At 38.2% G+C, this 144,179-nt stretch overlaps 2 protein-coding genes across 6 annotated transcripts; both read left to right on the forward strand.

The window, feature by feature from the left end:
• The first annotated feature begins 6,896 nt into the window (after positions 1 to 6,896).
• On the forward strand, positions 6,897 to 85,759 carry LOC117297652 (protein patched homolog 1-like). 2 transcript variants are annotated; one of them, XM_033780799.1, is made up of 25 exons: positions 6,897 to 7,443; positions 23,439 to 23,546; positions 25,452 to 25,644; positions 48,768 to 48,957; positions 50,469 to 50,538; positions 51,097 to 51,194; positions 58,803 to 58,929; positions 59,268 to 59,360; positions 59,532 to 59,653; positions 60,962 to 61,109; positions 61,580 to 61,708; positions 62,092 to 62,250; positions 65,803 to 65,895; positions 73,424 to 73,549; positions 74,580 to 74,704; positions 75,283 to 75,625; positions 75,830 to 76,142; positions 76,498 to 76,643; positions 76,966 to 77,140; positions 77,990 to 78,270; positions 78,538 to 78,675; positions 79,221 to 79,363; positions 83,303 to 83,657; positions 84,413 to 84,752; positions 84,990 to 85,759. In XM_033780799.1, exons 1-24 carry the CDS (start codon positions 7,336 to 7,338, stop codon positions 84,740 to 84,742), a joined length of 4,113 nt encoding a protein of 1,370 aa, XP_033636690.1. In that variant the 5' UTR covers positions 6,897 to 7,335; the 3' UTR covers positions 84,743 to 84,752; positions 84,990 to 85,759. The 2 variants fall into 2 exon arrangements, with proteins under 2 accessions (XP_033636690.1, XP_033636691.1); XM_033780800.1 differs by lacking the exon at positions 6,897 to 7,443 and adding an exon at positions 22,894 to 23,172.
• A 6,475-nt stretch (positions 85,760 to 92,234) lies between these two features.
• On the forward strand, positions 92,235 to 112,458 carry LOC117297591 (thimet oligopeptidase-like). 4 transcript variants are annotated; one of them, XM_033780699.1, is made up of 17 exons: positions 92,235 to 92,445; positions 93,990 to 94,129; positions 94,922 to 95,040; positions 95,692 to 95,823; positions 97,372 to 97,409; positions 98,604 to 98,716; positions 99,314 to 99,368; positions 100,007 to 100,171; positions 100,681 to 100,842; positions 101,812 to 101,877; positions 102,379 to 102,483; positions 103,568 to 103,675; positions 104,421 to 104,494; positions 105,148 to 105,379; positions 108,512 to 108,643; positions 109,947 to 110,063; positions 110,851 to 112,458. In XM_033780699.1, exons 1-17 carry the CDS (start codon positions 92,287 to 92,289, stop codon positions 110,932 to 110,934), a joined length of 2,001 nt encoding a protein of 666 aa, XP_033636590.1. In that variant the 5' UTR covers positions 92,235 to 92,286; the 3' UTR covers positions 110,935 to 112,458. The 4 variants fall into 4 exon arrangements, with proteins under 4 accessions (XP_033636590.1, XP_033636591.1, XP_033636593.1 ...); XM_033780700.1 differs by lacking the exon at positions 108,512 to 108,643 and adding an exon at positions 108,705 to 108,836; XM_033780702.1 differs by lacking the exon at positions 104,421 to 104,494 and adding an exon at positions 104,557 to 104,630.
• The last annotated feature ends 31,721 nt before the right edge of the window (positions 112,459 to 144,179 follow it).

A 144,179-nucleotide genomic window follows, 5' to 3' on the forward strand; every position in this document is an offset into this window, starting at 1 on the left:
AATCAAAAGTTAATTTGTCATCTTACAGTAACATACCTGACACAGCACCCTGTGCACAATATTGTTATCGGTAGATTGAGCCCCTCGCGGACCTACAGCAGTGCCGATTTGGCCGCCAATCTCCGGGCTCACTTTAGACTTGTGAACAAGTCGTTAAATAGTGTCTGTCGCGGAGATAGCGCTCTAGTCCCCCGCGATTCCCGCGACACTGGTAGCATTTTTGCGAGACTTCTGGCCCCCTCGGGACTATCGACTATGGTGGGGAGGGGGAGGCCTAGTAGCAGCTTCTGACGAGAGCAGTTATCTCGCGAGAGCAGTATTCGATCGCGGAAACCTGGGTTACGACACCGCACGAGTCGACTATCTCACCGTGAAAACATCAACGACTTGAACTCAAGTCTAGACTTAACTCGGAGCGAGAGAAAAAAAAAAAAAAAAAAAGAGCTAGAAATTTTGAAGGACATTTTGATGGCTAACATGTCAAAATATTTATATGAACGCCATCAACGCTTGGCCGTCACACGGCGGTCGAAAGAGGGCTGTTTTTTTCACGGGCCAGTTTCTGGAAATGTTACGGAGGTGGTTTTAACCAAAATATTATTTGGTAAACATGTTTGCCCACAGGCCTTGAGTTGATACTTCAGTTGAGTTCTGTTTGAATTTTATGAAATGGACAAGATTTGTTGGTAATAACTCCAGGGACTAAAGGGTGCCATTTTAGGTGGTGTTTGGTACTTACATGGCGTGGATAAGACCTCAAATATATGGTCAACTTACTAGTGGTACAACCGATGTAGGCACTGCTCTAGAATTGCATAGGTCGTGGGTTCGAATCCTAACGAATAATACGATGTGACTTATTTTCACAGAACTCGGGTATACAGTGCTGACACACATCGGTGTAAAGTAATGTAAGACTGTCATTTTGTTTTATGCATGGTTGATTTTGTGCAGTTTTAAAGGGGTTATGCTTACCCCCAAAATTTGAAGTTGCGAAAGGCTTCATGCAAAAAACGTCTTGCAACCAATTGAGCACAGAATTTCACAGGTTTGTATTTTATGCAAAATTAATATGGATTACACTTTAACTTTTTTAAGAATGATTGAAATTGAACACAAAAGGGCATAATTAGGACATTGCAACATTTTCGCCTGAGTTGAATTATCGTAAAATTTACGGGTAGACTTTTTTTTCAACACTAATCATGTGTGGAAATCGACAGTCAAATTAAGACCGCGCTTTAATGTTTGTTGGGAGAGCACATCATAAAACACAGAAAGCTTTATAAATTTACAATGAAGGGAAAATAATATTTACCCCCCCCCCCCCCCCCACTGTCAAGTTGTATCAATCGATGACGCCTTCATGCTCATTTTTAGGAGATGGTTGTTGTTGTGACTCGGCCGTCAAAATGGTATGAATTCGTTGATTATTTTGACAATTCGTTCTCACCATGAGCCAGGACGAAGCCAACCGTGAGAACACTGCAGAGTATTTTCCTAAATTCGATGAAAATGCCCATCGTAAGCTGTCACTTTTGTCAAAACAAATTCAAGAAATCTTGAAATCTACGTGTGTGGGCGAAAGTAAACACGGCTGAGGTTTAGCGAGTTTGCACGGCGGTTTCGACCGGGGAGTTTGATGTCTGTATACGGCGGGCATCTGTTCCGAGTGACGCCGTTCTATAAGCTTAGTTCTCGATAAGTTTCAGTCTTAAGTTTGTCAACCATTTTTTTGACTATTCAGTTTTTTAAACAAGATAAATTTAGCGGAAAAGAAATTTGTTCCTGAATCATGTTTTAGGTTCTTTCCTTTCATGATTTCTTTCCGGTCTCAATGGTGTGACAGGTTTGTTTGCTTGGTTGATAAACGATCATGCAATATTTTTTATTACACTCAACAATCGATATTTTACTTCGCTGATTAAAAGTCTCTGGTAAGATTGTTATACAACTTTAATTTTCTTGTAGTAAAGCACAAAACCGATAATTGAATACCATGATTTACCATTCACCAGAATCGATTAGCTTCAATTAAAATATTGTCTTATTTGTTGGGTTTAGCTTTTTGTCAACACAACATAACCTTCATTAGTGTGTTTGTTTGTAATAAAAACATACACATTGTGGCTTATATGCAAAAGTCGATACTACGATTTGAATACTAATTTACAGCTACGTTTGTAGTTTTTAGGATCTAGGCTTATAGATATCGCAACTCGAATGTTGATAATCGATATCAAGGTAGACGCTACTCAACAATCGATAACCCCTAGATCGATATAAACACCGTCACATGATACCTGGCACATGTGTATGTTCTTCAGCGGTGTGCCACCTCCTCCCACCCCTGACAAATTGGGCAATTTGCTTCATTACAATGATGGACAGAGCCGGGAGGGAGTCAGGGCACCCGCAGCGACGGTTAGACGTAACGGCTAATACAACATGCTATGTTTGATAAGGGGGGTCCTGTGAGACCAGACATTGGTCACGCTCTCATGTTCCATCGAGCTAATGTTCGGGACTCATGTCCCCACGGTGATGTCTAAGGTTCGACTGTCAGGAGTAGGCCTGGGCTCGTTAGCTAGAGTTGGACGACGGAAACCAAACTACCGTTTGTTCGCTCTTCGTATGGGAGCAAAAATACATTGTTTTGTTCCCCACTCCTTCTGTTGTTTAAAGGCGGTGGGCACTATTGGTAATTATTCAAAATAAATATCAGCATAAAACCTCACTTGGTAATGAGTAATGGGGAGAGGTTGATGGTATAAAACATTGTGAGAAACGGCTCCCTCTGAAGAAGCGTAGTTTTCGAGAAAAAGGTTATTCTCCACGAACTTGATTTCGAGACCTCAAGTTTAGAATTTGAGATCTCGAAATCAAGCATCTGAAAGCGCGCAACTTCGTGTGACATGGGTGGTTTTTTTTCTTTCATAGTTATCTCGCAACTTCGACGACCAGTCGAGCTCAAATTTTCACAGGTTTGTTATGTTATGCATAATGTTGAGATACACCAAGTCAGAAGACTGGATTTTGACAATTACCAATAATGTTTAGTGTCTTTAATGCCGATTTGCTGTTCCTTGCTCTATGATTGCATCCACCACTTTTTTTTTAGGTAAGTGACAAGCAAGCAGGACCAGTTATTTATAGCTAGTCATTTCTAGTGGTTTAGACGGAAACCAAAAACTGCTGTTTTGCCGCCCTTCGTATGGAAACCAAAGCATATTGTTTTGTCCCCACTCCTTCTGTTGTTTAATGTCGACTTGCTGTTGCTACTTCCACCACTCAAGCAGGACCAGTTAGCTAGTCTTTTCTAGTGGTTCGACTGTGGGCTCATTAGCTAGAGTTGGAAGAAGGAAACCAACAATATTGTTATTTCGCTCTTCGTAGGTAAACCAAATTATTAATGTCGATATGCTGTTCAGGTATTCGCCATCACTTTTTTTGTTCAGTGTCAAGCCAGCAGGACCAGTTCTCACTCGTATTTAAAGGCACTGGACACTATTGGTAATTGTCAAAGACTAGCCTTCACAGTTGGTGTATCCATGGTGTATCTCAACATATGCATAAAATAACAAACCTGTGAAAATTTGAGCTCAATCGGTCATCAAACTTGCGAGATAATAATGAATGAAGAAAACACCCTTGTCACGCGAAGTTGTGTACGTTTAGATGGTTGATTTCGAGACCTCAAGTTCTAAATCTGAGGTCTCGAAATCAAATTCATGGAAAATTACTTCTTTCTCAAAAACTATGGCACTTCAGAGGGAGCCGTTTCTCACAATGTTTCATACCATCAACCTCTCCCCATTACTTGTGAGTAATTACCAATAGTGTACACTGCCTTTAACTCTAGCGTCTGCAATGTTTTTTTTCTATCACCACCAGTCCATAACTTGAGATTTCCTAACAACATTGTGAGGACTCTATGAACAATATGTGCACACAGTGGTGTGAGTTTATATAACTTTGTGAACTTGAAATTTAGCTAACTTGAAGGTGTTGTGTTTGCCTCATGTGTTTTAAATCGGCTATTAGCAATTTTGAAATACTTGGTTGGATTGTGTTCACGCTGCATCATTTTGGATTAAACTTTACTGCAGATAAGTTCTTGTAAGTTTACGACAGTTTACACATGGAGGTTGTGTCTGCCTGTGTGATGTCAAACTTCGTAAAGGTTTTCGGGCAAACAGTACCGTATATTCGGTGCCCTCTCTCCATTAAAACTTGCCATTACGGTGTAACATTTACGTTTTCCGTAAATATTTACGTTTGGCTCACTATTTTGTTGTCACAGTCGTACATGCTGCCAGCTAAATCAAAACGGGTTGACTTTCGCTTATATTGATGACGTAGAACACACCGTAGAGGAAAACAGAGGATATCCATGTATGTAGGTTTCTTTTTTTTTTTAAAGACAGTGGACACTTTTGGTAATTGTCAAAGACCAGTCTTCTCACTTGGTATCTTGTATCTCAACATATGCATAAAATAACAAACCAGTAAAAACTTGAGCTTAATCGGTTGTAGAAGTTGCTAGATAATAGTGAAAGAAGAAAAAAAAAACCTTGTCAAACGAAGTTGTGTGCTTTCTGATGCTTGATTTCGAGACCTCGAGTTCTAAACTTGAGGTCTCGAAATCAAACTCTTGGAAACTAACTTCTTTCTCGTCAACTACGTTACTTCAGAGGGAGCTTTTTCTCACAACACAATGTTTTATACTATCAACCTGTCCCCATTACTGGTTATCAAGAAAGGTTATGTGATCATAATTATTTTGAGTAATTACCAATAGTGTCCACTGCCTTTAAAGGAACATATTGCCTTGGGTCGGTCGAGTTGGTATTGTGTCTTGTGCTTGTGTTGTACTGTATAGTCCTTCAAGTTTACTGTTTCGTCCATGGTATTTATGTGCCCATTTTGTTTCCACTCCGAGGACAACAACGGAAACATTTATTTGACTTTGCTGTGGTATCCTTCTCCTGAAGACGAACAGAGTTTACTAATCGAAACGTCGAGGACACAACGGCTATTTTCAGAGTCAGCACTCGCAAAAAAAAAGAGATTTAAACATGTGCCCGCAATTGTTTACTATTTATTTATAGTTTCTTCGTATGTGTTATCCTTGCCAAATAAACTGTTTTCTTGCTGTTTCTGTCTATTCGTCTATTTTTGTATTGACACGCTTTATCCAGGAGACGATCAGAGCATACTGATCGAAACGTCGAGTTGAAACCAAACTCATTACAATACATGGTGTTTCCGCAAACCTTTCCATATCGTATTTGCACCATGCAAAGTTTCAAATCAAATCCTACGTAATTTCCTTGTAGGTCGTCAAATAAATCTTAGAAAAGAATTGAATCCAAATTCTTTGCGATGACTAACCCGAAGGTTACGAATACACGTATTTCTTCTCGTCCAGTTGCGTTTACAAGTGCTTTCTAAGAATATTGTCTCGTATATGCACTTTAAGACCCGCAGTCAAAACAGCCAAAGACATCTAAGACATGGGGGGGGGGTATGAACAAACTCAGAAAAGGGCCTGCCGTTGTTTTCTCTGCCTTCGAAATAATCCTGGCTGCGGCTTCGTCACCTCTATGTTGTCACACGTCTGGTGGGTATAAAGACGATACCACTTTGTTACTTTGAAAAATGACAAGAAGAAAGACTCGTCAGGTTGTAGAAGCCGAAATGGGCCCTGCTAAACGACCCACCGCCCGGTAGGGTAAAGAATGAACCGACACGGTGGTCGGGCTAAATGGAGGGGTGCTTTTATAAACTGGGGGGGGGGGGGGTGGAAGGCCATTCATGCTTCTGTGTACTTGAGGGTTGTTGACTTGGACAATGAAACTTTGGGCGTCTGTGAATGAGTGGGTTTGGACAATAGAGTGGACCGTAGAGAATGTGCTTAGTGTCCAGCTTTTAGCAATCCAATCATGAAGGATGGTCGTCGAGCTGCCGTGGTACGGTAGTAACGGACCCCTTCGACGATCTCCGTAATGGCACGTCATCTTATCATGGAGGTAGAAATAGGAGCTGACCAGTCGTATCTTAATTAATAACAATCAGCGGTCTGGACTGGCGCAATAACAAGTGACAACACTGGACATTTTCAGTTTCAACTCCGTGACTGTCACTTCAGTGACTGGCTTTTTCTACTTTGCTCCATGGAAACAGAATGTTCCATGCTTTTATTGAGTACGAATTTCATGTTGCATGATGATACTCCCTTAGGTCGAGTCATCCTGAGTCTTCTTTACTCTTATCTTAAGTTTCTCATCGTGTAATCTAGTCACAGGCGATGGATTCTTGAAAAATTGCACGAATTCTTGGGCATTGGTATATTGTACAAATTGTTTTAAGAACTTTCCATCGTGGGTTTCAGAAAGACACGGATCTTGAAAGAGCCCCCCCCCCTACAGAAAGTTGGCCTCCCCCGCTTCAGTCCTTTATCACGCCTCCATTTAAGACGAAACATCTGGGCGTTCCACCCGTACAAGGTCTTGTGACTAGCAGTTGACATCCATTGCCTTCTTAGATTCCCCGGGACTTACAAGAGTTAAAACTGTTTTCTTAGATCTAGGCAGGAAGGATTTGAGGAGTTCCCCTAATATCGGTGTTCCAGCGATTCTGATTTTTTTTCTTCATCTATCCGTTTCTGATCTGCGCTCGGAGCGTCAGCTGGCGCTGTCAGAGGGCTTACCGAAAAAATAACACAATACTCAGCCCAGGGTGACACATGCAGTCCCCACCATCAATTTGGCTAAACGAGCATTTGGGGCCGTTAGAGCATGCGCAGGGTGGGTTTTTTCTTCAATGCGGTGGCAGTGTCTCATCAGCAGAGAGTCTACATTCTTCATCAAGTCAATGCCTGTGCCGGGCTGGTGTGTGTACACGAACGGTGTTATTCCTTCCACAATCAATCGCCTGATGGAAAGGAAAACCCGATTTACAATGTTCAGTAAAAGAAACACTCGAAGACTGGAATAACGTCTATCTGATAACGTAGGAAGGAATTGTTTTGAATGAGGGTGACGAAGACGAACTTGAAGTCGCAGAACAAAAAAAGTTTCTCACAGTGTAGCGAGGTGGGCGAAGGAAGTACTACTACTGGGCACGTGTGCAGTAGCCGCTACACGGATGCTACACGACCGCACAAGAAGGGATCTGTTTTAAACACACTGATTTGGACATGGACCGGATAGCACCACCCCAGATGGAAAATTACCCAGGCGATACCAGAGACCAAATGATGTAGAAACAAAAACCTTGATGTTCGCCTCTTTTCAGGATTCATTTTGGATTATATAACTGGAAGGATTAGAGATGACGTGGTCAACTAAGACGCTAGGAATAGCTGGTCGCGAAAACCGGTCTTCAATTGTGAAATTGCAAAACGGTGGCGAGTCGGGTTTGGCGAACAAGGAATACCAGGTAAGACCATGGTAAGACGTTATTGGGGGACACAACTGTTTACACAAAAAACGGAGGATGCCGAATAATTTCTGGCTTGCATTTTGTAGACACCACCCAGTGTAATTTCTTGTTGGTAGTTGGGGCTTGGGTCTTGGGGGTAAGTCAATCAGAAATTGTTTTGTCTGCAAGTCCGGGGTGTTATGAAACCGATCCCTGCTTGATTTTCCTGGGCGTCTATGGGCGCAACCGGCCGGCCCAGAATTCGACCACACGCGCGCTGCTTGCTGACCGTCCTCGGTCGTATGTGTAAATTGGTCTTGGGGGAAAAACAATAAATAAATTGAAAGATATCTAACGGGTTGCCACCGGAAATGTACTTCAAATGTGATTTATTCGTTATCGCTTTAGGGATTAAATGTTGATTTCAATTGGATTTCCGGTTATTGTTAATTTCTTCAAGGTGCCTAACTATTATTGTATATAATTATTGATATCATAATCAAGATCAACTGATGGCTCTTGAATATGGTTTGTTCGTCCGTTTTTTTTTTTTTTACTTTAATAGAATATGAGATTTGTGTGTACAAGGTATCGCTTGGATTTTGGTGACAATGGGGTCTAAATTCCATTTGTTATGAAATAATTTGGGAAAGAAAAATTTTTTTTTTACACAAAACCGGCATTGGATAGCGAAAATACGAGTAGGCTTACTATAGTTTTTTACGTTTTTTATATTGGGATTAATTACTTGTTTCTGGTTCTTATTTTTTCTCTATGGTCACATCAGCTTCTGCAATTTCAGAAGTCCTTCAACACCGTCAGACTCCACTGATCCTTACAGAATTTGTTTTATTTTTAACATTGCTTTGGCTTCATTTACAAATTGTGTGTGTGTGTGAACAGTCCCTCGTGTAAAAAAAGTCCAGTAAGTTTGGCAGTGGTTTTACACGTGGGGAATGGGTTTGCCAACAGCAGTGCCATTTGTTAGGATTCCTCTGCTATGTCTGAGAACTTACACATGAAGGTAACGATTGAGTTGGGAATTGTATTGATGTGAGAACACAAACGTAACCTAAATTTCCCATTTTACTTCCTTCAAATTGTCTCTCTACGAAACTAGAAAATAGTCCACATGTTGTCAGACGTTGTTGTCCATTTTTGTTATAACCACATGTGCATACAAAATGATTGTTGAGGTGTGGGTGCACGTTTTCTTAAAGACAGTGGACACTATTGTTATTTGTCAAAGACCGATCTTCTCACTTGGTGTATCTCAATTACATAATGCATGAAGTAACAAAACTTTAAAAATTTGAGCTCAATCGGTCGTCGAAGTTGTGAGATAACAATGAAATAAAAAACACCCTTGTCACACCATGGTCACACGAAGTTGTGTGCGTTTAGATACTTGATTTCAAATTATAATACTGATGTCTCGAAATCAAACTCGTCGAAAACTACATCACTTCAGAGAAGTGAGCCGTTTCTCACAATGTTTTATACTGTCAACAGCTCCCCATAACTAGTTACCAAGTAAGGTTTTATTCTAATAATTATTTTGAGTAATTTAATACCAATAGTGTCCACTGCCTTAAACCTAAATTGTCCATTTTACTTCCATTAATTTGTGTCTCCATGAAACTTGGCCTACTTTATTTCAAAATTAAAATAGTCCGCATGTTGTCAGACCAGACGTTGTTGTCCGTTTTGTTCACTCGACTGTCGCGAATGTACATAATGATTGTTGAGGGTAGTGTGCATGTTTTTATACACAAACACCTAAGAACATCTTGCACCGAGACTAATCATTTTCTCTCAAATTGGCGCTCTTCAAAGTGTTACCAGCCCTTCATCATCCTTAATCCTTTAATCCACTTTAAATCTCATCAAGGAGGCTATAGGGGAGAGAGATAAGTGAACTTGAAGACCTGTTCGTAGTTGTATTGTACCGTGGAGGTACGGATTAAGTGCGCTTTTCTATGGGATACATCCATGTGAATGTCTTGCTATTATAAGGCCAGCCCTGAAAGAACTTGTTTCGTAATGCAAACAGGTCCACAAAACCTCGGCCCACCCAACATGTTATTTATAATTATAGGCCAACGCCGAATGGTTTTTTTGCCAGGCCTTATAGCAAGGACAGACCATAGACCAAGGACAACTCATCTACTACTCTAAAATATATGCCACTTTTTCAAGTTTGTTGACTTGCAGTTCGGAGGGATGAGCAACATTTTTAGTGATTGGAAAAATTATCAAATAGTTTGTCAAAATGTGACATTTTTAATCTTGCGGACAAGCGGACAAGACTCTGAATCACAGTGTCTTGTAACTGATTATAGAACAAGGTTAAAATGTTCCTTCGGTCTGCAGTGAAGTTGGTTGCCACCAAATTGCCTGTATGGCCCGTGACTGCTCGAAAGATTGAATTATATTATGTGGTTGCAACGTAAACAAATTATAGCACTTGGAACACGTTTGTTAACCGTTTGTTATAAAATGCATATGGCTAGAAAGATGTTGTAAAAGTAGAACACAATGATCCACACAAACATGCCTCGAAATTGCACGGTTTTCCTTTTGCCTCGTCGATAACACGGTCGGCCATTTATGGAAGTCAAATTTTTGACTCTCATAAATGGCCAGCCGTGTTAGTTCGCAAAGTAAAAGAAAAACCACGATTTTACTCATTCCAACTCATTGTAACTATACAAACTGAGGCTGGATGAAATAATAGTCTGGTACCATGTTTGCGCAATGAATGTTAGCATTCATTACTTGAACATGAGCAAGACGGCGAAAGCGTGATAAAGGTCTATATAGATTGAATGGTTGAATTATCCACTCCTCATAGTTTTAACTGACAGTTGCAATGTACTTTCGTTGACTTGTGAGTCCAAGGTTACCACCACGGACCCCTGGTCTTTTGTTTTGTTGTTTCAGTCCAAAAAGAGCAGCGCCCTCAGGCGAGATCTTCTAAACAAGAAAATACACGAAGTACCGTCTTGACATTCCAAAGACCGTGTCCTGACAACTGGCGAAGCCCCTTGTCACAATAATTATTCAAAAATAGCAGAGACTATGTTTACACACGTTATAAACTGTGGGAGTTTGCCGAGGAAATGAATTACGTTGACGCCCTTCTCGTGTTACTGATAGTTAGCATTGATTAAGTCAACTCTTTGCTGTTTCACATTATTAATATTAGAGCTTGGCCATGCATGAATGTAGTGTATGTTACTCGTTTGAAAGGGCAAGGGCACCAAGGCATCTGCTCCTTGGTAAAGGACACCCTATGAGGAAATTGTACATTCTATTGAACATTTCAAGGGCACCAAGGCAATGACATTGCCTTCATTGGCTCCGTGAAGTATCAGGCCTGGCAATGCAAGATCTTGTTCCACGAGTGCTAGTCCGGCATCAGTGTTGATACCAAAAGCGTGACCAGACTAATTTCTAGCCGGTCTCGTTTTGGTAAAGTGTCTCATGGAAGTATGTAAACAAAAATATCCTGAAATTGAGTGAACAACGTGGAATGGAAAGTTTGTTTTATGATCTGATTGTGAAGAAATCGTGGGTGTAGTTTCCGCGTTTGACGTCCCTGATTCACCTATTGAAAAAAAAAGAAATGAAATCCCAGTCCCCAAGCCCCCCTCCAATTTCATAATTGCTGTTATTTCGCTTCCGAGATGGTATCTCTGCCATTGATTGCACCCTGTTGAATTCCCAATGAGGCGCAGTGCTAATATCCACTGGTGGCAGAAATGCAAGGGTCAAATGAGGTCACTCGCCTTGTCTAGTTGAATTCACATCAACGTCGAGTGTTTTTTTTTTTCTTCTCTTGACTGGCGAGAAACGAACGCTGTCATTACGTGGCGATGGTTGTATGGGGTTTCATGCCAGGGCGAAATCTGAACATCTCTCGAAAGCTCACGTGTGGTTATCGTTGACTAAACTGACTTGGGCTGTATTTCCACCACGATAGGATGTGCATGTATGTTATCCCAGAAAGTATATAGAGAACCATTGACTAGGCTATTACATTGTTATTGACCTGACATATGTTGTTCTCATTTGTATTTCTTCTTCAAAATGCTGTTGCGATTCGAAATAGTAAATGGTTGTAATTTCGTCCATTAATAATAATACAGTTTGTCAGAAAGTTGCTTAGCTAGGAAGGTGATTCACTAACCACATTGGAAAGGGGACCATCAATAAGAAATAACACATCATTGAATTTTGATCGATAACTGATCTCTGCTTTAATTTGTCTGTTAGCATTACACTTGTGTGTCTGTAGCGTCTCAATGTAATTCACCCAGTTAAAACTTCCACAAATTGAACCAGTAAAATGCAAAGGCCTGCGCTTTTTGAAATTTTATTACGAAAACAGAAAATCGACCACACTCCATTGTAGCAGTGTGAACTGTTTAACTAAATCGCACCCTTTTTAGAGAAATTTTCCTGCATTGAAGCTTTCAGATCGGACAATGTTGGCAACCAGGCCGAAAATGAAGTTTCTTTGAATTTCAAAAAGTATTCATTGCCCATATTACGTTTTACTCCGAGGTGTTTTTTGAGTCAAGCTTTTAATTACTTCACAGAAGTAACATTTTCAATTTCATGAAAACTCAATTTTCCTTCCTTTTGATCATCCTGCAAATTTGCCTCAGCCCACTAAAATCATGAAAGCAAACCAATAAAGTATGGAATTGGCTGGCAATTGTACGAGGAAAAATACCACAACGTTCGTCCATTTTACTCCCGTCACATTGTTGCATTCTCCCCCGTCTGTCCATAATCCCCCACTCCCCCGTTTTCCAGTTCAACGGAGACGTCCACACTCTTGAAATTGTACCCATGGGCGACTTTTATTCAGTTAAAAAGCTCTGCTAATCTTCCTGATTTCGTGCTAGGTACTCAATCAGTCTGGCATCGGAATAATCACTGCTTCGGGTTGTATTTATCTCAGAGAGGGTATTTGAATCAGAGTGACAAAAGTCAACATTTTATTGCGGATATTTGACGGTTGATACAGAGATTGGGTTTGCCAAACTTTGAACCGTGCGTTGGGAGATTTTGGGACCCAATTAAAGGCAATGGACCCGTTTTGGAACGGTCAAAGACCAGGGCCCAATTTCATAGAGCTGCTAAGGACAACAATTTGCTTAGCATGAAATTTCTTCCTTGATAAAAAACAGGATTACTTACCAAATTTCCGTTTGTTGCATATTGCTTGTTACTGGTATTCAGCTGTTGGTTGATTATCCTGAAAATCATGTTGAAAATTCGGTTGGTAATTGTTGCACAATTGTGTTCGAGTAGCCCTATGTGCAATTTGAACTAACTGTTTATAATCTTAAATCACATAGACAACCGATACCATTGTTTTTATTTTATTTAATATCATTTTTCTTTTGAACTTTTATGCGGTTTGTTTGATAGGACCAGATGTCTATTCTTTTAATAGCTGGATGCTAAGACATACACCTTTCTTGTTTTTGACAAGTGGTGGCGCTGTAACAAGTAAATGTCAATCATCCACAGTTACGCTAAGACTTCAGCTATGGCTGTTTTCAGGCCGAGTGGCCTCGCTAAGTTGTTTAATTTTGGGGCAAGTTGAAAGAAAGACATAATTGGGGAGTGGGGAGGGCATGATCGAACCATGTATTTTCTCTCTTACGGGCGGGTATCGAACCATGGAGGTAGAATTCTACCTCGTGATCGTACCTTGTATTTTCTCTCTTACGGGTGGGGGCTCCATTTTAAGACCCTCCCTCCCCATTGTTGCTTTTTGTTAGGCCATTGCCAAAGCCATTAGTTCGGACATGTGTTGAGGTTCGAGAGAAAACGAGGAGTTCCACCAAGGGATTTACGACTGATGGGTACAACGGCGGGGTACCACATGGGTTGGGGGGGGGGGGATACCACGGATGGGTATACTATATGTACCACGGAAGGATACCAGAGGGACACCACAGGGGGGCACCACGGAGGGGAAACCATTGAGAGGTACCAAGGATTGGCTTCTTCGGAGGGGTTGTCGTAAAGGGGGTACCGCGGAGGGTATCACGAAGTAGGCCTACTACGTTCGGGTACAATCCTGTGTAAACTCTTTAGGGGAAAAGTGGTTCTGAAAAGAGCCGTTGTTGACATTATACTCGAGACCATAGAGACAACTCTTTTAAGAGCCAACATTCCTATATAAAGAGATTTCCTCTTCGCAGTAACGGTTGAAGCTTTGCATCCTGGTGTAGATCATAAGGAAGACTATGGTTAAAGGCAGTGGACACTATTGGTAATTACTCAAAATAATTATTAGCATAAAACCTTTCTTGGTGACGAGCAATGGGGAGAGGTTGAAGGTATAAAACATTGTGAGAAACGGCTCCCTCTGAAGTGCCATAGTTTTTGAGAAAGAAGTAATTTTCCACGAGTTTGATTTCGAGACCTCAGACTTAGAACTTGAGGTCTCGAAATCAACCATCTAAACGCACACAACTTCTTGTGACAATGGTGTTTTTTCTTTCATTATTATCTCGGAAGTTCGATGACCGATTGAGCTCAAATTTTCACAGGTTTGTTATTTTATGCATATGTTGAGATACATCAACTGTGAAGGCTAGTCTTTGACAATTACCAATAGTGTCCATTCCCTTTTACTCGCGGGTACAATCCATGGTACAATGGTAAAACCGTACATAAAACTCGGTTGGGGATGTGTTGCCTCTGTGAAGAACATGTGTGGTCTGTTTTTGAACAGTTGGGTCTATCTCTGCTCGTAGAAGATGAGCGTTATTTTACTCAGAATCAACACTTCTTCTCCTGCCCGCAAGTTTACTACTGTTTTCCTTCTTAAGATGAACACATGGTTGTACCCTCAAGTTTACGAGTTACTTCCTATTCTCTGTGTTCTACCGGAACTCGTGCACCTTTTGAAGAATTCCTGAAAACATTTTATGGGCCGTGGCCCGAGCACGAATTCTGCTCCGTAGTTGAACAACAATACGGGCGGTGTGGTGGATATTACCGTCCCATAATGGCATGCCTCTGTGAAGCAATCCTAAATTTTTATTTCCTCTAGTGAACGTGATGAGGGCTTGCTTTTTAGCCTAGTCATTATTGTAATGATGATGGGGAGACATGCATTAAAACATCCAGATGTATGCCCTCTTCCATAAAAAAAAACCCTCCCAAAATGACCAGGTGCGATCGAGAGAATTGCGAGTTAAGTGAAAAGATAGATACGGGAAATATTGCAGGTGACCGACCGCCGGTGTTTGGCGCAAAACAACTGCTCAGCTGTGCCCGTGGTTCTTGAAATTATCCAGGCATGGTTAGGTGGTTCGTCCGGGCTCCCGGTGAACCGAATAACGGAAAATATATCTCAAAATGGCAAGGACATAAACTCGAGTTATCCTTGCGCAACGTCCGCCCTCTCATTTCCGATTTGAACGGATGAATCGGGATATAAAACATTGGACATGTGACATTTTACGATCGGCGCCAGCGGATAAATAAACGCGCCCTTGCTGGTCAGACGTCTTGCGTATGTTGTTCTGGAGTGGGGTTGTTTAGATCTTTTGGTTGGTTATTGTGTTTTCCTGATTGTTGGCATCAGCAGCGTGCAGAGTCGATGCGTGCCTTCCCCATGTAATGGTCGTGCCGAGCGCGGGTCTGATATGAGATTCCTGGGGACCACTGATCCTCGCAATACAGAGCAAAATAAGCTATAAATTTGAGCTTTAATTGCATGATGAATATATCAATTTCTGTTCTGACAGCACTGTGCAATGTGTGTATTTGGAGTTCTGGTTCGCCACCACTGGTTTGCCATAGTCATTTTGGCAAATAATCTTTATATTTTGTAAAGTATTGTACACTGTATACAAAAATTGTTTTAATTTGTTTTATATGGAGCTGATCTACTGTTGTAATTGCCTGTAAAGGATGAAAGTTTTTTTAATTGAATTGAATTGAATTGCATCGTCCATGGATATCATACAATATTGCACTTGCTCCTGCATGTATTTGATTTTTTTAACAGCGCCCTCTTTCGTTTCATTTTGTCGATTTGGTTTTAAAGATGTTCATACTGTACTTTGGCCGTGTCCGAAACGGCGACTTCGGCTACAGCTACGGCTAGATCGCGCGCGTCTGCCTATTCTTCAACACTGGTAGACGCGCTGATCTAGACGTAGCTGTAGCCGAAGTCGTCGTTTCGGACACGGCCTTTGATGAAGAGGATTTCCGGCACGCAAGAACTTCCTAAAGAAATGTTCTTTCTTCATCAATTGAAAAAGAAAAAAAGAAAATGGAGAATCATCCAAGCCTCGCACTTTATCAAAAATTGTAATCGGTACATCTTCTATAGTACCACAATCATGGCATCAGAGATCTTCAAAAAACGTCCGTAGCCGTTAAAGACAGGGGGCACTATTGGTAACTGTCAAAGACCAGTCTTCGCACTTGGTGTATCTCAACATATGCATAAAATAACAAACCTGTGCAAATCTGAGCTCGTTTGGTCGTCGGAGTTGCGAGATAACTATGAAAGACAAAAACACCCTTGTTACACGAAGTTGTGTGCTTTCAGATGCTTGACTTTGAGACCTAAGGTTCTAAATCTGAGGTCTCGAAATCAAATTCGTGGAAAACTAGTTCTTTCTCGAAAACTACGTCACTTCAGAGGGAGCTGTTTCTCATAGTGTTTTAAACTATCAACCTCTCCCTGTTACTCGTAATCAAGCACGATTTTATGATAATAATTATTTTGAGTATTACCAATAGTGTCCGCTGCCTTTAAACAAGTGCGACCTTTCGCACACGGTCGGTAATCGGGCAATATTCATTCATACGTCACGCACCCTAGCAATGGCTGTCCATCATGCCGAGAGTAGTACAATAATCCAAACACTGCTCTCTGACATAAACCAGTTGTCACTCTGCCCATGCTCTGCCCTTGCTGCTATGGGTGGTCCGCCAATCAGAGTCATAAACAACATAACAAAAGCGGGAAAATTACTGTTTGGATTGGCCGAATAGAAGGAAATTTTGTTTGGTATAGGGAGATTGTGGGTTGAGTTTGGGTCTTAGCTCTATATGGTTTATGGAATAGGTTATTTCCATTCATGGTCATTTGTAGGTTTTCAGTCGATTTTCGAGGTAGAGTAAAAAAAAGAAGATCTTTCTTCAAGACGTGGTGTGGCGAGAGTATGTTTTGTCATGGCGGTACGGTTTTACCAACGAGAAAGAGTTAACAAATTTAAGCTGTGATGTGATGTTGATCCGAATATATTTATCCACAACTGACAAATCCAATTAGCTAGGCTTAAAGGCAGTGGACACTATTGGTAATTGTCCAAGACAATGTCCTTCACAGTTGGTGTGTCTCAACATATGCATAAAATAACTAACCTGTGAAAATTTGAGCTCAATCGGTCATCGAAGTTGCGAGATAATAATTAAAGAAAAAAAAACCCTTGTCACACAAAGTTGCGCGCGTTTAGATGGTTGATTTCGAGACATCAAGTTCTAAATCTGAGGTCTCGAAATCAAATTCGTGGAATATTACGTTTTTCTCTAAAACTATGGCATTTCAGAGGGAGCCGTTTCTCACAATGTTTTATACCATCAACCTCTCCCCATTACTCGTCACCAAGAAAGGTTTTATTCCAATAATTATTTTAGGTAATTACCAATAGGTTCCACTGCCGAGGAAAGATTAGTAGATTCCTTTCCATTTGTTTTTTGCAACTCACTGTCTGTACCCTGGTGTTTTAAAGATGCTGTCATATTGTTTGTACAAACTATAGGCCTTTTCTGTAATAAAATAGGCCTATCTGAAACAAACTTTTGGTTAGAGGCCTTAGCCTTGACCTACCGTCGATAGTATTTAAAGTATTTTTAGTAAAACATTTCGATGTCATGTTGTTATGTAAACAGATTTCTAAGTTTTATGCCCCCAAATCTGAAAAGCGTTACGCGTCAGTAGTGCTTCCTAGATTGTGGTTTTCCTTTTGGGGATTATTTTTGCTGCATAGATATTTCAAGTCTCTTCTCAAAACTTATCTTATGTCACAGGTTTTCAATGACTAATTTTGTTGTGTCTGTTTTTCTTTGTGTTGTGTTTTGTTTTTGTTTTGTTTTTGGTTTTACTGCGCCTTGAACACCCAGCAGGGTGGATATGTGCGCATTACAAGTCTTATTATTATTATTATTATTATTATGATATTCACTCTGAAAGTTTTGGCGATATCTCAAAAACATTTTCTCATTTTCTTGAATGTAGGCTGTAGGGCTTACATTTACATTTATATAAGATTAAAACAATCAAACGGTTTAAGAGAGCATAGATTTAATTTGCCTCTAAAAGTAGCATTTATTCTTGTTATCAATTTGTAGCATGTTACTAATATTATGTTGTATTGCCTTATGAAACTTTGGGTGTAGTTCTATTTTATTAACATCAAGGCCTGTAGAAAATTAATTATGTTTTGAGTATGGCAAAGCTTTATAACATTTTCTATGCCGATGGATTTTTATTTGGGTTTTTTTAAACCTAAAACTAGTGTACGATTTTCTCAGTTTGTCCTTTAACATAAGTTGCGTTCAGTTCAGATTTTTCAAAATGAGTCCTGGTCCAGGAGGTTGAACACATTGTTTGTTTCCCCCTGTATTTGTTTATACATACCTTGTGTATAGACGTGTTTGTGTGTGCTTTCAATGGCTACCTGTTTGGGTAGAAACTTTAAACGCCATTGTTGTCTAATTGCCGACCAGAAAAGTGTCACGAGTTTCTGCTGTAGATATAACCACCTTTGAAAAAAAGTTAATGACTTACTTCGCCTCGGGTAAAATGACACTTTAGCGGGTTGGATAGAATATTTATCGGGTGGTAAGACCGGCGGCCATGTTTGTCTTTGTCCTTCAATAAATCAAAAAGTCTCGAACACGGGGTCCAGTTTCAGCTTCTTTCGAGCCCAATAAGGTTCTTATTATTATTTTAGGGCAAAAAATCCCGCTCAGCAAATTAAACCAAAAATATCACATTATGTGTGCATTGTCAAATCACCAAACCTTTGATTTACCAAAGGTTGATAAATAAACGTATATTATTTTGCATGGCCCCTGTCCTAATGATTGAGCTGCGTACACATTAATAATTGTGACTGCACGAACTCCAGGCTGTTTTTGTAACTATGTGACGTCACGAGTAAAACGTTGGTAACATGCAAATTTGAACTAGGACTACATCCTTTTGAGAGAAAAAAAAAGCTAAAACACACAAAACTGGAATTCGAGATGCTGATGAGTACCGGAATTTTGGTCGTAAATTTTACAGTTACGGAAAATGTGCGAGTGTCGTGATTAAAGTTGACCAATATGCCCAAAATATTATATTATGTAAGATTGGTAGTCATAGAAACACTGAAAGCCTGAAATCTGACTGATTGTGTCCTCTGAAATATTCGAGAAAACTGTAGGCCTATCTGAAACTTTTTGTTGTTGAAAGCAATTGTGTTTACATGCCGAAATTGTCCTAGGTTGTTCCCCCTATAGACTCCCATGCAACGGACGAGTCTGAAATAATCAGAGGTCTGTTATTTCATAATATAACTTCCATAAGTCTTATGGTCATAATATGATGAGCACTGGTTGTGGCTATTTTGTTAGCTCTACCAATCCTGTACAACAATGCAAACTGTTTTCTTACAAGTTATGTTTTCCACAAAGAGTTTGTAAAATTTTATACTAAATTTGCTAAAACTTTCTCGAGTAACATGCTTGTGATATTTTTTCACATGACTCGGGAAAGTACTGAGTATATACAGAGCTAACACACATCGGTGTATGGGTAAAAACCAAAATTAGTATTCTTTATCCCCGATGCAAATTTAACATTTATTACATGCGGTACCCGCTGCCAAAACATAGGATTCGAACTGCCTCTAGCTACCGGGCAACCTCGGTAGTCTAGTTGGTAAGACACTGCTCTAGAATTGCAAGGGTCGTGGGTTCAAATCCCACCCGAGTAACATGCCTGGGATATATTTTCATAGGACTCGGGAAAGTACTGAGTATACAGTGTTAACACACATCGGTGTATGGGTAAAAAACAAAATTAATAAAACTTTCTCATCATACGGAAAGAAAAAAAAAATCAATGGTGTCCTCAGACAAACCCAGACACTGACAACAAATCTAGAAACCCTTGAGTCTCAATAACACTCCGAGTTGACCTTCCTCTATTCACACGGATAACAATAACCTCCTTTGTCTGTTTCTTTCGGCTGAAAAATAACTTTAACACCATCTTTGTAATCGGAGAGAATCTGTGATGTAATCCGGCAATTCAAAAATGATTGCCAGTAAGCCGATGGGGATTGAAAGTTTGTTGTTTTTCAATCAAAATGTGTGGAAATACTATATTTACTAATCATAAAAAGTATACTGATTAAGCGATTCGAGAAATCACGACACAGTGTATTTAGTTTCGGGCGAATCCTTCATGACGTCATTTTAGAAAATTCGCCCACCATTATACAGCAGCCGCAGGCAAGCCTATGCGTGTGTATTGACAGTATAATCTTCCACATAATTTGTGCCCATGATTTTTTTTTCCCCGAAACTGCTGGCATTCCTTTTGGCCGCTTCGGCCCCCATTGACTTTTGTTCCCTTTGTCCAGTACATGCTCATCCCCCCAATTTCGGCAATCTTCACTCTGCGGCCGAGGGTCATCTTCACAAAAAAAGAAAAAAAAAAGAGCATGGAGATGAATGGTGGTGAGTGACCCTAACAAAATGACCAGTGACACACAGGAATGTTAGCTGACCCGACGACTGTTTCAAGTGTCTTTTTTGTTTTGCAAACAGATCTACGGTCATGTCCAAACATAATTCATTTGAGGTTGTCTTTGATGACTAGATTTGAACAGTTAGGCCCAACATCGGATGCTATAAGTTTTTCATTTTTCATGACGTCATAGTGCATGTACGAAAACGTATACATGGAATAGTCTCTTACGAAACTACCGCACTTGTCAAAGATATCGCGATCAAGATTCTTTTTACAGAAATAGAAAAATGATCGGTTGGTCAAGGTCGCTTTACCTCAAGTTATTCACAAGTTGTGGGTAAACTCATTCTTGTTAAAGTGAAAGTTTCTTAAAGAGGAAAGAGCAAACGTGGGGTGTTCCCCCGTGTTCCTGCGGTCGCCTCCAATACGATCGATTGCTAACCGTATCGTAAAGCTCTGACCATAGAAGGCTAACTACGGCCCACCCAAGACGGCCGAGCATGGCGCGCAGCAACTGCGCTTGCGCCAAGGTCCCCCTGCTACTGTAATTAGAGAAATATGGTGAACACAAATTAATGTATGGCGTTCTGTAGGTTTGTACTCGTGGGCAATCTGCTGTCACACTGTGACACTGGAGAGGGACAATGTAACTGAATATTTTAACTTATGAACAAAAGACTTTTCTAGTCCAAGGACAGATTAGAGCCGAGAAGGCCGGGGTTGATCTGTGCTATGCTCTCTGCACAGAGCAAGGCTTTGTGATACCATGGAGCAATAAACATGGAACAACCGTGATTGAGCATAGTATTGAATTGTAAACAAAACAATTATTACAAGTTCCAGATTTGCTTCTGCTAGTAACTCTAATATCTCCAATGGAAAATGTATGATATTGTACCATTGCTTAAAGCCCTTCATTAACAGAAATATAGGCACATGTGACCAATTACATCATGAAAATGTCAAGGCATGTCCAATCGTATTCCACTAGTACACCAATACAAATTTAATGTATTAACAGTAGATAATTAAACCTGTAGAGTTAATTTTGAGTACGAACTCGATAAACCGTTTCTCATCTAGAAAAACTGAGACGCACCCATCAGGAATGTCCGAGAAGGAATCTTTTTATATATTTTATAATCCACTTGAAAAGTTGTTTAGTTTTGTTGGAAGCGTGTGAAGTATGCTGCACTGGTTTATAAAACCCGGGACATCGCCCCCTGTATAAGAGAAACAAACGCTCGCGAGAATCTATACACTATCTCGCTCATTATTTACGATGCTTTACTTTACGTCCAAACAGAAGGATTCTTTGCTGTGGCCTGCTCCGGGGCGTAGAGGTGACAAATTCCACCCAGTGAAGAATAAACAAACGAAGACCAGAATGTTCCCTTACACTACAACCTAAAAACAAAGCTGCCGACTCTCCCTGATTCTGCAGACAGTTCCCTGAAAATAAACTACTGTTCTGAAGAACAAATTTGACAATCTCCCTGATAAAGATTGAAATTCTAGATATTTATCTACCTTGATTGTTGTACAACATCTCCCAAATGTTGGCAGTTTTGCTGAAATATTGCATGGCGCGGGTACCCATGTTCCTTATTCAAAAAAGTGTTGATTTTGTGGGACAGCATTCACCGTATTATTAACGTCTTGCGTAAGTTTTATTAAAAAAATGCATACCCCAAGGTCAGAGAGCCGGGCTTTAAAAAAACTACATTTCTAAAGGAAGCACTAGCTTTTTGATAAACAGATTTGTTACAATTTGTTGTGGTGTTTGGCATTTGCTTACGGAAGTCCTAAATCTTAATCCAATTATCGAGGAGCAGGCACCATTCCTCTGCGATCCAAGTTGGTTGATAACCTTCCTCCATGGTTTAAAATGTAACTTGAGATAAAGTAGATCACTTTTATATAAGAAACGCAAACTGCAGGTCTCTCTTAATTTCTTGGAAACTAAGATATTTGTGTGGTGTTACTTCAGCGATACTATTGTGTAGGAGGAGGATGTATAGGTACTAGTCACGCTAGTAGCATAATATGAAACTATGGCAAGAATGAATGGTCTGTCACCTCAAACCGTGGGTTGTGAAAAGGTTTGTAAGTCTCTGGTTATCATGCGAGTTTGGCTTTGGTATCCTTTTTAATGGAAGGTGTTTGATGACAATAATATAAAACTGATAGACTAGTAATTTATTATTCAAACTAGAAACCTCGGATCGGGTACGAGTGTTAATATCTGTACATAATACAGGGAGGATGTATGTTTGTTATGAGAAGACACAAGACCTTCTTACAGCATCTCCGCCATCTCTCTCCCCTGCAGCAGCTCCACAGATCTCCCGCTACTGTCCCAAGATATTTTAATCCACTCCCCAAGTAAATGATGTTTATGCGGTGCGCGCTGAAAGGCCCCTGCCCGATTCTCTCGCATGCAGAGTGCCTCAACTTGTGTGGTCCTGGTGATTTCTCCGCCAGTTGCGAAGCAACTAATGACACGCTGTATTGCTGGAACAAAACGGACGGTCCTCGGCCCAATCAGACGGCGGGAAGCTGACCCAGTCAGGGCCGCCGTGTGACAGGGAGGGCGGGGCTTGGGGTGCTTAGGCCAGCCGGATCCCAAGTCCCCTTCATCACAGTTATTCAGTTTCTTCAATGTGACGTGATACCTGAGAGCAGTGTGTGTACAACTCTCTGTACATGTACCGTGTGTGCAAGTAACAAGCAGGCCGGTGTGGACGAGGCATAGTCAATTCATAACGTGTGCTCAAGGACTGTATGTGTGTGTAGTAGTAGTGCGACGTCTTCGGATACACTCTCAAGACAAACGGGGATTTCTTATTTGATTATGGAAAATAGGAAAAATTCGTCGGCGTTTCCACCGATTCCATGAATGGCCAACGATGGAGCATTGGGCAGCTCCTGCCACGCCGGATTCCCAGGTTAGAGTCTAGAGTTGAAACGCTTCAAAACACCGTTGGAAAGTTACCGTAAAATGAACATTATTCATACAGAGTTCTTATTGCCGGAAATGTATTTGTCTCACTATGCGTGTTGCAATGCGTGTATGTGTAATGTGCGGCGGGGGCAACACACCACTAGCAGGCCTACGGTATTTTAATAGGATTTCGTTTTGTATGCTGGAGATCTCCAGCCAGAAGCTTCGCTAACGGCCTTTCTTTTTTTCTGTATCTCTTATATGTTCCAGGATGGAAGAATATCTACACCGGGGCCACCAGAGGATTATGTTTACGAAGAACTCCTCACAAGAACAAGTTGGTGCAATGCCGAGTATGCCAGCAGAGAAATAGAACGGGTATGGATTGGAAATTGAGAAAGGCCGATTGTTCAAACTTTTTTTGTCCCGAGTTGAGCCCATTATAGGTACGGGGAGGGAACCATGCATTCTGAGTTAATTGCGATGGAGAAATCTCTTCTTGGGTAGCCATTCACTGAGGTTAATGTGGCATGCCCGGCACCGAATGGCTCGAAATAATTCCCCCCGTTTTCTCCACCTCAAAACACGGGGAGGAATGGGTGGGGGAAACATAGATTTCGAGATCGGGCGATTATTTATGTTGCTTTGCCAAGTTGCTTATTGGCTCCCTAGATTTATGAATGAGTGAGCGCGCGGAGAACTATTTTTTTATGAATGATGTTTGGTGCTATGCAGATTTTGATTGGTTGAAAACATTGAAGCGCACAAAAGAATAACTGGAGTAATAAGTTAACTTTTTCCCCCAGAATGTTAGCTTGAAGTTTGTTTGATGTTAACTGAGTATAATATTAGTATTGCTTGATAAATGAAGACGTTTTAAAGGCAATGGACACTATTGGTAACGACTCAAAATTTTAGAATAAAACCTTTATTGGTATTACGAGTAGTGGGGAAAGGTTGATGATAGTATAAAACATTGTGATAAACGGCTCCCTCTGCAGTGCCATAGTTTTCGAGAAAGAAGTAATTTTTGCACAAATTTGATTTCGAGACCTCAGATTTATAACTTGAGGTCTCGAAATCAACCACCTTAACGCACACAACTTCGTGTGACAATTGGGTGGTTTTTCTTTTATTACTATCTCGCAAGCTCGATGACCGATTGAGCTCAAATTTTCACAGGTTTGTTATTTTATGTTTATGTTGAGATACACCAACTGTGAAGGCTAGTCTTTGACAATTACCAATTGTGCCCACTGCATTTAAAGGGAGAGTATAGAAAACCCTTCTTTGGAAATTAATCAACAAATCAAAGTCCTTTAAAACTTACTTGGATTGGAAGCACTTGAGTTGTTCTGTATAATATTTTGTGAAACGATTCCCTTTTAAGGAATTTGATTTTACAGAAAGGGATTCATTTCAAACAACAAATGCATGAAATATTTTTCAGATTGTGTATTCTAATTTTGGATATCTTCCTGCAAGGACATAAGCTCTCTAGATTTTGGGTGATATCTCAAAAACACTGCCATAATATTTTGAATTGAAATTTACAGACAATTGTTTATTGTTAAATTGTATGTATTTACCCCTTCTAATATAGGAATTGAACAGTTCCAAAAGCCAAAGGTGTCCGTTGCCTTTACTTGGTAGAGAATTAAGCTGGACCCAAGTTTTGAATTTTTATTAGGAATCTCATGGGGTCTTCTTCAAAAGAAAAAGTAAAATGCTACCCTTATTTTAGACCTACTTGACATAGACCAAACGTTTACTGTAACCTTATTTTGGTCTAGTATTTTGATAGAGTTTTTATTTATAGACTGATGACAACATTTTTTTCTGCAGAGTGCATTCCTAAAGCGAACTTTCTAAATGAAAGTAGGGCAGTGTTAATTTGTAATTGTGGTGAACCCTTATAAATATGTGATTCGAAGCTGTAGGTTGCTGAAAAATAAATTGATAAACCGTCTGGTCCAAATTGTGTGAGGCGAACAAGACATAGCTGGGTTGGCATAAACATATCACCGTAGATAGAGGCATGGGTCACCGTGGTCAAGTTATATAAACCCGTGGTGACATGTTCTCACGCACAAATCTTCGATTATCAAATGCAACCAGCACCAGACATGTTGTTGAAAGTTATGAGCATGAAATACATCGCTAAAACGGGACAGTATTGAGTCGAATTCATCCACGATTTCGCCCCTACGAGGCCAAGGAAGCGAAGAGCCCGATGCCGGCCCGACTAACCCATCCTCTCCCCCGTTCGATTCCCAACTACAGGGCCGGGCACAGGGGAACAAGTCTGCACTTTGGCTTCGTGGGAAACTCCAAGCTCTACTCTTTTTTCTCGGCTGCTACATCCAGTTTCACAGTGGGAAAGTACTGTTCTTGGGAGTTATAATAATGGGAGCGTTTGCTGTTGGTCTCAAACAAGCCAGAATCGAAACGAATGTGGAGAAACTTTGGGTAGAAGGTAAGTTTTGGTTAACATAAAAAACAAACTACATCATGTACATGTAGTGTTTTCAAAATTCTTCATTGCTTGTTTTACCCCCGCAGGTTCGCTTTGACGTCACTACTCATTCAAGTTAAATGTCCTTCCAATGTTTAACTGAACATGTAACCCTACTCTATAACAGGAAAAACAGCTAACCAAAAATGGAACTTCACATCTTAGTTTTAAGCAAATTGAGTGAGTTAAAACAGTTTCCCTATGTTTGACACGTGGAAAAATTCATTGGGTTTGTTTTCCACCACCACTAGTACATGCACAACACACACGTACATTGCTCAGGGTCGCCGTGTATTGCATTTCCACTACATTTAAGGCAGCCATGTTTATGCGATGACCCTGGGCCGGCCTCATGCCCGTGTGTGGTCTGCGCCAAGCCAGGCGGAACTCCGGTAAATTCTCAAGGCAACGCATGGACCAAAGCTAAGACCCCACCACCGTGGACCTTAGTTACTACCGGCAACCAGGGCCCAGTATGTAGTTGGAACACGAGTGGAAGGAATCCAATTATTGTTGAGAAAACACTGGAAAGAAATAGTTAGGGGATTACTTAGTAGTTTTTTTTTCTTCGGGACTTTGTGGGGGTTTTCTTGTGATGCTTTTTACAGATGGTTTTGTAGTATTTGGTGTCTCTTTGAACTACACGGTGGGCGATAAGTTGTTAACTCCTGTGGAAGAAGGTCACTTTTAAGGCATTGTGTCTGCTTTTTTCTTGGAATTAACGCTTTTTGTAAAGAAAGTCAGTGAAAAAGTCGTGCTTGCAAAATGTCAAAAAGTTGTGCTCATGATTACAGGGGGAAGAGTAATGCTTCAATTTGAAACCTAATTTAAGTTTCTTTGAAATTGAAATTGATGAGTGGAGGAAGTTAAAAGGTTTTGTACTTCTTTATGTTGGATGCCATTTTTAGAGGCAAATAATGAAACGGGCCTGGCTGTGTAAATGCAAAAATGCATGTATCGGCTTCACAATTAGTCCTATTTATTTGAATTGAATGTGAAACATTGGGTCTAAAAAATGACATCAACAAACTTAAGGGGTGTAAATTTAAAGATTAGAAACTCAAAAAAGCTCACTCAAAATGAGCAAGGTGTTCAAGTCACAGTGTGCCTGTGTGACGAGAGAATATGTTTTTATTGTACAAAAACAAACATGATATAAGAATCAAAATAGCCTGATGAAAATTATATTTGTTTACTCTTTTAAATGCGCTTTTTATTTATGTTTGTCTCAAAGTGCTGAAAAAAAAATTAATTTCAAGTCAGGTTTTTGAAGTTCTGGAATTGTGAGACCATTTTTTATGGTTAACAATGTTCTGGGGTGTAACACTAAAACAACCTTAGAACAACGATGAAAACCGAAAGCATGAGCCCAAAAAATGTTTAATAACAAACGGGCGCAGATTTTTCTCAGCTTCAACTGATTTCCTCAACCACTCTAAAATAAAAATCAAAAACACAAACTGAACATAAACGTCTGCATTCCTGACAGCTTGTCTTGTTTGTTTTGCAATAAAAAAAGTTGCATGTCTAAAAAAAAGCTCTCTGCGAATGTTTCAACCCTTTATTTTCTCAGGAATTTGATTCAATGCACTCAAAATAAACAAAAATACACCCAATCGAAACCCATTACGATAAAGTAATAATTTAATTTTAAGTTAACTCTGTTCAATCCATAAAAAAAATATCGCACAGAAATACCTCCAATTTGTTATGAACACTTTTGAGAATTTTAACTCTGTTCAAACCATACTGTTCCAACAAAAATACACCCAATCGAAACCCATTACGATAAAGTAATAATTTAATTTTAAGTTAACTCTGTTCAATCCATAAACAAAATATCGCACAGAAATACCTCCAATTTGTTATGAACACTTTTGAGAATTTTAACTCTGTTCAAACCATAAAAAAAAATCGCACAGAAATAACCTCCAGTTTGGTCTGAACACTTCTGAGAATTTTAACTTGAAATCTAATCAATAAATAGAATTTGGAATTCAGATGCAAACATACTTCAAGTGGAGCGATATAAATCCCATACATGAATGATTCAAAGTTAACATTCCATTGCTGTATATATAATCCCTCACCTCCCGAGTTCTGATATAATTTGGCACCCATGGTTTGTCACGGACGAACGAGAAGGGCCTTAAACCATTTTAAAGGAAGGTTTGATCAAAAACAGTTTTGTGTTTCGTAGAATTATTGTAGGCCTACCATGGGCCTACATTTCTTAACTGGCCTGGAGTTGATTTCTATTTTTTGTTTGTTTTTTGGGGGGACCTCCAAGTACATTTCAGACATGCAACTTTTGCATTGTGTGCTTTGTATTTTGTATATATATATATATATTTTTTAACTTTTGTCTCTTCATAAGAAAAAACACTTCCAATTATGAATCATTGTTGAGAACATTTTTCAATAATGTACAAAGTAGTAGGGATAATTTTAGATACAATAACAGTAACAGCGTCAACCTGTTTGTCCTATGATCCAAAGTGCCATTACCATTTTGTCGTAATTTTGTTTGGCTCACTTGTTAAACAATTATTTTTTGTCTCTTGCTTAAAAAAAAAAACCATCATTAACCGTAGCACCAAAATGAAATGTAGTGTGATGATTTCGAACAGGGTCGGAGTACTTTTTGATACAAAGAAAGTTTCCATTAACGTGTGTTTTTATTTATTTGTAAGATGGGGTGTGTTACCCGTGTGTTTTTTATTTATTTGTAAGATGGGGTGTGTTACCATGGAGTTCTCTTTAACAGGTTTGCGTATGACATCACAACCTGACATATAACCCAACAGGGTGAGGTGAACTTTTTTTGTTGTGGGAAAAACGACCGATTGAATCTGTTCGATCGAATCTTTTCGGGTGTAAAGCTACATGTAAGCCATTTTCTGACATAAACACTTCAAGAAATGATGTTTGTACAGAAAACAGGCTCTCCTCTCAGGTGTTTAAACAAATTGCGAACCTCCTTTATAGTTTTGTTTGCGAGGGAAAAAGGACAGCTATTTGCTCAAAGGAAACAGGCCACCGTGCTGCGCGGGCTGCGTAAAGGATGTAAAAAAAATACGGGAAAATAAATAAACTTAAAAGGAAAAGCCAGTGCCGGTTTGTTGACTCAGCTAAGAGAGAAATGGACTTAAAGACAATCTTTTGAGTTATCTGTTTCTGGATGTGGTGACTTTGAATTGGCGTTAATAATGTCCCATTTAGAATTCATTAGTTTGCATTGCACCTCAATGCAAGTGTTATAACAAATAGATACTAGAAGTGTACAGACTGTGTGTAAACTCATTACATGTGTGAAGAACGGCTTTGTATGTGGGCACTGTGCATACATTGGATTGTATCAAGTGCTCAGGTCAATACACAATCCAGTGAGAAAAAGAAGGCACACCTTAAGCCACCCACTGCCTGCACCAAGCATGCCATGGCCTGGCACTGCCAGAGGCTAAAGATGCTTATCAAGTGGATTTTCTGCTCCCCAAGGCTGTTTATTGAGCCATAATTTTCTCTTTTCATCTGGGTAACTGAATACAATTAGCCTAGTTTCATGCACACTTTCCGTGCCTTGATGAATTGTAAAAAAAAAAAAAAAAAGGAAAAAAAACTACTCAATAATCTGGAGAATTGCTGGACTTGGCTTTCGTATTTGACTTGACCGTAATATTTCGGAAGTGTTTTCATGCACACTTTTCGTGCTTATTTTGAATAGTGACAAAATAAGTAAACTTTTGCTAATCTTGAAGTACAAGACTTATCTGCAACGTTATATTTGTTTGACTTGACCGTAATATTTCGGAAGTATTTCCAAGCACATTTTCCGTGCTCATGAATGGTGAAAAATAAGTATCTTAAAGTGCTGGACTTACCTGCAAGAGGTGTTATATTTGTTGAACTTAACTGTAATATTTCCGAAGAGTTTCCATGCACACTTCTCTGTGTCTGTGAATTATAAACATTCAAAAACTTAAAACGTAATTCTGCCCCAACTATGAGTAAGAGTACGCGATCTGTGGATTTCTGGGTTTTTTTTTCTCCTCACATTTTGGACTTGAGAGACTTTTCATACGTCTTTTTATGTGTCAGGGCCTTGAGATGGAAGCAATTTAATTTGACGAAGTTGGACAGACAAAAATGGGTTTGAGTTAACGAAGAGTCCCCCAGCAGCGTTTTGTGTTTTGATTTGGTTATTTGTATAACACCCTTGAGTTGTTTTGTAGTTCCTTTCTCATTTTTTCCTCCTTTTTCTTCTGGTTTTTACAATAAAACAAGGATAATATCTTCACAGGGTCGTAATTGATAAAAACAACACGCCAATTCTGCCTGGATTTGTCTTGGTGTCGGATAATTCCACCTTCATCTAGTGTGAAAACAATCGGCAGCCAAACCTGACATTTTCTCCGCTCCCCTTCTTTATAAACCCTACTCGTTCCTCCAGAGAGCCCAACATGGGGTTGGCAAGCAATCTCCGGTTAAACATTTGAGAATGGTAATAGGTTGGGACAGCTCTGGTAGCAGCCAAGGCTCTGGCTGTGAACCCATTAGCCGGCAGCGTATTGTGTTGCAGAGTTGCGCCCCCACTTCCCCCAAACGTAATGAAAAACGGAAAAGTGAAAATAGGAGGAGGTATTTGCAATTCCCTGACTAGAGTCTTTTAAAACCACATTCTGCTGGATGGAAAGAAATTGGTGAGAAGAAAAAAAACCTAAGACATGCTCAAGGCGTGCTCGAGTTACTTTAATAGTCCATTGTGGAATCTCAATGAATGTGCGCTGCCCCGCTTAACCAGTTTTGTTTTTTACGGAAAGGAAGATACTGGCTTTCTTGTCGTCTCTTTTGAAAGAGAGAGCGTTGAATCAGAAATTCGAGGCGGAGGAATGAGGATGAAGAAAGCATTTGAAGGACTTTGTTTTGGGGTCTTCCTGTAATTAGGGCATCATTTGGAGTCTTTTGTGCTCTATCAGTGTTACTGTTTCCCCTGGGACATGGCCCACTGCCTTGGTAGATAAAAGGATGTCTAAACAGGGTTTCGTTCTCAGTAAACATGTTGGAGATGCTGTCTTCAAATTCGACAGCTTTGTAGTGGGGTTTAAAAACAAACGCCTCTTTCCACAGCTGAGTTGCGTGAAATAAATAAGTTTCTACCAGGCATACCAGGCAGGGTTTGCCCTGATTGTTAGTGATTAGCAAGCAGGGATCAGTTAGCTTTGCATTTCACTGGTGTGGTCTGTCAGCTTTTTCACTGATCCATACATGTATTTCAAATGATCATTCATAGGAAAGCTTTTTAAACTGAACTGCCAGTCAGACTACTTAGAGTGAATTCTGACTGGTCCTCTGTGTTTTAACTGGCAATTGGCCAGCGAACCACTATTAAGGGAGAATGCTGTCGCTGAAGGTATGATACCCTTGCAAATGACAAGATAAAACACTTATTTTAAAAATTGACAGAAAATTCTGTAAAAAACTTCTAATCATGTGTACATGTAGGTCATCCCTCCTGGTAGAGAATAATTTGTTCCTTTTCCCCAAGGACTAAGTGTTATATAATACCTATTAGAGTGTCAGGTAGAGGGATGTCTGGATGTCTTTTGGACACACTGTTTTAAATTTGGACACCCTGCTTTTTCTGTCATTTACATGTGAATGTATTCAACAGTTTCGACACTCCTTATAGAATTTCCAGCAACTTTTGATACACTCTATACCAAAAGCTGGCTAAAACCTTGCTGTTCTGTCATGTGTATTTTCACAAAGCAAAACCATGTTGTGTTTGACTTTCACATTCGGGGTTTTTGTCTTTAGTTTTGAGAGAATATCTGTAACCATGAAAATGAGACGATTATTGTGTTGCAACTTTTCAGGGTTAAATCACGGTTTGAATTGCAGTCAAATCTTACGAAAAACAACCCTGATGGTCTTAGATTTTGAATTTCTATAGTAGTCAAGAAGTTGTGTTTCTTTTCTTTAGACTAAAGTGAGTCATCAAAAAGTTGTCCATTAAATCGTCTTTATGGCACCTGTTTGCTCCAAATTCTAAAGGTGCGCAGGAGAAAGCTCTAAAAGTGTCAAGAAAAAAAAGAAAGCAAAGTTTTAAAAGATTTGATTGCCCAACAAGGATATCTGTTTGGAAACCGGTCCCCGAGAAGCAACCTGCGTCAGCGAAGTCCCTGGCCTGCAAAGAAGAAAAACTGTTGTGTAAATTAGACACAGAATAGAGACGATTTAAGTACAGTCTTTTTGGCAGTCTTAAGTAAATATAGCGCTTTGTCACTCCTGTCTTGTTCGCTATGTGGAACTACACAGCCTTCAAGACTGTCGTTGTTCGGCCGGCGGACTAATGCTGTTGGTATAAGATGTTTTTCGACATCTTACACAAACACCAATGATTGGTATCCCCCTTTGACTGTAGTGGGATTCCTGCGTGATACCGGCTAAATGGAACTTATCAGCTAATTCACCCCCTAAGCCCCGACAATTAAAATCTCTTTTCCTTGCTCCAACTCTCTTTGTTCATTCTTTAACTCAACTCCGTTTTCCTCACAATTGACCAACAAAAAAGGGATTAGTCAATACCTTTCAAGGGTCCTTTTTTCTCTGCATTTTTTCTGGGCTTATTTTCTCTCGCTCTTTCTTGTTATCCATTAAACATTGAACAGAAATATTTCCGACTTCAGTTCTGTAGCTTTTTCCACTGGGCTGGAAAATCTTGCATTTTCAGTCGTAGGAACTCTGTGAAAAGTTGAGAGAGGCTTTGCATTTTGCTGGGTTTTACTGAATTATTCACATTATTTTGAGTACAGTATTTAATTTCTATATTTAATTTCTATCAAACAAACAAAAAATTGTTTTGGTGAAACAACAGTTCTGGTAAAAATGAAAGTTTGATTCATCATCAAAAAGAAGACTGATGGACCATTTGGGTTTTTAATTAAAAAAAAAGAAGAAGAGTGACACAAACTTGTTAATGAGACAGATCTTGTTTAGACTCAAAGTGGGGACCCAATTGAAATGCCAGGTGATGCACATTGCTCATAAAACTGGTCCCATTCTGATTACTGCTTAGCGGATCACTTAGCAGCTAAGCATCTTTTCAAGGTGTTACCCTGGCCATTTACCATATTGTATATAGACCCTCCTTGTAGACCTTAATCTAGACCTATGATCAAGAAAAGGAACAGAATTTGTGTTGCCAGCAGTGAATTTGTGTGAGGTCTCCTAAACATCATTCTTAACATTCCTAAGACTTCCCACTATGCAAACTTGCATAACTTGCAAAAGTCCAATATGGCCCCCCCCCCCCCCCAAAAGTAAACTTGGGTTTATAAACGTTTGTGATATCTCTGCTAAGAAGAGATGGTGTATTGAAATGCAAGTTAAGAAGTTATAAACAGTTTCCAAATGATCTTTGTATGGCTTATTATCAGACAGTTCAACACAAAAAACTCAGTGGGTCAACTGTTAGGCACTCCACTCTCATGGAAATGACCGAAATTCCTGCTCTTGTATTTTCCCCCTAAATCTGAAGTCGTTTTTATTACTGCACACTGAGAAGAGTATGCAGAACTTTGCTGTGGGTCTAAAGCCAACCACAGTGTCTTGTCATAACATAGATTGGCTACAGGGGGAACCACTCCTAGGAAAAAACAGTGAGAGTGTCCAGGACTCAAAATCCTGTTCTTTCATGAGTCGATGGGGAAATAAATTGGTGGTCTTTGGACACAGTGAAAGTTCAAAATCCACATGTTGTAAGAAATCTCTTAAGTCGACCTCAGGTCGACCTACCGTTTTCTTGCGCCCGCAACAAAGGCAACGCGCAGACAAAATATGTTCTGGTCACAACAACTGAGAAATTGTGCACCTGCGATTGGTTCCCGACCGTCAGGATCACGTCGTACAAGTTGAAATTGTTCTACTCTTGCAACTGTAATTTTTTTTCGAGCGGCGACTGTTTTAGATTGTCTTAAAATCATCTCAGTTCTGCTCAGGTCGTAAATAGTTGCTGAGTGAAAAGTTTTCCGATGGTCTAAGCTCAAGCGCAGTGTGATCCTGAAAAGTCAGTCGCCGACTGTTTTTGTTGTAATAAGGTCGACCTGAGGCCGGCTGAAGCTACAATATCGAAGGTGCCTTACACCAACTCCATGGTTACTCTTAGTAATATCTGTAAAATAAAAATATGAGTAAAATATGAGTAAACTCAATCCAAGCATCCAAGTGTCTAAATCTTGTATTAAATTTCATGATAGTTCAATGGATATTTTGTAGTTGACTCATTTGCTGCTAACATGGTCTTCTGTTTCTCACTGATATAGCCTGGGTCCAGAATTTCATAGAGCTGCTAAGCACAAAAATTTGCTTAGCATGAAATGTTTGCCTATATAAAAACAGGATTTCCCAACCAAAATTCTACGTGATTTTCAAGACAACCAATCCATACAACAGCTGAATACAAGTAACTAGGAAATGCAACAAAATGGAAATTCGGTTGGTAATCCTGTTTTTACCAAGGAAGAAAATTGCATGCTAAGCAAACTTTCGTGCTTAGCAGCTCTATGAAATTGGGTCCTGGTCGGTTGCATGCATTTCTCACCGCTTGGTTTCATATTAGGTAAATGAGCTTCCAATTTGTTTGCATTATGATAACTTTGAACTATTCTCAACTCCAGTGCTGTAACAACGTTAAAGATACTGTCTGTTTGTGAAGGAGTAAATTCAGTACCAGCCATCGTCTGCTAGTTGTACACTGAAGTACAGCATACAACAAACCTTTCTTAACTTAAAGGCAGTGGACACTATTGGTACTTACTCAAAATATTTATTAGCATAAAACCTTACTTGGTAACGATTAATGGGGAGAGGTTGATAGTATAAAACATCGTGAGAAACAGCTCCCTCTGAAGTGATAGTTTTTGAGAAAGAAGTAGCTTTCCACGAATTTGATTTCGGGACCTCAGATCTAGAATTTGAGGTCTTGAAATTAAGCATCTGAGAGCACACAACTTTGTGTGACAAGGGTGTTTTTTCCTTTCATAGTTATCTCGCCACTCCGACGACCAAACAAGCTCAAATGTTCATATTGTTATTTTATGCATATGTTGAGATACACCAAGGTAAGAAAACTGGTCTTCGACAACTACCAATAGTGCCCATTGTCTTTAATCAAACTTAGGGGTAAGGTGCAAAGTTTGTCAAGTTGTAACAAGAGTTAAAAATATGAAGGTTGCATCATTCAAACAACACAATGATGGCCCGCCTTCAAAGTCTGTTGCCTCATGTTCAAAAGTATTTTAGATGGATACACATTTCAGTCTGGAGGATTCGTAATTGTAAGACATTAATGGTTAGAGAGTTTTAGGATTGAAAATAGAAAGTTGATTTTTGTTAAGTTTTCAATCATGTATGTTGCAAAGTCCTAGTACATTAGTTTGCAGCATTTCTGATGGATTTTTGTGGCGATGGTATGATTTGGTATGATGGTATGAATTGTGGTGGTAGGAGCTTCATGTATTAGTCAGCGAGGTTTAGGATCGAAAATGATCAGTTAAATCTTTTTATTTTTATAATTGCTAAGTCTTTACTATGTCTTGTAACAGGGATATGAAATGTCAGACTTATCTGAATTCAGATTTATTTAAATAATTATGCTTAGTAAACCAAACCAGCGGGGTGATTCTCAAAATGAAATAAGTCATGCTCTTTGATCTATTTCTGAACCACTGAGGATACTGTTCTAAAATGTTTTAAAAAATGTTCCGAAAAGCTCCTTGGAATTAATAACTCAAAGGGTTATCAATCAACAAGTGGAATTGCTATGATTTCAGTGTTTTAATAGATTTTCAGTGTTCCTGTGCAGGTCTGGATCACTGTTTTGGGGGTCAGAACTGACTCTCACTATTTACAAGAAAGAGGGAAAAAATATCATCACCCTCCTCAACTTCCGAGTTTCTTGAGGAGGAACTCCGCTCTACTTCTGATGTTGATTACACCTCTGTGATTACAACCCGCTTGCCCAAATATGGCTAGCAGCTAAAGAGGAAGCAGAGGCTTAAGACTTGTTTAGAGTAACAGGCCACAGTTCCTGCTGTATTTTCTTGTGATTATTTCCCAACTTAAATCACAAGAACCCCTACCGATGAGTGAGCATTGGGCTCAAGCTGTCCTGGAATGTAGCCCCATGCTACATTGTTTACACTCGGAGGCTGTGGGCATGTGGGGACTGAGATTTCCGATTTTAAAGGCGCACCCTTGGACCCAAAACCCTTAACAATCTTGTAGAAGGGAGTAGTTGGTAGTGGAAAGGGGGTTGGGCGGGATCATGGAGGTAGGGTAGGATGGAGAGTATTCATGTTAAAATTCACAGTCCAGCCTTAAAGGCAGTGGACACTATTGCGAATTACTCAAAATAATTGTTATCATAAAACCTTTCTTTGTAACGAGTAATGGGGAGAAGTTGATAGTAAAAAACATCGCGAGAAACAGCTCACTCTGAAGCGACGTAGTTTTCAAGAAAGAAGTAATTTTCCACAAACTTTGTTTTGAGACCTCAGATTTAGAATTTGAGGTCTCGAATTCAAGCATCTGAAAGCACTCAACTTCGAACTTTGTGGTGCGACAAGGGTGTTTTTATCTTCATTATTATTTCCAGCTTCGACGACCGATTGAGCTCAAACTTTCACAGGTTTGTTATTTTATGCATATTATGCTGAGATACACCATCTGTGAAGACTAGTCTTTGAAAATTACCAATAGTGTCAAGTGTCTTTAATTAAATTAGCACTGTTTTGAAGAGGTTCTGCTTGAACTCTGAAGTCCCGAATCTATTTTCTGCTCTGCGTTCCTTTCTTTCGCTCTAACATTAAATAACAATGTTTCTGTAAATAAAGAGGCAATTATGGCACGTTCCAGGGATGTTATTGTAACGAGAGTTACCTGTTATATTTGCATCTTTTAGTTTTCTGAAGTGATGTCAGAAAACCGAACAGAAACTTTTGTTTGTACATTCATTGTAGGAGGACTACTGATAAAAAGTGATGAAAAACACTTGGTTTGCGGGAATAACCGTTGTGTCCTCTGGACAACTTTATGAACAACTTTATTTTTCAAGTTTTGTTTATCAAGTAGATTGTCTGCATCTGTTTCCATGAGCAGTTCTTTGACAAAATTAAGTTCAACATTTTTGGGGGCAATTCTTAAATTCTCCAGGAAGAATTTTGAGAGTGTTTTAGAGTTTAAGAACCAGGTAGAAGGTTACTAAGTTTTTCCAGAAACCTTCAGGCGTAATTCTTCAGAGGAATAGTGTCTGAAAAATAAGTGAACAGTTTGGGTTGCTTTTATAGTGGTGAGTGCTCTTACGTGTACCATTGACCTAAAATGTGTCCTTATTGAGACTGAGGGAATTTTTACACATTTAACCCTGTTCAGTTGTGCACCTTTAAAGTTTGACCACCACCCCCCCCCCAATATTTGAATATTTAAATCAGTTGTGCTTGTTTTGAATTAGCCTAGGGGGCGATTTCACACCTTGCCTTCAAAAGATTAGGTGTTATATAACCCAATTGATTTCCCTAACTTCACCTGCTGGCAAATGAGTGTTAGAAATACCTTCTTGCCTCCCCTCTTCACTTCTTGTTCATATAATAATCATAGAGAAAAGATACAATGGACAGTTGTTTGCAATAGATATTTTTTTTTTCTCAATGGACGATTGAACACAACTTTTTATAATCATAGAGAAAAGATACAATGGACAGTTGTTTGCAATAGATATTTTTTTTTCTCAATGGACGATTGAACACAACTTATTTGTTGCACATGAAGTGATGTTGATACTAGGAAAGGGAACATAAATTCCCGATTACTTAGATTTCATTGAATTTCTTCAGTATTTCAAACCTTGCTGTAACAGAGATGCATATTTGTTATTTTTACATGTTGTTCTAGTCGCCAGGGCCAACAGTGGTCTGCTGGCCAAATACCAGTTGAAGGTAGTGAACACTATTGGTAATGTGCATAAAACCTTACTTGGTAACGAGTAATGGGGAGAGGTTGATAGTATAAAACATTGTGAGAAACCGCTTCCTCTGAAGTGATGTAGTTTTCAAGAAAGAAGTTATTTCCACGAATTTGATTTTGACCTCGGATTTAGAATTTGAGGTCTCGAAATCAAGCATCTGAAAGCACACAACTTCGTGTGACAAGGGTGTTTTTTCTTTCATCATTTTCTCACAACTTCGATGACCAATTGAGCTCAAATTTTCACAGGTTTGTTATTTAATGTATATGTTGAGATACATCAAGTGAGAATACTGGTCTTTGACAATTAACAATAGTGTCCAATGTCTTTAAGACACCTGAGGATCAGTCATGAATGCATTTTGAGAAACTTTTCATTTTTAGTATACTGCGGTTATGGAAAAAGATATTACTTTTGATTCCCTTAAAATTTGGATCTGAGATTAGAAGCGCTACTGACAGTAACGTTTCCCAGAGTATGTATTCTGATTGCAGATTATTCATTCTGCATGGACAAAACTGCTCCAAGCTTTTCGGCAATATTATCTCAAAAACACTACAACCTTTTGAAATGAAATTTTCACAGGTTAGTTTTATGGTATAAAAGGCTTATCTGCAAATAGTTATACTTAAAGGATTGAAACAATCGAATGGTTCGCATTACCAAACTTATACATTCCCTTTAAACTCCCCCTGTTCAGGTTTTTTTTTTCCTTTTTGGAAGGAAATGTCTTGTTTGCAGAAGGGAGGTAGGGAGTTTGGTCTTGGAGGCCAACAGGCAGCAGTTTGTCTCTGCATGCACAAGGTTTGTTTGTAATGGAGAGGTGAAATGTTTATAGTAGGACCCATGATGGATGGGGGCTCTTAACTCTCAACCAGGAACCTGTCTCCATGGGTGGTGATCAGTGCTGAAAGCTTGCATCATGCTTGCTTGCTGTGAAGAAACCATCTTTGAGGAAGACAGGGGAAAGTGACCCTGTAAAGACCTTTTTCATTGGACAGTACTTTGTTTGCTGTTTGTTTGTTTGTTGATTTGAATGATCTTCCCATAAGGTTTATCGCGATTCAGAAACACAATGCATTGTGGGAATGAATATGGGGCGGTTTCTATACAGTTTCTACGCCTCAAGCACGCAACGCCTATACCTTTGTGTGGGTTCAACAGCGCCCTCTCTTGATATTTTGCTATTCGCGATAAACCTTATCAAATGAACTCGGCAAACTCCAAAGGGATATAAACACCAAGCTGGCAACAGCCAATCTCTCTCATACAAACATTGGTTTAACGTCTATGATTATAAATTACACAAATCAAGAAATTGTGACTCAGTAACTATAGACAACAATTTTTACCCTAAAAAGACCTTTTTCACTGGACAGTACTTTGTTTGTATGTTTAATTGAATGATCTTCCCATCAAAGGAACTCGGCAAACTCCAAAGGGATATAAACACCAAGCTGGCAACTACTATTTGTTCAAAATCCTAAAGTCTGTTAGATACTTTTGAAGGGGCAGCAGGGCGAAAAGACAAGGGCAACAGATGCCACGTTCTGCCTTGCCTCTTTGTTGGGTCTTTGGTTTATTTCCAGGCATGCAAACGCAACTGAAAACGATTTAGATGAAAACATAAAAATATTGACAGAGTGAAAAAGCTGACAGACTAGAGAAATGACAAGCTTACTTGTCCAGCTGGCTAGACCCTAAAAATAGCAGGGCAAATCCTGGAGTTATGGAGAACTATTTACAGATTGGTTGAAGGCCTATGGTCTGTGTACTGAAAACTTAAGTATTTGAATTGTTTGTCTCTACTGATAAACAAGGATACACTTTCCCTGTAATTTGAAGATTTGATCTGCAGTGGTTGAGGAGGAATAGGTGAGGATGTAAGTCGCCGCAATCCATTGTTGATCTGTCTGTTTAAGTAATAGCTACAGAAAGGGACGACGGGACCGAACTGATTGCGGTGTTGAGAAAAAATCCTCAGTTGACCAAATAAACCAGGTGTCAGCCTTACTCCGGTAAACACATCACAAGAAAGAAGAATACGAAAAACCAAACAAGATGGCCAAAACGGGATAATGAGACGGCAGAATGATTGTCTAGTCATTGAAGAAACTGCCAGCCTACTTGAAACCTGTGCTTAACCCTCTACCTCTTTCTACCCCCCCCCAATCCAAGACTGGAATGTGGCATCATGATACTTTACCACCCCCTTTTCATTCAGCGGCTTTTGTGTTTGAAGAATTTGCGGAGTAGCCCATGAAGAAAAGCCTGAAGTCTTGGAGAAGAATGTCAGCCATTGTGAGTGTGTCTGTTGTGTGCTGGAGCTAAAGAGGTCTGAAAGGGCCAGAGGACTCTCTCTTTGGACGGGGGCTGTTTCTCCCTGCGAAGCCAACCTGTGCTGAATGGGCAGCGACAATTGTTCCCCCGCTGATTTGCTACCCCGGTGATTTGCTACCCCGGATAAAAACCATGTTTAATTGTGACTGGCGTTTTTTTGCGTGTTAACAATAATTAAGGCTAGGTATGGGGTGTGTAATTTGTACGGTTATACTCCCCCCTGCTCTCTCATTCTTTCCCCCTTTGATGTTTTCTCTTCTGGAGTCCGAATGGCATATACTATGCATTCACTATTCATGGGGTTTCAATTCAGAGAAACTCTGTTCTGACAGTTATATGTATATTTATCTTGCTGGAGGAGAACAGGGGGCCCCTCTGTCTAGCTTAATGCCACCATCTTGCCCTGTTTATGTGTGCTTCTTATTATTTATTCTGAACAGAGTTTTTGTTAGGAGAGGGGCCTTCGGATGGTGGAATGGGTGATGAATTTACTCTTGCCAAAACATAAAATCTCGTCGGTGTTTTAGGTTTCTGCTTTGTTGTCTTTTAAAGCACAACATCGGTAAACAGTATTTTCCAAAGGCCCACACTTTGTGTATTACAACTAATATATAAATCAACAAACCAGTAAAAATTAAGGCTAAATTAGGAGAAATTAATGGGAAAACCCACCCTTGTTTCCGCACGTTTCGCCGTATCCTGACATGTGTTTAAAATAAGTTCCTTATTCTCGATATCGAGAATTGATTATTTTTCTTAATGTTTTCTCAAAAAGTAAAGCATTTTATGGAATAATATTTCAAGGGAAGTCTTTTACCATTACCTTCTGTAAACCCTGTAAGTTACTTGTAAATCTGTGAACTTTTAATTTTCGTTCTGTTCAGAAGGTGTCCAATGGCTTTAAGTGGTGGTCATTTATGGTTTATAGTATTTATTTCATAGCTACATGTATACAAAATGTGGAGGTTTACCGTCTTATGTTAAACAAACATGAATGTGAATGTGTCAACCGCTTCTGACCAATTATCTGGGTGTAACATTTCAAATGTCTGATACTACTACTTCACCTTTTAAAGACACTGGACACCTTTGGTAATTGTCAAAGAACAGTCTTCTCACTTGGTGTATCTCAACATATGCATAAAATAACAAACCTGTGAAAATTTGAACTCAATTGGTCATTGAGTTCCGAGATAATAATGGAAGAAAAAGCACCCTTGTCACACAAAAATGTGTGCTTTCAAATTCTTGATTTCAGGATCCAAATCTAATTCTGAGGTCTTGAAACTAATTTCAAATATTTTACTTCTTTCTCAAAAACTACGTTACTTCAGAGGGAACTGTTTCTCACAATATTTTATACTATTAACAGCTCTCCATTCTCGTTACCAAGTAAGGTTATGCTAAAAAACATTTTGAGTAAATACCAATAGTGTCCAGTGCTTTTAAAGATCCCCAGTCCCCAACCACCCTCCAAAAACATCATCTGTGAACTCTTCATCTTGTCTAAGTTAATTTCCTGTTTTGTCTCGACTTTCGACTTTCTTAATTCCGAAACCAGCCTTGCAAATTGCTCCTCTGATTTTCAACCTCATTTTCCGGATCCAGCTTTTTGTCACCCTTCCACCTTCTTTGTTTAAAGGCTATTGTGCAGGATTGTTTAAGCTGAAAATCATTGTTTCTTTAGTGTGAAATGTTTCTAAAAATGAAGTCTTTTGAGAAAACTGTATCTGAAAATACATAAACTCCAACAACAAAAACTGTAAGAGCTAATTTCGGTTGTTACAACCGAAATTAAGGACATGGTACTTGCTAAAAATGTGCATGGTTTTCCACAATTTTCTGCTAACTCGCACAACAGATTCAACCCAAATTTTCACAGGTTTTTATTTCATGCTTGATCACACACAACACGAACACTGTCTGCATTTATTTTGTCAGCTCTATAAATCCTGTGATACCTTTAAAAAAAACTTGTTGCACTTGTTCCATTTTATGAATAAAAAGTGCCTTTCCAATAGTGGTGACCATTGTTACTTTTTGTTCTGTAGCATTATGCAATAGATGCTCAAGGTATGCACTGATGAGCCTGGAGTTATCAAGGTGTCTGTCTATTTTCAAATCTGGCATTTTGGGAGGGAAAGGAATGCTGTATACAGGTGTGAAAATAAACCTGTTGAACACAGGCATGTATGTCTTAGAGCAATAAAGAAAGAAAAATAGGAACAAGCCTGCTTTACCATCTGTGTTCTAGTATACAGGTGAGTTTCTCAAATAAAGAAGTGCTGTTGTGCCATCTGAAGGATAAAAAACCTTGGGACAAACCAGCCGTTAAAAAAAGTAACAAAGAAACAATAAAAGCATCTTTCTTCCTGTCATTTTATAGTGTTGTATTCTCAAAAACCCTAACCGAAAAAGTGTGGTGGGGGGGGGGGGAGATAATTGCGTTTTGTTGGGGAGGTGTGGGGGGAGGTTAGGAAGAGAATTGACCACCCTGGGTTGATGCTGTGAGAATAGGAGTAGTGCCTGGAGTCATGGAGCTTGACTCCATGGAAATCAGAAGGTGCTGCTGAAGTCGGAGATGACAAGGGAAGACAAATTCCCCTGTGTCTCTTCTTTGACTTTCTTGGTTGTGGTTTGAACATAGGATAACTTGATGTCTCTCGGAATACCTCCAGGGGTATAGTTTCAGTGGGGCTTTTTTTTTGGGGGGGGGGGCTGTGTGTTCAGATTCCGTTAGGAGACTTTCAGTAAACTGGTTTGGTTTTTGGTGATTTTGGACCCTGAGACGAGTTTAGATTATTTTTATTTACAGGGAACTTGCTGGTTTTAAGGGATGGTAGATAGTGCTGGTTAATTAGCATTACTTGGATATGATTTATAGTAAAGTATGGGTAAAGTGGTAAAACCCAGAGGGATTCTTGCAACCAGAACTCTGTGTAATAGTAACACAGTGTGAACATGGGCTGTGGTAACAGTGGGAGTGAAACAAGTTCTGGGCCCTCCCAAAGGGCTGTACTCCATTGGGATAAGAGGTAGGCCCTATATACATGTACGTTAGAGTGAAAAGGGCTATGTGTGTACTACATGATTGTAAGGATGGCATTGGTTGTGGGTTATAGTACAACACTCATGTATTGGTCAGTGTAGAATACAGCACTGGTTATGGTTAGTATGCAATACTGGTTGCCACTTAGCATAGTGTACATTAAGTTCAAATTTTCGCAAAAATCCTGAATAGAGCTTAATAAACGTTCACAGGTTTTTATTTTATATGTTGGGTCACATAAAATATTATGGATATCTTTGACAATTTACATGTATAACCTAGTTACACACGTGCTACAAAACCAGTGAATAAGTGACTGTGATTTGCTCTTTCCTTGTTTGCCAAATTTCATTGGCCCGACTTTTTCATCTTCCAATCCTTTTGACTTTCCCAGCTTAATTTCTCCCCCCCCCCCGCCCCGCGGGAGAGTCAAACTTCCCCCAATTATCTGTCCTTGTCTTCACATGCCAGAGACATCCCTCCCTCCCCCCCTAAAAAATTCATTCCCAACTGCATCTTCTGGTTGTTTTTACCAAATTACTACAGAGCTTTTTTGGTCCTTTTGTAGGTAACTCCCGTTATTGTCGGCGCATATTGTAGTTAAGTCTATTGAACACCCAAGTAGGCGGGTAATTGTGCTACCATGTTGTTTTCTTCCCATGGAACTGAAGCGAAGTTGCAAAAGACTTACACTAGAGAAGCCGTATTGGTCTTTTTCAAAAAAGACCCCTCTTTCTTTCGCATTTCTATAGCTAAACAAACCAAATAATTGGTCGGGTGCTAGGTGCTACCATTTTGCGTCGCAGGCATGTAATTTGTTTTTATTTTTTCCCCCTGATTTCAGGATATCTCTAAAAAATATCATTGAGTCTTTTTATGTTTTTTTGAAAAGAAGTAAAGCAATCATCTAAGTTTTAAGACGGAGATAGTCCACTTTATGTCCAAACCCATATGGCATGTGATTTGGTGGGATTTTTCCAGATTTCAAAATTTTCCCCAATTTCAGGATTTTCTTTCAAAAAAAATTCCATGGAGCATCTTGTATTTTCTTGAAATAAGTAAAAAGCAATTACCAAAGGGTAAGACAGAGATAATCCACATTCTGTCCAATCCCATCATGTGATTTGTTGGGATTTTATTCTGATTTATTTTTCAGGAATTTCTTGAAAATATCCTTGGAGCCTTTTTATATTTTCTTGAAAAATCTTGAAAAAAATATAAAGCAATTACCAAAGGGAGACAGAGATAGTCCACATTATGTCCAACCCATATTTTAACATTTCTGGTGGTGCATGGAGTCTGTCAACCTCCTGCATTTGTATCTGTGTCTGCGAACATAGTCAAGGGTTTGCAATGACCTCAATTTTTTGTTTTATTATTCCCTGTGGTCGTAAAAAAATGTACACAAACCCCCTGCAAGTTGAAGTACAACTATGTATCTGGTTGGCAATTGAGTAGGCCTATGAAATAACATTGTTTGTTGGACAATGCATAGCTACTTTAGGAAGAAAATGTGCATTTTTGTGATCGTGCTTGCTGCCAACTTCTCTAGAAGCCTTGAGTTTTGAGCAATTGTTGCCTTGATTTCCCTTCCAACATTTGTCCTGTGACTTGGAAAATGTCATTTCTTTCTAAATTGGGACCAACCTTGCCCTCTTCAGGTAACAGGCTAAATAATAAAAAGTTACAAATAACGAGAAGATTGAAATAATATTTGAAAACAATAACTATGAGGGTGGTCCTGTTGGCGAAGTGTTACATTTCCTCGCTTTTAACCTCTAAGATTCCGCTGGTTCGAATCACGTCGTTGGCACTTCTTGGATTTGGTCTTCAGTCCCTACCTGATTGCCTGGGTTTCCCTGGAATAATTATTTTGAGTTTTTCCTCCCACATATGCTAGAGAAACTTCCTTCCTCGTCTTCTCTCCATTGGGTTTGTGGTTAGTACAGTGATTAAGTTCACTATTCTGAGAGTCCTTGGATTCACAACTAGATTAACTGAAATGAAATTAAACAACTAACTGAAATAAAGTTAAACAATCTGATTATCTAATTGATCTTCACACTTCTTGAAAAGGTGATCCTTATAGTCTTTGATTAAAGGGTCTACTATGTACTTTTTCCTAACACAAAACACAATGTCCACAGATTTACATTAAACTCGTATAGTTTAAAGATTATGATAGTAGAAAGCTTCCCTTGAAATTTTACTTACTGAGGTGCTCTAATTTTTGAGAAATGAGTAAAATAAATGATGGTTTTCATATAAAATTATCACTGGTTAATGGGATTTTACATGCTTAAAATAATTTTTGTCTTCGTGAGACGAAAATAAATTGCGACTTGTTTTACTCATTTCTCAAAAACTACACAACCTCAGTTAGTAAAATTTGATGGGAAGCTTTCCACTATCATTATCTTCAAACCCTGTAAGTTTAATGTAAATCTGTGGCCATTTTTAAAAAGTACCCGAATCCTTTAAATCTAAATAATGTTGGGTTGAACAACAACAAATTAACAAGAGCTTTCTAATTTGGTTTCTCGAGATTTTTGACCTGTTTTATGAAGAGAAAGGGGAAATAGTTTACTAAAGTAGCCCTTGGACATCTGCGAACACTGAACCATGTAGCCTCACCGCTTTCTGGGTCACTTGGCATGGGGTCAGTTTCTGGTTGTTAGGGCAAGTAATTTCAGAGTTCATGAAAAAAGGGACAATCAGTAGCAGCCCTTTGCCAGATGGACTGCATATGTTTGGGAGGTGTTGAGAAAAGGAAGGGCAGAAGTGCATCGCGTGGTAGATATAGATCACTATGACACTAGCAAGCAAGTGTGGCATATTTTTTGACAAGTTTCAAAAAATTACCAACAATTCAGAAAGATTGGTTTTAGTTTTTGTTAACCACATCAGCCGACCATCCTGTGAGAGGTTCGTTGAATAGCTGATTTTATATAACACCCAAGCAGATCCTTGCCATTTGATTGGAGGATTGTCCGTCACGTGATCGCAAATAAAAGTACCATTGCACGCTGAGTCACTCGCCGTGCTTTTTCGTTCCATCCGAAAAGTACCATTGCACGCTGGCACGCTGCCAGCGTGCAATGGTACTTTTCGGATGGAACGAAAAAGCTGAGTAAAAACATCACTGCGTGCGCGTGTCTTTGGTAACGCAGCAGGTGTTACTGCAAGAAGGCATAGTAAAATTACTAGCATTCGGCTTCTACAGTTGAAATTGTTTGTTTTGACAGTTGTTTCTTTCAATCAAAATGACAAAGTTCTACTTGGATGTTATATAAAACAAATAATGAATGTTTTTCATTCGTGCAATGGTGCGAATATGTTCATTCGTTGAAAGCTGGAATGTTCCATTCAACTCGCCTCCGCCTCGTTGAATAGAACATTCCATCTTTCAACTCATGAACATATTCGCACCATTGCACTCATAAACATTCATTATGTGTATACTATTTGAGTGAAAACCAATGCTCCCTGAAATGCGGTAAAGTTACCAGCCAAAGTGCCATGTAACATGCATCATCTGTGACTGGTATCCAGCTTATTTTTGCTTAGCAGACACTTAGTTAGCCTGAAACTGGGCCATCTGTTTGTCAAACTCTCAGACTCAAGAAACCATTGCGACACTTTGGGTACTCTGTCTTCATGTAGTTTATCCAGGACTATGGTCACATGTATGTGTATATCAAGGGCCACCTACATTGCCTGTTTTCATTGTGATGACCACAGTTGAATTGAATGAGGACAATTGGTTGTGGCAATCCCCCCTATCCCAATGCCTTTTCAACCACTGCAACGCCTTTCACCCAAATGGACGGTTGGTATAATTGCAGACCCTAATTAACCATGGTTAGGAGTTGAGACCTTCTTTTTGCCCTGTGGAGTCGGCTTTGGGGAGTGGGGGTGGTTAGGGGTGGTTACTACACTGTTGTATCATGCAAGTTGTATAGTGGCTTTGAGCCTCTATTCAGCCCCTATTTAAATTTGAAAAAAAAGAAGAGGTATAAAGTACAACCTCCGTAACAACATGTTTTCAAAACTGGCAAACTTACAATCTGACTTCAATAGTTCCCTTGTTAAGTGGAGCTTGTTCAAACTTACTTGTCTCTCATTGAAGTTTCTACTTGAGTGTTGAGCTATAGTTAAATTAAGTTGATCTAAGACTCATTGTAATGGATCTAAAACTCGAGTCTGAACAAGTTCATGTAAGACATGTAGATACAAAACAAACGGTAATCCAAAAGATTGAATATTGTGTCCAAATTGACTGTTACAAAAGTAGAAAGTCATGTACATCTTCGCCAACCCAATGCTCTCCTCAATGATGAGAATTGCTCATAACTCATGAAATTGACATGCAGGTGCAATTTCATCCCATCCAAAAAGGGATCTCGGATCTTGTCCTGTTGTGCAAACAAGATAATCCAAAGGTCCACACTATTCATCATCAAGATGGGTCTGCTCAAGCGAGCATTGTTGTCAAAGGGGGATGGGGAATTTTTTCTTCTGCACTTACAAGTTGCCATCCTCATAAATTTTCCTGATTTTTTTTTATGGGTTCCCTTTTTGAATCGATTTAGATGAAGAAAAAAAATTCCCCATTGAAAAGCACTATGACAGTCGCAATTTCGTAGTGCTGAAATTTAAATTGCGTTCTGGCCCTCCTCAGCTCCAAGCTTCAACTTCCTCTCCCTAGAGCAGGCAGGTGACAGCATCAGTGGGGGTGGCCTCCCCACTCATGATGGAAGCCTGTGACATAGCTGTCATTCCCAGCGTGCTCTTGACCTATTCACAACTGGGCCCTGGTGTCCCATAAGACTCTTTCTCTCTTTGCGTTTCTGTCTTCCCCGTTTGCTCTCTCTTCAATTCTTCGAGCTCAGTACTCCTTGTATTCACCCTGGGGCAGGGGAGAAAGAAAGAGAGCTTGATGTACCAGCCAAGATGGATTGGAAACTCTCTGCATAAAATGAGTCGGGATCCTGTTTCCTTACTTGACGTTTAAAGTCACATCATGCCAACTGTGTGGAGCTTTGCCAACTTTAAGGAGAAGTTTGTGCTTCAAGTCTCGGACTTAAAAAATCCAAGTTTCTCTCTGGAGAAAGGCTCTGTCTCATTTGATATTGGTTCAATTTAAATGAAGATTGTGTAAGTTTGCTTGGATGAATCTGCCACAGTATTCACTGATATTTTCAACATTAAAATATTTGGATCCTAAAAAGGTTTATTCCCGTTTTATAACCATTTCCATTTCTTAATTTGTTGGGTAGTAGGCTACCGTTAAGTACAATTGATGTGCGGCTCCCCCATTTGAAATATGTACCTTTCAGAGCAAAATTTACATTTTATAAATTTGTATGTGATCATTTCAATGTTTTAAAAACTTTCCGTTTGGCCTACATGCATGCTGACAATGTATTTGTGTTTACACTAAAGTCAGATCACACTAAATGGCAATTTAACAAGAACGCTGAAAAGTGGGTTTTAAGAAAAATGCAAACAGAGGCTACAGCATTCAACGACCAGGGGTGTGTCTTCACCCTAGACAAATCTTTACCCTAGTTTCATCACTGCATTATCAGGCTACTGAAGATTTCAAAACAGATGCAACAGAAGGCTGGATCAGATTCTCAAAGTTGTTTTGTTTCTTCTTCTCCTCAGTCGGCGGAAGGTTGGAACGAGAGTTAGATTACACCACCAAGACGTTGGGAGAGGGATGGGGGATCACCAATCAGATCATCATACAGACTCCCAAAGAAGACGGGGGAAACGTCTTAACGCAAGAGGCTCTGCTCCAGCACGTCAGATCCTCGTTCTTAGCAACTCAAGTACAAGTCAGCATGTATGGCCTGTAAGTACTTATTCTCATTCTTGATGTCTCGTTTGCTTTGACAGGAGTAAGAACAAATATTTTCCTCCCTGTTTTGTAGTTTCTTTCTTTCTGTTAATTTGTTTAATATCGTTTTTGTGTGCAAGAAGAACTGAGATCTTAAAAGAAATGAAGGTTCCTTTTCGTGGAACACTCTGCCAGAAAAAAAAAAAAGAATTTTGGTTGAGACGTTGACAACGTTCTTCCTTGATAGGTGCATTTGGCCAAATGCCACTTAAAACACCAGAGGGCAAGTCAAAAATTCACTCCAAAGGGGTTCGACTGACTTGTTAGAAAGCATCTCCTGTTTCTGGACTAGTGAACAATTTATGGACCAGTGAAATGGCAATCTAGCTGGTCCTGTTGGCAAACCACTGAAATCATATGGGGACAATCCTGTTATAGATTGTTCACTAAGCAACCAGGGCCCAATTTCATGAAGCAGATAATAACCAATTGAGCAGAATTGAGCAGGATAGGAGTCACAAATTGTACATCTAACATCGTACTTAGGCTGGTAACAATAACTTAGTCTGTATATAATGCTGTGCTAATGTTGTGCTTAAGCAGCTCCATGAAATTGGGCCCAGTTTGTACATGTACACAAACCACCACATCTTTAAAACCCACACTCAAATTGCCTCTCGGAAACTGAGGACTGTGGCTTCTTATTAAGAAAAAAAAAAGCCTCATCAGTTTACCTGCTTCATCCAACCCCTGGATCAAGTTAATGTTACGTGACCCAGTTAGTTCTTGTAAGGTAACACCAACCGGCTAAACCATAGCGGAGTGGGTCCAGCACTACACACAGTGTACTGCAGCTCTGCACTTGAAAGCAGCTAGCGCTGTTGGTGGCCCCAGCCTACACTGTAATTCTATTACATAGAAAATGCCTACCTTGGGAACCCATGGAAAAGGTCGGCGGGGTCAAGGGAGGAGAGAGGAAGAGTCAAAGTTCAAAGGTCACGGAGGGTTAGGGGGAGCTGTGTAAACTTGAGACTGTTTCAAGATATTTGTTTATTAAGAGATGTTTTTGTTTATGGCGAAAGTATTTGATGAATGTATTGGTTTATAACTTCTCGGTAATTGCTTCGGATTTGTAGTATCTGCTCAGTATCGGTTTCCGAAGCTGGTTTGAGTTGAGTAAACTTGTTCGATATTTGACCTGCCCTACATTATGTGAAATTCAAATTTTACTTGTTTGTTTGCAACATCTTGAAAGCAACAAAAACAACAACAATACAAATACAACTTTGACTTTTTGAGTTTCTGAAGAAAAAAATACACCAAACTCGACGAGACTTGATCAAATTCTTGCAATACATTTTGACTGGTAACACTTTATGCAAACGAGTAACAAATATTGCCTACTACCAAAGAGTAGCCAGTGAGTGAAAACAGTTAGGGAAAGCCTTAAGTTATATGCCTGTACTATAATGTACTTTGATTTGACTTTTCATTAGAACTTTTTCTTTGATTTTTTGTTTTTGCAGAGACTGGAGTTTCAAAGATGTTTGTTTTATAACAGAGTTTCCAGCCTTTGAAGATAGTTTCATAGATCCTGTAAGTCTAAAAGTATTACAGTACAATAATTTCTGTAACAAATTTAATTTATGATTTGCTCGTTATTTATTAATGTGTGTTATTGAATATGCCTACATGATTTAAATCTTAAATATTTGTTTATGAAGAACGTTACAACCCTCCATCTCTGAAGAAATGATCAAAACCAAAGTTGATTAGTCTTCTGAAAACTCACTGAATGGTACCACCAATAAACGATTCTACAATGACCAATTGAGCCCAAATTCTCAAAAGTATGTGGTTTTTATGCCTTGCCTTTAATGTTGGTACGCACCAATAGGAGACTTTCCAATGCTAGGCGGCAGCAGACATACCGGGTAAATTTCCATTGTTTACGTAGTTCTGAACATGCGCATAATTCTGAGAACAATGGATTTACCCGGTAAGTCTGCTGCCCTCTATCGTCCCAGAAAGTCTCCCATTGAGCACACTGGTCTTTGACAAGTACAAAAGTAAACCCTTTCTTAAAAAAACAGGCTCAAAGTATTTTCTGAATGTCACTAACATCTGATTGTTTTCTTTGTGTTTTGTCAACAGATAATTAGTAAATTAATTCCTTGTACAATAGTAACGCCATTGGATTGTTTTTGGGAGGGATCAAGGCTTCTGGGCCCGGATGAACCAGTCAAAGTTCCGTAAGTAATAATTTTCTCAGTTTTCTTGAAAAGTGTTAACAACTATTTCTGTTAAACTTGATATGTACGGGCTTGATATTTGTCACCCTGAATAATTTGTTTTTATATCAGTACAGTGACTGACCTATGTATGACGTTGTCTTGTGGAAGGGGGGGGGGAGTTTAAAAATCAGTTAAAAAGTTGAAGACATGCACTGGGTTAGATTATAGCTTTTTTACTCCCTGCCTCAAGGAGCTTTTTAATCATGAGGTGAGGCTGAATTGTATTGAACGCACCTGAAAAATCAACAAAGAGGGCTCTAACATAAGTACCACCTTTTTCTAAATGTTCGTAAGCAGCATTTAATAGAGTAAGCACTGCGTCTTCTACGCTTCTTTTGGGACGATATGCAAATTGCATCTGGTCTAAAGATTTGTTAACTGATGGCATGAGCCTATTCATGATAACCCTTTCTAAACATTTCATTGGCACAGATGTTAAAGCCACTGGTCGAAGATCGTTCATCTCTCTGGCATGGAGTCGCTTAGGAATAGGAACAAAGTTGAACATTTCCACAGGGCTGGGACTTTCCCGGTACTGATAGAGGCCAGAAAAAGCTTGTAAAAAGGGAAAACTAACTGATTAGCACATAGTTTCAAAACTTTACAACTCACGCCATCCGGTCCCTTTGCTTTGTGAGAATTTAATTTGCAAAACAATTTCCGTACTTCCCCAACTGAAATGTTAAGATTATTTGTCGGAAAAGACCGAGCCAGATCAGCCACCTGTGTCTGTTCACTACTGAAGTCAGTTTGGTCAAATCTACAATAGAACGCATTAAGATCATTAGCATACACAGATTCATTTTCAACATTAACACGTTTGGGCTTTGGCTTATAACCTGTCATAGTTTGTAATCCTTGCCAAGCGAGCTTGGTATCGTTAGCTTTAAACATATCTTCAACCTTAACCTTATACAATTTTTTACATTCCCGTATTTTATGTTTGAGTTTCTTTTGTACCAACTTACGATCCTCTTTAGTACCTGAATGGAAAACTCTTTTTTTTTCATTCAACAGTAATTTCAGTTCTTTTGTTACCCAAGGTTTATTGTTAGCAAACATAAATAATTTGTTTACAGATACCTGGTGCAATTATCTCTTCTGTGTTTTTCTCTTCTTTGCAATTCTCTCACAAGAGAGAACTGCTGTCAACAAATGTCCGAGAGAGACAGCATTTGTAAGAAAGGTCTGGGGTACAAAATGTCCAGCACCTCCTGTTTTGATTGCAGTGTTCAGTTAAATCATGAGCAACTTAAAGGCATCTGGACATTGGTCAGTGGCCAGACCATAGCCAGACCTTCCAGATTGTGAGGGCTTGTGGAGTCAGAAAGTCTGTCCATTATTGCTCCATGGTCTGTCCAGCTAAAAAGAAGAAAACAAAAGAAGACTGGATAATCTTGGGGTGATTTCTTGAAGAGGATAACAAGCTCGGGATGTTAAGAGGGTCTGATGGTGGACATTTTATTGCCGATGCTTCACAGTGATGAACATTCCCGTTGTTTTTATATCCTTTTCTCTATTTTGGAGGAGAAGGAGGAAAGATTCAAAGCGAAACTAAAATAAACTAAAATTATCCATGGTTGTAAAAAGCTAATGTCATTCTGAAAGGGCAAGGTTGGATTGTTTGTAGACACTGAATCATTATTTGAAACTTGCAACACACCCACCCCCAAAAACTCATGCACACACATCATCTGAAGATTCTGAAAACGAAATTCTGGGGCTGTGAAAAGTTCTCGGATCATTATCTTAGTCGAGTCTGCTCTGAGAGAGACACATTTGTATCCAGCACTGGAAATCTTGGAATTTCTCTCCCATGGTTTTTTTGTTTGGCTCTCTGAAATTGACAAGTTGGCCTGCCCCCCAAAAAATATTTTGTTTGTATAACTTTCACCTACTTCTAGAGATTTCAGACAATTGATGTGTAGGAATCAACGATCATTCCTATCATAGTTACCATGTCAAGTTCTACCATGAGAAGCCAGAAATATACAGACTCGCTGACTCCAAACCACAGTCACATGTTTACTTTCTACCCACATGGTTCAAAAAACAACTGACAACAGTCATATTTTTTCGCACACATCATAGCCTGGGTTCCCAGTTCGGATGAGGGTCTTCTGATATCACTAGTAGCCAGGGAGGCCCTGACCCAGGCTGGCAGGGCCCTCCCTGCCTGGGCCCTGACAGGGGGCCTTGGGTATGGAAGGCCTGGCTTGTGAAGACATCTATGACATAAGCCATTTAGAAGTGGTATTAATGATGACTCTATGCACTCCTGACCTTGCAGATGTGAGTTTGGCAGTAAGTCATCTTGTGATGGCAATAACATTTAGGAGTTGAACATGGGGCTGGCTACTTGCTACTGTGGTGGATATGTTTGAATGATCTTTACATGGTTTCATGTGGGGATAGAGCAAAGTGGGAGGCGAGGGTGAGGTTGAAGGGGGGGGGGGGTCTCAGGCATGTAGGACTTAGCATGGGCGACTTAGCATGGGCGTCTAATCTGATCTTGCCTTGTGTCAGAAAGGATTTTTAATTCCATGGAATTTTCTCACTTCTGCCTGTCTTGTTCCAAATCTTATGCCAAGTAGTGTAGGTACATGTAGCAATGAAGTTTAAAAATACACTAGAACACATAGACTAAGATTATACTCTGTTTTTTAGCAAGGAATCTTCGCATTTACTCATCCTTAAGTTTTTTTTTCCTTATCTTACAACCTTAAGGTGGCCACCAGCTGGCAATTTGATCATAAAAAACATCATTTAAAGACAACAGACACTATTTGTAATTGTCAAAGACCAGTCTTCTCACTTGGTGCATCTCAACATATGCACAAAATAACAAACCTGTGAAAATTTGAGCTCAATCGGTCGTCGAAGTTGCGAGATAATAATGATAGAAAAAACACCTCTGTCACACGAAGTTGTGTGCTTTCAGATGCTTGATTTCGAGACCTCAAATTCTAAATATCAGGTCTCGAAATCAAATTCGTGGAAAATTACTTACTTCTCGAAAACTACATCACTTCAGAGGGAGCCGTTTCTCACAATGTTTTATACTATCAACCTCGCCCCATTACTCTTTACCAAGTAAGGTTCTATGCTAACAATTATTTTGAGTAATTACCAATAGTGTCCACTGCCTTTAAATAAATCTGCATCTTTAACTCCAACACTTGGCCGTGTATATGCACAGTTCATAGTTCAAATACTCACAATGTTTGGTGACCCAGTAAATCAATATTATAACAATATTGCTGCCCTTCATGTCCTAAGATGGTCAAATTAGCAGCGAACTAACCCAGTTCTGAACCAAGTGTTATGACCCTTGGCCTTGACTTATTCTTAGATGACCATGACCCTTGCTGTCTGTTAAAGTCATCATGAGGTCGGTCCTAATTAACTTGTCAATCATTTCATTCATACTGCCAGATGTCAATCATACAGCTGGTAAAGCATTTATTCATAATTAAGTTAATTTCTCCATGGCCTCAATGCATTGAACAGGCCAAATTTCTTTCCAATGGCGAGGGATGGGGGTTTGTTCTTTGACATTCTTGATGAACAATCCCTTGGTACTCGCCTGCTTTGATCATGACAATACAGCCCCTTTAGACCATTTTTTGTGATTCAGAGGATTCAGAAACATACACCTGGAACAGATAATCATAATAATAATAATAATAATAATAATAATAATAATAATAATAATAATTAAAACTTATAAAGCGCCATCTATCTAAGACTAAACTTATTCCGAGGCGCATAAAACAAACAAAGAGAGTAACAAAACAAAAACAAAAATAATCATGTGTTTAAAAAAATCAAATGATGAGGAACAACTACCCTTTCGACCAAGTTGTATCGCAGATTAATTTCATTTATTTGCAGGGGTGTTCATAACAAGAGAATTAAGATAGATTGGAAAGGTTTTTGACAGACTAAAAAATTTTCAAGTTGGCAGTGAACAACATCAGTGGTGCCACAGCATGATAACAATATTTACTGAATGGTGTAAATTAAAGGTGATTGAGGGGCCCGAACAAGAAGTACTCTGTACTTTGAAAGCGTCGAGGCCTTTATTTGACCCCTCAAGTTCCTCTAGATTGATATCTCGGAGCTCCCTTGATTTGTGACCTCTGACCTGGCAATTAGCAAGGGAGTCAGGTGAACTTTTGTTGACGCACCTTAGGCGCGACGAGGTCCTCCATTTCTGGGGCAGGGCTGTTTGCTTGGTGACAACTTTGCCCTCGTTGGGGGGCTCTTTGTTGGTGGAGAAAATCTTTTCTTAGCTAGCGTCTGTAGTCTCCTGAGTCCCGTGTCGATGGATTTCTTTGGTGAGGAGGTTGGGAACTGAGTTATTTTCCTTTGATGTGATTTAGCTTGTTTTCCTAAGTTGAAAACAAATAAAAGGCTATTGTTGTTATTTGAATTGGAAAGTGAAGGACATTGTGATAATAATAAGTGATGCTTTTTATATTTTCGTAAGAAGTAGGGATCCATGGGTTATCAAAATGTTGGAATATTCAATTCTCCAACAACTTAAAAAAGTTTGTTCTAAATTTGTTGTCAGCCTTTTTGTTTTGGCTATTTTTGTAAAGGGGCAACTATTAGGCCCCCTAACCATCTGTTTCATTAACAGCATTTTTAGTTGAAGAATTGGGCATGAGATCAAAAACATTGTCTTCATCAGCATTTTGACTTTGTACAATTTCACCCTCTTCAATGCTATAGGCATAATGAACAAAATGGTTAACCTTTTTAGTACTGTACATTTTTGCACAAGTTAAGCAAAATGTAAGTATCAAAAATCTAGTTTCCCCTTATTAAAATTAATGCTCTGCTTCAAGTCTTTTTTTTTTTTTCTTTTTTTTTGGGGGGGGGGGGTAGTAGTTGTGCTTTGTGGAATGCTCTTGAGTTATTGTAATTTAAATTAAACTTTTAAGATTAACAAAGGAAATCTGACCAAAGTGATTAAGATTTGCCACATGTCTGTCCGATTGTGGGATATCTCCGAAGTGAAATCACTGGCAGGGCCTGTTCACACCAGGGTCAACGTGTGCGGTATGTTTAGAATACTAGTCCCACACCACACACACTGATTTGGCCAAGGCGAGAGTATGTTCTCCAGCAGAGACTGTTATAAACTGTTATTGGGCACCGTACTCTTCAAGGGCCCACTGGTCTTGAGGGTGAAACTCACGTCCTTACTCTATGAACTCACACCATCAGACCAGGCGACTTTAGGTACACTATGTATATCTTAAAGAGAAGGTCCTTTTTGAGAAAATTCTTTAAGTTTTCACAGCTTTTGATTCATTCAACACTGATTGAATGTGCACAAAAGGACTTAGTTTGTTTGTAAATAACATGACATAATAGGTAGCAGGCATGCATTTAAGTTTTGAAAGTCCAGAAAGTTGAACTTCTTTCTGCAGGTTTTGCTTATAATTTCCTTTAAGTTAGATAAAGTTTTTTAAAGCTATTTCCATTTTTGTATCACCTCAATTTCCAATGGCCAACATTTTCCTGTAATTTACTGTATGTTTGGTGGGCTGTTGTTATTGTTGTTTTGGGTTATTGTTTTTCCTTTGGGGTGGGGGGGGGGGTGCAGACCAAGGAGGCAAAATACTTGTAAACTGATGGGGATAAGAAAATTAACACTTTTTTGTGTAAATCTGATCGGAATGTCCATTTTATAATTTCTATTGACATCAAAGTGTCATCACCTTATATAAATGTCAAGCAAATTTGTTCACTTCTTTTTCATTTTTTTTTTACGGCAATATAACCTAGTTCATGAAATGCTAGAGGGCAGTTAGTGCATGGTCCGTATATTTGCCCTGGGCACTGGTCCAGATCCAGTTATATTGGCCCTGCAGGCTTGGTCGACTAGTCTAGATCCATGGATATTGGCCAGGGCAGATAGGGTTTCAGTTTTATGCTAAGCCCGGGAATACTCAAGCAATCTCTTGGAGGCTGACCTCCCTGTACCCACCCTTTCGGGTTCACATGCCTTGGAGGGGGGGGGGGGCAAAGTGAGTCCCATCTGATGATTACAATTATAACATACCGCAACTCTTTCACTCATTGTATGTTTTATTGTTCTCTTTATGCGCTTAGTTAAAGGCTTTTGCGTTAGGCGCTTTACAAATGTTATTAGTGTTATTACTAATGTTTTCTAGTATCAATCGATAGGTTCAAGTTTGTTTTCCCACCATGGAAAGTAACGCGACTAATACAACTCGCATATTCATGTTTCAAAGCCAACACTCCCTCAAATACTTAGTCGTACTCGCAAGATTACTATTATTTGTAGTTTATTCTTATTTCTAGGTTATCTGCCAAACAGGAAGACCTCATTTCAGGAATGCAATTTTTCAGTAGATATCATCCTTTTTCCTCCTTGGGTGGTCCGGGCGACTGGTGGAGGGCGAGGGATGAGGGTGCCACAAAAGAGTAACAAATACTGTTCACACGATTGCAAGAAGGCAGTTTCCTAAAACACTGAACAAATTTTAGCATTCAAGGCAGTTTGCTTTTTTTTTCTGATTGATGCCTTCCATTACCCACCTGTGGCATACTTTTTCTTTTATCGGATATTTAGCGATAAGAACATCCTGTGGGCATGGGTGGTGTTATTCTATAGCTTCTAGTTTGTGCCTCTGATCTCCATGCTAAGGTTTCACTGATACCATGATGAAAGTTTTCTTGTGATGCAACAGAAAAATATTGCTTAAAAGGGAAGGTACACGTTTGGCAATTGTCAAAGACCAGTCTGCTCATTTGGTGTACCCCATCATAACCATAAAATAACAAAGCTTGTGAAAATTTGGACTCAATTGGTCATCGAAGTTGCTAGGGAATGATGAAAGAAAAAACACCCTTGTTGGACGAATTTGTGTGCTTTCAGATAAGAATAAAAGACTTCTAGCTAGAAGTCTTTTATTATTTTAGTGAGAATGTACCTCTTTCTCAAAAACTAAGTTACTTCAGAGTGAGTCGTTTCCCACAATGTTTTATACTATCAACAGCTCTCCAAAGCTTGTTACCAAGTGAGTTTTTAAGTTAATATTTGTTTTGAGTAACTACCAAACGTGTACCTTCCCTTTAGAGGATTTGGGTACTTTTTCTAATACAAAACACAATGTCCACAGATTTACATTAACCTTACACAGTTTGAAGATAATGATAGTAGAAAGCATACCGTAAAATATTAGTTGCTGAGGTGCTGTAGTTTTTGAGAAAATTAGTAAAACAATGTCATGAAAATACGTTTTTACATGCTAAAATAATATTCGACTCATCACCTAGACAAAAATCATTTTCATGACACTGTTTCACTCATTTTTTAAAAACTACAGCACCTTAGCAGGTAATATTTTCAGGGAAGCTTTCTACTATCATTATCTTCACACTGTGTAAGTTTAATGTAAATCTGTGGGCATTGCGTTTTTTGTCCTACAAAAAGTACATAGACCCTTTAAGTGTATTTTGATTGCAAATTGCTCTTAACTTGAATACATATCTCAATGGTTGTTGTTTTCTTTTATCGAACTACAGATCTTACAACCAGACCCTGAGATGGACGACGCTCGACCCCTTAGCCTTGTTAGATGACTTCAATCACATCTTTAGTATTTATGGGGATTTTATATCGGGAGATTCGTTAAAAGATCTCTTCAATAGGGTGAGTCAACCTTAATGATTAGTTCTTCAATAATAATTTTTAACCACTTCTTAACCCTCTCATTACCCAATTGTTTGAACATAAACTGCCGGTTTACAAATTGTTTGACATTAAGTGTGACATTTTTGCATCACAGATTTAAACTTTAACAACTCTATTTTCTTCTTGAGGATGTGTTTTACAGCGAAATAAGTAATGCACACTAATGTCCTTTTATATTACAACTAATTTTTAAAAACAATTCTCAGTCCATGTTTCACCTTCGTGCTGCGCCCCAAATTTCCCACTGTTTTGACTAAATTATTCATTTATTCCTGTGTTCAATTTACTCTTTACAGACGGGAATCGGCCACGCCTACCAGACCAAGCCTTGTCTCAACCCACTGGACCCCGAATGTCCAAACTCGGCACCCAACAAGCAAAGTGGACAGGTCAGTACACTGTATATGAGCAACTGGTCGCTTACAAATGCATCTCTTTGTTGATTTTGATTCACTTCCAGAACTTCACCTGTCAGTTTCAGAAATATTGATATTCTGTTAATTAATGCAGTTTTCAATTTACAGCCTTTTCCCTCTGCCCTTGTCTTATTTCTGCATCAGGTACCAGACATTGCTTCGGAACTTACAGGTGGTTGCAAAGGCTTTGCCAGCACATACATGGTCTGGCCAGAAGAACTCATCGTAGGAGGTGTGAACAAGAACTCCACAGGCCACATTCAAAGGTATTTGAATGCTCATCAGCTTATTTGCATATTAATGAATAGATTTGCATTTTGATTTTTTTTTCCAATTAACTGTAGAACTAAAAATAATGAATGCTGTTACTTAACTTATTATTAACTTATTTGTTTCTTAATTTATTAATTATTGATGAGCTAAGTATTGTTGTTAACGACTAAAACAATGATTATGCACATTAGGCATACAGTCTGCATAACAAAGTTAAAAACAGTTTATGAATCTGCAGTTGTAAATTCATTACAGTAAAGAATTCTATTTATTAACTCAATATTGCCCATTATTTTAACTCATTTCATGTCATTAATAAGCATTTTTTAACTCCCAGTTTTTTGTTTTTGTTTTCTCCACTAATTGCAACTTAACATTTTATTGATAAGCAGTCCAGGTAAGCAGTTTGGGAGTGTTTTGTTAAAACCGCTGGCGTGAAAACTGCTTGGCTGTATGCATGCATAAATAGTCTTATCTTCGCTCAAATGCTGTTGTTTTTCTATCTCTCGCTCTGTTGTATTCATAAAAATTTTTATGTTGTGAGGTGAAGGCAAGGTAGCATAATTTGTTTTAATATGATTTTTTTTTGCATTAGTTATTGATTTTCTAGCTTAATTATTTTGAGCTATCTTTGTGGTGAAAGTTAGACCTTGCATGTTACATACATTATTTAATGTTTCAGTGAATACACACCGTTGTACGCTGAAGAATTGTTTGGCTTTTTCATCTGTACAAACTCAAATGGTCATACTGAGGTTAAAGACAATGGTTGGCTGATTTCTCAAACAGCTAAGACTGATCTTAGTTTTGTATCAGTCTTAGCTGTTACTCAAAATAATTGTTAGCATAAAAACTTACTTGGTAAAGAGCAATTGAGAGCTGTTGATAGAAACATTGTGTTTGAGAACAAGGTAATTTCTCACTAAAATAATAAAAGACTGCAGCCCTGAAGCCTTTTATTAGGCATCTGATAACACACAAATTCAGCAACGAGAGTGTTTTTTTCTTTCATTATTCTTGTGCAACTTTGGTTACCAATTGAGTAAAAATTTGTCCAGATTTGTTATCTTTTTTGCATAAGTTGAGATACACCAAGTGAGACTACTGGTCTTTGACAATTACTAAAGGTGTCCAGTGTCTTTAAAGAAAGTGTGTTGTCACAATAGAAATCACTATAGTGATGTGAGCACCCCCCTTGGGTGGATATGGTTTTGTGCATTATAAATGTCTTTGTTATTATTATTATTAATATTGGCAACCCAACACCATGTTAATGTTTTTCGTTGATGTTCTCTCCGTAGCGCTGAAGCTATACAGAGTATTGTACAACTCAAGGGGCAGAAGGAGATGTACAATGCCTGGAAGGGAAACTACAAGGTGGATGAGATCAGATGGACACCAGAAAAGGCTGGAGCGATTGTCGAAGAATGGCAGAGGAAATTTACTGAGGTATTGTTACTTCTTTATCTTGAAATGTGAAGTTGCAAACTGCTTTCGTAGCATAATGGGCTATGGCTGTGGTATAAATGCAAAAATAGTTAATGAGCTGATGTTTCGACTTTAGCAGAGTCTTTCTTGAAGGCTTTGAATTACTTGATATGTCTTGAATTTCATCTTTGGAGATGGCAAAGCCATTTTCATTTTGTAAAGGGCATATCTATTTTTAAAAAGCCTAAAAACTATGAGAAACTTATGTAGGCCTTCTGGCAGAAAACAGAAATGGATTTTGGTAAGACGCTGCTCTCAAACTTCAAAGGTCATGGGTTCGAATCCCATCCGAGTAATACGCCTGTGATTTGTTTTCACAGAGCTCAGTGAAAGAATAGAGTATACAGTTCTTACAAACATTAGTGTATATGGGAAAAACCAATGGATTTGTGACATCAGACTTTGAATTTTCGTCTCTTTTCTTTTTAAAGGTTGTCAGGAACAGTTCAGTAGAGGTCTCCCAAAGCGTCAACGCATTCACATCTGCTTCTCTGACAGACTTACTGGATGAGTTTTCCGAGCTGAGCATTGTACGGGTTGCAATGGGATATGTCCTCATGGTAAGAATATACAGGACTCGTTTTGAAATGTTTTTGTTTTTGTTTTATATTGACTGGCATCCCGAACAAAGATATTTACAAAATAGGGAAACTGCCAACATAGGGCTAGATAGCACAGTTGGTAGAGCGCCAGCAAATTTCGACGGTTGTTGGTTCAAATCCTCTTTGTTCTTCCTACATGGAAGAAAAATTTCCATTAAAAACTTTCAGGGCCGTTGGCATCAAACTCCTCTGTAGACGGTCAAAATGTCTCATCATTCTTCCTGAAGGCATAAACTGGAAGAACTCATGACCAAAATGAACAGAACGAGGGGATTTAAAAAAGGTTGTTTTTAGCATGATGCTGCGACAAATTTTAATTCTTACATTGTTTGTAATCGCAGGTGATCTACGCTTTCTTCACGATGATGAAACTAAGCGACGGCGTTCGGTCTCAGGGCGGGGTAGGACTCGCTGGAGTTCTTCTCGTTGCTGGCTCGGTGGTGGCTAGCCTCGGCTTCTGCGCATGGATCGGGCTGGTGTTTAATGCATCCACAACTCAGGTAAGCTCCTCGACACTTAATGCTTTCCACCTCATGAGCAAATTAGCATATTCAGCAAATGAAATTAACTAAGTTCAGAATTAATAACAAAATTGTCAAAAGGTTTTTTCGTTCTGAAATGAAGCGATTTTATTTGGGGGATTCGTACCTTATGTACTTATTGTCCTTTATTTTTAACCAAACAAGGCTCAAAACCACTCTAGATAAAGGGCTACAAGGAAGAAAACATAGAAATGGAGAAACTCGAGCTGAAGGTAGGAATTGATATTCCTCTTCCTCTAGTCCTGCTGACTAGTCAAAAAAAAAAAAACCTGGAACTCTATATAAGCATTCAGTGTGCATAAAACATAGTTTACATTGTGCTTATTGCTGGGTTGTTAGGTTGGCAGAGTGGTTTCATTCCTCGCCTTCCACCTCAAGGACCGGGTTCAAATCCCGCTGGGGGCACCGTGTGGATTGGGTTTTCAGTCCCTACCTGACTGCGTGGGTTTTCACTGGGAAAAACTCAGCAGGGGTTTTTCTCCCACACCTTTAGCTGAAACTTTCTTCTTAGCTTCTCATCATGGGATTCTTGGCAAGTAGGGTGATTAAGTTCACTTTTCTGAGAATCCTCGACATCACAACTGAAGTTAAGAAGAAAAAAATACGACAAATATTTTTTGTGGGAGAAAATATTATAGGCCTGTATCAATTTTTTTTACCCTTGGTATAAAACTCCTTTAATAATTGTCAGATTGTTACTTATGCTTTGCTGTCTTCAAGGGTCAGCTTTGTTTGTATTGGGTAATGCTACTGGTGTGATTTATTGCGCTGTTGATTTACAAATGGTGACATCCATTCAGAAAAAAAAAATATGCCTCTGTTTTAACCATCGTTAAAAGTATGGCAAATTACCAAGATGATAGATTTTGTCCAAAAGTTTGTTCAGTTTTGTTTTCCTTCCGACTGCCAGGGTTTTGTTTTAAAGTTGCATCATTTTGTGTGCTTTTCTTTAAAAAGTCATCTTTTGTGTTTATGATGGTTATTTATATTGTGTTTTAACAAGATTAAAGGGGTTCGCAGCAGAAACATATTAACAGAAGCTAGACAGAAGAAAAAATGTTTTGAGAAGATTTTTGAATGTCTAAATAAATATGTATTGCATTTGATGATTTTGAGAAACTGGGTTGTTGTTTAGAAACAATTAGGGTAACAAAATGCCATTTTGGGTCCCTTATATGGCATGGTGTTGTAAACAAACAGAGCTCTTTCAAATAATGACTTTCGGCGAAAAAATAAACTGGCCATGCAACTTTAATGTGAACATCAGCAGTGAAGTTATGTCACTCAGTAGGCCTAATGGGTTCGGGTGACTAGGGTCACCCCATGATGTACTGGCCTAGTTTTAGTCAGCACACTCCAGTATGGGTCTCATCCACCCACTAAGGGTACAACCCCCCACAGGGAACTACTGGGATCATGGGGGTTGCTGAAGGGGCTAGGCTACCTGGGTGTTTTTGAGTAAGGCTGAAGTAAGGGGGATCAAGGAAATGTTTGATGTCATCCGTGGGAGTCGGGGTGCTGTGTTTGTAAAAGGGTGGAACAAGAAAGGAAATGTTAAGTTCCTGCTTCTTGAGACCAAATTCAGGTTGTGGTTTGCGGTAAAATTTGCATTTGTTCCACCTTGGCTTTGTAGTTCAGATAAAAGCCTATATATTTGGTTTTGCGGTAACACCATGTGTGTATCTACTTACCGACTAAACTTTGTTCTTTAGAGAACTGTCTACTTAACTGCCGCGGATTTTCTGAAAAGAAATGTTCTGTTTGGTTTGGAAAGCTTTTCAGGGTCATTCTTGAGCTATTTACTAACTCTTTTTTTGAGTGGTACATAAAACAATTTTTAGGAAAAAAAGAGAGAAAAATTTTATCTTTAATTTCATGAGTGTGGTGTTTAAAAAAGATTTCTTTAGGAGAAAAGCTCCCAGGAAGAAAAAATCTCATTTTAAAAAAAAAAGCTTTTAGAAAAGGTTCAAATCAAATCAAATCAAATCAAATCAAATCAATCAACATATATTTCCATAATAACACACAATTACAAACAATAGGATTTTACAATACTGAAAACTGTATGGAGGCATGGCCCATTAACGGTTGATGGCAATGGTGCACTTGTTTGTTTGTTTCTGTGTCTGTGTCACTTGCAGAGGGACACCATGATTTGAAACCTCTAGTGTACAACAAAGTAAAATTTTGTCACAATCCACAATAACTCTTTGAAGGTCCTGATGAAATAAAATAAAAATCCATCGACTGTTGACAGCTGCTCGTCAAAGAGTGACTTTGATTTCAGATACGATTTGTTTTTTCTTTTGTTGTACACTCCCATTCCCACAAAACTGTTTTGTCGCTCAAGGATTGTTGGGGATTACCCATTGAGTTCACACTGAAAAAAGCAATCACCATAAATTTTTAGCTGTCAAATGAAAAGCTGTAATAGGTGAAATACACAAAGAATTCAGCGCTGAATTATCAGCGTTCATACCTCATTAACACGAAATGAATACATGTATGCTGCTCACATAAAATCTTGTTTAGCGTCCCCGCCTGCTTCCTTTTAAGAGGCCGCCTTCTTTTTTATTTTTTTTTGAAAAAAGGATTATTTTATACGATCTCAACTAAAACAAATCTGAATGGTTATCTGAATGTCTTGTCCAAAATGTTTCATTTATGTATTGTGTGTTTGACCAGTAGAAAAAAAACGATGGACATTTGATATTTAAAAAAAGGAATCAAGGCCATCTTGAAATAAAAAACAAAAAGACCCACCTGATCCTTCCCTTTTTTGAGAAACCTGGACGCTTAACATGTTTCTTTTTTTACTCGGCCCTAGTTGGGATGATTTTACCTTGGTAATTGTGATTCCCTGTTCAGTTCCCAGGGCTTTCCATATATACAGGTACCTCATCAGTATTGGGAGAACAAGTAGACAAAAGGTCCAATTTTGGATGGTAGACTTTCATATTTTACTCATGGACAACCTAGCTTATTGACCCATTTCACCTGACGTCATCATTAGAAAAATCTTGAATGCACCATACTGGTGGGCAATGTCACTGTGCGTTTTCATATATAACTCTATGCTGGCGTTATGCAGTAAAGTGTGCATTTTAGGCGGCGCGGCGTTAATACACGAACCTAACTGCCCACCAACATAGTGAGCGTGGCATTGGTCGCCGCGTGTGATGCGCGTGCAAGGGGTCAATATCCACAAGTTTTTGTGACCCAACTTTTTATACATACATACCAAACCTGTGAAAATATAAGCTCAATCATCAAATTCATGAAAGTTATTTTTTGTTGTGGTACATTTTCACTGTTTTTAAACATCCAACAAAAATTGTAATGAAATTCCATTATCACATCGAGTATACCGTGTGAAGAGAGAAAGTTAAAAAATTAAGAAAATTTAATTATTAAATTAAAATTCAAACTTGAGATAATGCGCAATTACCAAAACACTGCTCATTTTGAGACACTTTATGAAACACTGTTTTGTTATATTCTGTCTTACAGGTGCTCCCATTTCTTGCTTTGGGGGTGGGCGTCGACGATATGTTTCTTCTGGCACACTCTTCTACCTCAATACCCAATGAAATTCCACTTGTGGTAAGTCCCTCATGAATATTTATTAAGTAACTTTATGCATACTTACGGGCTGCAGATATTCGGAAATGCTACCACCTTTTAAAATTAAATTTTAGCACTTAGTTTTATTGTGCATAATTGTATATCTCCATTGAAGGATTAAAGCAATCAAACGGTTCCATAAAGCAAAGGTTCACTTCACCTTTAGGTGTGTTGACTGCTTTCGTTTAGAAAAAAACATTAATGAGAGTACAACTGCTCCTTTAATGTACTTTTTTTTACCTACATGGCACATTGGCTCAGTGCCACCATAGAGGTGCCACACATATCACTGGTGTGTGGTCTCCCAGATCAGGTCTCCATTGATGACATGCATACTAGTGCCTGTGCTATTCTAAGTTTCCCAGCCTGGAATAGGTGTTCCTATTGTAGAAAGCGTCTTGAGAGGAGGCTAGCCAAGGCTTGGTTTTTGTGGAGGGTGTTTGGATGGGGGGAGAGGAGTCCTTGCTTTGTGAGATTGCTGGTGTGTTGATCTTGTAGATCTTGTTTTCTGGCTGTGCTAGAATAGAGCATGATGTCCTGGGGCTATGAAGGAGAGTGCATGAGGGAGGACATGAAAGTAGGGCTGACACAGAAACTAGACTTATTGGATAAGTTTGGAGAAATTACAGCTAGATTGTGTGACTTGAAATCGAGGAAACAAGGAATATTAATCAAATAAAATATCAATACTATTCAAATACTCACTCCTCAACGCATCCTAAGACAAAATAAAACTTCTGAAGAAAACAAATTTTAAAGAGATATATTTTCCCTGGAACAAGTGTTGGGCATGGGTTTCAGGACATTCAGTCCAATCCTCTAGTTTACGATTAACACATCTTAACCAGCTATGAAAAGTTCCATCAAGGTAGTCATATGACATAAACATTAAAAAAGGAACGAGGCTTCATTTTGCAGTAAAATTGTGCACTCAAATCTGGACAACTGTCTTCCGGATAGCTTTTTAAAACAATATTTTTTGAAATGTTTGTTGTCAATTGGTTGATTTTGTATAATTAAATATGTATTTTGAAATAAAAAATAACATAACTAAAGATGTGCACCTTGGTTAAACATGGCCGAATATTGTGACTTGAGAAATGTCAAAGTTGAAAAGTAATGTCCAAAGGATGAAATTTGTTCCATTTAAATGGTTAGTGGTGTCTCTGTATGCTCTGTTGTAAAAAAAAAAAGAAGAGAGAAAATACTCCTACCCAACCCCAGTGAAGAGATTTAGCCAAAGTTGGCACAGGAATTGGCACCAACAATATTGAAATAACCTTTTGACTCCTGAGAACAAAGGCGCCGACGTCCTCACCCACTAGTTTTTCAGCCGAACTTCAAATCTTAGGATATCGGGACTCGGACGGACAGAGACTGCGATTGTTCCCACAAGGACAGCTGGGTCAATAGCAGGGAATCTAGATACCCCCCTTCCTTAAAAACTGGTGGGACTCTTTAAAGGCACTGGACACTATTGGTAATTACTCAAAATAATTGTTAGCATCAAAACTGACTAGGTTAACGAGCAACGTAGAGCTGTTGATAGAATAAACATTGTGAGAAACGGCTCCCTCTGAAGTGACGTAGTTTTTGAGAAAGAGGTTATTTCTCACTCGAATATTTAAAGACTTAAGCTGAAGCATTTTATTAGGCATCTGAAAGCACAAACATTTGTGGTACAAGGGTGTTTTTCTTTTATTTCTCTTGCAACTTTGATGACCAATTGAATCTAAAATTATTTTATGCATATGTTGGGATACACCAAGTGAGAACACTGGTCTTGACAATAACCAAAAGTGTCCAGTGCCTTTAACATCTTGTCTGATTTAATTTAGAGTTTTTACACTTGTACTTGGAGCATGCTTGGAGCAAGGTTAGCACTTTCTCGGAAGGTGTTGGATTTGATGGTCTAGTTTGTGTTACTACAGTTGGTGATTTTGTGTGTGTGTGTCTTCGTTGCTGTTGGTTCAGGGATTATCTTGCGAGGCAAATCCGTGGGATTGTGGTGTTTCCAGCTAGGAGAAAGCTTAACCCCTCTGTGGCTTATCTAAAAGGATTGTCGGATTAAGGACAGTCTGATGTAATTTATGTATTGGTGCCACATTCCTCCCCCCCCCCTCAAAAAAAAAGGAAAAAATTGAGAAAAAAGAAAGAAAAATAGTTGATTTTTTTTCCCCGTCAGAACTGCCATTCTACAGAACGTGCCCTGAAAATTATCTTTCCATGTCCTGATGATCAAATTCGAAAGTCTGCCTGATAAGGGAAACTTTATCCCTGTTGTGTTAAATGTAGTTTTCTAATAATCTCCCTGATTGCACGATACAGAGGCCAACTTGTGTAAAATATTTCAGTTTTGTCTCAGATCAGATGAAGTATTTTTTGAAGTATATGTTAGAAGAGGAGTTGAAGAGGAGCTTTTAGCTGAGTCATGGAATTAGTTGAGTTTAGTAGTTTAGTTAATTACTTTTATTGCACAAACATCAAATAAATGATGGTGCAAAGGGAAACACCAAACATGCTCAAGGCCCACTTAATCACATTAGAGAAAAAAACCAGACAGAGACAATAGCAAAAAGTGTAAAAAGAACTGTAGAAAACATGGAACAAAGATGTTGTTATAAAAGAAGAAAAGGATGTTCTGGGTTGACACTAATCAATGGCATAATGTGTCTCTTTGAATCACCCCAGACCACCATCTGGCTGTACAAAGGACCATTCAGTGGTCTGCAGATTAATGTTCAGAAAGGGGGGGGGGGGGTAGCAATCCCTGTTATGTAACTCCTCAAACCTTCACCAGATGGGGGTATCTAGCTAAGTGGTGGCTCAAATTATATGACATTTATGTAGGGAGTGTGGCATAGTAAATCCTTCAAGTGTTTTTGGAGACACATTTTTTGCATGCAGTCTAGTCTGTCTTTGCAAGATGTCCAGGAAGACTGATCATCTCTTGCATTGGTACTGTTATATACATAAGGTGTATCTTGTCATGTTGATGGTGGCCTTGGACCATATGTGCCCAGAGTTATAGTCAGGACATCTAATGCTTGCACAATCTCCAAGCTATGGACAGTCTGCCATTGCATCCTATGTAAGTTTTGATGCTGGATTATTTGACTGTACACTCCGCATGCCCCTACTAGCAGATCTGTCAAAACACATCCCCTGATTCGCAGAAAGTTCCAGAATTTTTCTTCAAATCAATCTTGTTTGCAGTTCAAACACACTCCTACACAGGGATAACCTTCTTCTAATTAATCTGATTTCTGATATGTTTTCCCTATAGAAAAATCACAAAATGTATAACTTACCTGAAAAATCTGTTAGGCCTATGTAGATTGAAGGTCATCCCTTCAACACAACAGCATTTTCTTATTTTTTCCCAATGGCTAAATATGATGCCCATTACAACAAAAATCTCCCACCAAAATGTCTAAACCTTGTGGTCCCCCCCCCCCCCATAAAAAAGGGACAGTTCTAGTTTTGAAAAAAGTCCATGATCTCTCCTCTGCAATGAGGATTTGTGCTGAAGAAACGAAGCCTGTTGTCCCTCACTTGCGGTTCAGCTGTGATTCTGGAAACATGGAGAGGGAACAAATAGGGTCTAAATTAGGTTAACCTCGCCTCATTTGCCGAGACCTTTGGTGTTGTGCTGGTGTAGGGGAGTCCCACTGTGGCATAGACATCTCTTGTACGGTGTCTGCATTTTTCGGCATGAAACGATAGACCGCAAAAACGCGGGGAGTGCTAATTCTGCAGATGCTGTCCGTATCACTGAATTATCGGAGCTGGTTGCTGTAGATGCTTCTATGACTGGTGCTATTTGTATAACTGCTGTGATAATGGAAAGAACTGGAAAAATCTATCCCTTTCTCTCTCTTTGTTTTATTTGGACCCTTTGAGCAATGCACTTTTTGAAAACAAACAATTATTCAGAGATTGCCCGTAACTTTTTTAGTGACTGGCCAGCGCGACCAGTTAACCAAACTTTTTTTTTCTTTTCAATGTTTAGTAAAGTTCGCCCATGAACTTACAAGCTATGCTCATCCAATATTAAAACACCCCTAATAGAGTAAACTGGTCAGACTCCATCTTTCATAAATGACCATTCAATCTTCATCAAAATAGGGAATTTGTTAAAGGAAAGAGTATCTCAAAATGCTGTAGGTTGGAAGTTGACAGTCCCATGTAACCTGACAAATTCAGAAATCTTTTATTTACAGCAAAATTTGGGTTTAAAAATATTTTGTGAGGCTTTTAATTGACACACTCTATTTAGTGTGGTAAACATAAGATCATGGATTAAGAATATGCACGGTGCAATTGCAAGCTCTAGTTTCTACCTACCATGCTCTACAGTGGCAGCAGCTCACACTCTAGGAGCAGTCCAACTCAATCACATATCTACACAGGCTATCTTGTTTATACAAGGAGAGGACATAACTTCTAAATATTTGCCTCATCGCCCAGTCAAGCTATATTGGTGGTACAAGGGCCCCCAAATGCCATATGGACAGGCAAGCTTTTTTTCCTGCTAACCAGCTTGGTGGGTTGTTTATTATTGCATACCTACCAGGGTGACAGCTGGTGTGTGTTGTTTTACCTTCCTACCTTCCCCCTTCTCATTCTTGTCAGACTTCAAGAGGAGTAGTAGACAGGCAAGGTGTGGGTGAATTACTGCTGTCCAGATCTCTAAGCCTAGTGATAATTTTGTTTTATTCCAAGGTGACCAGGCTCAACCAGGGATGATGCATTTCAGACTTATTCTGAATTCAGACCTTTTAAAGGCTGTGGACACTATTGATAATTGTCAAAGACTAGCCTTCACAGTTGGTGTATCTCAACATATGCATAAAATAACAAACCTGTGAAAATTTGAGCTCAATCGGTCATCGAAGTTGCGAGATAATAATGAAAGAAGAAATCACCCTTGTCACACAAAGTTGTGTGCGTTTAGATTGTTGATTTTGAGACCTCAAGTTCTAAACTTGAGGTCTCGAAATCAAATTCATGGAAAATTACTTCCTTTTTATTTAGAAAACTATGGCACTTCATGGCAACCTCTCCCCATTACTCGTCCCCAAGAAAGGTTTTATGCTAATAAATATTTTGAGTAAGTGCCAATAGTGTCCACTGCCTTTAAAGTCTGCCTGGAACAAAAGATGCTGTATTTTTCCCCAAAATAAGTGGGACAGGCTCTTTAATCTACTTCTCTATTTCTGAGGATACTTTTCCAGGGGTTATCTCTAGGATTAGCGATGCTTGTTTCACAACCCGTTCATCATTTTGATATTTTTGCTCAGCAGAAAACAGTTCATCGATTGTATCTGTTGGTAACACTTTGTCCTAGTCTTTTAAGTGCATAGTCGTAAAATCATGTGATTTGGTGAGCGAAAAAGGGTCTTTGTTTGAATATTTAAACCATACATATAAAAACAAGCTGTAGTCACAGTTTTTGAGTACCGACGTGGAGGTCTGTTTCATGTGATTTGGTCAGTGAAAAGGGGCATTTGTTTGAATATTTGAACCATATATAACAAAAAAAACATGGAGGTCTGTTTTTTTCCCTCTGAAAAAAAAAAAACCATATTGGGAGAGGGGAAAACTACTCATTAGGTTTGGATTCACCGCCCATAAATATCCCACTCTTTATGTCTGTAGTTTCTATTAAACCTTGTGGTCCATTTATGGCATGACTTCCGCAGTGCCTTGGGACATTGAAACTGTGTCAAACCCTTCAGGTCACTCCACAAAGACCCCCCCCCCACATTAAAGGTATAATAATACAGAACTGTAAAGATAACAGATACTCAAAGGATAACAATATTTATATATTAGTCTAAAAGCTTACCGGTTATGGTTCAAACTACATTTTTTCATTGAAAAATTCCCCTCTGAAACGAATTAATATTCCAAGGATTGGAAAATGCATCTGAAAACCTTTCAAAACGCAACAGCTGATTTGGGTTGGTACAACCCAAATTAAAAACAATGTGCATTATTTTTTATCTTCATTATTTTTTCCTGAATTGCGCAATGGATGACGCCAAGAGGTTTTAATTTTTGTATTATTTCTTGTGTGTGGTTAGCCACACAAAACAAGAACATTTTCTGTGACTATATTGTGTCAGCTCTGCCAATCCTGAACAATACCTTTAAGGAAGAAGTCCGAGGGGAAAATAAGAGTTCAAACCTCAATCAGCAGTAAAGAGAAAGCGGCTTAAGCTGTAAACTAGGTCATGGTGATACCACAGCTAACCTTTTGGGTGGTGGGGATAGTAATGTTGTGGAATCCGAGAGGACTTTCGGCCATGATATTAGCGAGCTGGAAACTGTTGGTGGTCCTTTTCCATGTCACAGGCATTTGCAACTGTAGTGCTGACGAATTGATAGTTTACACGTTCTGCTCTTGAATGTGTGGGTCTTTTTTTGTTCTAAATGTGCACCAAGATATGTTGGTGTGGTTTTCTGTTGATATCGCTGGCTTATTGCGAGAAACCTCAAAGTGAAATCAATATTTCTTGGGTTTTAAGTTAATTTGTTCTGGATGTGTTTTTGGTTTCATGCGTGGTTTCAGAGCTATAAATAGATAGTTAAATAATGTTTATTTCTGGTTATGCTCTAGAGCCTTTAATATATAGAGCCATTGGTTGATCCTAATCATTTGAATGATATATTTTTATACAAAATTGGAAGATGGTTTTTGAATATAATTTGTTCAATCCACAAAACAAAGGATCCTAATTGTTTTCTTGTATTTATTTTATTAGAAGATACAATATTAGCTTTTGTGTACTTTTTTTACCAACCCAAAGACCTTTGGTATAAATACAAAAGTGTTATTAATGACCTGTCATTTCGATCGTATCAAAACACACCATAACTTCAAATGTCTTTTCTTTTTTACATAAAACATTCATGACAAACCCCTGATTTTAATGTAGTTAGAGAATAGTTTAAAGGCAGTGGACACTATTGGTAATGACTCAAAATAATTATTAGCATAAAACCTTTCTTGGTGACAAGTAATGGGGAGAGGTTGATGGTATAAAACATTGTGAGAAACGGCTCCCTCTGAAGTGCCATAGTTTTTGAGAAAGAATTAATTTTCCACGAATTTGATTTCGAGACCTCAGGTTTAGAACGTGAGGTCTCGAAATCAACCATCTAAACGCACACAACTTCGTGTGGCAAGAATGTTCTTTTCTTTCATACTTATCTCGCATGTTCGATGACCAATTTCACAGGTTTGTTATTCTATGCATATGTAGAGATACACCAACTGTGACGGCTAGTCTTTGACAATTACCAATAGTGTCCACTGCCTTTAAAATAACAAATTTGTTTCATTGGGTGTAAAAATGATTCAAAAGATAGTAAGTATTTAATGTGTCCGCAATTTTTAATGCAAACTGAGATTGATTATAACTCGCAATTTATTTCAATTGTCATGTTGATACATCTGTAGTGATAGTTTGTTCTTTCTCCTGTTTGATCTCTTTGACAGTATAAGACGGGTGAGATTTTACGCCGGTCTGGGGTTAGCGTCCTTCTGACCTCTATCAACAATATTTGTGCCTTTCTTCTAGCAGCTGTTATTCCTATTCCCGCTCTGCGGTCCCTCTCACTTCAAGTAAGTAGATGGTCTAGGGTTTGAATCCCCTGACAGAGTTTTTTTGTGTAATGGGACTAGGGGTGGGCTCTGGAAGGGGCCTTTGATTTTGAGACAAATCGATGGTCCAGGGTTCCAATATTTATGTTTCGGGAATGGGCTCTGAGGGGCCTCTCACTTCAAGTAAGTAGATGGTCTAGGGTTTGAATCCCCTGACAGAGTTTTTTGTGTGTAATGCTAGGGGTGGGCTCTGGGAGGGTCCCTTTCAATTTAAGCAAATTGTTGGTCCAGAGTTCAAGTGTTTGTGTTTAGGGAATGGGCTCTGCAGTTGCCTCTTATTTCAAAGGAACTTAACGGTTCAGGGTTCAAATCCTTTTTAGGATTTTTGTTTTTAAAAAATTGTATCAGTGCTAGATTCGTGTTGCTATTCTCATTCAGAATTAACCCTTCTTGTAAGGTATTGTGAACTAAAAATTAAAAATTCCCCAAAACGATCATACTTTTGCACTCTTCTTAAAGCCATTGGACCCTTTCGGTACAGAAAAAAAAAAAAAAAGTTCACAGATTTACAAATAATTTACAGGGTTTACAGAAGGTAATGGTGAAAGACTTCTCTTGAAATATTAGTCCATGAAATGCTTTACTTTTTGAGAAAACGGTAAAACAATATAAATTCTCGTTAACGAGAATTACGGATTTGTTATAAACACATGTCATGACACGGCGAAACGCGCGAAAACAGGAGTGGGTTTTCCCGTTATTTTCTCCCGACTCCGATGTCCGATTGAGCCTAAATTTCCACAGGATTGTTATTTGATATATAAGTTGTGGTACACGAAGTGTGGGACTTGGACAATACTGTTTACCGAAAGGGTCCAATGGCTTTAACACACAATTTTGCACAATCGTTGCTTATGCTATTTTTACTGGTAATACTATCCTTACGTCCTTGCGACAATAAACAGATTGATTTTTGAAACTCTTAGTTGGTAGTTTAGGGGTTCAAGTCCTCCTTTCATGACCCTTTTTCTTGTTCTCTTTCTTCTTTCAGTTTGCAATAGTAATAGTATTCAACTTTCTGGCTATAATCCTTGTGTTCCCGGCCGTCTTGGCGTTAGATATAGAAAGGCGTGAAGCAAAACGGGTCGACATGTTCTGCTGTATTACAAGTAAAAGGTGAGAGCATCCTAAAGACAGTGACAGTAGAATACAATGATCCACATTGGTATCCCTTAAAATTATGTGCATTCCGTGGAGTATCCTGAAACAACAGGGGGCTGCTAGTTTTGTGGGACCAAAGTTTTGACCGATTCTCAAAATGAGAAAATACAAAGAGCTTTTTCAAAACTGCTTACCAACCAAAATGGTGTACGGTATGAATGCAAAAAATAAATTATGGCCGGACGTTTGGACCCTAGCGTCTTTCTAGTAGGCTCAATGGCAACACAACAAACATGAACAGGTAACAGATTCACAAAATGGCAAACTTGTATGAACTGTGAGGCAAGTTTATGTTTTTTTTTAATAATTGGTTACTAGTAACAACACACTGTGTGTATTTTAGTTATAGTGCATGAACAAAAATGATATAAGGAACAAGAATAAGGAGCAACTGCAAACAGTGGATTGTTGGGAAGATCTGAAGCAAATTTTGACTTAAATTTTCTGATATCTGTTGCTTTTCTTCAGTTCCTCATGCAAGTTGTGTCGTTTAATTTTGACTAATCAATTCTTGAAATATTCATTTTTCTCAGTCCAAGTGCAAATAGGATCATTCGGGTCCAACCCAGGCCTGCCAATACAAGACAGGTACCCCCTCGATGTACAGAAGTCCGGCTGCAATCCAATGTGCAAGCAGTAACAGTCTTACATCCGTCGTCGGCGACAACCACCGCTGGCATAACGCCAGTCGTTGAAACACCGCCCTCAACGGCCGCTTCGACGGCCTCCACCAGAACTCTTATAAGGCAGAGCTCTTTTGAAAGAGACAGACCCAGTTTACGGGAGAGATACAGGAAGGCCAGTTGCTGGAGGTGGAGCTTATCTGGATTTGCACGTGGATATTACGCACCATTCCTGCAGAAGTTACAAGTGAAGGTAAGTTTTACGAGCAATCTTAAAATTTCAAAATGGTTACCTCAATTTTGTTTTAGATTTAAGTCGTACCTGTAGCTGCTATTTTGGATACAGCCTAAATCAAGTTTGGTGTCTTAAGTGAATTGCCCAGATAAAAGGGAAAGTTGTTTCTTGAACCTAGATACTTTATGAATGAACTAATTTCTTGATTCACTTCACCCACAGATTGTCGTCCTGGTTTTATTCGCATGTTTGCTCGGAGTTGGAATCTACGGGGTTACGCAAATCGAGGATGGATTAGAAATAACGGACATTGTCCCCAGGGGGACCCCCGAAGAGGACTTCCTGGAGACGCAAATGAAATATTTCAGTTTCTACAACATGTACGGCGTGACCCAGGAAGATTTTGATTATGCAAACCGACAGCGACTGCTCCATGCTTATCATTCGGAGTTCCGAAACATCATGCAGGTGATCCGGGATCCTGACGGCTCTTTGCCAACCTTCTGGTTGATCGCCTTCAGGGATTGGCTGCTTGGTAAGGAACTGGCTCATTGATATGCGTAGTTCACTGAATAGTCAAATAAAGAGTGTCAATACTCATCAGGAATTGGTTCTATAAGATGTTGCTAATTTATATCCATAGCTCATTGAGTATTCAAATCAAACTAGTCGATACTCGTCAGGGATTGGTTCTTTAAAAGGTCGCTCATTGATATTCATGACTCTTTGAATGTTCAATTAATAAGTGTTGATACTCATTAGGGGTTGGTTATTTAAAACTTTGCTCTTAAAGGATTTTGAGAGAGGAAAGATTTGCTGAGAACCCGGGATTTAAAACCTGACAATGTTGAATCTTTACAATGCTCTTTTTTCCAAATCTTTGACTCCAGAAATGCAAAGGGAATTTGACAAGGATAAGAAAGGCAATGCCATTATTTTTAACAACTGGTATAACAATGCCTCGGAGAAAGGAGTCTTGGCCTACAAGATGCTGATTCAGACGGGCAACCCGGTGCAACCCACTGACTACAACAGGGTATGTTTGAAGCAATTGAATTTGTATTTGCGCTTAGGAGAAGGTTGAATTGTTGAATTATTGAATTACTGCTATGAATGTAGGCCCAACATAGCTAAAAGTCAAGCAATTCAGGTAGATTTCGCATCTGAATGAATTCTGAATGAAAATAAATATTACATCACAGTAGTAGATCGGCAAAACAGAAATTGCTTTCAAACATGTTTGTTCTTCTCAGAAAGTTACAAGATTATGTGGTTCTAAGAATTGTTGGATGTGATCTATATGTAAGAACATTTTAAAGCAGTGATTTAGTTTTATGATTTGCTTTACCTCTCTGCAGTTCACGTTGGAGCGACTAGTTGACGATCACGGAGTGATCAACCCTGATGGATTTTATCACTATCTGACCGTCTGGTATAACTCTGACACTTTCTCCTACTCCGCCACCCAAGCTATGCTTCATCCTACACCAACCTCGTGGACACCAGGAGGTAAAACTGACCGAGATGTCACAAGTAAGTTCTCCTCGGCCAAATCTCTTTTCATTTCCTCTGCAGCAATATAATGATCAGGTCAGCGTAGAGGTTTTTAAATTTTATTTCATTTATTCTGGTTGTGAAGCCAAGGACTCTTTGAAAAGTGAACTTAATCACTGTACTAGCCAAGAACTCAATGGAGAGAAGACGAGGAAGACAGTTTCAGATTTAGGCGTAGAAGAAAAACCCAAGAGAAACATTTCAAGGAAAGCCAACACTGTCTGGTATGGACTAAGAATCCTACCTGATTGCTTGGAATATTTCTCTCGGGTTTTCCTTCCTACATTTAAAACTGAAACTTTTCCTCGTCTTCTCTTCGTTGGGTTCTTGGCTAGTGTAGTGATTTTTTAAAGTTCTTATTTCTGAGAATGCTCAGCTTCACAACCGGAATTACTGAATTAAATTAATAGAGCGTAGAAGAGCAAAACAACTTTACTCTTAATGATGGTTGGTAGTGATCGCCAGTGATCACAACCAAGTTTACGATACAATCTGGAAATCCATGGGATCACCTCAAGGGTATACACCTTTTTCAATTCAAATATCAAGTTTTAAGTTATAATCGCAAGGGAAAAGACTAAGGGTGAGTTTTAAATAACTTGAAACTAACTTGATTCACAGTATTAAAAATGAAAATCCATACAGTGAGCCTAATAAACAAATAATAACATTGTGATGGCCTCTTTTGCTTGTTGTTTTGCCATGGCTTCCTCTAAACACCGTGAAGTCCTCATGCAATTCACTGTAAACAAAAAGTGGACTCATTGCTATAAAAATTATTCTACTGGACAATCAAGTAATTTCTTTTGTGTCTGTCTCCTGAATCAGTACCCCGGTCAAGCACCCTCAACTACACCCAGCTCCCGTTCTATCTCAACAACCTTCGGGACACCGACGATTTCATCAACGTGGTACGAGACGTCCGCAATCTCTCGGAGTACTTCAACGATCAGGGTCTTCCCAACTATCCAATGGGGGTGCCCTTCACCTTCTGGGAGCAGTATCTAGAGTTGAGGTTCTATCTCTTCTTATCGTTGCTGAGCGTCCTCGGAGCAAGCTTCTTTGTGATGACTGTCATGCTGGCTAATCCATGGGCAGCTCTCATTCTGGTATGATTATCAATTTTGTTGTTGAAAGTTTTGTGGTTTTTTTTTGGTAGTATGAAAGTCTTTTATAAGGCAAGCTATTAGATGATGGCCAAGATAGGGGGACACTAGGTGGTGGCAGACTTGGAACTCTGTTGTTTTAGAAATGTGCGAAAGAATTGAAACATCTTAGAAGTTCTGGTTCAAACAAAATAGGGAAGCCAGGCCAGCAAGCGACTTAAAGGAATTTGTTCACAGTTTGCTAATTTCGTTCCTGTTTTTAACTTTCAGGTATCTGTTTTAGGGATGATAACGACAGAGCTCTTTGGTTTCATGGGTTTAATCGGAGTCAAGCTTAGCGCCATCCCAGCGGTTACCCTCATCATTTCAGTGGGAATAGGAGTGGAGTTTACTCTTCATACATGCTATGTAAGTACCCTGTTAGATGGGTTTCCATTGAAAAGAGTTTTTTGTTGGAATTCAAGTCTTGAAGTTGGGCTTATTGTGCCACATTCATTCAAATAAAAAACAAGGATAAACGAAAAGGCTACATTAATACAGGAAAAAGGAAAAAGAAAGAATCTACATTTGGTAATTACTCCCAAAATTATGGACCATATTAACTTACTTGAATAAGATTCAATTCAGCTGTTGATTATGTTAAACATTTTGAGAAACAATTCAAAGGAATGTATTTTTAAAGGGAGAGGGATTCAAAAACATTTCAATGTGTTCCAATCACGAATTATACTCCCTGCATAGATATCGCCAGATCGTTCAGTAATATATCTCAAAAAAGCTACCACTTTTTGAATTTTTTTTTCACAGTTACCAGATTAAAACAACCAAACGGTTACAAAAACCAAAGGTTTCATTTGCCTTTTAATCGGTTAACTTTGATTGTCCATCCAGTAGTATTTCTGAATTCTAGTGGCGCGTATTGATAATTTTCCCCCTTTGTTTCTTTCATCCAGGCCTACCTGACGGCCATCGGTGATCGTAACAAACGTGTCACCATGGCTTTGGAGCATACGTTCTCTCCTGTTGTTGATGGTGCGTTGTCAACACTGCTGGGTGTCGTCATGCTAGCCGGGTCCGAGTTTGATTTCATTGTGAGGTAAGAATCAACCTAAATTCTGAGGTTAAAAATTTGTTGATAATCTTCAAAATGTTCTTTGACTTTGAGAGAGCATGCTAGGAGCAAGTGAAACCAGTGTAGTTCAAATATAACTGGATGTATGTTTTAACAATGGATTACAGTTTGTCCGCCATCAGTCTAGCCAAATTCGACCAGGGCCCAATTTCATTGAGCTGCTAAGCACAAAAATGTGCTTAGCATGAAATTTCGTTCTTGATAAAAACAGGATTACCAACTAAATTTATATTTTTTGCATATTGCTTGTTACTAGTAATCAGCTGTTGTTTGCTTATCCTGAAAATCACATGGAAATTTGGTTGGTAATCCTGTTATCAAGGAAGAAATTTCATGCTAAGCAAATGTTCGTGCTTAGCAGCTCTATGAAATTGGGCCCAGATATCTAACATTTGAATGCTCTAGTTTGCCCTGTTTGGTTTCATAATTTGATTTGAGCCTTGAATCATCTATGAACTTTCATAAAACAAACCCACAATTTTAGGTTTTAGTTTAAAACAGAATTTTTCACACTAAAAAGTTGCATTGCCTTTATATTTCGCCAAAAGAAATTAGGATGTATTTTTTTCTTTAACAAAACAAATTTTGACAGATAATACTATTTGAAAATGAAAAGCATTAAAAACTTTCTGAAATGCCAGGAACAATGCACAAAACGCATTTAACATGGAAAATTACTTGTACAATGTGAATGGACATGATGATGTCGGAAACTTAAAAAGAACATATTTTTAGTTTTAAAATAAGTTCCACTTATCATTGGCAGATTTCACTGCAATAAATTCCTAAAATGGACGCTTATAACTTCGTGGATTTATAAAAACAACAATTTGAAATTGGAATCTAAATTTCAGAGTCAAAGTGGTTTTCAATTTAGACATAGCATCTTTAACTCATTACAGGCCTACATAGTTGTTTTTACAAGTAGTCTTTGCTGGAGGGTAGGTCGTTGAATTAGGCAAGTGTCCTTGTGGAATTACTGCAGGATTTCGTGTCTAGAAGTACTGGTCTCAAAATGGTCTCCTAAGCTCCTTTCACATGAGAGCAATAAAGCAAGGGTCCCCTGCTAAATTGTAGCATGGTTGTAAAATGTCACATTGTGTGGAAAGGATGTCTATTTTGTTCTGTTAATTCAAGGGTCCTTGTAAATTCTTGTCAAAAATTGCTTCATTTTACAACCATGCTTTAATAAAGCAAGGGACCCGTGTTGAATTGCTGAAGTGTGAATATGACTTAAGCTTGCTGGAAGGGATGTTATGCAAGTTTAATGGATGTTAAATTTGTATCGGGGATAAAGAATAATTGGTTTAAAGGCAGTGGACACTATTGGTAATTACTCAAAATAATTATTAGCATAAAACCTTTCTTGGTTTTGGCAATGGCCAAATTTTAGGCAATGGCCAAAGTTAAAAGTGAAATTTTGCCAAAGTAAAAAAGTGAAAACTTGGCTTAAAGTAAAGTGAAAGTTGTCTCAGTTTAAATTTGTACTGTTAACAGGTTAGATTGGAATGTAAATATTTGACAATCAGTTAATGCACTGATAAGTTGAGAGCATGTTGGGGCTGCCATTTTTATTCACAAATTTCGTTCTCAAATTTGAGAAATAGTAATTATTGTGTTTGTGGTCAGAAAGTGGAGTTAAGAATCTTGGGTGGTCAAAACTAGACATACCTGGACTTCATTATTAAAGTAAACTGTCATGTGGGAAATGACAACAGGTTTGGCCCTTCCTCCAAGGTTGGACATGGTTGGCCAAGGGAGAAGTTTAAGATTTTCAAAATGTAAATATTTAAGAGTTTCAAGCTTGATAACAAAAACGATAGATGGAAATATCAGCCGCTTCTGATATCTATGACAGGTTGGGGAAATTGGCTCCTGAAATTTGATTTATTTGATCGTCTTCTCCCCCTGTGGGAACCATGCGGGATTGGCATGCCCCTTAGTATGCAATGGTACAGTCCAAAAGCAAGTTTGTTTATGCAGCTGTCATTGGCAGTGACCATTGAGAGCAAGTTTGCCAGGGGGTGTCCTCCCTCCCCCAACATTCTCATGTCAGAAAACATTTGGCAGATTGGCCATTTGTTTATCTTGCGCAAATGTACAAAAAGAACTAGGGGCTAAACTTTTCACCTGGTAAAGGTTTTTCACAAAGTGCTTCGAAGATCAAAAATATCGTCTTCCTTGCAGGTTTAAATTAATTTCTTCTGTCAAGTCTTTAAGTCCGAAGTGAACTTGCTGTGCTGACCTTTGTTGACCTCTTTTGTTCATTCTGGGTGGTCCTTGTCATGAGAGTTGGAGTCCACAGAAGGGGTGTGTGTCTACAATTCATTCAGTGGGTCTAAAAAAATTCTCATGGAAATTTCTTTTGCCTCTATTTCATCAACTTGAAAACACTTTTAATTGTTCTCAAGTACTTTTTACAATGTTTAACTCTTCTTGTTTGAAAACTTGATCCATGCAGTGTTCATCAAACCCACAACATTCTCAGTTTTTTTCTTGTTTAATACAAAACGAAAAGCTTGATTGGTTACTTCTCCCCATGATTGCAATTGACTGCAAATTATTTGTTAGTGAAAAATATGCAGCACAGCAATAACTTTATTTTTGCGATGAATGTCTTTAAATTTAGAAGTACGAAGGAAACATTGTCTCTATGGAGCAATGGAATAAGATCCCCATGATTATTAAGGCAGTGGACACTAATGGAAATTGTATAAAACATGATGATAAACGGCTCCCTCTGAAGTAACATAGTTTTCGAGAAAGAAGTAATTTTCCACGAGTTTGATTTTGAGACCTCGGAATAAGATTTTGAGGTTCCGAAATCAAGCATCTGAAAGAACATAACTTTATGCGACAAGGATGTTTTTTCTTCCATTATTATCTCGCAACTTTGACAACCAATTGAGTTCAATTTTTCACAGGTTTGTTATTTGTGCATATGTTGAGAATACACCAAGTGAGAAGACTGGTATTTGACAATTACCAATAGTGTCCAGTGTCTTTAAATTTGGAAGTGTGAAGTTAACGTTTTCTTTATGGAGCTATGGAATAAGATCCCCTTTAAATCAACTAAAAGCCACTTATACTCAGATCAGCAGTTTTGCCAGCCGTCCCAAGGCTGCTCTTTCAAATACCTGGAGGTAATAGTCCCCCATCATGGAAAGTTAAAAGAGAATTAACGATTGCCCCGAAGAAAAGAAATCAGTGGCCGGCGAGACTTCAACTTGCCCAACGTCACGTAGAAATGGGCAGTGGTGTAATTCCGTTTGAACTCTGTAAGCCATGGCTCCTATCCACCTGTCTTCATGAGTACAGATTGGGTTACAGGTGCAGCGGAAAGTTCACCTGACCCCAGCCAACCTTTTTTTTCTCCTTCTTTCGAAGGAGTGAAAATCCTGGGCAGCTCACTGGCCCCTGTCGACACGGGGTCAATTTAGGCGCACTGTAGGGGTTGGAATGGATAGTGAGCCGCCAACACGATGAAGTGAATCCAAGTGATGGAAACGTAAATAAAGACCACTTGATGTGGAATGCCCTGGTTACAGGGGGGTGCCACCCCTATTTACACTGTGTAGTATTGGTCTTAAAAAATAAAGGGAAAAGTGAAGGCCACATCTTCCATTGCTTGGGGTTTATAGGTATTTTCCGTCTAATTAAGATGGCACAGGTTACTGCTTTAATAGTAAAGATAAGGCAGAGGGAAGTGTCCTCTTTATACAGGTTTTCTTTTGTCATGCTAATTTGAACTGGAAGTCCAGTGACTGGCCTCATCATACAGGTTGCTGCTCCTCTGTCAGGGATGATCCTACTATTGATCAACACCTGTATTATCAGTTATCGATCAATACAAATCTTGGAAGACGGCTCCATATGTCATGTTCTGTATTTTATTAATTTCAGTTACTTCTTCTACGTCTTCTCTGCATTGATCGTCATCGGGATGTTGAACGGCCTCGTCCTGCTCCCCGTCATCCTCTCACTGATCGGCCCCCCAGCCGAGGTACGCCCACTGAACAACGCCACCCGACTCACCACCCCGACCCCACCTCCTACACCCCCGATGGAGAGGAGCAGTGCCTCCATGCAGGGCCGGCAGCGCCCTGGCAGAAGGAGAGGATGGGAGGACGAATACAACGGGTCGCAGTCATCCGTTGGCGACAGCGCCATGTATCGTGGATACGGTGGAGAAAGGATCGAGGTTCATCCACCTGAGGTGGTCGTGCAGACGATGTGCCATGAACCAAGAAGACAAGAGGTAGGGAAAAGTCTAGGGCACCCTTCCAATAAAGTTGAAGTTAATTTTAAAGGCAGTGGACACTATTGGTAATTACTCAAAATAATTATCATCATAAAACCTTTCTTGATTACGAGTAATGGGGAGAGGTTGATAGTATAAAACATTGTCAGATACAGCTCCCTCTGAAGTGACGTAGTTTTCGAGAAAGAAGTAATTTTCCACGAATTTGATTTCGAGACCTCAATTTTTTTACTTGAGGTCTCGAAATAAACCATCAAAACAAAACAAAAACCAATCAAACGCACACAACTTCGTGTGACAAGGGTGTTTTTTTTCCTCATTATTATCTCGCAACTTCTACGACCGATTGAGCTCAAATTTTCACAGGTTTGTTATTTCATGCATATGTTGAGATATACCAAGTGAGTTGACTGGTGTATGACATTTACCAATAGTGTCCACTGTCTTTAACTGGTCTTTAAACTAATATCACAAAACACCCCCTCAAATTTAATCAAATTTTATGTCTAGAGATTTTCAGTTTGTGTAGCTATTTTCAAATCGGGCCGAATTTGAGAACTTTTGTGTTTTTAATTTCAAGGGAAATCCCCTCTAACCCTTATGATAATCTAAGTGTTAGTTTAAGATCGATCAATGCATTTGAAGTAAAACTTTTTAGCTATCTTCTAAAAGTTACTTTGCATTCCTTATGTTTTAGTGCACATTACTACAATATTTAATTCTGTATTTTTTCCCCCTGCCTTTTCTCACAGGGTAAGCCGCATAAATCACGGCACCACTGGCCCCACCACCAGCCTCGGGTTCACCATCCCAACATGCCTAACTACACATCCTCCTCCTCCTCTTCGCCAAGCCACTCCCCTCAGATGCCTCACCACCAGATGACGACAACCGTCACGGCCACGGCGATGGTGTCCATCCTACACCCCATGTGCGGCGGGGGTGGTAGCGCGGGGGAGCGGACTGACAGCTACAAGTACCACAAGAGGCGGAGAGACCAGACGGAGAAGAAGAGCACGAAGATGCGGGAGCTCGAAGGGAGGAGAGAAAAAGATGATGGCAACTCGGACTCACCTGTGTAAATAAAAAAAGGTCAGTTGGAGTTGCCAGGGAAAAAATGGCAGGCATAAAAAAAGAGGGGTAGTCTGTGGAAAAAACGTCTGGCATGTTGGGAAAAAAAAAGTTGGCATGTTGGGGTAAAAATTGTTGGCATTTTGGGGAAGAAATGGCGGGGATTATAAAATTGAACTTTCAATAAGTTTGTTAAAAAATAACAGGCCGAAGATTACTTTACTCTAATTTTATTTGCCACTTTATCTTTTCCTATAGGTACTAACGCAGCTGCTATGCTAAGGACTGGCACAAACCAGGTCGTTTCGTGACCTCAAGACCTGACCTTTGACATGTCGACAAGGCACCACGTAAAAACTGCCCTGGTATTGAGCAGCAACACTGTACAGATAACGGTTTTACCTACTTGGGAGTGTAAAGATTCTATGAATATTTATTTATGCTAATAGCAAGTTAACCTTAAGTGTATCTTATGAATATTAAACAGTGTTTTTTTTTTTTTTATATGAAAAGCAATTTGTTTGTTTGACTGGTATTGATATATTACTCAATGCTTATGCGTCAAAAACACTCTATATATAAATATTAAAATGTATGAATAAAGAAGAGGACATAGGAGGTCATGTATTATAACTATTATATAATTATTAAAAAGACTCAGTAATTTTTTGTTTGCCAAGTTGTAAGTACATGTTTTATAGGTTTATCACTGTATATACTGATTTAAAAAAAAGTGAAAGCTATGGCTGGGATTGTACAGAGTAAAATTTCCCTGGTTTTTATTACCAGCGAAAATACTTAAGATATTTTGTCGGCAGGTTTTCCTTGCATGGGAAACTTTCCCTTCCCCACTTTGTATTTTAAGGATGTTTTTTTAATAGTTTGTTTACGAAGAAATCCCATTTCACAAAGTTCTGTATTCCAAGTGTGTCACTTGTTAGACACAAATGAACATTAGGGCCCAATTTCATAGCGCTGCTTAGCAGCCAATATTGTGCTTACTGTGCAATTTCCGTTTCATAGCGCTGCTAACCTTAAGCACACAAAAAGGCATGCCAGCTTACCGCACAAAAATAAATGACGTCACAATGCAAATCCACGGTAAACACAGGAGATTGCCGCCCAATTTGTTTGCTAATCTGTGAAATACGCTTAGGCTTAAGCAAATTTTTCTGAAAATTTGCTTACCGTTAACAGCCTATGAAATTGGGCCCTGGTAACCTGACTTGCGTCACTTTTGTCACACATAATGACAGTAGAAGTGACATCACCTTGATGTTGGTTACCAGTCTTGTTTGGGTTTCACTTGATTGTCTGGAAGTTAAAAACAAAAAACAAAATGCTTCTCTCATTTAATAGCATTAATCTTGATCTGTTCTGATTTTCCTCCCAAATGGAGGATGTTATCTGTTTTGGCCACCAATTAAATTTTACACGAGAAACTCGCATCAACTTCATTTGAATTTGTCAAAAAAAAAGTTTTTTTGTCGAAACAGTTTTTTTTTTTTTTTTTTTTTTTTTTTTATACTTTTTTACAAAACGAGTACAACCATAGACTGTGTCTTCTAAAAATCCAAGTTGTTAACTCAACTTTCATTGTTTTTTAAGTTACCTACCTCCTGAACACAGTGGATTACTCTGGCCAACATTTGGCCCAATTATATTGAACCAGCTGTGAGGAATGGATCATTTCTAAAAATGGGGTGTTTAATTGATTGCCAAAATAATATTTTAAACAAAAAATGTGTATACTGTGTATAGTCAGTATTATTTTTATTATGCATTTTTTAAGTACCATAATTGTGTTGAAATGTCATGATATATTGTCGTACAGTAAGAAGGAGAACAAAACAACAGTTGTATATAATGTAGTACCGTTGTAATTAACAAAACATTTTTTTCAATATCAGGTATTTATACTTGATTATATTTTACAGCTCGCAGGTGTGTGTTAATATTTAACCAAATCAGCTGTCGTTTTCAGAAGATAAACCATATTTATTATGACCTCATTGATGTTTTTTTTCTTTTGCCAAATGAGTGGTGAAACAATTTAACTTTCACATCTGACCGAATCGTTTGTGAAAACCCCTCTGCCAGAGCCCCCCCCCCCCATGGATTAACCACAATTATTACATCAATTTATATTTGTCATTTTCAAATTGAAATTTTGCTCGAATCTTTCAGATTTGTCTAAGTTTCATCCAATTCGACCTTTCTCTAATGTACAGGGCCCAATTACATGTAGCTTCTTAAAGGCAGTGGACACTATTGGTAATTACTCAAAATAGTTATTAGCATAAAACCTTTATTGATAACGAGTAATGGGGAAATGTTGATGGTATAAGACATTGTGAGAAACGGCTCCCTGTGAAGTGCCATAGTTTTCGTGAAAGAAGAAATTTTCCTCGAATTTGATTTCGAGACCTCAAATTTAGAACTTGAGGTCCCGAAATCAACCATCTAAACGCACACAACTTCGTGTGACAAGGGTGGTTTTTTCTTTCATTATTATCTCGCAAGTTCGATGACCGATTGAGCTCAAATTTTAACAGGTTTGTTATTTTATGCATTTGTTGAGATACACCAACTGTGAAGGCTAGTCTTTGACAATTACCAATAGTGTCCACTGCCTTTAAGTGCGATTAAATGTTATCTGAAAAGCAAAGAGGGATGTCACAATACATATTACTATGGTAATAATTATTGACACCTCATCTTAGTTCTTTGTGAAATCGAGCTATGGTTGCTGTTTTAAAAACTACAAGAAGTTCAATAATATTATTTCCCATAAGGTTTGATGTGGTGACCCTTTCTTGTTCCAACTGTCAAACGATGATAAAGAGAAAAAATTCTCAACAGCCAAAGTCACAATAATTATTTCTAATGTACATAAACTGTGCAGGTTAACATTTTTAAGTGAAGATATATTTTTTTAGGTATCACAATTGTCAGCATTATTCTATTATATACAAACAAACAAGTTTATAATAAAATAAATGTTAAAATGGGCATCTTTTTGTGTCCAGTTCTTTGCTACATTTGTATGATTTAAGTAAACAATTGTAGATTGTTCATACCGTATTTAATTGTAAGTTAAGTATACAAAGTTGTACAACACTATCTGTGGTGAACTTAAAACTTGTACAAATTTATTCGTAACACTGCCAGCAAATCACCCCTTTACCAACGAGGTGCCAATGGCCCTCGTTTTGATTAAATACTTAAACAGATCAGAGGACTAGGAGAGAAGTCTACCAAGGAAGTGTAGTAAACGTTCACCGCGAGGTGATAATTTGTGGAGTTGATATTAATTAGATATATCTCAGGTATTTAAAAAAAAATTGTATTCATCCAAGTTATTGTGCGCATTGAACCAAAGTAACTTCAAAAAATTACTTGTTCAGTTTTTTGTAATTACATCGATGGGAATGCTACTTTAATCTTATTTTAAAATGTGTAGATTTGTTTTCTACTATAGGTTTTCTCGGTCAAATTTGGAAATTCAGCAGTCAATTTCATTTCCATGCGTTCGATTTAAAGCTGTTCTGCCTCTCCAGCTGTTATTGCGTTTCAAATTCAGAAACCGGCCATTCAATTTCGTTTTGAGTCAAGACACATGTCTTAAGCACTCTGTTCAATTTAGCGTATCAACATTCTTTTTCGTGTCACACACGCCTCAAGAACAGGTTGAATGCTGCTTTGATGAATTGCTTAATTGAATGATTATTTTATTAAATCGAATGACGCAACATCATATTTGACTGATCATAAAACGAAATCGAATGACCCTTTTCAGTAGCATTCGATTTCGAGTGAAATATATTAGCCTGATGGTTAAATTGGCTGCTCATTTTCCGAAATTGACCGAGAAAACCTATAATTTATTGTCATGCCCAACTTGTTCTGGTGTTCACATTTTGGCGGGAAAGGACATTATGGTCGAATTAAAGTATTTTGAAGTTTCAATGGTTCGTTCTGTTTTGATTGGTCAGCATTTTGTATATTAATAATTTTTTAATTCCCACGCTCGTGTAAAAATGATCGTTTTATTAATAATTTATCATCACTACAAAGGCAAAATTTGGGGAAATCAAAACAATATTGTTATAAAATTGTTTTTTTTATTCAAATAATTATATAAATCATCAACTAATATAGCGACTGTGAGGTTTGTAATCACTGTTGGGTTTTCATCAGATATGGTTTTCTAAAATTGTAATGGTGGGTTATCGGACATAATTTTTGTGTAACATGTTCGACAATGCAATTGGTTCGGCAAAAATATCCTTAATGTCACGTACCAACTCTTGGTGTTTTTTTTTTACATATTAAACAAATAAACGAAAAACAGACATGTTGAGAAATTCTTTTGCAAGTTATTTTTGTTTGTGCGTTTTTCTTGAAGCTTATCGAAAAGAAATACCTAAAAAGTGACGTTGATATTCGTCACATTCGACATTATTTTAGACAGCCGTTTTGAGAGTTTATGTTGCCATTTTGTTGTTCATTACGAACATAGGCGCAAGGCATCTGGGTGAAAACAATGCGACTGATTCCTACAAGCTGTATGTACTTTGGCATAGAAGGAAGTTGTTTTGTTACAGGTAGTGGACACTATGGTAATTACTCAAAATAATTATTGGCATAAAAACCTTACTTGGTAACGAGTAATGGGGAGAGGTTGATAGTATAAAACATTATGAGAAACGGCTCCCTCTGAAGTGACGTAGTTTTGGAGAAAGAAGTATTTTTCCACGAAATTGATTTCGAGACCTCTCGAAATCAAGCATCTGAAAGCACACAACTTCGTGTGACAAGGGTGTTTTTTCTTTTCTTTCATAGTTATCTCGCAACTCCGACGACCGATCGCGCTCAAATTTTCACAGGTTTGTTATTTTATGCATATGTTGAGATACACCAAGTGAGAAGACTGGTCTTTGACAATTACCAATAGTGTCCACTGGCTTTAATATGATTTGTCCCCGTCAAGGGAACTCGGCAAACTCCCACAAGGTGATACACACACAAAGGTGGCAACAGCCATTCTCTTCACAACTAACTTTTGATCAATTTCTCATCCGGAACGTCATCATTGTGAAATGCAAAAAAAAAATAATTACGATGATCACGAGGTGAAAAACAATTATCTTCCCTAAAAATTTCGGAAAGAGCTTTGACAAAAAAATTTTGATTATTAAAATATGATCATCCAATTTCATTGCCGTATTGTGGTATCCTCCTCTAAACTGCCGTTGAGATTAAAGGAACACGTGGCCTGCCACCGCCTTGGATCGGTCGAGTTGGTCTTTGAAAAGCGTTTGTAACCGTTTGTTGTAAAATGCATTATGATTAGAAAGATACTTTAACAGAATATAATGATCCACACAAGTATCACTCGAAATTGCGTAGTTTTCCTTTTACCTCGTCGACTTACACGGTCGGCCATTTATGGGAGTCAAATTTTATGCGAGTCAAATCTTTGACTCCCATAAAATAATGGTCGACCGTGTTAGATCGCAAAGTAACGACTAACTCGACCAATCCAAGGCAACGTGTTCCTTTAAATATTTTGATAAAAACACACGACGGCTGTTTGATTTCAAAAGCCCAGGCGCATTAATTTTGTTATAAGTATTGTGTTTCGTTTCCCTGTTTGTATTGTGGAGGTTTTTTATATGATCTGTGATTTATGTCCTTTTTCGGGAACGTTTAGGAACATTTTCTTTTCCTTCTAAATGTATTGGATGAGCTAACACTTTCCATTAAAAAAAACTGTCATGTTCAGCCGGTTTGATTATCGAAACAATAATTTTTTTAATCGTTTTTAACCGTTAGCTATTGGTAAACATAATAAAGTATGACAGGTATTTAAAAAGATTTTTAGTTTCTGGTAAACTTTTGACTATAGATGCAAACTTAAAGGAACACATTGCCTTGGATCAGACGAGTTTGTCTATAAAAAGCGTTTGTAACCCTTTTTTACCAAATGCATATGGTTGGAAAGATGTTGTAAAAGTAGAATACCATGATCCACACAAGTTTGCCTGGAAATTGCGTGGTTTTCCTTTTACTGTGCGAACTAACACGTTCGGCCATTATGGGAGTCAAAAATTTGACTCCCATAAATGGCCGACCGTGTTAGTCGACGATGTAAACGGAAAACCGTGCAATTTCGAGGCATGTTTGTGTGGATCATTGTATTCTACTTTTACAACATCTTTCTACCCCATGTGCATTTTATAAAAAACGGTTACAAACGCTTTTTAAAGACCAACTCGGCCAAACCAAGGAAACGTGTTCCTTTAATGTTGTTATCTGCAAAACATTTCAGAGTTATTTCAGAAATTTAATTACTATGTTGAGATTGTTCTTCTCAATACTTTAAGTAACAATAAAATTCAAAACGAAGTTATGTTGTGTTGTCCAGTGTTACTTATTATTGTGGTGTTTCTGTTGAAGTTAGACTGGATTTATCACCTGTCATACAAATTAATTATTCCTTAAAGATGCTATGTCAGATTGATGATTTAAAATGTTGATAGGGGTCGAGAAAGTTACAAGTTTTCATTTGAGCCATTGCTCGAAAAAGTCCGCCAATTATTAGTAGCAGTGAAATAAAATGCTCAAAAAATGCCCAGTTTTTGTCGGGATCCCGACAATATATAACGTGACCAATTCTTATGTGTTTTATAAGAAACGTTTTACATTTTTGTCATGGTTCCTGACCATTAAAAGTAAAAAATAAACTTTTTTTCGTTAGAGCGGTTGATACTCTTTGAAATACCATTCACTCAAAACATATATTTTTTAACGTATGAGGCCAAAATATGACATAGCATCTTTAAATCGTCCAGTGTGTAACAATGGAAGTTTTGAGTATTTGAACCAACCAATGGGTAGCACCCTCTGAGCACGTAATTTTGCTCGCAAGGTGCGAGTAGTAGGCATAATGCATTCCTTTTGGTCATAATTTTGAATATTATTTGGGTTACGCACAACCAGTGGAGCATACCAAAGAACCGTCTAAAAGCTTCGTGCTCTCCTTCTCAGCCAGTTATAGCGGTTATGTCCACGCAGGAAGCTTAACTTATAATACACAATCTGAAGAACGTATCTGGCAGAAACGTTTCTCAGATTCAAATTTTAGGGGATATGAACTGATACTATCGAAATATTTTTTATGATTTTTGTTTAAATTATTGCCTCATGATAATGTTGGCGGTGCCAGTAACTTTTCTTGTAAAAACACTCTGCGGCTCACAAACCTGTGTAAACGGCGGGTAAGGTTCGTTATTCGCTTTTTCAATTTCTTTTTGCAAGAAATATTTCCTGGTTACCCGGGAAACGCTGTTTGTTTATTGAAAACACGCCCTCGTGCAGGTGTGCGCATAGCAGGTGTTTTACACTGTAAAAGATAATTAATTGGTATGCGAGCGCCCTCTATCTGTTGCTAAGCACAATCGATTCTACAGCGTCCACTCAGAATCCGCCATTCCATTGCTCTACCACACACACACACACATTCCTTCTCTCTCTCTCAAGCCCTTTCAAAATGGCGTCCGAACTCTTGAAACAGAACCGTCTCCGCTGGGATTTAACCCCAGAGGACATCAACACCAAAGCAGAAGAGTTGATAAAACAATGCAAGGCTGTGTACGATGCTGTTGGCTCACTCAAAAAGGATGCCCTCAACTATGAAAATACTCTGCAGGTAAAGTTTCTGTCGGAATCCGGCCCTTTAATTTATTTTGCGCTGACATCATTCTCCGTGTATTTCCGACATAGCATAATTCTGTTTACAACAGAATTAGGCTCTAACTTGTAAATTACTAAGTGTAATGGTGTATGTAAGTGTAACCCTTATGTTTTCATAGACCTTGTCGCCAATCTGTGTGGCTGATTTTGCTGAATATGGCCAAAAGAAAGGCATCATCGTGGGCAGTACAGAGTGACGAGAGTCTAACTCTTATTAACCCGTATTTCCATTATTCAGTGCATTGCCATTGTCGTTTTTCGTAGAATTGTCAGAATTTGTACGCACCGGTCTTCTTAGCCCCACTTGTGTGGCCAAGGCTAGCTGAATCCTTAGCCACACGTCCATATAGACCGTCACCATACCATTAGAAACCGCCCCATATTCCTTCCCACAATGCATTGCTTTTCTGAATCGCGATAAACCTTATTTCCTTAAATGCAGCTAAGAAATACCCAAAACTGTAAAACTCTGGAGCCTCCCCTACGAGCCACTTAGCAGTATAAAGTAATATAAACCGGCTGAATTTGTTCACCTAACTCTTACATGTAGCTTGCTTTGTGTGTATTGAATAGTCAAAAAAGAAAATATTTTAGAAAGAAATTTTTAACGATAACTTTGCTACCTTTCTCCGACTCTAATTTCCTCGATTTGTACTCGGCGCCGCCATCTTGGAATAATAATATGCCAATCAGCATGACGTCATCGGCACAGCTAATATGGAAGAAATTATTCCTGAAAAATATGTTGAAGTTTTGCTCTGGGGATGTCATCAACATATGTATTGATTGATAGTGTGAGCCTCAGTGCGCATGGCTTTGAGTACAGTGCCGCAATTGGAATTAACTGGTTAGGTGCTGTCAACTTGCCTTCAACTCCTCCAATATACATTTAAAATCCAGGAGGCATAACACTTTAAAGTATTATAGCTCAAATAGAATTTTTATCAGTTTCTGGTAAAATTTTTGTAAAGAAAGTGAGCTTTTTCCCCGTGAAACATATATTTATAAGCAGCATGGCCGTCTGCCCCAATCACAGACTTGTACATTTTGGACAACAGAGGGCGCTCTCCAGCATATGGAAAATAGTCTTGGCACAAGACGCTTAGTTCCGCGTCGTGTAAATTGCTCGCTGACTAATAAGTGGTTAGTTGACGTGAGTTGACGGTGATTTGGCTGCACTGGTAGACCGCCAGTGATCAATGCAAGAAAGTGTTTACACGGAAGTTAGTGCACGACGTGGGATGGGACATGTCAATTTCAATTTTCTTTTCACAAAATATGAAAACATTCATTAATGGCCCACATTAGTGGCCAAGCCCAAGTCTATAGGCCTAATTTATAAAATTTACCATTGAAAATAAAATTTAAAAAGTTTCTTTAGTTATTTTTAAGATGTATACAATTTAGGTAATATTTTGTTGTTAATACCTAAAAGTGACAATTGATTAATTCAAGAAAACAGCCAAACAACTTGTGTGTTTTTCTATTATTACCATCCAGGCTCTTGCTAACAATGATTGTGAGTACGGCGTCCATCGTAACATGCTTGATTTCCCTCAGCATACATCTCCAGATAAAGCAATGAGAGAAGCAAGTACTGAAGCCGATAAGAAACTCTCTGACTTTGATGTAGAAATGAGGTAAGGTCAAGACTGGAATCTAGAGGGAAAATCCACATATGACCACAGGACGTGTAGCTCAGGATGTTTATTCGGAAAGAATTGTTTGTATACTACTAGAATTGAAGTTAGAAGAAAACCTATTGGTGCACAGTTTACAGGCACTGGGCACTATTGGTGTTTATTCAAAATAATTTTCAGCATAAAAAAACTTACTTGGTAACACGACATGAAGAGCTGTTGATAGCATAAAACATTGCTAGAAATGGCTCCTTCTGAAGTAATGTAATTTTTGAGAAAGAGCTAATTTCTCATTAAAATATTGAAAGACATCAGCCATATTCTCTTGCAACTTTGACGACCGATTGAGTCAAAATTTTCACAGATTTGTTATTAATGCAAGTTGGGATGTACACCAAGTGAGAATACTGGTCTTTGACTTGAAATTACTACACCATGCAATACTTCGCTGTATGTGGGCTTCCGCTGCTTTGTGTGTGGCTCAGTTTCCATAGGTTGGGTCACGATAGCTTCCAGGCTCTCATGGCCAAACAAAACAAAAAAAATTGCGAAACTAACATGAGCAGCCATTTTCAAATTGGCGTGGTGTTTTGGTTCATGCCGTATAAGGAAACAGTGCAATTTCGAGGTGTATTTGTGTGGATCATTATGCTCTACTTTTAAAACATCTTCCTAACCATATACAGTTTATAAAAAATGGTTACATAGACCAACTTGCCTGATCCAAGGCACTGTATCCTTTTAATAAATGAAATTTGAACCTCAAACAAACTTTGTTCTACCCCTTCATAGCATGAGACAGGATGTGTTTGACAATCTCATGGCCTACCAAGAGAAGACCGATGTCAGTAAGCTGAAGCCTGAAGCTAAGCGCTACCTGGAGAAGTTGATTAAGCTAGGACGCAGAAACGGTAAGGTGTACGTTTGTAGCTCACTCTATACTTTAGAGTGTCATGTTTCAAATGGTTGTCAAAACGCTAGAAAAAGGTTATAAGACACTATTTATTTGATAATTTTGTTCATCATCAAGACAACTGTGTGGCCCTTCCATAGACCTTATCACAAAAAATACTCGGTACGCGCCTGTTAGGAGTGGAATGAGGTGCATGCTGGTCTAGCTAGCAATCAAGTTTGATCGCTAGGTAGACCAGCATGCACCTCATTCGACAGTTATCGCTTGCGCCATGGGTTTTTGCGAAAAGGTCTATAATGGTAAAACAGTCCAACTTGAAAATCTAGGTATTTTATATAAAATACATTGTAAATTGTTGGTTAATTGAGGGCATTTCTCCATTTCAACATTTCAAAGGCATAGGCCTAATGAATGTGAATATAACTTGCCTATCTTGGCCTCCTCTTGCCATTTCATCTAGGCAAAACACCTTATCCTCTTTACTTGTTTTTTTTCTTCATATTGTTAATGTTTTGCCATAAAGGCTGTACGATTCCCCACGTCAAACTGACCCAGGCCTGATGCCCCTTGGTCAATGCCTTGGTGCCCTTGCCCTTTCAAAAACAACGCATACAGGCCTGACTGTTCTGTTGCTGTTTTCTTTCTGTAGGCTTGCATCTACCCAAGGATGTTCAAGACAAGGTGAAGGCCTTGAAGAAGCGTGCCAGCGATATTGCCATCGACTTCAACAAGAATCTTAACGATGAGAACACAATACTGGAGTTTACTGAGGAGGAACTAGGTAAGGATGACTGCGGGGGGTTACTTTTTGAGGAGTGCGGCTGTAGGAAAGGAGGCAATGTTAGAGAGAAGGGCAAAACCCTTGGCACAGCTCCGCGGCTGATGACTTGGGCCAGACCCAGGCCCTGCAGCCTAAAAACTGCCCTCTGTGCGAGATAATCACGTAATAAAAGAAGGTTGCCCATTGTTGGCTGTAGGGGATTATAAAGGCCTCGTGGCTCGGGCCTTGCCCGGACGTGGCCCAGCTTATCAGAGGCGGCGCTCACCAAGGGTTTTGCCCCTCTCCCTTAGATTTGTTTTCTTTTAATCAGTTCCAGTAGAATTCCTCCAGTTTTTCTTTTTTTCTCAAAAGGTGTCGAAATTAAGCAAGTGCTACATACAAGATTAATGACTGATCATCCGGTGACGCGGATTACATTTGTATGCTTCGTATTATATTATATTAAAAACAAATTCACTCAAAAGTGCAGCGAAACGCAGACCACTTTGCTATCATGATGTACTCAACGCACAAGCAGTCAAATCGTTTCATTCATTCATTCATTCAATTTTTCAGGTTTGCTGTCTTTGTTATTTTATTTCTTTGCAAGCTACAGTTTAGGCTTGGGTGACATGGTTGGCTTGTGCGTAAAGCACTCGCCTCTCACTAAGCGACCCTGGGTTGATACCCGGCCAGGGCCATATGCGAGTTGAGTTGTACTTTGGTTCTCTGCTATGTCACAAGGGTTTTCCAGACTATCCGGTTTTCATTCCTGGGGAAAAATCAAACACTTTCGACCTCGTGCTGTGCTCTGTGGTCATAATATGACTGGCATGCCTGCTTCTTGAACACATCGTAGTCGCGTCCTTCGCAGTTCAGCTCTTATCGTTTATTATGAACTGTTGAATGCTATCTAGATAGTGTTTTCAGAACAATGGGATACCGAGAGAGTAAACTCTGTTTGAAAATTATAACCCAATGATGAATATTATACACATAATGAATGTTTATGAGTGCAATGGTGCGAATATGTTCATGAGTTGAAAGATGGAATGTTCTATTCAACGAGGCGGAGCCGAGTTGAATGGAACATTCCAGCTTTCAACGAATGAACATATTCGCACCATTGCACGAATGAAAAACATTCATTATTTGTTTTATATAACATCCAAGTAGAACTTTGTCATTTTGATTGAAAGAAACAACTTTCAAAACAAACAATTTCAACTGTAGAAGCCGAATGCTAGTAATTTTACTATGCCTTCTTGCAGTAACACCTGCTGCGTTACCAAAGACACGCGCACGCAGTGATGTTTTTACTCAGCTTTTTCGTTCCATCCGAAAAGTACCATTGCACGCTGGCAGCGTGCCAGCGTGCAATGGTACTTTTCGGATGGAACGAAAAAGCACGGCGAGTGACTCAGCGTGCAATGGTACTTTTATTTGCTATCACGTGACGGACAATCCTCCAATCAAATGGCAAGGATCTGCTTGGGTGTTATATAACAATGAATAATCATACTTACTAAATTTGGCATTTGACGTTTCAAATCTCTTTCCTTTTTACAGTGGGTCTTCCAGATGACTTTATCAAGAGACTAGACAAAGTAAGTTACTGAGACAGTGTTGCTCTTCCACTTCTCTTGATTGTGCTTTGATATGAGTGAATGATTTTCTTTTAAAAATAAACGGATGTATCGGGACCAGCAGCTGGAAAGGACTGGGGTTGATTTCACAAAGAGTTAAAACTAGTCTTATCTTGAGTTTGGAAGAGTTACTCGTCCTTATTAGAGAGGTTTCGCAAGCGTGCGGATACAGATACAGATATGATAATCTTATCCATTCAGGTCCTTCGCGCGTTGGATTTTGTTTTGCAAACTATAGGTATGTTTCACTTGAGTGCGCTCACGCTCATCATGAGTGTTTTACTGACAAACATGACCGACAGAGACCCAGTGTTTTAAAGGCAGTGGACACTATTGGTAATAACTCAAAATAATTATTAGCATAAAACCTTTCTTGATTACGAGTAATGGGAAGAGGTTTATAGTATAAAGCAATGTGAGAAACGGCTCCCTCTGAAGTAACATAGTTTTTGAGAAAGAAGTAATTTTCCACGAGTTTGATTTCGAGACCTCAGATTTAGAACTTGAGGTCTCGAAATCAACAATCTAAACGCACACAACTTCGTGTGATAAGGGTGTATTCTTCTTTCATTATTATCTCACAATTTTGATGACCGATTGAGCTCAAATTTTCACAGGTTAGTTATTTTATGCATATGTTGAGATACACTGTGAAGGCTAGTCTTTGACAATTACCAATACTGTCCACTGCCTTTAAACAGTGCATTTTCTCATCATTTTGCTTGCAAATGACTAGCAATATTCTATCTATATCAAGCACGATACCAGTGAAAGCAATTCAGTGTGAAATGTCTTAGATCTGGGACAAAAATACAACTAAAAGTCTGCAAAACAGTATCTGTTTTTCTACGACGTGTATGAGCTCCCGTATCCGTTGCTAACATGTGTGCAAAATACCATAGACGCTGATACGTGTCACGTGAACACACAAAGTGTCAGCGTAACAGTATCTGTATGTGTATCCGTACACTTGCGAAACCGCTCTATTATCTCCTAGGACTAGTCCATTTGGCCACGACAAGCCACGGTTAATGTCAGCTTGCTTATTACCATTAAGGAGAGAGTCACAATTATCTGTAACTATTGGGAGAATCGCAAGTATAGGGCCTGAGGTACAATAAAACATTGTTGTCATTTTGTCGCTTCCATCAACAGACAGCAGAAGGCAAGTGCAAAGTATCACTGAAATATCCCGACTACTTTCCAGCAATGCGTAAAGCGCGTAACCCAGAGACGAGACGCAAACTGGAACTTGCCTTCAACTCAAGGTAGTATAAATATTCTAGAGCATACTCTAATAAATTCTCAACAGACTACTCTAGAGAACACAACATTTTCTAGCGATTTTTCTAATGAATACCCAACGTAATAATCTTCATATTATTATAGAGAATTCTCTACAGAATATTCTACCACACACTCAATAGAATACTCCACTAAATACTCAACATGACTCTTTGCAAACTGGTGTAGAAAATAGTCAACTAAATAGTCAACAGAGTGCTCAACAAAATTCTCTTAAGAACACTCTTCAAAATATTATAGATGTTACTCAACTGAATACTCAACATAATACTCTCTAACACTTTCTACAGAATGTTCTACAGAATATTCAACTGAACACTCAATAGAATATTCTACTCAATACTAAACAGAACACACAACAAAACATTCCAGACACTACTCTACTCAATACTCTACTAGAAAAAAAACCTATTTGTATTCAAGATTTTACCTTTTTTTCTTGTTCTATAGTATAGTTGATGTGATTTTAAAAAGTTTTCACGGATTGGTATTTTATTGCAATTTAAGAGATGTTGTGCGAGTTGTGAACATTTTTAATTGTTAAATTGATTTGGTTTCAGATGCAAGGAAGAAAACACAAAAATCATGGAGGAGCTTGTTGAGATTCGTCAAAAGGTAGAAACAAAAATACAAGAATGTAGATTTGTAAAAGTTTTTCAAAACCCTGCTGCACAAGTTAATTAAGCTTGGACTGCTTGAATTTTGATGCGAATTTACCAAACAAAATTTGATTAGTGTAATGGAGCAATTTGACCTTCTCCCCCCCAAAAAAAAAACCCCACCCCACTTAAATAAAAGCAAGTGACGTAGGTTCATACAGCTGCTTAAGCAGAACATACTGCTGGAATGTTTCCTGCTTAGTCGAAATGAGCTGGCTACCAGTCATGTGACATGGCAAGTTGTTGGCAAAAAACCTTATTCTGGTTAGCATAATTCTGTTGTGCTTAAGTAGGTCTATGACATTGGACCCTGGACCCAATTTCATAGAGCTGCTTATTCAGAAAATATTGCCCAACAAATTTATGCTAAGCAACAATAAGCAGGATATCAGTCACAGATGCTACATGTAAAATTGTATCTTAGCTGGTAATCATTTTCTGGTAAGCATAATTTTGTTGCGCCTTGCTAGTTTTTGTGTTTTAAAAGTAGCTCTATGACATTGAACACTGGCTAGCCAAGAGACTCGAGCTCTGCATTTCCGTATTGTTGAATTTGTATTTGTACTTAACGTCTCTGTCTCCTTTTGATTCTAGTTGGCGGATCTTCTTGGCTATCCAACACATGCTGCTTACATCTTGGAGATGAGGATGGCCAAGACACCTGAGACTGTCGCCAAGTTCCTCAAGGATCTCACTGAGAAACTCAGGATCCTTCAGACTTCCGAACTGGAGACTTTCAAAGCCTACAAGAAAGAGGAGGTACGTAAAAGACAGACATTGAAACCTTTTGACACCCGTTTCAATGAGGCACACCAGAGTTGGGTCGGGCCAAACCAAATAGAGTAGGAGCGACTCTAGGTCGACCCAAGTAAATTTTGGATCACTGTGACCTGGGCCAAATTTCATGGCTCTGCTGAATCTCATCACTTGCACATAAGCAGAGCATTTGCCGGTTCGCAGAGTCATTGGGCTCAACAGATGTCTCTATGTCTGACAGCTTACCGTGCGTGAAGGATGAAGCTGTACTGCCGACGGATGTCCGATGATCCGTTCTCAAAGATTGCCGATGACTTTTGCCGGGTGTTTGCCGTGGATTCAGCTAATTTCTGACACCATGTTCTAAAGACGGCAGGACTCCAGCCCATGACATCATCATACAGCAAGGCTACAGTGGCCTATTAATGCTACTCCATAACACACATGTGATGATAACTGACCCACTTGGAGTATTTTACATGACTTTTTATTTTGTCTCTCTCTTTGATCAGTGTGAGAAGTACAAGTACCCGTTCAACAACACCATCGATCTATGGGATATGCGTTACTACATGAACATGGCGGAGGAGCGACAGTATTCCATCGATCATAACAAACTCAAGGAGTACTTTCCACTGGAGGTGGTCACTAAAGGCCTGCTGGAAATTTATCAGGTATGAAGGAGAATAGTCAACAGAAATAGAAGAAATTTAATGGCCTGACGTTTCAACCTTATATTAGAGTCTTTCTGGAAGGCTATTTGCTAGGGTCGAAACATCAGGCCACTAACCAGGCCATCTTTTATGCATACCCTTGGTCCTTTTGGTTGGGAAGTTGTTTGCAACAGCTATTTTCTCAGAAATAGAAATAATAATAAGCGGTCAGAGCACAGTGATCTAATTGTCGAGCAGACAACTGGCTCTTCTCAGAGCCACCACTACTCACAATGAAGAGATTTTTTGAATGGTGTCACCGCAAAGCTTTCTTAGTTCATAATAGTCGAGCTGCCAACTTTCCCTGATTCTGCAGAAAATTCCCTGAAAATAAACCAATACAAAAAATTCCCCTTATTATAGAAGCTTTTCCCATTAAAAAAAAGAGTAATTTATCTATCTTATTGTTGGCACAGAATGACCACACCAGCTTGCTTTGCGCACATACACTGTGTTATAATATCAAAATCTTATACAGCGCACGTATACCAAACAAGGTACTCAAGGTGCTGAGTATATATACAAACTTTCCGGAGGATAGGTTATTGCAGTGATGAATTCTTAGACCCAATTATTTAGCACCTTGTAAGGGTTTACAGGGTGCAGCCACAGCCAGGAATACCGGGGCGAACCCCTTCTCTGTTCGATAAGCGCACTGCGTTCTTTTACATGCATTACACAACAAATGGGACCAGCAGCTTTACGTCCCATCCGAAGGACGAAGCAATGGTTAAGTGTCTTGCTCAAGGATACAGTGTCACGGCTTGGGATTCGAGCTGATCGGTGCTCTTAACCGCTCGGCCACAACACTTCCGAAAAGAGGTGTGGAAGACGAAGAAGTGTGTAAGACAAAAAAGTCTAACAACCTCAAATGGCATGGCATCAACATACATGTTATTTATTTTTAATTGATGTCATTTGTTTTTACAGGAGCTCCTTGGTCTGAAATTTGAGGAGATTAAGAAAGCGGAAGTATGGAACGATGATGTCACAATGGTAAAGACAATGTCATTCATATTTAAGCGTTTCAAGAACTCTTTTCACAGGCAATTTTGGAAGATTTTACGATCTGTTTATAAGGTTCCTGCCAGTAACTACTGTTTATAAGGTTCCTGCCAGTAACTATTCTCAAAGTAGAGGAAAAGGCATATGAAAACCCCCAAATCATTGATGCTGTTTGTGATTGGACCATAAACATTTTAGGTAAAAAGCACTGGAGAGCTGTTGATTTCGCCAAACATTGTTTAAAACAACCTCCTATGAAGTATGTAATCCGTTTTAGAAAACTAGGTAATTTTTCACCTGTTTCTCGCAACTTGAAGCCCAATAATTGAGCCCAAATTTTCACAAGTTTGTTATTTGATGCAGATATTGGGATACACTGAGTGAGGAGGATACTGGTCTTTGAGACAGTTCACAAAAGTATACCCTGCCTTTAACGCTTTGTATAATGTTTCATCAATATTAACAATTTGTTGTTTGGTTTGCATCTTTCAGTTCAGCGTGACGGACAAGGAATCAGGTACCTTCATGGGGTTCTTTTATCTGGATCTTTTCCCACGCGAGGGCAAGTTTGGTCATGCCGCCTGCTTCGGTTTACAGGTAAGTCATATTTCTGGACAAAGAGTTTCACCCAGTGTCACTATATATTTTTTCAAGCATGATTCATCTATTAATTCGCAACCACAGTGGCTGATTATGAATGGTCAGACAGTAGGAGGGTTAACTCAGACTGTGTAGATACACTCACCACTTGATATTATATTGCAGGCTGGCGTATTACATGTATTCAAAACCACAGTTGGACGCTATTACATGGTCAGACAGTCGGAGGGTTGACTATGTACTGTTTTGATGCATTCATCACATGAAATCATTTTGAAGGCTTGCATAATTTACCTATCATTGAAACCACAGTGGATGATATTGAATGGTTGGACAGTAGGAGGGTTGACTATGTACTGTGTAGTTACACTTATCACTTAATATCATATAGACAATGTGACCCGTGACATCTCATGTTTACAAAAGATCCACAGAGCCTGGACTTCCTGCAGGCACGATTTGTACACAGCTCAATGGAAAAAAAACATAAAATATTATATTCAAAGGGGGCACATTTCAAAACTTGTCCAGCATTTACTCTCATAACTCTTGGATTAATGTGGAAATTATGTCACAAAATGTCAACTTTCCCACGGGACCAGTGTAGTGTCTTGCCTGCCAGAATACTCAAAGATTGTACAAGCTCACACTTATTGTAAACAGAGTTCACATTGCATGCTTGAATAGTTTATCATTGAAAACCACAGTGGACGATATTGAATGGTTAGGCAGTAAGAGGGTTAACCTTGAGTTGACATAGATAAGGAAATAAAAGAGTTGAGATGCTTTCTGGAAAATAGAAGGCCTGTTGAACAGGGGTAATTAAAGTGTCCAGCAGCCGATTTCACGAAACGCTAGGATTAATCCTATTTGAGTTAGGACGAGTAACTGGTCCTAACTTAGGATGGGTTCAAAGCGTCCTGATGTCTTCAGAGACGAAACTAAACTTGTCCTAAGATTGATCCTAAGTTAGGAAGAGTTTGGTGAAATCGACAGAGCTTTGGTATTTTGTTTCAAAATACCCAGTAAAGCTTATTTTTTATTATGATTATATTCTGATGTTAAAATTCTTTGTCGACAGCCTGGGTGTTTGGCAGCGGATGGGAGCCGTCAGGTTGCTATAGCAGCCATGGTTGCCAACTTTACTAAAGCCACAGCAGACGCTCCGTCACTACTCACTCACGATGAGGTAAGTCCCCCAGCATCATCATGCCCACCCTCCCTTACACCTTTTGACCATCTCACACACCCATGATTAGGTTTGAAAGTCAGAAAATCAACCATGAAATTAAGAGGATTAACAAGAGAGGACTTTCTTTTATTGATAATAGTGGCCTCTTGTGTAGCGATCAATTCTGTCACTCTCTTGCAAAAGGTTTTACATCACATGGGCTATTTTTCATATAATGTTTTGCTTCCTTATCTGGAAATTTTGTTTAAAAGAATACTCAGAAATACGATAATTTTGTTACTGTTCGGAGGATGTCTGGAGCAGGTTACTTGAAAAAACATTGATAAAACTTGTGTAAAATTACCTTTTATAGCATGTTTAGGGCCCAATTTCATAGAGCTGCTTAAGCAGAAAATATTGCTTGACACATTTTTGCTTAGCAGGATACCAATCACAAATGGAACATTTGACATGGTAGTTTGGGTGGTAACCTTATATTGTGGTAAGCATAGAATTTGTTGTGCTTATCTGCTTTTTGTTCTAAAGCAACTTTATGAAATTTTGCCCAGAGCTTGAGTCCAGTGCTCTTCTCTGCACGGCCACAACACACTGCTAAGAAGTAATTTGGCTGCTTACCCTATTCTGATAAGCAAAATTGTTTTGTGCTTAGCTACTTTATAAGCTTAAAGTAGAGCAGCTCTCCAAAATTTGGCCCAGGTCTGATTCCAGCCTCTCTCTACTTTTGTGTATGAATCTCCCCCAGGTTGAAACCTTCTTCCATGAGTTTGGTCACGTGATGCACCAGCTTTGTGCCCAGGCGGAGTTCAGAATGTTCAGGTACATTTACTCCTCATTAATGTTCCCTTTTTACGTTTTGATTCTTTACATGTCTACGCTAGGTGGAGACATTCTTTCATGAGTTTGGCCATGTCATGCATGACATTTTGGGACAGACTGACTTTTGTTATTTCAGGTCTGTATATCAATTTGTAAATTTTTTTTTATATTTTTTTTAAAATAACCAATATTTCCATGTTCTGATGAACAAATTTGAAAATCTCCTTGATTCTGGAAACTTTTTCCCGCTCATGTTGAATGTGATTTCAAAATATCTCCCTGCAAGTCCAAACGTTGGCAGATCTTACTGCGTAAAAAACTGGGTCCTGGGCCTAATTTCATGGCTCCAATTATCACCGTTCTTCTGCGCTAGTTGTGTAAAAAGCGAAGAATGCCTTGTATTGTGAAGTACACATGCATTCAAGCCAAAATTTCCCTGCTAACCCTTGAAATACACTTGATGTAAGCACATAATTCTCTGCTTCCATAAGCGTCTATTTTTTGCTCACTGTAAGCAGAGCCATAAAATGGGTCCTGTTTTATTGCTAGTTTCTAAGCAAGTGATGTCACAAGTCATATCCATTGATTTGGCCCTCGGGGGAAATAAGATTTTGTCATAAATAATATAAATAATACTTACTTTTCCATCACAGTGGCACACGTGTTGAGCGGGACTTTGTCGAAGCGCCCTCCCAGATGCTTGAGAATTGGTGTTGGCAGGCAGAGTCTCTACGTCGGATGTCAGGTCACCACACAGAGGGGACGCCCATTCCAGACGAGATGGTAGAGAAGCTAGTCAAGGCTCGCAACGCTAACGCCGGAGTCTTCAATCTTAGACAGATTCTACTGGGGACGTTTGATCAGACCATTCACACCAGCGCTAAGGTACGTAGAGAGAGAGGCTCTTAAAGGCACTGGACACTATTGGTAATTGTCAAAGACCAGTCTTCTCACTTGGTGTATCTCAACATATGCATAAAATAACTAACCTGTGAAAATTTGAGCTCAATTGGTCGTCGAAGTTGCAAGATAATATATTTTAAGAAAAAACACCCTGGTCACACCAAGTTATGTGCTTTCAGATGCTTGATTTGGAGACTTCAAACTCTAAATCTGAGGTCTCTAAATCAAATTTGGGGAAAATGACTTCTCTCTAGAAAACTACGTTTCTTCAGAGGGAGCCGCTTCTCACCATCAACCTCTAACCTTTACTCATTACCATGTTGAAAGGTTTCATGCGAATAATTATTTTGAGTAATTACCAATAGTGTCCACTATAGCTTTAAGGTAAAAAAAACCCAAAAAACAAAACATAAATTCAAACTGTGCAGCTTGACTCATTTTGGCTGTTGACTACTCTGTCGATGCCATTACTCTCATTGCAAACATTTACTGGTTACCCATTCAGCAGCATATTTCATTTTAAAGTCCTCTGAGAACTAATCAGACTATCAGACTATTAACACCAGCGCTAAGGTACGTAGAGACAGAGGCTCTGGAATCAAGGGCAGTCTGTTGGCGTCGTGGTAGCTTGACTTGCCTGGACTTCCTGCAGGCATGTTTTGTACACAGCTTGATAGACCGATCCATTAAGCTCCGCCCCATTGCGTATTGACCATTTACAACGCAACGGAGGTCCAACACTAAGGTCTGACATGCGTGCGCGTATGCTTGGCTCGTGCGGCAGAGTTGTGCAGAAAGGCATGGGAGAGCCCCACCTGTTCTTGCTCACTGTGTGTCGTGGGCGGAGCCTACTGGATCGGTCTATTGAAGACAACCTGAAAACTTACATACTGTATCATGGAGAATGCATCATATGATTGTACAGTCGACTCCCGTGATTACGAGCTCGCATGTTACAAGGTTCCGGTTGATACGAGGTTTTTTGCCGGTCCCGAACGGCCCCATGCGTGTTTCAATGCATTAAAATACTAATTATACGAGCACGGTAGTAGCGAGAACACGGTTATAACGAGGTAATTTGGGAGACCTATTACGAGTAAAACATTGTGTAAAACCCTTCTATAACGAGAACAATTCAAACACCAACAAAGGAAATACCTGTACAGTTGGTAAAGTCGATATTTTTGGCTTTTTTTTAAGACATACAATAGAGGTGTTAAGTGGACGCTACCGCTAGCAACACTAATCCGTAATCGGGAGTCACGAGTCAGCAAGCAAGGTTGTTAATTCCAAACTCCGGACAATGGTGGGATTAGGAGGTTTGCATGGTTCAAACATTTGAGAAATCTTAAGAAAAGATACTGATCCACTGAGTTTATAAGCGCATTATAAATTTTCAGAAGAAAAAAAAACACCCGCAACTTACAATCAAAACTAGTTGCGTGATCAATTTTATTGAATGCAAAAGCAAGATTTTACCTGGTATCCCACATTGGCAATGAACCATCTAACATGACAGTGTTTACCAATGAAAATCAAGATTATATTTTTTGTTGCTGCGACGAGCATGCACACACATGCACAGAACATCTTCCCTGGTATCTCGCGTTAGCAATGAACCTTCTATTATTACACTAGTGGTTACCAATGAAAATCCAGCTTTTATTTTATTTACTGAAAATTTTCACAGCGTGTGCAGTATGCATTGCAGCAGTAAGATTTCCCCTGGTGTCTCGCAGCAGCAATGAACCATCCAGCGTTAAACAGGTGGTTACCAATGAAAACCAAGACTCTATTTATTGCATTGGCAATAAACTGCCGGCGACCAAAGTTTTGTAAGAGAAACTTCCCAAAACATGAACGCAAGTTAAAATCTTACACTTTTTATCAATCTTGTAAAATATAAATTGATTTTAAAATTGAATTTAAAACTAAACCAACTTAGTTAAAACAGTTTTATAGTCCCAGCGTTGTGCTTGTTTGTGCAGTACATCGCACATACTACTCTCTATGCACACAGTAGTACATGTATAGTCAATTGCAGCTCTGCCATGCATCTGTGTGTACACACGTGCGGCCATTATGTCATGTACATGTATATGCAAGTACACGTGTTGTGTGCATGCACAATGATGACGTATGTATCTATATTTAGCGCGTTGCGTTTAAGACGAGATTCGGATAATACGGGGAAAATGGGCCAGTCCGGCGAACCTCGTTATAACGGGAGTCGACTGTATCAACTTTTGATATGAAGAAAGGGGACACATCTCAAAACTTGTTCAGCGTTACTTTTATACCTCTTTAAAGGCAGTGGACACTTTTGGTAATTACTCAAAATAATTATTAGCAGAAAACTTTACTTGGTGACAAGTAATGGGGAGAGGTTGGTGATATAAAAAATTGTGAGAAACGGCTCCCTCTGAAGTGCCATAGTTTTTGATAAGGAAGTAATTTTCAACGAATTTGATTTCGAGACCTCAGATTTATTATATGAGGTCTCAAAATCAACCATCTAAACGCACACAACTTCGTGTGACATGGGTGTTTTTCTTTCATTATTATCTTGCAACTTCGATGACCAATTGAGCTACAACTTTCACAGGTTTGTTATTTTATGCATAATGTTGAGATACACCAAGTGAGAAGACTGGTCTTTGACAATTACCAATAGTGTCCAGTGTCTTTAATTTATGTGGAATTTATGACACATTATGTAAGATTTCCCGTTTGACCAGTGCAGTTTCTTGCCTGCCAGAAAAATTATGGACACTGTCACTCTATTTGTAAACAAAGGTAACATGGCCAAAGCTTCTTCAACATCATCAGTTGAAGAGGCCTTGGACACAGAAAAAAAAACCTCTGGCTCAGTTTTGGTAATTGTGCCAACCCGGCAATAATGACAGGAATGTTGTGATATCTTGTTTTATTCATCTAATTTTGCCTTGAAAGATTAAAACTACACATCCATGTCAACTGTGAATTTTTCTAATTTTAACAAAACCTATTTCAGAACGAAACTTTTTTGAGGTTTTTTTTTGGGGGGGGGGTGGCAAAATCAGGGGTGGGTCCAATCATTTCCAATTTCCTTGTTTTATTTGTCTGCACTCTTAGGCGGACACCACCTCCATATATGCCAAGATATCTCAGGAAACACTCGGTATACCAGCTACGCCAGGTACCAACATGTGCGCTTCATTTGGCCATCTAGCTGACGGGTACGATGCCCAGTATTATGGTTACTTGGTGAGTGATGGTTTATGTCAAACAAAAAATCATTTTTCTTTTCATGTCACCCTTCCACTAGGCCGACACCAAAGCGGTCTTTGCAAGGCTTTCAAAAGAAATTCTTGGGATACCGTCCACGCCAGGTACCAGCAAGGTTGCCTCATTCGGTCATTTGTCCGATGGCTATGATGCTCAGTACTATGGGTATCTGGTGAGTTTTAAGTTTTGGCTGGATTTTGCGCCTTTTTTGTTTTTTGCTAGACTGGTCTTTGACAGTTATCAATGCTTTTTGTGTGCTTTAAAAGTTTGGTCAATCTAAGGTCACAATAAATTCCGATGTCTCCGATCTGGTGAGTTTAAAATTATCCGATTTGGCTAAATTTTGAATTTTTAATTTTTGTTTGCTTTGCTAGACTGATCTATGACAGTTATCAATGTTGTCTGTGTGCTTTATATGTGTCAATGATGAATGAAAAGTGATCGAGTTTGTAAGATTCAAGATCTGCAAAGAGGTTACTCAATGTTTATCTGTTATTCATTCTCTGTACCAAAAAAAAGTACCCAGGATTGTGGCTGTGCAATTTCATACACAGCTTAACGGTAGGCAAATTTTTGTGCTAACTTTAGCAGAAAAAGGTGTTAAATGTAACTGTATTTCACAGGTTAACAAGAAATTGGGCGACCAGCTTGCACTGTTATGTCATTCATTTTCATGCAGTAGGCACTGGAAGGTTTGCGTGCCTTTTCATGTGCCTATGGTTAGCACCGCTATGTAAAGGAAGTCGCACAGTCAGCACAAACTTTAAAGTTAAAGGCAGTGGACACTATTGGTAATAACTCAAAATAATTATTAGCATAAAACCTTACTTGGTAACGAGTAATGGGGAGAGATCGGTAGTATAAAACATTGTGAGAAACGGCTCCCTCTGAAGTGGAGTAGTTTTCGAGAAGGAAGTAATTTTCCACAAATTTGATTTCGGGACCTCAAGTTTAGAATTTGAGGTTTCGAAATCAAGCATCAGAAAGCACACAACTTCGTGTGACAAGGGTGTTTTTTCTTTCTTAGTTATCTTGCAACTCCGACGGTCGATTGAGCTCACATTTTCACAGGTTTGTTTTTTTATGCATATGTTGAGATACAGCAAGTGAGAAGACTGGTCTTTGACAATTACAAATAGTGTCCACTGTCTTTAAGCAGCTTTATTTTCATTCTTTGGGCCCTATTTGCAAGATGCAAAAGTTGGCAGCTCTGATGAGCATGCATTTGAACTCTGTTCCATGCAGTATTTTTGAGTTCGATTGATGGTTTTTTGGGTTGCAGTGGAGTGAGGTGTACTGTATGGACATGTTCTACTCACGGTTCAAGAAGGAAGGGATCATGAACCCCAAAGTGGGAGCAGACTACCGCAAGTTCATCCTTCAACCAGGAGGTTCCATTGTAAGTTGATCATGCAGCCTTTTTCTTTAGAGGGTTTTGATACCTTTTGTAGATCAAGATTTAGGCCACGACATGAATCCCTTCTGACTGTATGTAAATGTATGTTAAATTTGCATCGGGATAAAAATATATTCATTTTGGTTTAATCCATAAACACTGATGCATGTTAGCACTGTAAACTTGAGTTTCCCATTTTTTTTAAAATTTTCCCACAAAACTCGGGGAAAGTACTGAGTAAACAGTGCCAACACATATGGGTTTAAACGGGTAAAACCAAAATGATTTTGGTTTATCCCCTATGCAAATTTAACATTTATTAATTCATTGCAATACCTGCTGCTAAAACATAGGATTCGAACTGCCTCTAGCTACTGGGCAATCTCAGTGGATTAGTTGGTTCGACAATGCTCTAGAATTGAATTGTTTGAATCCAATCCGAGTAATATGCCTGTGATTTTTTTTCACAACTCTGAAGCCCTTTTAGGGCATCTGAGAGCACACAAAATTGTGCTACAAAGGAAATTTTTCTTTTCATAGTTCTCTTGCAACTATGATGACCAACTGAGTAAAAAAAATTACAGATTTTTTATTTTATGCATTTTGAGAAACACCAGGTGAGAATATCGGTCTTTGAGGTGTTCAGTGCCTTTAAGTTTGGTATTATTGCAATCTCTGTGGTCAATCTTGGTGAAGGGAGTTTTTGGGTCAACGCCAAAGCTTTTGGTGGATGGTATTAAGAGAAAACAACAACAACCACCACTCTACTTTTCACACACTTCCTTGATAGGATGCCATCGATATGCTGAAGAACTTCCTGGGACGGGAACCGCAGCAAGAATCTTTCCTGATCAGCAAAGGCTTGAAAGTGTAGACCGACACTGCACTCCGTTCTGCGGTCGAGGGCAGGCTTCACATAGATTATCACTGGTCCCCATGCATCTATAGTTCCTGTTTACTTCTCAATTTGGTAAGAGTAAACAGTTCTGTTCTATTGATATAATAGACCCTTCCCATGAAATATGTAAATTGCACACATTTTGCAAACATTTTGGCTTGCATGACACAGACGCATTTGTGCGTCTGCTCAGTGCACCTCTTTGTGGCATTTGCCAACCAATAGGGTCTGTATGCATGCGTGAATGTAATTGGCATATTTTAATTGGAAGGGTCTATTGGATTGAGGGCAGGCTTCGTGCCACCAACACATGGAGAGAATAACGCCCGTTCCCAGGCAACTATTGCCTCAATGCTTTGTTATGCCTGTGTTTACACACAATGTGTGCAGAATACCGGTGACGAACATCCTGTGGTGATCAAGTTACAATTTGTTACCCTGATAGAAATGATGGCCTTGAAATTTTCCTGGTTGTTGGAACTATATATTGAGCCAGTATGACCTCAGGGGAACCACAAACAAATTTCTGAAGTATATTTGTAGATGTGGATGTGGAAGTTGCAAGTGCAAACAAAACGAGACAGAAACCCACAAGTGCTGGGCCCAATTTTATAGAGCTGCTCAAGTAGAAATTAGTACTTATAATTTTTCAGCTTTGCAAAAAATAGTGGGACACCAGTCAGAATGGTATGCATGACCATAGTACATGTATTTTGGCTGGTAGTCTTTTTAGTAGTGAGCAAAATTGAAATCCATCAAAATCTAGAGAGCATGTCATCCAATAGCAAATACAGTCAATTCTTGTTTTGACAAGGTTGTAGGGACTGGCCAAATAACCTCTTTCTGACAGGAACGTTATTATAAGAGGACAGCAAAACATAGAAACACAAAGCAGAAATGAGATTCAGGACTTCACTGTACATATAAAGTATTATTCCCGTGAAATACAAAATCCTTGTTGTTGTTGAATGAAATATAAACACTGCAAAAATCATGCCCATGATAAAACTATGCCCTCCAACTTGGGTGAATATTCCCCAGCCAGTAGACAATGCAACAGCCCCTACATGTAGTTGTTACATTGTATATTGATGCACAGTGTGATTATTTATGACATTACATGTGTATCGTACAGGCAGGGACACCATAAACATTCATCTCTGAATGAAAACAAAAAACTCCTTGTCTCTTGTTCTATAACCCTTATAGCTGGGTGTATTTTTGGCCCCATGCTGCATTTCTTAAAAAGTAAACGATGATGTCTTGTTATAAACAGACAGTGTGTAGTTAATGTGCAAAGCAATGTATCATGTTGTGTAAAAGAAGTTATTGAGGCTGAGAGGGAAGGTGTACTTTTGAAATTTACTCCAAAAATAAATGGCCATACAAATTTACTTGGGATGAATGAAGCCTTGGAGCTGTTGATAATGTACATGTATTATACTGGGATGAGATTGTTCAGACTTTTGGCTGAACTCACACTTTTTATGTCGCCCTGGTGAAGAAAGTCAGACAATATTTTTTCCCCAAAATAAAGAAATCCTGCTCATTGGTCTACTTCTCTAGTGCTTTGGATACTGTTTCCAAAGCTCTACGGAATCTATAACCCCAGGGTTATCAAACGGTAGAAATGGCATCATTTCAACATACCTTTGAATTTTTACCCCAGTCTCAGACTTTTGTTAGTAATGACTCTCACCCCTGACTTACTTGGGGTGAAAGCCTTGGAGCTGTTGATAATGTACATGAATATCATTGTGAGAAATGATTCCCTTCAAAGGAATGTGGTTTTAGAGCTAGGGATTCAATGGGAGACTTTCTGGGACGATAGAGGGCAGCAGACTTACCGGGTAAATCTATTGTTCTCAGAATTATGCGCATGTTCAGAACTACGTAAACAATGGAAATTTACCCGGTATGTCTGCTGCCACCTAGTGTTGGAAAGTCTCCTATTGGAGAAACACTTCATGCAGAAATGTTACTCAGCTTGTGTTTTCCAATTATGGATAATTCTTCCTGCATGGACATAACTGCTCTAAAAAAGGTCACCTTTTGAAATGATATTTTCAAAGGCAATCTTTATTGTATATCAGCATTCATATACATGAAGCATTAACAATCAAAAGATCCAAAAACCCAATTTATACTTTGCCTTTTAATAAGTGTTCTGGTTTGTTTTTGATAACATAGTTACAATAACAAATTTATCTTTCTCATAATGTTTAGTGTACATGCAGTAACTTGCCTGCCAGAAAGTACCCTGGAACTAAGGTATGGTCTGTATGCTTAAAGGCAGTGGACACTATTGGTAATAACTCAAAATAATTATTAGCACAAACCTTACTTGGTAACGAGTAATGGGGAGAGGTTGATAGTATAACAAATTGTGAGAAATGGCTCCCTCTGAAGTGACATAGTTTTTGTGAAAGAAGTATTTTTCATCGAATTTGAATTTGCGACCTCATATTTAGAATTTCAGGTCTTGAAATCAAGCATCTGAAAGCACACAACTCCATGTGGCAAGGGTGTTTTTTCTTTCATTATTACCTCCCAACTTTGATGACTGATTGAGCTCAAATTTTCACAGGTTTGTTATCTTATGCATATGTTGAGATACACCAACTGTGAACACAAGTCTTTGACAATTACCAATAGTGTCCAGTGTCTTTAAAGTTCATGTTTGCTCTAGGGTAAAAAAAAGTAATTTTGTATAAAATGGGTCACAATTGTACGAGTATTGCAATATGTTTTCAAATTATATTTCGTTTTGGCTCATAAGCTGCTATATTTTTTTTCTAACATTTATATCTCAGTATTTTGGTTGCTAGTTTAGCTTTTCATCCAATTTTTTAATCTTGAATTTATGCTTGTCTTTGATTTGAACACAATTAAGTGACGGTCACACAAATTTATATGAGTGTTGCAATCAAGTTGCAAATTGAATTTCTCCTTGTTTCTTTTACAAGCTGCTATATATATTTTCTGCGAACCATACTCATTTATTTTTCAATATTTGTACTCTGTTTTTATTTTTTCTTAAATTTGGCTATATTGTAATGTATGTGTAGCTTTGTTTTGAATAATATATATCTGCTGATCCTGTGCCTTCAACAAATACTTTGTTATATAATACAAACGATTAGGTATTAGTAATTAATTCTGTCAATGGTAACATGTAAGTGCGGTAAAACAATCTATGTACTTGTACGATTTGAACTGTTTGTAAATTTTGGTTATCTGTAACTTCTTCTGATGTATTCCTATTAACGGAGAGTATTAAATGTTTCTGTTCTATCTTGTACACAGATACAGAGGCAGTATTAATCGTGTAGAATCGTACATGACATGAATAAAAGAAATGCATAAGAAACAACTTTGGGTCGTTGTCGTCTTTTATTACAACATCTCGGGTGCTTACAGAATACAGTAAGTTGTGGATAATAGGCAACAAACCTTCACATTATGAATGTTGTATGAATGTTAATTGAACTACTTAAACAGCGGGAAATCAGCCAAAGAGTGCAATACATGTTGAATGAGAGTTAGCTGGTCTCAACTCTTATAGCGGGAAACCAGCCGAAGAATGCAATACATGTTGAATGAGAGTTAGCTGGTCTCTATTCTTATAGCGGGAAACCTAGTCTCGGCCCAAGACTATGGTGCTTGATTCTGGATAGTGTACTACGCACGGTTGAATCGCCAAAGCGCGCCCGCCACGGTATGATTTAGTTAACTGGACGGCTTGACCAGCTTGCCAGTGTAGTCTAGATTTCAAGCCGTCCAATTAACTAAATCATACCGTGGCGGGCGCGCTTTGGCGATTCAACCGCGCGTAGTACACTATCCAGAATCAAGCACCATAGCATTGGGCCAAGACTACGGGAAACCAGGCTAAGATTGCAGTTCATGTACTTGTCAAATTTTGCCAGAAAGTGTGTACAAGGCTATATTCTTATGTACTAAAATTTTTGCCTAAAATTTTGTTCATATTATGTTGAGATACACCAAGTGAGGACACTGGTCTTTCACAATTACCAATAGTGTCCAGGGTCTTTAATGTATCCATGTTGCCTTCTGTCAGAAATAGCCACCATAAGCTACCAGAGATGGCTTGTACAAGTGATAGGCTCAGTATGTTCGGACATCCCTATATTCCGATACCCCTATGTTCCGACAACTTAAAACCTTTGTTCCAACGGTGTCCGCCCGAATGTCCGAAGGTCCGTTAGTCCAAAGGTTCATTAGTCCGAAGGTTCGATAGTCACTCACTCACTCTGATGACCCAAATTGTCGCGTTGCAGCATGTTTGAGTCGCGCTCTATGTCTGACGCCACACAACTCTATCCTGCATACAGCTGATAAGCTCCTCCTTGTTGACTGCGTCTTCAATCAGGGTCTTTAGCATGTTTCTGGTGGGTCTTCCGGGGCCGCGCCTGCCGATAGTCCTAACGCACAAATTTCCCATAACAGAGGGTTCATTAGTCCGAAAATTAGTCCGACAATCGAACCTTATTGTCAATTCGGACTATCGAACCTTCGGACTATCGAACCTTCGGACAAATGAACCTTCGGACAAACGAACCTTCGGACAAACGAACCTTAGGACTAACAAACCTTCGGACCATCGAACCTTCGGACTAGTGAGCTGTAACCATTCCAACACCTCTATATTCCGACACCCCTATGTTCCGACGAGTGTTTTTTTGTAGGCCTATTAGTTTTTCACTCTGATAAGCAAATTGTACTATTTTTTAAAAGTGATACAATCAAATTAAGATCATTGAATCACACATGAATTGGTTGCTCGTTTAGGCAATGTATTTCATTGTTTGTGTGATTATTTGTTCCCCGAGTAAGCTGGCAGTATACTCGGCATTTGTTCTTTGTTAGATTTGGTCCCTGTTGATTACACTTCATGAGCCTTCAATTTCTAAACATTCCAACTCGCTTGCGTGTGTCCCTTATGTGCCGATGTTAATTTCGTTCATATATGTGCCCCCCCCCTGAAAAAATACTTATAATTAGTTTTAACTAAACAATTAAAAATAATAAATAAATAAGTCCTACCCCCCCCCCCTTTTAATCAGCCCTCTTCTTTTTAAACCAAAGTTGCTATTGCAGAATAACTCTTTTCATATAAATTAAACTCCTCTGGGGGACGACATAACAATAGGAAAACATTTAAAATACCATATATAACAACTGGGTACTGATTCAGTTGAAGGTGCATGCCCATTACCTATGTTTAGGTCAGTTTCGAGTCAATTAAGACCAGCTAACTCTTATACAATAACAATCATATATTAATTTTGGTTTTTTCCCATTCACCGATGTGTGTTAGCACTGTAGGCAAGTACTTTCCCCGAGTCCTGTGTAAAAATATCACAGGCATATTACTTGGGTGGGATTCGAACCCACGTCCTTTGCAATTCTAGAGCGGTGTCTTACCAACTAGACTACCGAGATTGCCCGGTAGCTAGAGGCAGTTGGAATCCTATGTTTTGGCAGCTGGTAGGCCTATCACAACGATATAATAGATGTTAAATTTACATTGGGGATAAAGAATATATTAATTTTTGTTTTTACCCATTCACCGACACCGATGTGTGTTAGCACTGCATACTCTGTATTTTTTTCAAGTCCTGTGAAAAAAATACCACAGGCATGATACTCAGGTGGGATTCGAACCCATGACCCTTCCAATTCTAGAGCAGTATCTAACTAGACTTCTGAGATTGCCCGGTAGCTAGAGGCAGTGCGAACCCTATGTTTTGGCAGCGGGTACCGCAGCGATATAATAGATGTTAAATTTGCATCGGTGATAAAGAATATATTAATTTTGGTTTTTACCCATACACCGATGTGTATAGCACTGTATACAACATACTCGGTATTTTTTCCAGAGTTCTGTGAAAAAAATATCACAGGCATATTACTCAGGTGGGATTCAAACCCTTGACCCTTGACTATCGAGATTGACTGGTAGCCAGAGGCAGTTTGAATCCTATGTTTTGGCAGTGGGTTGTGCAACGATAAAAAAGATGTTGAAATTAAGGGATAAAGAATATATTAATTTTGGGTTTACCCGTTTTGGTTTTTACCCATACACCGATGTGGGTTTAGCACTGTACATGTATACTGTACAAATTACAATCTTGCCTTGTTTCTCATTAGAGACCAGCTAAATTGTCATGATTGCAAACATTGGCTGGTTTCTAATTTATTTATTAGTGGACCGATTGAGCTTTCTCCAAAATTAAGTATGCCCAGAGGTCACGGTTTGTCAGATTATGTAATACATTTTCATCTTTTATGCAACAAGGTTACATTTACTATTTAAGGTGAGTGCATATTCTTTATCACAGGTTTGTGATTTTGGGTGCGTTCGTTTAACCTCTCTGGGTCATCCGGGTCTGCCCCGGGTCTGCCCCGGTGCGTTCGAATAGCTTTTGACGCAAGAGGCTCACTCGGGTCAGCCCCCCAGTGCCCTGCTTGGGTGGGTCACTTGGGGGCTGGCCCCAGCTAACGACAGCACTACGAGAGCGGTGAGTGGTCGTCCGTTTAGCTCTTGTAAGGGGCTCACCCGAGTGAGCACCGCGGGGTAGACCCAGGTCATGTATACACCAACTGTGAAGACAATTACCAATAGTGGGCACTGCTTTAACTGCATGGGTTCTATTTTCCCTAATTTCCGGATACGCGGCCAGCTGGCGGTAGAATCTTGGGCCAGAAACGCGGCTATCTGCAGCTCGGCGAGGGGAGCGAGCGAGTTAATGTGAAATAACCACATGTTGGACCGAGACTACGGTTTCAGAACGTCCGGATAGGGACGAGGTTATCAAGTATTTCTTTTTACACGTAGCAGTGTCAAGGCAAGTAGTTTTTGTAGTTGTCCTTCAAAAAGCGAAGTGTACTTTGCATGAAAAAGAAGCGATTTAATTCTCAATTTCTCCTTTGGACAACAGTCATGGACAGCAGTGATTTCTTGAGGCAATGTTACTTGTCTAGTATTATTAGAGTTAGGAGTGTTGTGCACTTCTGGTGTTATATCGTCAGTGCCGTAACGGGAGAAGATAGCCGAACGAACCTCATAGTTATAGGAGTAGTGAGTATCTGTCTTCTCCATGGTGGTGCTGCATACAGTTGGCGTGCCCCAGCCCCAACATAACAATACTTAACCGTAAGTTTCTTTAGTCGATCCATAAGGTTTATCGTGATTCAGAAATGCAATGCATTGTGGGAAGGAATATGGGGCAGTTTCTATCAGTTTCTACGACTCTCGCACGCAACGCCTATACCTTTCTGTGGGTTCAACAGCGCCCCTCTTGATATTTTGCTATTCGCGATAAACCTTATGGTCGTCATATCCACAAATTGTGAAGTGCATTTTTTAACAGAGCATTATGCATAATTATTATTGTTTGATTGAATGAAATTCATGTTTCTGAGATGCATTTAGAGACGTGAGCTCTAAGTTGGTTCACAAGTGGATATTGTAATGGTTTGTTTTCGCCACGCATGTTGTGGCGGTTACAGCTCGATAGTCCGAAGGTTTGATGGTCTGAAGGTTGTTATAGTCCTAAGGTTCGTTGTCCAAAGGTTCATTTGTCCAAAGGTTCGTTTGTCTGAAGGTTCGTTGGTCCGAAGGTTCAATGTCCTAAGGTTCGATAGTCCGAAGGTTCGATAGTCAGAATTGACCGTAAAGGTCCGATAGTCCTTATCGTCGTTTCAGACTAACGAACCTTCGGACCAGTGAACCTTCGAAACAACCATTGGACCATGAACCGTCGGACTATTGCATCAAATATTAGAAAAAACAAAACCTATTTCATTTTCGGACTAATAAACGGAAACAAGTTAATTTTCCCCCCAGCAAAGTCGCACCCTACAAAGTCGCCCCCTCACTAACAAGTCGCCCCCTGTCAAAGTCACCCCCTGACAGAGTCGTCCCCCAACAAAGTCGCCCCCAAAACAGACGCCCCCTAACAAAGTCGCCCAGTGTCTGGTTGAGCGATGTATTAAAGCCAGATAACTTCAAAACCTTTGTTTTTTATTTTTGAAGATAATACTTTTTCCAACTTCAACCTTTGAAATATATTAGTTATTTCAGTGTAACTGATGGTTTGTTTTTAGTTGCATTTTATTTATTTGTTTTATTTTCATGTAAATTTCAAACCCAATTTGTTTCAGATTTACATAATATTAGAAGGCCAATTCAGGTAAAAAAAGAAAACGGCTAATTAGTTGTCTAGCGGTAACATTTCGACAAAAGCAGAGAGTTTTCTCGAACAGACGAAGCATTCGACAAGTCTGGATTCTCCAATGGTTGAATATAACCAATTGACAAAGGGCGCCCTCACTATGTGAAATCTTCTTGGGCGACTTTGTTAGGGGGCAACTTTGTTGGGGGCGACTCTGTCAGGGTGTGACTTTGACAGGGGGCACCTTTGTAATTGAGGGGGCGACTTTGTAGTGGGCGACTTTGCTGGGGGGCGAGTTGACTGGTAGCCTTATAAACCCCCTGTTATGAGAAATATGTGCGTTCGGACTATTGAACCTTTGGACTATCGAACCTTCGGACTATTGAACCTTCGGACTATCGGGCGGACACCATTGTGGCATCCCTAAAAGACTTGCCAACCTAATAATTTGTTCAACTATCAAACTGTGTCCAAGTGCCGGCCCAACTCTCATAAGCCAATGTTTACAGTACCATTACATTGCACCAAAGCATGTAGCCCACAATCTATCAAAACTTGCTGAATAGTTTTCAACGCTGAAATTGTCTTAAAATTCATGTTGTGCTTCTCTCCATTAATTGTCTCTGGACTAATACTGCACAAATCGTTCAGTACGTCAGAATTTTTATTTAACTGTTAAATTGTTCTATGAAGCAAGTTTTGTGACCTCTGTGAATTGACTCGGAAAACATTCCGTATGGCGCCACCACTTTTTCAATCGATATGAAATAATATAGAATCTAATTTACCTCAATGAGATATCCCTTTTTGTAAAAATGAGTGAAAAAGTGGTGGCGCCATACGGAAAGTTATCCATTGACTTGCACATTTTAAAAAAAACACACAGGATTGCAATTTAATTTCTTGTTACTTTTCCTTTGTTGATTGTTTTGCTCATTTGTATCCTGTCACTCACAGACTTGCTACTAAGGCCTGCGCTAAATGTCACACTTTGGCCGTGTCGAACTCAAATTATTGGAAATTGGTGTATTAAATTTGACAAAAGAGCGACGTTTAGCGCAAACTATTTATTTGAGTTTGACACTGCCGTGTAGCACACCAAGCCTTGCTGTGCTACACGGCAGTTGCACGCCTTGGTGACAGACATTGCGTTTTGGCAGTGTTGAACCAAATTATTCTCAGTTGCACATGGCTCTTTAGCAACGGTTTTCTCGCCTCGCCATTTTGAATTTATTCAAGTGCCGCAAATTAATTCAATAAATTTGACGTTTGTCACTGATTGGTTTTATTGTCGCACTTTTGTCGCGCGAAAATCATTTTTAGTTCGACACGGCAAAAGAGCGGTGATTAGCGCAGGCCTTTCAGACCTGGTAGTCTAAAACTTTTAAATTTTCAATTTATCACAAATGTTGTACAATATTAATTTATTTGTTTGTATGTTTTAGGCAATGATGTTTTAGATTTCTCATAATTTTGCCGATGTACTGATATTTAGTTCCCAAGTTGTTCATAAGTGGATAATGTAACCTTGACTTTTTCCATTGCATAAAGCGCGGTTCATACTTCCTGCGAATGCGAATGCAAAGCAAAGTTGTGACATCAACATTCGCTTCGCATTAGCAAGAAGTATGAACCTCTGGCTTAATGACCCAGTTGTCAATTAAAGACTTGACAACATATTGATTTTCTTCAACTTTCAATCTTTATTCCAAAAGTCAACGTTTTACAATCTATTATTACTTTTTCCAAAACTTTGTTGCTGGTCTCTCAAAACTTCTTAACAAAATGTTTTTTATTCCTTATAAAATGTTCCCAATTAAATGTTCTATTTTCTGAAATTTCATACTGAGTTGTTCAGTGCCTTTTTTCCGCCAGGCATTAAACAACGAAATAGGATTTGCCCACTATGACGTCACGGCAAGGCACCTTATACCGCATATATTCTACGGTTGCCCTGTAGAAACTGGTTCCGCCGCTTTTTCAGGCTTCATGTTCCGCCGCTTTTTCAGGCTTCAGCGGCAAACTTCAGCGGATGCAGCGTCAAACATTCGCTTTGTTGATTTTGTTTCTGCCTGCAATGCAAATGCACGTCGTTCGTCCGTTCGATTCGTTGGAAACATCGCGATCGCTGCGTGCTACCTTGTTTTTGGAATTCAGTGTTTGCATCTCTGGGGTATTTTAATAAACTGCAGTTTAAAAAACTATGTTTTTTTTTCCGCTCCGACTTGGGGAAAGTCTCATCTGAATAGCATAGCTAGGTAAGCAGTGACTGCATTCGTACGCTAGGTTCAATTGGTTCATGTTCTTTCTGTTAAAATCTCAATTCGAGTTAAAACAAAATTATTTACAAAAATGTAAAAATGTTATGCAAACATAAAATACATATTACTGAAAAGGGGTCAAATACCATGATTAGTCATTTTAAACTAAGCAAACAATTAAATTTTATGGTAATTAACTCTTGATATTTAGATTGGTTGTAAATTTTGTTGATTGGTTGTAAACACTTGTGTGAGTTATGATTTATCATTAATCAAATAATTAAGTTGTTTAAAATGAATAAACAAATATTAGAACTGATCAGCTTCATGACCGAATCATTCTGAAATCAAATTGACAAGGAATGGGAAATAAACATGTTTAAGTGATAAGACTTAATTTCTTCAAAGATTATATTGAAAATTGCCTTGTCATTTAAATTTTGCTCAGTCTTTAGAGCAAAATCTGCATTAGGAGTAAAAAATTACAGCAAAGTGCCCAACAATATTCTGTGGATAAACATGTACTGCATTATTTGTATATTGTTTTAAATTGTTCCACAGCTGATTTTGTGTCATTTATTAAGTTTGTGCCATTCTTTTAAACATTGGCAATCTTATGATTTAGTTTCAACTCTCATTTGTTTCAAATTTAATAAATAGTTCTCTCTTGGAATCCTTCTTTATAAATTGATTTTTTTGTCTTCAAAATTTTCAATATAATTAAGGCCCGATCGATGGTCATGCCTCCCCCAACTCTAAAATAAAAAAACAAAAACAAGTGTATTTTAAGGTTGGGAATGTAATTTTTTTGTTAAAAATCAATGCCAATTTGAGAGGTTAACAAACTTAATAATCAGACAACCCTAGATGTAAAAAGCTAATGCTGCCCAGTCCCTTGGACCTTCTTAACCTAATGTTTTTCAGTCCTTAAATATTTTGTCAGAGTGTGCTTCTTTCCTTGATTTGCACAATGTACAAGTTGGTACTGTTTTGTTGACTGTCTAAAAATTGTCCCATCTTGTGATTTTTAATATTGTGGTTGATGATGAATGTATTTCTTAAATAATTCTGTGTCTGTAGCCATGCTGGCTGTTTCTTTGACAGAGTTGGCTGCTGTCTGCACAGACGATGGAAGTCTAACAACTTGGAACATGTCTAGAAACTCACTGCAGGCCATGTGACTGCCCAGGTTGTGCTATCTACGAACTCAACGCTTCACTCCAACCACTAGGCCTATAGTTCATTCATGTGACGGCATCTATTATCTTAAATGGGCAAATCTTGAAGTTTTATACATATCTACTAAATTTGAACCTAAATTTGTCTCATCAAACATCGCTGATGAGTCCACCGGTTCTTCTCAGGATACAATGATGTGACCTATGTTTACATTCAAACTGCCCTCTGTTGACAAAACACTGTATACGTCATGTTTCGCTGGGCAAAAAGACGCGTAGTCATGGTAAGATTGCATACACTTTCTTGCTGACTGCCAAAACACAAAGGTTTTGTCTGGCGGTATGCCCGCGAGCGAATCATGTTATGGTTTTCAAGTGACGTCAGAGGTCACCTCGCCTATACTGTCTGAAATATTGAGCCCACCGGTTCTTCTCAGAACCAAAAATAACTCACTAGAGATCTATCTACTGAGTTTGGAAATCATTATGTTGCCAAGCTTCGGAGGGTAGGCATTTTGTTGTGCCATCGCAAATTTCTTGTGCTATTCTTCCTACTCGTTACAGTTATATATAGTACTATGCCAATAATTTCTGAGGCCTCGTCCTTAAAAAATGAAGAGCCAAACTGATTATTTATAAAGATTTTACAAATTATTAGTCAGAAAAGTTTTGAAGCTAAAAAGTAACAGGCACTTTTGAGAAACTTTCGATTGTTTTAATGCTTTATAAATTTAGTCGTATACAATCAAGTTAACCTGCGAAAATTTCATTTCAAAAGGTGGTCACAGTTGTGATATATCGCAAAGAAGCGTTGTGCAGTCTAGGAACTCCCTGCTTCACTCCAACTACTGTAGGTCACCCATGGGACTGCAGCTATCTTCATTGGGTAAGTCTTGAAGTTTTATCCCTAATGTACTAAACTTGAACTTTATTGTGTCTCATCAAAAAAAACTTGTCTTGAGTTCATATCTCGGTGTTGATCCAACTTGATCCAGTCCTCAGACGATTGACACTGAAATAATAAAAATTCAGTTTTAAATTGTTCCAAAGCTGTCATTCATGAAATATAACTAAAGTTGGTATAAAACATTGTGAGAAACAGCTCCCCCTGAAGAAATGTAGTTTTCGAGAAAGAAGTAATTGTTCACGAATTTTGCACAGGTGATGGCACAGTCTATCTAGAACTCACTGCTACATTCCAACCACTGCAGGCTATCCATGTCACAGCACAGTCTGTGCTGTCTAGAACCCACTGCTACACTCCAACCACTGCAGGTTATCCATGGTGACGGCACAGGCTGCGCCGTCTAGAACTCCCTGCTTCACTCCAACCACTGCAGCCTATCCATGTGAAAGTACTGGCTGTGCTGTCTAGGAACTCACTGCTACACTCCAACCACTGCAGGCTATCCATGTGACAGCACAGGCTGCGCTGTCTAGAACTCACTGCTACACTCCAACCACTGCAGGCCATCCATGTGACAGCACAGGCTGTCTAGAACTCACTGCTACACTCCAACCACCGTAGGCTATCCATGTGACAGCACAGGCTGTGCTGTCTAGAACTCACTGCTACACTCCAACCACGGCAGGCCATCCATGTGACAGCACAGGCTGTCTAGAACTCACTGCTACACTCCAACCACCGCAGGCTATCCATGTGACGGCACAGGTTGTGCTATCTAGAACTTACTGCTACATTCCAACCACTGCAGGCTATCCATGTGACAGCACAGGCTGTCTAGAACTCACTGCTACACTCCAACCACGGCAGGTCATCGATGTGATAGCACAGGCTGTGCTGTTTAGAACTCACTGCTTCACTCCAACCACTGCATGCTATCCATGTGACAGCGCAGGCTGTCTAGAACTCATTGCTACACTCCAACCACTGCAGGCTATCCTTGTGACAGCACAGGCTGTCTAGAACTCATTGCTACACTCCAACCATGGCAGGTCATCCATGGTGACGGCACAGGTTGTGCTGTCTAGAACTCACTGCTTCACTCCAACCACTGCATGCTATCCATGTGACAGCGCAGGCTGTCTAGAACTCATTGCTACACTCCAACCACTGCAGGCTATCCATGTGACAGCACAGGCTGTCTAGAACTCATTGCTACACTCCAACCATGGCAGGTCATCCATGGTGACGGCACAGGTTGTGCTGTCTAGAACTCACTGCTACACTCCAACCATGGCAGGTCATCCATGTGACAGCACAGGCTGTCTAGAACTCATTGCTACACTCCAACCATGGCAGGTCATCCATGTGACAGCACAGTTTGTGCTGTCTAGAACTCACTGGTACACACCAACCATGGCAGGTCATTCATGGTGGCGGCACAGGTTGTGCTGTCTAGAACTCACTGGTACACTCCAACCATGGCAGGTCATCCATGGTGGCGGCACAGGTTGTGCTATCAGGGAACTCACTGCTACACTCCACCCACTGCAGGCTTTGTACGGGACGTCAACTAAATTTGATATCGTCATTGGGCAAGTATTGAAGTTTTATACTGTATCTACTTAAATTGAACTGTGATTTGTCTCTTCAAACAAAACTTTTCCCTAATACTGAGGCCATATCTCTCTCCATTGTTTTTACCTGATCCAATCCCTGACACTAGCAACTAAAATCATTACATTTACACTTTTCTCAAATTGTTCCCAAGCTGATATTGTGCCATTTAAAAAAAAAAATGCAAATCTAATGAAAGTTAGAATTCTGTTTGTTTAAAATTTAATAAATTGTTCTTTCTTGGGATCCTTCTTTTAATTTTTTTTTACTTCAAAACTGTCAATATAATTTAATCCCCCCCCCTAAAAAGAGGGTGCTTTTTTTTAAGTTGGGAATGTACATTTTTTGTTTGAAAATAACTCAGATTGAGAGGTAATGAACTTAACAACCAGACAACTCTATATCTAAAAAGCTAATGGTGCCCATAATCTTTTGAAACTTCTTAACCAAGTGTTTTTTATCCTTAAATATTGTTTTCCCAAGCAAACGTGCCTTTCTTAATTTTCACAGTGTACAAGTTGGTAATGTTTTGTCAACTGTCTTTCAAAAACTTACCATCTAACCAATTTTATGACATTTAAAAATGTGGTTGATGAGGTCATGTATTTCTTAATTCTGTCTCAGTTGCCATGAGTTGGCTGCTGCCTGCACAGATGATGAAAGTCTAACAGCTCGGAACATGTCTAGAAACTCACTGCAGGCTATCCATTTGACTGTACAGGTTGTGCTATCTAGGAACTCAATGCTTCACTCCAAGCACTTGGCCTATAGTTCATTCATGTGACGGCAACTATTATCTTAAATGGGTAAGTCTTGAAGTTTAATCCCATATCTACTAAATTTGAACCTAAGTTTGTCTGATCAAACATTGTTGATGAGCCCACCGGTTGTTCTCAAGATACAAAGTATATCCTTCTTGAAATATTGAGCCCACCAGTTCTTCTCAGAACAAAAAATCACGCAATAGAGATCTATCTACTGAGTTTGGAAATCATTATGTTGCCAAGCTTCGGAGGGTAGGCATTTGGTTGTGCCATTGCAAATATCTTGTGCTATTGTTGCTACTCATAACTGTGTTTTCTCTGGAAGTCAAATTATTTTATATAGTATTGTGCCAAAAAATTCTGAGGCCTTGTCCTTCAAATTTGAAGAGCCAATTGTCCTTCAAATTTGAAGAGCCAAAGCTGATTCATAGAGATTTTAAGCTAAAAAGTAACAAGCACTTTTTGAAACTTTCGGTTGTTTTAATCGTTTATAAATTTAGTCGTATACAATAAAGTTAACCTGTGAACGTTTCATTTTAAAAATGTGGTCACAGTTAAGAGATATCGCTGAAACTCCAGAGCAAATCTATACAGGAATACACAATCAAAGAAGCGTTACTGCAGGTAATGCTTGTCATATTCAAGTTTCAGAAGAAAGAAAATTTAACCTTTTTCCAATATTGTACTTCTTTGAATTGCAATGTTTCTCCAAAATGGATATACTATCCGAAAACCTGCTGCAGTTAGTTTTATTTGACTTGGAAAGAATGGTTTGCCCTGGTGTTTCTGGCATTTAAGGCAAATGATGTTGTATATACTAGTGGTCTTGTATTTCAAAAACGTGGCATACTGTGTTAAACTTGATGGCTCTTGGTTGCACTCAGGTGCTCCTTTACAGAAGGCCAGTCCTTCCCTGGATGTAATCCCCATTCATACTGTATAGTCATTTAATGTGTGATACATTTTGTATTGACCATTATTCATTATTTATCTGTGTGTATGATTGTATGAATGAAAACAAACAAACAAACAAACAAACAAACAAACAAACAAACAAACAAACACACAAACAAATGGATGACCTTTTATAAATGCTTGATTTTATTATTGTTCAATTACTTCAGAGGGTCAGAACACTCCGGCGGACCACTCTGTTTTCAAGATGGTAGATATTGAACTGAAACAGAGTAATAAGAACAGCAGTGGTGAACCCGACGTCTAGAGTCCCCATCAAGACAACTGCCTCAAACCATCATGAGAACACTGGTTGGATGTGTCGTACTGCCCTCAAAGAAATGGTTAAGTATACTTTTTGTATCAACCCTTCAATTTTCCAAAAGCACATTCTGTCCAGTCCCTCAAAACTTTTAATCCTACTGAATTTCAATTGTATACAGACCCTTTAATATGAGGCTCGACTTTGTTTGGATTGTTCACCCAGTTGGTTGTGAGGTGGAAAGCTCCAAACTCATGTAATGTTGCTCCTCAAATACTAAGATGTTGAGCCATGTTTAAATTTACCGAAAAATCATTTGTCAAGTGTTTTTCATAATGTGACATTCTTTTTCTTTATTATGGGAATTGCTTTGTCATGTATGCTTTGATTTCATTTAGGTTGCCATGCTGGCTGTCCTTTGACAGGGTTAGCTTCTCCCAGCACAGATGATGAAAGTGTGTCCACCTCGAACAAAAGAACATCGCTGAAGGTTCTACGCGACATTATTGAAGGTATATGCACAATTTATGAACCATAGTGTTTTTATTACACTTTTATTTACCTTGTATTGTTCCTAAGCCACAACTGTGCCATCTCTGATATGAAGAATGTTGAGTCCCTCAAAACTTGCTAAGCTGAATAAATTTTAGACTCGCTACAAGTTCATGACCCAATGGTATGCTATCTCTTTAAACTATCAATGTGTTGTCCCAGCCGTTCAAAAAACTTACCAACCAAATGACTTTGCTATTTGTATTCTCGCTGACATTGTGCCAAAACTCATTTTGTCCAGTTTTGTGGCATCTCGTGAAACCATACCTAGTTCATGTTGATCTGCTCAAGTCGTTTTCAAAGCATCCTTGTACAATCTCTCAACACCACTTCATGGTGACATTGTATGGCTGTAATTATTGTTTAATTAGAGCCATACAATGTCTAGCTAAATTACTTTTGATGCAATGCTTAATGTTGTGTGTCTTTCGTCCTTTTTCAGATTATTCACTGATTGCAGAGCCAACTCATTGTCCCATGCAATACACCAGTCCCCCCCTCGGACCAAGGGTCATTTATACACGAAGGCAATGTGATTAGAAACCTAGTCTCTTCATCACCAGTCTCCTCTCGGACTTAGGGTCTTCTATACCCTCAGTCAGTTCGTTTAGGACATAGACTCCTGACCATGCCCTTCCTGCTACTAACGCATCTTCAGCTACCACTCTCCCGTATAAGCAAGAGTTGGAGTCCAGCAGTCTCCTGACCGGTTCTTCTCAGAACCAAGAATCACTCAATAGAGATCTACCTACTGAGTTGGAAAAGCAGTAGGTTACCAAGCTTTGGAGGGTAGGCATTTTGTTGAGCCATTCCAAATTTCGTTTGCTATTGTTACTGCTCATTATTGTGTTCGATCTCAAAGTCGAGCCAACATAGTACTGTGCCAATTATTGCTGAGCCCTCATCCTTACAATTTGAAGAGCCAAGGCTGATTCTTTATAAAGATTTCACACATGGTATTCAGAACTGTGTTGAAGCTTAAAAGTAATGTGCACTTTTTTAAAACTTACGATTGTTGTAATCCTTCATAAACTTGGTTACAGTTTTGAGATATCACTGAAACTACGATGCAAATCTATACAGGAATACACAATCTAAGAAGTGTTACAGCAGTGATGCTTCTCATATTCAAATTTGAAGACAAAAGAAAATTAAATGTTTCCATAACCATACTTCTTCACATTGGTGAATGGTTTGCCCTGGTGTTTCTGGCATGATTGGCAAGTGATGTTGGGTCTTGAATTTCAAAATCTATCACAAACTTTTTGGCTCTCAGTAACTAAATAGATGATCCTATTTAAATGCTTTATTTTATTATTGTTTAAGGATCAAGGAGGCTCTTGAAGAGGGTCGGAACACTCAAGCAGACCACCTTGTTTTCAAGATGGTAGAGATTGAACAGAAACGAGAACAGCAGTGATGAACCATACGTCTAGTCTCATCAAGACAACTGCCTCACACCATCATCACAACACTGGTTGGATGATTCGTACTGCCCTCAAAGAAATGGTTAAGTAAACTTTTTGTATCAACCCTTTAATTTTCCAAAAGCACATTCTGTCCAGTCCCTCAAAACTTTTAATCCTACTGAATTTCAACAGCAAAATGTTCATGCGCTGCTTTTGTGCCTAAATTCTCTTAAACAAATTGTATACAGACGTTAATATTAGGCTCAACTTTGTTTGGATTGTTCACCCAGTTGGTTGTGATGTGGAAAGCTCCAAACTCATGTAATGTTGCCTTCAAATCTAAGATGTTGAGCCGTTTTTAAATTTGCCAAAAAATCATTTGTCAAGTATCTTTCATAATGTGGCATTCTTGTAATTGTTATTATTGGAACTATGTTGTCATGTATGCTTTGATTTCAATTAGGTTGCCATGCTGGCTGTCCTTTGACAGGGTTAGCTTCTGCTAGCACAGATGATGAAAGCATGTCAACCTGGAACAAAAGAACATCGCTGAAGGTTCTACAACATAGATTGCCACGACACTATTGAAGGTTTATGCACATTTTATGAACCTTGTGTCTTTATTACACTTTTATTAAAACTTGTATTCTGCCTAAGCCACAACTGTGTCATCTCTAATATGCAGAATGTTGTGTCCGTCAAAACATGAAACAATTTTGATATTTGCATTTGATATTTCATCAAAACTCCCGTTGTCCAGTTTTGTTGCATCTCTTTACCCAAGTCATGTTGAACTGCGCAAGTCATTTTCAAAGCAACCTTCTACAATCTCTAGATACCATTTCGTGTTGACATTGTATGACCTTTATTATTGTTAAATTACAGCCATGCAATGTCTTGTTACTAGATAACTTTTATGGAAAGGTTTGCGGTAACACTATGTAATGACTATCTCTAAATGAGTTGGGGTGGTTCTGAAAAGAAGCGTTGGTTTCAACTCGATGTTTCGATCAGTATGCTCTAATCGTCGAGATAGTCATTACACGGTGCTACTGCCAAGCTTTACATATCGTACATTCACCATGCAAAGTTTAAAATCCTATTAAGATGGCTTTTGATGAAATGATTAATGTACGTCTGTTTTTCTTCTTCAGATTATTCAGTGATTGAAGAACCAGCTCATTGTCTGAAGCAATACACCAGTCCCCCCCTCCTACCTAGGGTTAGTGATACCCGAAGTCAACTTGATAAGGAACCTCTTCATCAGGAAGTCTCTTCATCACCAGTCTCCCCCATCGACTTAGGGTCTTCTATACCCGAGGTCAATTTATTTAGGACCATAGACTCCTCATCATGCCCTTCCTGCTCCTAACGCATCTTCAGCTACCACTCATCCATATAAGCAAGAGTTGGAGTCCAGCAGTCTCCTGACGGACAGAGTATACTGTCTGAAATATTGACCCCACCGGTTCTTCTCAGAACCAAAAGTCACTCGATAGAGATCTATCTACTGAGTTTGTAAATCATTATGTTGCCAGGCTTCGGAGGGTAGGCTCTTTTTGAGCCATTGGAATTTCTGATGCTATTTTTACAGCTCAATGTTGTGTTCTCTATTCAAGCCAAACCAACTGCATATTGTACTGTGCAAATAACTTATGAGGTAACCATTCTCCATATATCATAACAATTCCAAAGTTATGTTCTACTTCTCAAATCATTTCCAAAGTAATTTTGTGAAATTTCTCAAAACCATTGCAAGTTGGTGTTGTATCGCTTAAGTTAAATTAAATGGAAACATTTTCGGAAGACATTGCTCCGCCCTTTGAGTGGGGCGTAATGCTGGTGAGACAACCCAATTGTATCTATCTTGGACAGAAGGGTTTGGGCACATGAGGTTGAATATATGGGTCTAGTATTTCAACAAGTTAACATAACTGTCTCTCAAGTTAAGTAGTTTTTGATAAAATATTTGAATTTGATTTCAAGACCTTGGAATTTGATTTTGAGGTCTCGAAATTAAGCATCTGAAAGCACACAACTTCGTGTGTCAATGGTGTTTTTTTCTTCCATTATTATCTGGCAACTTTGATGACCAATTGAGTTAAAAATATTCACAGGTTTATTATTTTGTGCACTTGTTGAGATGTGAAAAGAATGGTCTTTGAAAGTTACCAAAGTTGTCTTCAAACATTATGGCTCTCACTTTTACTAAATGGATGACGCTTTATAAATGCTCGGTTTTATTACTCTTGAACTTCTTCAGATCAAGGAGGCTCTTAAAAAAGGTCAGACAACTCAAGGGGACCACCTTGCTTCCAGGACGGTAGAGATTGAACAGAAACTGTCCAACGAGAATAATTGTGAGCAACACGACGTCTAGAGTCCCCATCAAGACACGGCCTCAACCCATCATGAGAACACTGGTTGGATGCTTCATACTGCCCTCAAGGAGTATACTTTTTGTATCAACCTTTCAAATTTCCAAAAGCATTTTCTGTCTAATCCCTCAAAACTTGTTATCCTATACTGATTTTCAAACATCAAACTGTTCATATGTATACAAACCCTTTACCTTTTGGCTTTAAAACTTTGTTTGGATTGGTAACCAAGTTGGTTGTGAAATAGAAAGCTCCAAGCTCATGTTTGTTAATTGTTCCTCAAAAACTAAGATGTAGGACTGTCTTTAAATTTACCGAAAATCATTTGTCAAAGTATTTTCCAAATTGTGGCATTCTTGTGATTTTTATTTTGGGATTCATCTAGATTGCCATGCTGGCTGCCCCCCCCCCCCTACTCTGAAAACAAAAAAAAGAACAATTAGTTCAAATGAAATGTTTTTTGGGGGTCTGAAATAGACACTTTATTGACAGTTAACAAACCTTTTTTTAATTAGACTTCTCGGCATAATATAATCCAAAAGTTTTCTTTTGCCTCATTAGGGCGTCCCTGCTTTTATTTACTTTTTCCCCTGACTGCCATATTGGTTTGTACTTAAAAACTTGCATGTAATGTAAGCCGTTCGTCCCATACCATTTCTTTGTGGACTAACTGTTCTAACATCAATTTTATCTTGATATCTATTTAATTTTATCTAAGTTTCCAAGAATAAAATTTTAGCTTTGACTTGCCTTGTCTTGCTGTGACTTTAGACAAGTTGGTTCTTTGACTCTCAAAACGATTTTTGTTTCTGAATTGTTTTTTTCGACTCTTTCAATTTGTTTCAATTTGTTTCAGTTTCAACTCTTTCAATTTGTTTGTTCAAGTTTTTCTTAAACTTATTTTTTTTTGCAATTGTTTATTTTAAAGGGAAGGTACACGGATTCGTGTTTTTTCTTTCATAATTTTCTTGCAACTTCAACGACCACTTGAGCTCAAATTTTCACAGGTTTGTTATATTATGCATATGTTGAGATACACCAAGTGAGAAGACTGGACTTTGACAATTACCAATTGTGTACCTTCCCTTTAACTCTTAAAAACTTTTTATTCGTTTCTCATTGGTTTGGTGCCAGTCATCGTGACAAACAGTTAATAATAAACATGCTGAATTCACAAAAACGAAATCGTTATTAATGTCTTAATCTCCCTGACGCATTCCAATTATTAGTAAAGCTGGTGTTGGGTTTACTAATTTGAACTAAAATCGGCTGAGGACACTTCAGATGGAGCGTCTTTTTGCTGAGGACACTTCAGATGGAACTTAATTCGTAAATTCATTTGAACCTGTGAGTATGAACAAATTTCTTTACTAACTTCGCCACTTCACGGAACAACGACACTTCATCTGCAGCTACATTGGACATGTGAGTATGAAAACAACTTTCTTGAAAAATCACGCCACACGCACAACATGGAACGGAGCATATGCGGCCCCAGGCCGACGGTCCTGAGTGCAAACCTTTATCACAGCTATACTTTAACTGTCCTATTTCTTGCCCCCAATACCCCTTTCGATGTCTCCCCAAAAAACGCTCCCGGTAAGTACCAAGTGTTCCCCGAAAGCATCTCCAAAGTGTTCTCTGAGTCAACTGTTTATTTGATTTTTTCCTTCAAATCTATCAACTCGTTTTTTTTATCGGCCTCTCATATTTTTTTTTTCTGCATCAACTCTTCCGGGTTGTTTTATCGACTCTTCCAAGTTATTTATGAAATCTTTGGGTTTTCCCTTCAAATCTTTCAAGTCTTCCAAGGTTTTGTTATCTAGCTTTTCAAAGTTTGTTTCCCTTCCTCAACTCTTCCAACGACTTGATCGACTCTTAAAAGTTGTTTTCTCAATTCTCCCAAGTTATTTTCAACTCTTCACAGTTTTCCATCAACTCTTTGGGTTTTGATTTCAAATCTATTCAAATTTGGCTCAGCTCTTCCTAGTTCTGAATCAACTCTTCACAGTTTTTTTCTAAACTCTTCAAAGTTTTTTCTCAACTGTTCCAATTGTTGTATCACCTCTTCCTTGTTCTTCCCAAATCTTCTTAGTTATTTACGAAATCTTTGGGTTTTTCCTTCAAATCTATCAACTCTTCCAGGTTGTTTTATCAACTCTTCTAAGTTATTTATGAAATATTTGGATTTTTCCTTAAAATCTATCATTTTTTTTTATTTAGCTCTTCAAAGTTTGTTTCCCTTCCTCAACTCTTCCAAGTTCTTAATCGACTCTTAAAGTTGTTTTCTCACTTCTCCAAAGTTATTTTTCAACTCTTCACAGTTTTCTGAACTTTCTAAGTTTTGACAAAATCTTACAAGTTATTTATGAAATCTATCAACCTTTCAAATTTCTAGCTCTTCAAAGCTTGTTTCCCTTTCTCAACTCTTCCAAGTTCTTAATAGCCTCTTAAAAGTTGTTTTCTCATTTCTCCCAAGTTATTTTACCTTTGTCTTTTCGATATGCTAATAAGTTTCCTTTGTCCTTTCGATATGCTTATTAGTTTCCGAAATGCTATTTAGTTTCCTTTTTGTTTTTTCGATTTGCAAATTAGTTTCCTTGGTCGTTTTCGATATGCTTATTAGTTTCTTTTGTCTATTTCGATATGCAAGTTTCTTTTGTCTTTTCGATATGCAAATTAGTTTCCTTTGTCGTTTTCGATGTGCAAATTAGTTTCCTTTGTCGTTTTCGATGTGCAAATTAGTTTCCTTTGTCTTTTTCGATATGCAAATTAGTTTCTGTTGTCTTTTTCGATATGCAAATTAGTTTCCTTTGTCGTTTTCGATATGCTAATAAGTTTCCTTTGTCTTTTTCGATATGCAAATTAGTCTCTTTTGTCGTTTTCGATATGCTAATTAGTTTCCTTTGTCTATTTCGATATGCAAATTAGTTTCATGTTAATTGGTTTTCTTTGTCTTTATCGATATGCTAATAAGTTTCCTTTGTCTTTTTCGATATGCTAATTAGATTCTTTTGTCGTTTTCGATATGCTAATAAGTTTCCTTTGTCGTTTTCGATATGCAAATTAGTTTCTTTTGTCGTTTTCGATATGCTTATAAGTTTCCTTTGTCTTTTTCGATATGCAAATTAGTTTCCCTTGTCTATTTCGATATGCTTATTAGTTTCTTTTGTCGTTTTCGATATGCTTATTAGTTTCTTTTGTCGTTTTCGATATGCTTATTAGTTTCTTTTGTCGTTTTCTATATGCTTATTAGTTTCTTTTGTCGTTTTCAATATGCAAATAAGTTTCCTTTGTCTTCTTCGATATGCAAGTAAGTTTCCTTTGTCTATTTCGATATGCTAATTAGATTCTTTTGTCGTTTTCGATATGCTAATAAGTTTCTTTTGTCGTTTTCGATATGCAAATTAGTTTCTTTTGTCGTTTTCGATATGCTTATAAGTTTCCTTTGTCTTTTTCGATATGCAAATTAGTTTCCCTTGTCTATTTCGATATGCTTATTAGTTTCTTTTGTCGTTTTCGATATGCTTATTAGTTTCTTTTGTCGTTTTCGATATGCTTATTAGTTTCTTTTGTCGTTTTCGATATGCTTATTAGTTTCTTTTGTCGTTTTCGATATGCAAGTAAGTTTCCTTTGTCTTTTTCGATATGCAAATTAGTTTCTTTTGTCGTTTTCGATATGCTAATAAGTTTCCTTTGTCTTTTTCGATATGCAAATTAGATTCTTTTGTCGTTTTCGATATGCTAGTTAGTTTCCTTTGTCTTTTTCGATATGCAAATTAGATTCTTTTGTCGTTTTCGATATGCTAATTAGTTTCCTTTGTCTTTTTCGATATGCAAATTAGTTTCCTTTGTCTATTTCGATATGCTTATTAGTGTTCTTTGTCTTTTTCGATATGCAAATAAGTTTCTTTTGTCGTTTTCGATATGCTAGTTAGTTTCCTATGTCTTTTTCGATATGCAAATTAGTTTCTTTTGTCTATTTCGATATGCTAATTCGTTTCTTTTGTCGTTTTCGATATGCTTATTAGTTTCCTTTGTCTTTTTCGATATGCTAACTAGATTCTTTTGTCGTTTTCGATATGCTCATAAGTTTCCTTTGTCTTTTTCGATATGCAAATTAGTTTCTTTTGTCGTTTCGATATGCTAGTTAGTTTCCTATGTCTTTTTCGATATGCAAATTAGTTTCTTTTGTCTTTTTCGATATGCAAATTAGTTTCCTTTGTCTTTTTCGATATGCAAATTAGTTTCTCTTGTCTATTTCGATATGCTAATTCGTTTCTTTTGTCGTTTTCGATATGCTTATTAGTTTCCTTTGTCTTTTTCGATATGCTAATTAGATTCTTTTGTCGTTTTCGATATGCTAATAAGTTTCCTTTGTCTTTTTCGATATGCAAATTAGTTTCTTTTGTCGTTTCGATATGCTAATTAGTTTCCTTTGTCTTTTTCGATATGCAAATTAGTTTCCTTTGTCTATTTCGATATGCTTATTAGTGTTCTTTGTCTTTTTCGATATGCAAATAAGTTTCTATTGTCGTTTTCGATATGCTAGTTAGTTTCCTATGTCTTTTTCGATATGCAAATTAGTTTCTTTTGTCTATTTCGATATGCTAGTTAGTTTCCTTTGTCTTTTTCGATATGCAAATTAGATTCTTTTGTCGTTTTCGATATGCTAATTAGTTTCCTTTGTCTTTTTCGATATGCAAATTAGTTTCCTTTGTCTATTTCGATATGCTTATTAGTGTTCTTTGTCTTTTTCGATATGCAAATAAGTTTCTTTTGTCGTTTTCGATATGCGTATTAGTTTCTTTTGTCGTTTTCGATATGCTTATTAGTTTCTTTGTCGTTTTCGATATGCAAGTAAGTTTCCTTTGTCTTTTTCGATATGCAAATTAGTTTCTTTTGTCGTTTTCGATATGCTAGTTAGTTTCCTTTGTCTTTTTCGATATGCAAATTAGATTCTTTTGTCGTTTTCGATATGCTAATTAGTTTCCTTTGTCTTTTTCGATATGCAAATAGTTTCCTTTGTCTTTTTCGATATGCAAATTAGTTTCTTTTGTCGTTTTCGATATGCCAGTTAGTTTCCTATGTCTTTTTCGATATGCAAATTAGATTCTTTTGTCGTTTTCGATATGCTAATAAGTTTCCTTTGTCTTTTTCGATATGCTAATTAGATTCTTTTGTCGTTTTCGATATGCTAATAAGTTTCCTTTGTCGTTTTCGATATGCAAATTAGTTTCTTTTGTCATTTTCGATATGCAAATTATTTTCTTTTGTCGTTTTCGATATGCTTATTAGTTTCTTTTGTCGTTTTCGATATGCTTATTAGTTTCTTTTGTCGTTTTCGATATGCTTATTAGTTTCTTTTGTCGTTTTCGATATGCAAGTAAGTTTCCTTTGTCTTTTTCGATATGCAAATTAGTTTCTTTTGTCGTTTTCGATATGCTAATAAGTTTCCTTTGTCTTTTTCGATATGCAAATTAGATTCTTTTGTCGTTTTCGATATGCTAGTTAGTTTCCTTTGTCTTTTTCGATATGCAAATTAGATTCTTTTGTCGTTTTCGATATGCTAATTAGTTTCCTTTGTCTTTTTCGATATGCAAATTAGTTTCCTTTGTCTATTTCGATATGCTTATTAGTGTTCTTTGTCTTTTTCGATATGCAAATTAGATTCTTTTGTCGTTTTCGATATGCTAATAAGTTTCCTTTGTCTTTTTCGATATGCAAATTAGTTTCCTTTGTCTTTTCGATATGCAAATTAGTTTCTTTTGTCTTTTTCGATATGCTTATTAGTTTGCTTTGTCTTTTTTGATATGCTAATTAGATTCTTTTGTCGTTTTCGATATGCTAATAAGTTTCCTTTGTCTTTTTCGATATGCTAATTAGTTTCCTTTGTCTTTTTCGATATGCAAATTAGTTTCCTTTGTCTATTTTCGATATGCTTATTAGTTTCCTTTGTCTTTTTAGATATGCTAATAAGTTTCCTTTGTCGTTTTCGATATGCTAATTAGTTTTCTTTGTCTTTATCGATATGCAAATTAGTTTCCTTTGTCTTTTTCGATTTGCTGATTAGTTTCTTTTGTCGTTTTCAATATGCTAGTTAGTTTCCTATCTCTTTTTCGATATGCAAATAAGTTTCCTTTGTCTTTTTCGATATGCAAATTAGTTTCTTTTGTCGTTTTCGATATGCTAATTAGTTTCTTTTGTCGTTTTCGATATGCTTATTAGTTTCCTTTGTCTTTTTCGATATGCAAATTAGATTCTTTTGTCGTTTTTGATATACTAATAAGTTTCCTTTGTCGTTTTCGATATGCTAATAAGTTTCCTTTCTCTTTTCGATATGCTAATTAGTTTCCTTTGTCTTTATCGATATGCAAATTAGTTTCCTTTGTCTTTTTCGATATGCAAATTAGTTTCCTTTGTCTTTTTCGATATGCTAATTAGTTTCTTTTGTCTATTTCGATATGCTTATTAGTTTTCTTTGTCTTTTTCGTTCGGCAAATCAGTTTCTTTTGTCGCTTTCGATATGCAAATTAGTTTCCTTTGTGTCTTTCGATATGCAAATTAGTTTCTTTTGTCGCTTTCGATATGCTAATAAGTTTCCTTTGTGTCTTTCGATATGGAAATTAGTTTCTTTTGTCTTTTTCGATATGCAAATAAGTTTCCTTTGTCTTTTTCGATATGCTTATTAGTGTTCTTTTGTCGCTTTCGATATGCTAATAAGTTTCCTTTGTGTCTTTCGATATGCAAATTAGTTTCTTTTGTATATTTCGATATGCAAATAAGTTCATTTACATACGACAACGAAGGCAATTTGAATAGGCAGAAAACCCTTATTAGCATACGAAAATAGACAAAAGAAGCTCATTTGCATACGAAAAAAGACAATAGAAGCTCATTTGCATACGACAACAAAGGCAATTTTAATAGGCAGAAAACGCTTATAAGCATACAAAAATAGACAATAGAAAACGACAAAGGAAACTAATTAGCATATCGAAAACGACAAAAGAAACTAATTTGCATATCGAATAATACAAAGGAAACTATTTTGCATATCGAAAACGACAAAAGAAACTAATTAGCATATCGAAAACGACAAAGGAAACTAATTAGCATATCGAAACGACAAAAGAAACTAATTTGCATATCGAAAACGACAAAGGAAACTAATAATCATATCGAAAACGACAAAAGAAACTAATTTGCATATCGAATAAGACAAAGGAAACTAATTTGCAGATCAAAAAAGACAAAGGAAACTAATTTGCATATCGTAAACGACAAAGTAAACTAATTTGCATATAGAAAAAGACAAAGGAAACTAATTTGCATATCGAAAAAGACAAAGGAAACTAATTTGCATATCGAAAAAGACAAAGGAAACTAATTTGCATATCGAACAAGACAAAGGAAACTAATTAGCATATCGAAAAAGACAAAGGAAACTAATTAGCATATCGAAAACGACAAAAGGAACTAATTTGCATATCGAATAAGACAAAGGAAACTAATTTGCAGATCAAAAAAGACAAAGGAAACTAATTTGCATATCGTAAACGACAAAGTAAACAAATTTGCATATCGAAAAAGACAAAGAAACTAATTTGCATATCGAAAAGACAAAGAAAACTAATAAGCATATCGAAAACAACAAAGGAAACTAATTAGCATATCGAAAACGACAAAGAAACTTATTTGCAGTTCGAAAAAGACAAAGGAAACTAATTAGCATATCGAAAACGACAAAAGAAACTAATTTGCATATCGAAAACGACAAAAGAAACTAATTTGCAAATCGAAAACGACAAAAGAAACTAATTTGCATATCGAAAACGACAAAAGAAACTAATTTGCATATCGAAAACGACAAAAGAAACTAATTTGCATATCGAAAAGACAAAGAAAACTAATATGCATATCGAAAACGGCAAAGGAAACTAATTAGCATATCGAAAACGACAAAGGAAACTAATTAGCATATCGAAATAGACAAAGGAAACTTATTTGCATATCGAAAAAGACAAAGGAAACTAATTAGAATATAGAAAACGACAAAAGAAACTAATTTGCATATCGAAAACGACAAAAGAAACTAATTTGCATATCGAAAAGACAAAGAAAACTAATGAGCATATCGAAAACGACAAAAGAAACTAATTTGCATATCGAAAAAGACAAAGGAAACTAATTAGCATATCGAAAACGACAAAAGAAACTTATTTGCATATCGAAAAAGACAAAGGAAACTAATTTGCATATCGAACAAGACAAAGGAAACTAATTAGCATATCGAAAACGACAAAAGAAACTAATTTGCATATCGAAAACGACAAAAGAAACTAATTTGCAAATCGAAAAAGACAAAGAAAACTAATAAGCATATCGAAATAGACAAAGGCAACTAATGAGCATGTCGAAAACAACAAAGGAAACTAATTTGCAAATTGAAAACAACAAAGGAAACTAATTAGCATATCGAAAACGCCAAAGAAACTCATTTGCATATCGAAAAGACAAAGAAAACTAATAAGCATATCGAAAACGGCAAAGGAAACTAATTAGCATATCGAAAACGACAAAGGAAACTAATTAGCATATCGAAATAGACAAAGGAAACTTATTTGCATATCGAAGAAGACAAAGGAAACTAATTAGAAGATAGAAAACGACAAAAGAAACTAATTTGCATATCGAAAACGACAAAAGAAAACTAATAAGCATATCGAAAAAGACAAAAGAAAACTAATAAGCATATCGAAAACGACAAAGGAAACTAATTAGCATATCGAAAACGACAAAGGAAACTAATTAGCATATCGAAACGACAAAAGAAACTAATTTGCATATCGAAAACGACAAAGGAAACTAATAATCATATCGAAAACGACAAAAGAAACTAATTTGCATATCGAAAACGACAAAGGAAACTAATTTGCATATCGGAAAGACAAAGGAAACTAATTAGCATATCGGAAACGACAAAGGAAACTAATTTGCATATCGAAAACGACAAAGGAAACTTATTTGCATATCGAAATAGACAAAGGAAACTTATTTGAATATCGAAAAAGACAAAGGAAACTAATTAGCATATCGAAAACGACAAAAGAAACTAATTTGCATATCGAAAAGACAAAGAAAACTAATTTGCATATCGGAAAGACAAAGGAAACTAATTTGCATATCGAAAACGACAAAGGAAACTAATTTGCATATCGGAAAGACAAAGGAAACTAATTAGCATATCGGAAACGACAAAGGAAACTAATTTGCATATCGAAAACGACAAAGGAAACTTATTAGCATATCGAAAACGACAAAGGAAACTAATTTGCATATCGAAAACCACAAAAGAAACTAATTTGCATATCGAAAAGACAAAGAAAACTAATAAGCATATCGAAAACCACAAAAGAAACTAATTTGCATATCGAAAAGACAAAGAAAACTAATAAGCATATCGAAAACCACAAAAGAAACTAATTTGCATATCGAAAAGACAAAGAAAACTAATAAGCATATCGAAAACGACAAAAGAAACTAATTTGCATATCGAAATAGACAAAGGAAACTAATAAGCATATCGAAAAAGACAAAGGAAACTTATTTGCATATCGAAAAAGACAAAAGAAACTTATTTGCATATCAAAAAAGACAAAGGAAACTAATTTGCATATCGAAAACGACAAAAGAAACTAATTTGCATATCGAAAAGACAAAGAAAACTAATAAGCATATCGAAAAAGACAAAGGAAACTTATTAGCATATCGAATAAGACAAGAAACTACTTTGCATATCGAAAAAGACAAAAGAAACTAATTTGCATATCGAACAGACAAAGAAAACTAATAAGCATATCGAAAAAGACAAAGGAAACTTATTAGCATATCGAAAACGACAAAGGAAACTAATTAGCATATCGAAAACGACAAAGGAAACTAATTTGCAAATTGAAAACAACAAAGGAAACTAATTTGCAAATTGAAAACAACAAAGGAAACTAATTAGCATATCGAAAACGCCAAAGAAACTCATTTGCATATCGAAAAAGACTAAGGAAACTAATTTGCATATCAAAAAAGACAAAGGAAACTTATTTGCATATCGAAAACGACAAAGGAAACTAATTAGCATATCGACAACGACAAAAGAAACTAATTTGCATATCAAAAACGACAAAAGAAACTAATTTGCATATCGAAAAGACAAAGAAAACTAATAAGCATATCGAAAACGGCAAAGGAAACTAATTAGCATATCGAAAACGACAAAGGAAACTAATTAGCATATCGAAATAGACAAAGGAAACTTATTTGCATATCGAAGAAGACAAAGGAAACTAATTAGAATATAGAAAACGACAAAAGAAACTAATTTGCATATCGAAAACGACAAAAGAAACTAATTTGCATATCGAAAAGACAAAGAAAACTAATAAGCATATCGAAAAAGACAAAAGAAACTAATTTGCATATCGAAAACGACAAAGGAAACTAATTAGCATATCGAAAACGACAAAGGAAACTAATTAGCATATCGAAACGACAAAAGAAACTAATTTGCATATCGAAAACGACAAAGGAAACTAATAATCATATCGAAAACGACAAAAGAAACTAATTTGCATATCGAAAACGACAAAGGAAACTAATTTGCATATCGGAAAGACAAAGGAAACTAATTAGCATATCGGAAACGACAAAGGAAACTAATTTGCATATCGGAAACGACAAAGGAAACTAATTTGCATATCGAAATAGACAAAGGAAACTTATTTGAATATCGAAAAAGACAAAAGAAACTAATTAGAATATCAACAACGACAATGGAACCTAATCAGCATATCGAAAATGTGAAAGGAAACTAATTTGCGTATCGAAATAGACAAATAAATTCATAAAATTTTGAGAGTAGATAAAACAAACTTGGAAGAGTTGATTTATAGCAAATTTGAAATTCAAGAGTTGAGATAAACTTTGAAGAGTTTTGAGAAAACAACTTTTAAGAGTCGATTAAGAATTTGGAAGAGTTGAGGAAGGGAAACAAACTTTGAAGAGCTAAATAACCAAAAAAATGAAAGAGTTGATAGATTTTAAGGAAAAACCCAGATTTAATCTTAGAAGATTTGGTAAGAACTAGGAAGAGTTGATACAACAATTGGAAGAGTTGAGAAAATTTGAAGAGTTTCGAAAAAAACTGTGAAGAGTTGATTAAGAACTAGGTAGAGTTGAGAAAACAACTTGGAAGAGTTGAGAAAAACTTGGAAGAGCTGATAACAAAAACTTGGAATAGATTTGAAGGAAAAACCCAAAGAGTTGATAGAAAACTGAAGAGTTGAAAAATAACTTGGGAGAATTGAGAAAAACAACTTTTAAGAGTCGAGTAAGTCCTTGGAAGAGTTGAGGAAGGGAAACAAACTTTGAAGAGCTAGACAACAAAACCTTGGAAGACTTGACAGATTTGAAGGAAAAACCCAAAGATTTCATAAATAACTTGGAAGAGTTGATAAAACAACCCGGAAGAGTTGATGGAGAAAGAAAGACTTTGAGGGGCTGATAAAACAACTTGGAAGAGTTGATCGAATTGAAGGAAAAAATCAAATAAAAAGTTTGACTCAGAGCAGCTTTCAGAGGACAACTGGTAAGATACTTTCGGAAACACTTGGTACTTACCGGGGGCTTTTTTGGGGGAGACATCGTCAGGGATTTTTGGGGCAAGAAATAGGACAGTTAAAGTATAGCTGTGATAAAGGTTTGCACTCAGGACCGTCGGCCTGGGGCCGCATATGCTCCGTTCCATGTTGTGCGTGTGGCGTGATTTTTCAAGAAAGTTTTTTCATACTCACATGTCCAAATGTAGCTGCAGATGAAGTGTCGTTGTTCCATGAAGTGGCGAAGTTAGTAAAGAAATTTGTTCATACTCACGGGTTCAAATGAGATTACGCATTAAGTTCCATCTGAAGTGTCCTCAGCAAAAAGACGCTCCATCTGAAGTGTCCTCAGCCGATTTAAGTTCAAATTAGTAAACCCAACACCAGCTTTACTAATAATTGGAATCGTCAAGGAGATTAAAACATTAATAACGATTTTGTGTGCTTTTAGATGCTTGATTTCGAGACCTCAAATTCTTAACTTGAGGTCTCGAAATCAAATTCGTGGAAAATTACTATTTCTCGAAAGCTACGTCACTTCAGAGGGAGCCATTTCTCACAATGTTTTATACTATAAACCTCTCCCCATTACTCGTTACCAAGTGAGGTTTTATGCTGATAAATATTTCGAGTACTTACCAATATTGTCCACTGCCTTTAAGTTAATATTTGTTTTGAGTAATTAACAAACCTGTACGTTCCCTTTAAAATAAATAATTGCCAAAAAATAAAATAAAGACAAACAAATTCAAAGAGTTGAAATAAAGAGTTCGGAAAAAAAAAAATTCAGAAATAAAAATCGTTTTGAGAGTCAAAGAAAATTTAAAAAGTTGAGAACAAAATGTTCAATACTAACTATGTCTCAAGATGACTGGTACAAGAACCAACTTGTCTAAAGTCACAGCAAGACAAGGCAAGTCAAAGATCAAAATTTTCCTCTCGGAAACTTAGGTGGGTTGCATACCATTGGCTGAATATGAGTAGTAAGATTTTTCAGGTTTCCCTTAGTCAGGTTTTCCGGAAGGGGGCATTATTAGCAGAGTGACCAACCTTAATCTTAGAATAACAAGATATATATTGATGTTAG

The sequence above is a fragment of the Asterias rubens genome, chromosome 12 (genome assembly GCF_902459465.1).
Source record: "Asterias rubens chromosome 12, eAstRub1.3, whole genome shotgun sequence".
Classification (NCBI taxonomy): Eukaryota; Metazoa; Echinodermata; class Asteroidea; order Forcipulatida; family Asteriidae; genus Asterias; species Asterias rubens.

What these genes read in the sequence shown, in the direction of transcription:
- LOC117297652 (XM_033780799.1), top strand. Translation starts at nt 7,336, where the DNA reads ATGACGTGGTCAACTAAGACGCTAGGAATAGCTGGTCGCGAAAACCGG. An exon ending in TCCACAGGCCACATTCAAAG is followed by an intron (nt 59,654 to 60,961) that starts GTATTTGAATGC and finishes TTCTCTCCGTAG; the next exon opens with CGCTGAAGCTATACAGAGTA. An exon ending in TGCAGAAGTTACAAGTGAAG is followed by an intron (nt 75,626 to 75,829) that starts GTAAGTTTTACG and finishes CTTCACCCACAG; the next exon opens with ATTGTCGTCCTGGTTTTATT.
- LOC117297591 (XM_033780699.1), top strand. Translation starts at nt 92,287, where the DNA reads ATGGCGTCCGAACTCTTGAAACAGAACCGTCTCCGCTGGGATTTAACC. An exon ending in GAACTTGCCTTCAACTCAAG is followed by an intron (nt 98,717 to 99,313) that starts GTAGTATAAATA and finishes ATTTGGTTTCAG; the next exon opens with ATGCAAGGAAGAAAACACAA. An exon ending in AAGCCTACAAGAAAGAGGAG is followed by an intron (nt 100,172 to 100,680) that starts GTACGTAAAAGA and finishes CTCTTTGATCAG; the next exon opens with TGTGAGAAGTACAAGTACCC.